At 37.1% G+C, this 144179-nt stretch overlaps 6 protein-coding genes and 1 pseudogene across 15 annotated transcripts; 3 read left to right on the top strand and 4 right to left on the bottom strand.

Annotated features, from left to right (window-relative positions):
- The first annotated feature begins 5154 nt into the window (after positions 1 to 5154).
- LOC105049087 (probable receptor-like protein kinase At1g30570) lies at positions 5155 to 11351 on the top strand. 2 transcript variants are annotated; one of them, XM_010928636.4, is made up of 3 exons: positions 5155 to 5311; positions 5753 to 8560; positions 11195 to 11351. In XM_010928636.4, the coding sequence occupies exons 2-3, from the start codon at positions 5964 to 5966 to the stop codon at positions 11334 to 11336; spliced, it is 2739 nt and encodes a 912-aa protein (XP_010926938.2). In that variant the 5' UTR covers positions 5155 to 5311; positions 5753 to 5963; the 3' UTR covers positions 11337 to 11351. The 2 variants fall into 2 exon arrangements, with proteins under 2 accessions (XP_010926938.2, XP_073117142.1); XM_073261041.1 differs by having other exon boundaries at positions 5157 to 5311; positions 6068 to 8560.
- A 37061-nt stretch (positions 11352 to 48412) lies between these two features.
- Positions 48413 to 66804, top strand: LOC105049086 (obg-like ATPase 1). Of its 3 annotated transcripts, none has more exons than XM_010928635.4 (13): positions 48413 to 48655; positions 49474 to 49641; positions 51002 to 51125; positions 51966 to 52057; positions 54147 to 54245; positions 55465 to 55578; positions 60137 to 60201; positions 60564 to 60680; positions 62617 to 62692; positions 63099 to 63191; positions 65891 to 65941; positions 66096 to 66210; positions 66427 to 66804. In XM_010928635.4, the coding sequence occupies exons 1-12, from the start codon at positions 48569 to 48571 to the stop codon at positions 66192 to 66194; spliced, it is 1185 nt and encodes a 394-aa protein (XP_010926937.1). In that variant the 5' UTR covers positions 48413 to 48568; the 3' UTR covers positions 66195 to 66210; positions 66427 to 66804. The 3 variants fall into 3 exon arrangements, with proteins under 3 accessions (XP_010926937.1, XP_073116752.1, XP_010926935.1); XM_073260651.1 differs by lacking the exon at positions 66427 to 66804 and adding an exon at positions 66253 to 66425 and having other exon boundaries at positions 66096 to 66217; XM_010928633.4 differs by lacking the exon at positions 66427 to 66804 and having other exon boundaries at positions 48414 to 48655; positions 66096 to 66425.
- A 1203-nt stretch (positions 66805 to 68007) lies between these two features.
- Positions 68008 to 69677, bottom strand: LOC105049085 (photosystem II 10 kDa polypeptide, chloroplastic). Its single transcript, XM_010928632.3, has 5 exons — positions 69467 to 69677; positions 68853 to 68911; positions 68649 to 68704; positions 68359 to 68411; positions 68008 to 68220 (listed from the first exon to the last, which is right to left on the bottom strand). Exons 1-5 carry the CDS (start codon positions 69618 to 69620, stop codon positions 68126 to 68128), a joined length of 417 nt encoding a protein of 138 aa, XP_010926934.1. The 5' UTR covers positions 69621 to 69677; the 3' UTR covers positions 68008 to 68125.
- Positions 69678 to 72012: 2335 nt separating this feature from the next.
- LOC105049084 (probable 3-hydroxyisobutyrate dehydrogenase, mitochondrial) lies at positions 72013 to 94258 on the bottom strand. 7 transcript variants are annotated; one of them, XM_073260724.1, is made up of 11 exons: positions 94048 to 94258; positions 93066 to 93154; positions 92556 to 92670; positions 90780 to 90930; positions 88104 to 88186; positions 87808 to 87903; positions 86845 to 86987; positions 85785 to 85869; positions 85103 to 85182; positions 84894 to 84964; positions 72013 to 72236 (listed from the first exon to the last, which is right to left on the bottom strand). In XM_073260724.1, the coding sequence occupies exons 1-11, from the start codon at positions 94174 to 94176 to the stop codon at positions 72085 to 72087; spliced, it is 1194 nt and encodes a 397-aa protein (XP_073116825.1). In that variant the 5' UTR covers positions 94177 to 94258; the 3' UTR covers positions 72013 to 72084. The 7 variants fall into 7 exon arrangements, 6 of the variants coding, with proteins under 6 accessions (XP_073116825.1, XP_010926932.1, XP_073116827.1 ...); XM_010928630.4 differs by having other exon boundaries at positions 72015 to 72196; XM_073260726.1 differs by lacking the exon at positions 72013 to 72236 and adding an exon at positions 72756 to 72841 and having other exon boundaries at positions 94048 to 94257.
- Positions 94259 to 95317: 1059 nt separating this feature from the next.
- Positions 95318 to 131210, bottom strand: LOC105049083 (uncharacterized). The gene is made up of 9 exons (XM_010928629.4): positions 130997 to 131210; positions 114967 to 115428; positions 113957 to 114128; positions 113392 to 113689; positions 110675 to 110747; positions 110434 to 110524; positions 103568 to 103647; positions 103157 to 103462; positions 95318 to 95690 (listed from the first exon to the last, which is right to left on the bottom strand). Exons 1-8 carry the CDS (start codon positions 131060 to 131062, stop codon positions 103181 to 103183), a joined length of 1524 nt encoding a protein of 507 aa, XP_010926931.1. The 5' UTR covers positions 131063 to 131210; the 3' UTR covers positions 95318 to 95690; positions 103157 to 103180.
- On the bottom strand, positions 118385 to 121819 carry LOC140859129 (uncharacterized; annotated as a pseudogene).
- A 2443-nt stretch (positions 131211 to 133653) lies between the features above and the next one.
- Positions 133654 to 139832, top strand: LOC105049157 (uncharacterized). Its single transcript, XM_010928728.4, has 5 exons — positions 133654 to 134225; positions 136092 to 136304; positions 136594 to 136742; positions 136880 to 136948; positions 137511 to 139832. Exons 1-5 carry the CDS (start codon positions 134031 to 134033, stop codon positions 139720 to 139722), a joined length of 2838 nt encoding a protein of 945 aa, XP_010927030.4. The 5' UTR covers positions 133654 to 134030; the 3' UTR covers positions 139723 to 139832.
- Positions 139833 to 144179: the final 4347 nt, after the last annotated feature.

Raw genomic sequence — 144179 nt, 5'->3', positions numbered from 1 at the left:
ATATATTTTTATGTTATTTACAGCATTATTCTTGAAAATTATATAATATTTGAATATCTGGTAGAGATACTTGTTACTTACTGGGCTGTCTAGCTCATTACCTTTCCTTCTATTTTTTTCAGATTCAGATAATTAATTTCGAGAGTGGGAAGAAATTTTGGGACAGAGCTTTTAGAGGCGAGATTTAGCGTTGTCAACTTCAATTGAACTTAGATCTATTATTTTATTGTGTTAGCAAAAATTTTATTGGATGTAAGACATTTGATTTAATTACTTGAATTATAGTTGAATAATAATTATTTGAATTTATTCCGCTGTGATGCATTGATATCGTGATGAGATGCCTTGCATGCTTATGGAGAGAGTTCTTCATGAGTATGCGGCGGTTGCCGCGACCCTCGATTCAAAATCTCGGGTCGGGGGCGTGACAATTAATATGGTATCAGAGCATAAGTGGATAAATTATGACACACAGAATTTGACATAGTATGAGTGTAGGTGGGTAAACATTAGGAATATTGGGACGTTAGAGTATGAGCATCATAATAAACCCATCCTAACAAATAGATAAATGAATCTAATAAGGTTTTATTACCACAAGGTTACCATGCCTCCCCGTAGAATGATAAGAACTACTCAAGAAATTGCAAGAGGGATATCACAACCACAGGATGGTAGCACTCCCCATCTGACCAGTGGCACCCCTCAGGAGGACGGAGTCGTAGATCCTAATGGGAGTGCTTCGAGAGCACGTCAAGAACCAGATATGGCTCAGTTAATACAGACCCTAATCAGAATGGTACAAGCGCAACAACAAATACAGCAGCAAATGTTTGAACAACAGCAGATACAACGAGATACACAACAACATCAGCATCCACCACCACAACATGGAGAGCAACCAGTACAACGGAACAATATTTCAAAATTTAAAAAGCTTGCTCCTCCGGCTTTCAAGGGGACTACTGAATCTTTGGAGGCTGACAACTGGATAATGGAGATGGAGAAGGCTTTCACTGTCCAAGAGTGTCTTGATGAAGAAAAGATTCGATATGCAGCTTATTTACTACAAGGAGAAGCATACAACTGGTGTCAGCGACTACAGCGCAAGCATGAACAAGACGGCGAAATACTTACCTGAAAAAGATTTCGGATTGCATTCTATGATCAGTATTTTTCTCGGAGTATAAGGATCCAGAAAGAGCAAGAGTTTATTTATTTGAAGCAAAAGGGTATGAGTGTGACTGAATATGAAGCAAAATTTACAGAGTTAGCAAAATTTGCTCCGAGATTAGTGGATGGTGAGCAAGAACGTGTTCACAAGTTCGAGATGGGACTGAGAACTGAGATTCGAAAACAAGTGGTTCTATATGAATTGACAACTTATGCTGATGTGGTAAACAAAGCACTGATAATTGAAAGGAAAATCAATGAAGAACGCATGGAAAGGAAAAGAAGGCAAAGAAAGAGAGCACAATCAAATGATACACAAGGGCAGAATAATAAAAACATCAAAAGATCAGCTAAGGGAGCAGTAGACAATAAGACTCAACAGATTGATGGTGAGCCGTGCTCCAGATGTGGCAAAAATCATGCAGACAAGTATTGCTATTGGAATATCGGTGCTTGTTTTAAATTTGGTCAGAAGGATCATAAAATTGCTAGCTGCCCGCTAAATACTGAAAATCAAGTTGGCCAAAGAACTCATGAAGGACAACATAAGGGTGGTGGATAGATTTCTAAAATCCAGGGAAGAGTTTATGCGCTTACTCAACCGAATCCACAGGCTTCCAATACAATGGTGACAGGTATGAAAAATTTCGAGGATGAAATTTTTTTTTAGGGGTGAAGAATGTTATAGCCCAAACCAATTCAGCCCAGCAAAAAGCCCAAAACGAAAAAAAAAAAATGAAAAACAGAGGAAACTGGGAAGAAGACTCCCGATAGGAGTCTTCTTCTCTGACGAAACCCAAGCAAACCGGGAATCCTAGGACCCTTCGGAGTCCTAGGACCCTCTATAAGAAGACCCCCTCTCCCTTGAGACCGAACATCGGCCTCCTCCCTCTCTCCTTCTCTCTGATTTCCTCGAATTAGAGCCGCAGACACCGTTCGGGTTCTCGCCGTGATTGCTCGCTGGCGAGGTCACCGGAGGTCAAGGTAAGTTTCTCTCTTCCTCCCCTCTTTCTTCTCCTTCCTCCCATGCTCCTGTGCGCGGCTGCCGGCGACGAGAGTCGTCGATTTTCAGTCGGAAAAGGGACCTCTGTTTTGGTCTCCTTTCCGTGAACTTTTCCGACGCCGGCGATCGAAATTGACCGTCGGCCACGCTCCTCCGTGATCGGAGGAGTGGCCCCCATCGGCCGCCGGCCTCCGCCGCAGTGGCCGTGGCCCGAACGGCCGGTCAAGGTCGGAGGATGCCGGTCCTCTGTTCCGACATGGGAAGAACCAAGAAAAAGAAGAAAAGAAGAAAAAAGAAGAAAAAGAAAAGAGAAAGAAGGAAAAAGAGAAAAAGAAAAGGAAAGAAAAAGAAGAAAAAGAAGAAAAAAAAAAGAAAAGAAAGAAAAGAAAAGAAAAGAAAAAATATAATAATAATAAAAATAAAAAAATATATATATATATAAGTGAGTAAATAAATAAATAAACAAATAAATAAATAAATAAATAAATAAACAAATAAATAAATAAATAAATAAAAATAAAAGAAAAATGATGAGAGAGAGAGAGTTCCTCTCTCTTCTCTCTCTTCTTTCAATCTGAACCCTGACTTTTTCTCTCTGTAATTGAACTTTCTCTCTCTACTTTCTCTCTCTAGAATTTTCTCTCTCTAGCTTGTTTCTCTCTCTTGATGGATTTTTCTCTCTCTAAAGTTATCCTTCTAAGATTAGCGTAGGGGAAAGGCTTCATCTGATGATTCTGATCAAGTTTAGAGACGAGTCTGATTTTAAGTGAGATTTTGATTTTGGAATTTGTTAGATTTAATTTTGAATTAAAATTAATGTAAAAATATAATTTTGGATAATAGGCACGGAAGAATCTCCTAGAAGTTAGTCGATCTGTTCATTCAGTGCTCCGTGAAAGGTAAGTAATGAATCATCTTTTCGAGATATTTCATATTTATTCTGAAAATAAATAATTATTCTCTGAAATTATGCATGAATTACGAATTATATTTTGTAAGAAAGTACTTTTGAAATATTATGGTATGACGATTATGCACATGTTCAGTGAATTATTTATGGTATATTATGATACAAAGTGTTTTGATACAGATCGGATTTTTGCTCTCAGCCTAACTATGTTTCAGTGGGCCCCACCAATGGGGATTATACGTTGGTACTCAGTGGACCCTGCCAGTGGGGGTTGTGCGCTGATATTTGTGGACCCTGCCAATGGGGGTTGTGCGCTGGTATTTGTGGACCCTGCCAGTGGGGGTTGTGCGCTGGTATTCTGTGGACCCCGCCAATGGGGGTTAAACGTTGGTCATAGTCAAAGCTGTTGAGTTTCGAGTATTTTGAATCGAATCGAATTTATGATTATAATTATATGTGAATATTTGAAAATATTGGATCTGCATTAAATCAGCATCAAATATATTTTATGTTATTTGCAGCATTGTTCTTGAAAATTATATAATATTTGAATATCTGGTAGAGATACTTGTTACTTACTGGGCTGTCTAGCTCATTACCTTTCCTTCTATTTTTTTCAGATTCAGATAATTAATTTCGAGAGTGGGAAGAAATTTTGGGACAGAGCTTTTAGAGATGAGATTTAGCGTTATCAACTTGAATTGAACTTAGATCTATTGTTTTATTGTGTTAGCAAAAATTTTATTGGATGTAAGACATTTGATTTAATTATTTGAATTATAGTTGAATAATAATTATTTGAATTTATTCCGCTGTGATGTATTGATATCGTGATGAGATGCCTTGCATGCTTATGGAGAGAGTTCTTCATGAGTATGCGGCGGTTGTCGCGATCCTCGATTCAAAATCTCGGATCAGGAGCGTGACATATATATACTATAATAGGCACTTCACATGCCCATCTGCACATTCTACAATAAAAATGCAAGCTATGAAGATTCCCCCTCATGAGTTAGCGCATGATTGGTCATCTCCTTATCATGTGCAAACATAAAAAAATCAAGCCACATGACTGAAAACAGAGTATTGTAACCTTACATTTACTCTTCCAACAATCTGCACGGCAGTTATCTCCTAACCAGATTACAAATCATTGTCCTCTTTCTATTTTGAGCGATGTTACAGATTGGGTGTAAATACAAGCAACCACCATTTTTTTGTTTTTAATCCTGACAAAAGGAAACTAAAAGAAGAAAGAAAAAGTCACTGCTCCATTTTTGTGTAGACTGCATTGGTTTCTACATACTTTCAACATTGCAGTCTCCTGGGCTCAAAAGTGACATCAAATTATTCCAAATGTACTAGTTTCAAAAATATTGGACTTTCTATATTCACTTTTAAGTCATTTTTTATATGCATACAAAACAATATACATCAATCAAAACACATGGGCCCAACCCATCCCAACCTCATGCTGCCAATATTAAATCAACATACCCAAGCATGCACATGATGCGATGCACTTGTCAATTATCACTTTTGGCCCCTTAAAGCCATCCACATCTAATAATTTTTCTGAGTAAACAAGAAAGCAGTCACAATATCTTCTATTTTATTTACAAGAATTCCAATTCCCATATATTAAATGGTCTCTTGGTGTGACAAAAAAACACACATATGTTACAATAATTACTCTTTCATGGTTGGGAGAAAAGTAATAATCAATAAGATCAGGGGCATCCTTGGTGGTTGGTACCTTGTAGAAGGTTGTAGCAGTGGTGGTGCTTGGTGAATGAAGGGAAAAGGCAGGGGCAGGTAGTTTTCACTGTCTACCAAGTGGTAATATGCTACAAAAATAAGCACAGAGGAGATCACTCGTGATCTAATCTGAGCATCTAAGCCATGGACAACAGCATGTGCCCCTACCATCCATGTATCGGATTCTCCATCACTCACAAGTGTCAACCACCACTCAGAAATAATAGTATATTAAAAACCCCCAGAGAGGGACTATAAACAAAAAGTAGAGGGATTACAAACACACACATGCGGCCCTCCCTTTTTCTTGGTTCTATCGAGGCCAAATGCTCCACTTGAGAACATAACACCATTGTTTCGAGCCAAGCTCCTCGTCTCTCCTGTGCTAGAAGGAGCTAGGAGCTATCCATCTGCTAAAATCTCAAGGACGACTGCTCTATATTTGGAGGGCATTTCTTCATCACCAAGTAAGTTGAGAAAGAGGAGGAAAAATTCGTTCTTTTCAGCAAAGATCTATTCTTTCTGCAGTTTTCGCTGTGATTTTACTTGTTTTTGGGAGATTGTTACTTGTTAGATCTGTAAGTTTGGCTTGGGACTCCGAAATGAACTAGTTTCTAGAGCTTTGGAATGTGCTTTTGTGATTATTGGGCTTTTCTTTGTGTTGATCTTGTGCCTTGTTCGGTAGCCATAAGAGAGAAGGGCAATCCGTAAGGATATGCGTTCCTAAAAGGAACAATTTTGTTCAAAGGTTTGGTGGACAGGGCTTTCATCTTCTTAGATCTTGTTTCATTCCAGACCTGGATCTTTTTTGTTGTTTAAAAAGTCCATTTTTTTCATTGGTGTTGCTGTTTGGGTTGGCTTTGTTTTGAACAACAACAGAACTGATGAACTACTGGGAGGTAATGCAGGGGTTTTCCTTTCCTTTCTTCCGCTGCATTGTTCAGTTCTGAAATCTTCGTGGAAAAGTTGGAAGTTCAGAAGAGTAGGGCCCTTGTTTTTCTGGTTTAATGGTGCTTCTTTGAAGAATTCTGTAGACCTTTTAAAGGGCCTTCGAGGTTGTGACTAGAAACTTGCTAATTCTAGTGGGAAATTCTTGTGCTAAAATTGTGTTATTTGAAGATGAAGTTTATCTGGCTGCTTCTTATGGGACTTGCATCTACTTTGCTACAAATTGCACAAGCTCAAGCACAACCGTTTCTGATTAACTGTGGTTCCAATTCTAGCACAGATGTCGACGACAGGAATTGGATTGGAGACTCGACCTTTGGTAATAATTTCACACTGAGCTTTCCTGGAATTATTGCATCAACTGCCACAGTCGATGGGGAATCTAGCTACCGATCTTTGTATAGAACTGCCAGGATATTTAACATGACATCAGACTACAACTTCAGTGTATTTTCAGGGAATTATTGCATTAGACTTCATTTCTATCCCTTCTCATTGGAAAATTTTAATGTCAATGAGTCGGCATTTGATGTAACAGCTAATGAGCTGAAGTTGGTTTCCAAGTTCAATGTCCCTGGAGAGATCTCCTGGAAGAACACGAAGAGCAATTCTGTGGTCACTTCTCTAGTTAAAGAATATTTTCTTAATGTCAGTTCGAATGAGCTGCGTATTGAGTTTGTTCCCAACTCTGGATCGTTTGCCTTTGTGAATGCAATTGAGGTCATCCCGGTTGGAGATAACTTGTTTGTTGACTCGGTGAACAAAGTAGGAAGCAATGGTTTAAAGACTTCCCTGAGCATGAATGCCCGAGGAATTGAGACTATGTATAGGTTGAATGTGGGGGGACCTGAACTTAATTCAAGTGAAGACCGAGGTGTGTGGAGAAAGTGGGAGTCTGATGAGAAATTTGTGTTTTCCTTGAATGCGGCAGCAGCAATCAGTAATGCTTCAAATATAAGCTACATCTCTAGCAACGATTCTCTCATTGCACCCCTCGTGGTTTATGAAACAGCAAGGATGATGACCAATAATGAAGTTGTTGAGAAAAGATTCAATGTATCTTGGAGATTCGATGTGGACCCCAACTTTGACTACCTTGTCCGACTACATTTCTGTGAGCTGCTATATGATAGAGCAAATGAGAGGGTTTTCAGAATCTACATTAATAACAAGACAGCAGCTGAGAACTATGATGTCTTTCTGAAGGCAGGGGGGATGAACAAAGCTTACCATGAAGACTATGCTGATCTGGTTCCACAACAGGTAGACACTCTTTGGCTTCAGCTTGGTCCTGATTTGTCAACTACCGCTTCAGGTGTTGATGCACTGTTGAATGGAGTGGAGATCTTCAAGCTGAGCAGGAATGGGAATTTGGCTCATGCTTCGGAAAGGATCACTGGTGAGGAAGATTTGGCTGATAAGAAGCCAGAGAGAAAAGGTCTTTGGGAAGCCATCGGTGTCAGTGGTGTCTCTGTAGTCACCATCTCGATAGTGTCTACACTTCTCTTTTTCTGCATTCAGAAGAAGAAAGCAACATCTGTTAAGGAGATTCCTCCCGGTTGGCACCCACTTTTCCTTCATGAGACTATAGGAAGCACCACTGATGCCCAGGCATCTAAATCTCCTCCTGTAACCAATAACGGTTCATTAGCTTCTAATAGAATTGGAAGAAGATTCACATTATCAGAGATTAGAGCAGCAACGAGGAACTTTGATGAGTCTTTGGTCATTGGAACTGGAGGTTTTGGCAAGGTCTACAGGGGTGAGATTGAGGAGGGGAACATGGTAGCAATCAAGCGGGCCCATCCACAATCTGAGCAGGGCCTAGCAGAATTTGAAACAGAAATTGAAATGCTTTCAAAGCTCCGGCACCGACATCTTGTCTCAATGATTGGATATTGTGACGAGCAACAAGAGATGATCTTGGTTTATGAGTATATGGCAAATGGGACACTAAGAAGCCATCTCTACGGAAGTGATCTGCCAGCACTTACATGGAAGCAGCGGGTGGAAGCATGCATCGGAGCTGCTCGTGGACTTCACTATCTTCACACTGGAGCAGAGAGGGGTATTATACACAGGGATGTCAAGACAACTAACATTTTGTTGGATGAGAACTTTGTTGCAAAGATGGCTGACTTTGGGTTGTCTAAAGATGGTCCAGCATTTGACCATACCCATGTCAGTACCGCTGTGAAAGGAAGCTTTGGCTACCTAGATCCTGAGTACTTTCGAAGGCAGCAACTAACTCAAAAATCAGATGTCTATTCTTTTGGGGTGGTGTTATTTGAAGTTGTCTGTGCCAGGCCTGTAATAAACCCAAGCTTGCCAAGGGATCAAATCAACTTAGCTGAATGGGCACTCCGATGGCAACGTCAGCGGTCACTTAAGATGATTGTGGACCCCCAGTTGGAAGGAGATTACTCATTGGAATCCCTGAAGAAATTTGGGGAGATTGCGGAGAAATGCCTTGCTGATGAGGGGAAGAACCGCCCTACAATGGGTGAGGTATTGTGGCATCTAGAGTATGTCTTGCAACTACATGAAGCATACAAGCGAAGTGGAGATCAGGAGTCTTTGGGAAGCAGCGAGCTGGGATTTGCTGATTTGTCGTTCAGTCTCCCACATGTTACAGAGCAAGTAGATGATGCTTGTTCAAAGCCCTCGAACATCAAAGAAAATGCTATAGAGCCAATAGGAGAGGAACATTGTTCGGAAGACACCATTGGAGTTGTTGATTTCTCACAGCTGGTTAACCCTCAAGGAAGGTGAGTGCTACAATATTCCTAATACTAGAAATGATTCGTGCCTGATATCCTGTAATTGTAATTTCTTATTACAAAGGTTTCTTGGTCTATTATGTTCAAATAAAGTTACATTTTTGAAATCTCTTCTGCTTGATATAATCAACTGTGGAGATTTTAAAGTTTATTGTCATTTTGTTGAATGTAACTATATTATGTGATTCATTTGTTTAGTAGTTTGAAAGGTAATGCATGTTTACCAGATCATGTACAAAGGCTACTAATAATATACATTATTTATTTCTCTCGAACTAGTATTTCGTCTACTCAACAAATGCATGTTAACTTCCGACCCATATAATGGGCTCTAAGTAGAATTCGGCTGTTTTTAATCCTTTCTTCCTCCTTCCTGAATTTGCTCCACTGAGCTATTTATGCTCCTGCTTATTGCTAAAATTGCCATTATAACTTATGATCTAGAAAACTAAACAATTTGTATTGATACCAGATGTTTATTTTCAGATTGTTAAGACAGAGTATTCGATCTAGAAAACTAAACAATTTGTAATACCAGATGTTTATTTTCAGATGGTTAAGACAGAGTATTCTTCTGATAATTGGAATGGGATTTTTGCCTTTAGAAAGAAAGGCCCTATTACCATTGTAGTTTTCAGGAAAGAATGGATTGGATGTCCAATTAACAAGACCAAGGTCCATAATCTGGAAAGCACTCAGAAGACCTCCAAGACCAACTAAAGCTTAGTCCCATGGAACCACCATCCTTTTGATGAAAACCAAAACCACGTTATCACTATTCTTCTTTTTCAGAGATGCAATGCTTCTTTTCACAAGAAGAGAAGAGAATTATTTCTTTATCCGATCACGTAACAAAGCACAAAGGGGCCAAATTTTGTTTCAACTGCTGAATCAGAGTCATGATTTTGTAAGGCCAGCAAGCCAGTCTCACTGTAACATCCTCCTTAGAAACTAATTATTACTTTTCAGAAGTAAGCAGGTTAAAAATGTAAATGGAAGAATGATTACAATGTTTCCTGAAAGAATGATGACTAACAAACGCCCCTTGCTTGACAATTGACTGAAAAGGTGCCAAAATTCTTTGATTACCATGCAAGACACACTTTGTGGTTATAGTTTCTGAAATGCATATCATTTTGCTTCCTACCCCATGTAAAATTCCTCTTCGAAATTTTATTAACATGTTTCAGTCTGTGGTTTCCATTCTGGATTAAAAAGCTATAATTCTATATGCATTTACATGCTTGAGTTCAGCTGCATTCAAATGTTTACAAGGGTTATTCATGGCTTAACTATATAAATATATCTTTCTGTATCCGTCCATCTTTTTTTTCTTTTTTTAATTCGAGAAATGTTGGTCCACCCTGTAATAATCACGCAATGTTAAAGAGTGATATACAGCAGCATTTTCTTCATCCTTTTCTTCTAGTTATGTGCAGTTTATTCAATCAATCGGACCATGTACATGGGGCTTTGCTGTGTAAAGGATATGCTTATGGTGACAAGAAAATGTAAAATTACTATGGTAGAGACAAAACAAAAGGAGCACCTAATTGTCACTCCTCTTCAGATAGGATAATTCAATATGGTCTCAGCTCATTGTGAATTATTTTGAATTTCAAACCAACACAAATTTGGAAAGAGGCCATTGCTACCACTTCATAAATTATTGGGCAATACCACAATAGGAAGACTTGTCTAGTTGCATTAGCACATAAATTTTATAAGCGGCATTGCTGTTGCCAACTTCAGTGATGATTTCACTTATTTTTCATGTGTGTACATATTAAAGCACTCTTAAGACTACTATTTGATGGAGTTGATGTCATGGAAATGAGTAACAATTTCATAGTAGCATTGCTGAAGGTCATGGAATTCTGAGCTTTATATAAAATTTTATAGTGACAAACTTTCCATAACTAAGTTGTGCTTAGATGGGGGCATTCAGTTACTCTTGTTTTCTTACTTGAAAGGGAGAAGGCATGAGAATTATTTGGTATAAAGGTACTATATATAATGTGGAGCAATTAGAATTTTGAATTCATTCAAATGCTTGTCAATGCATGTTATTAGTATGTCAGATTAAGAAAATCAGAAGATCAGGTTGCTACTTGTTGCAGCCACAATAAATAAATGGACAGAAGATAGGTGGATTTGGATAAATCCCACCCCATCTATGCCCATACCCTCCCCTCATTAGTCCTATGGTGATCGGAATTGACACCTGAACTGCTTAGAAAGAATTTTCTGAATCTAATGAACTGGACGTGTGGTGATTCTGAAGGCAGATTAATAGAAAAACAGCAGAGATGGAAATTGACACAAAGATACAGTTAATTCCTCGACATCTATTTAATTAAAATTAAGTTAAAAGCATATAATGAGAAGGATGGATGTACCAGTTCCACTGGGAACAGCATTTCAACAGTACGTCAGCTTTGCGTATTTGTGACATTATCATTTTTGATTAAAATCATCCAAAGTTTCTCTCCAAGCTTTTGATTTAGTATTTATCTTGTACCGGTTAACATTTTATGTCTTCTATAAATAACATATTCACCGTTACTTTTATGCGTGGCATGCTCAAGGGGGTAATCCTACGTGTCCTTGATCATCAAACAGGATTCTTCTTTGTTGCGGCCAACTCCCTCATCATCTGTCATCGAGAATGAGCACCTACAAAATGAAGTCCACACTGATCGAAGTTGTCTCCGACGGAGATCCTACGATGCTTAAGTCAGAGAGGGAGACTAAACAACAGTAGAATGAATGAGAACGGTGACAGAGCTCAGCACGAAAAATGGCTTACCAAAACTTGTTGCCTTACCCTTTTTTTATAGAGTAGATCGTTGTAACTGTCGGATATGGTCTCGCATTTAGCTGCGTAGAATTACAGAACGATAATCTCATAGTGGATTATTAATCCCATGGATTACGCTGCGATATCAGTGGAGTAATCGTCCGTGACGGTTATGATATATTTAAATGAGTAGGCCGACTATGCGTCGGGAATCGATTGTTGGTTAGTAACTCTGAAATACTGACGGTCGAAGTAGTTTATTATCTGTAGAGTTTGAACATCGGCCGCCTACTGATCTTGATTCGGTGAGGGATGTTCGATTGGTCGGTCGAGAGTAGCATCGGTCTGTCGAGTTGATAATCGCTTTCAGGGTCGTCTTTGTTTAATGGGCCTGAGTCGGATGTCGAGCAGATTGCGTTGGAGATTGGTCAGCGTATGGAGGTCAGTTGGTTTTATCCCAACAGTTGCCCCCCCACTCCTGAGTCCAATGGCGAGTTGTTGCGTGCGTAGCCACGTGATCAGTTGTTTTGGATGAGAAGAGTTGTTATCTATCATGTCGAATCTTGGTTCTGCTGCTATATTCTCCAGAATACGGTCGATCATCTACTTTGTCGTCCTCGAACTGTTGCATCAACAGGAAGATCTGGTGTCAGGTGTCGTTTGTGGAAGGTGAGCCGACATCAGTTGTTACATTGGGAAGGCGAACCAGCGTCATGCGTTTTAATTCCGGCTTGTGGATTTCTGCCACGTATCGGAGTGTCATTGGGTCGGAGTTGTTCACGTGGATGGGGATAACGTGGTTTGATCTAGTGCAGGCACGTCGAACCGTCCGATCCATGGTCGGTCCAGATGTTGCCATGTGTCGTCATCCGACGTGATTTTTGATTCGACCGCTTTCATATCGGTCGTTGAGGGATCCTATATATAGGATCGCTTTCAGCCAAATCTTCGCTTTTCATTGTTTTTAGTGTTGGAATTCTGTCGGATCGTTGCTCCAACGTCCAAGGTTGTTGCTTCAGCTCAGGTTAACTTTTTTTTCGAGTCTTTTTCCTTGAAGTTCTTGTCTTCTTTAGAGTCATCCTTGAAGTCCTTTTCCTTGAATTTAAGGAAGAGATCCTCGAAAGTAGCTTCGATTCATACTGCGTCGGATATGAAGATGGTCGTGATGCGGTCGGAAAATTATACTCGGATCTCAATTTGAGCAGCATCATCTCTTCAAGATCAGAAGATGGAGTTGTTGAAGAAGAAGTTGCCCCGACACAGGAAGAAGTACCAGTCGGGTCCGAAATCATTCAAGTCGGCGATGCTACTCCCGAACAAAGGGAGAGAAATGATGATGAAGTCTAGTTGGCATTTTTTATTTTTCTTTTTGTAAAGAAGTCGTAATCGGACTTCGGTCCCATTTTGTAATCTTTTCTTTTTGATAATGAAAGAAGTGCTTTTGTTCTGAAATATTCTTCTCTATTGTCGAGTTTGCGATGTCTATTTGTAGGACAATTTTTGAATGTAGATCGTAGATCCGACCATTTCGCAGTCTTTGTCGAATCTGCTGGTCATGTAGTTTTCGATGTATTTAGCTAGGACAATGATAGTAAGTCAAATATCCATTACTCGGACCTTGATCGGATTTATACGTCGTATTGTCTGATAAATGGTGGCAAGCCGAATATCCTTGGACTGACCGTGGCCATGTCGGTATAATTTCAATCTGACCTTGATCATCTTGGTATTTTACCTTTCTTAATTGATACTAGGTCGGCAAATTAGTCAGCTGCTTCGATGGACAGCTGACTATAGGGGCAGCGTAGCTTTTGTAGAGAAGATCTGCGTCGCCAGCACTGGACTCCCGTTGAAGTCGATAAGTTGGTTCTACAAGGGAATCGAAACGTAGTTGGTGTCGAGATAGTCGATCCTCTGGCTTTTACGGTGGAAGCCTTCATTCTCGATGTCGCTTTAAAATTACAGTCGGAACGTCGATTTTTACAAGGGGACCGAAATATGATCGACATAAATGCAGTTGGTTTTCTGAGTAGTTGCATTTGGAAGAAAGTTGAGTAGAATAAAATATTCGTCATATTTTTATTAACTAATTGTCGAAACAATAATAGCCTCATCGTGAGGGATTTGGATTCCCTGAATATCCTCTTCCGAGAAAGTTATTACATTTAGTTGTGTCGTTTCGCCGACTTTTCTTCGAAAGTCACCTCTCGATTCGGTCATCCGGAGATCATGTTGATGACCTCTACAGTCGGCTGATTATTTACAGCCTCCTCAGTTGGCTGAGGTCGTCGATCGGCGGGATGTTGAGTCGGCGGATCCCTCCGGTATCTTTCAAAGTAGCCTCATCGTATCAAGACCTCTATTTCATCCCTGAGCTGGATGCATTGTTCGGTATCGTGACCATGGTCGCGGTGAAACCGACAATACTTCCTTCGATCACGGTTCCTCGTTTTCATCGATGGAGAGTGCCATAGATATTCCACCTCTTCGATTTTCATGAGGATCTGTGCACGAGGAGCAAAGAGAGGGGTATGGGAATCATACCTGTTATACGTCGGCCTTGGACTCTGTCGTCGAGGTGAGGCTCGCTTATCGAATGGGGGCCTACTTGATTCGACTGGAGTCTCACTCTTTTTCTGCTTTTTCTTCTGACCTTTGCTTTCTGTCTGGCGCCAATCAGAAGCTCCTTCGTCCGTGCGCATATATTTGTACGCATACTCTAAGAGTTCAGCATACGTCTGAGGGAGGGTCTTATCCAGTGAGTACATGAATCGGAACTCCCTCATACCTTTTTTCATAGCCGATATGGCCGTGTCTTCGTTGAGGTCCCTGACCTCAAGTGTGGCCGCGTTGAATCGGGCCATAAAATCCCAGAGTGTTTCGGTCTCTCCTTGTTTGATCGAAAAGAGACTATCCGAGATTCATGGCGGCCTCCAGCTAGTGTTGAAATGGACCACAAAGGAATGTTCCAGCTGCCCGAAGGAGTGAATACTTTTCGATCGAAGTTTGGAGTACCAAGTCCGAGCAGCTTTCTAAAGCATAGCCGGGAAGCCGATGCATAGGAGGGCGTCGGTTGCTCCCTGGATTATCATGAGAGCCTTGTAGCTCTCAAGGTGATCGATTGAGTCGGTGGAGCCGTCATAGGACTTCACGTGTGGCATTTTGAACCGAGTCAGAACCGGTTCATCCAGGATGAGTCGGGAGAGAGGCTGGGCGGTATGAAAATCGAAGTCATTTGAAGATTTCTGACCGTCTGTCTGGAGTTGGACGAGTCGGCGGTCGATTTTCTTGAACTTACGTTCGTAGTCTTCAAGCCGTTGGTGGTGGGAGACTCCAAGGGTTGATCCTCCTGATGAATTAAATGGAGAGGCAGATGGTGCTCGCGGTCGCTTTTCCTTCTTTGCTCGATTTAACTGCAAAGGAGAAGAGTGCTGCGAATGGTGGGTGGTGCGTCGAGAGTGCCACTGCTTATCCCGCTGAGAGCCAAGATGGTCGTTCTGAGGGAGGCGACGAAGATCGCTGCGGATGGTGGCAGCTGTGTCTGGATGGCATTGAGTGTGCCATCGGCTGCTTCGACGGCGGTTGCGGTGGCTAGGTTTGCTGCTGTTGGAGGCTTTTAACTGCCTCCATGAGTATGTTCATTTGCTGCAAGGTTGCAGCAATTTGAACGTCTGTAGTAACCATGGGGCGTGGAGAACTGGGCTCTGCTACCGGAGGCAGGGGAGGGCCTCTTCCCGACGGAAAGAGCATCTTGTTGATCTGGTCGTCACTGATCGTTGAGCTCTGGTTTTCGTCATTGCGAGTTTTTTTCTAGCTTTCTCCCTACTTAGCGCGCCAATCTGTTGCGGCCAACTCCCTCGTCGCCTGTCATCGGGAATGAGCACCTGCAAAATGAAGCCCACACTGATCGGAGTTATCTCCGATGGAGACCCTCCGATGCTTAAGTCAGAGAGGGAGACCGGACAACAGTAGAATGAATGAGAACAGTGACAGAGCTCAGCACGAAAAATGGCTTACCGAAACTTATTGTCTTACTCCCTTTTTATAGAGTAGATCATCGTAACTGTCGGATATGGTCCCGCATTTAGTGGCATAAAATCATAGGGCGGTAATCTCGTAGTGGGTTATTAATCCCCATGGATTACGCCGCGATATCAGTGGAGTAACCATCCGTGACGGTTAAATGAGTCGGCCGACTGTACGTCGGGAGTCGGTTGTCGGTTAGTAACTCTAAAATACCGACAACCGAAGTAGTTTATTATCTGTAAAGTCCGAACATCGGTCGTCTATCGATCTTGATTCGGTAAGAGGTGTTCGGTTGGTCGGTCGAGAGTAGCGTCAGTCTGTCGAGTTGGTAATCGCTTTCAAGGTCATCTTTGTTTAATGGGCTTGAGTTGGGTGTCAAGCAGATTGCATCGAAGATTGGTCGGCATATGAAGGTCAGTCAGTTTTATCCCAACATTCTCTAACTCACCAGATTCTCTCTTATGCTTCCATGTTCTATCATTTCATCATCAATAATAGCAATGTATGATTTTATTTTGGGATTTTGATATGATTTTTTTTTTTTGTTTTAGGAGGAAGTAAGAAACTTGCCCCTTGGATAATATTATATTATTTGAAAGACATAAAATCTTTTATTTTGCCTTACATACCAAGATAGTCCCTCTTTTCACAATTAATACAACTAAATCCTATAATCTGGTTAATAGAATCCTTAGGTTACGATTCCATGAATCAGAAAATGGTAAATACCTAATATACAAGTTGAGGCTTTTAAGGAGCAAGTTGTTACTTCTCGTATTTTTCCTTACCTTTCTCCTTAAAGAAGGTAATATCTTTATTGAGGATAATTTCTGATTCTTACATTTCATTGTTCTCCAATAGGAGTATATATAGATTACAAGGTCTAGCTATTGTAGCAATTACAAGAAGAAGAAATATCTCGATTAGATACTAAGTAAAGAGAAACCAAATGTAGAATAGCTAAACAAGGAGAAAGATCAAATAGGAGTGCCAGCCAAATATGAATATGTGTTGACTTGCTAAACATAGAAAAGAGCCAAATAAGAGTGCAAGCCAAAATAGAATGTTGGGTTGGAATGAGTGTGTGCTGATACACCCCCTCAAGATGAAGAATCGGGAGCACGAATCTTCAGCTTGTCCCTTAGGAACCTAAAACGGGAGGTACCCAAGGGCTTGGTAAGAATATCGGCAAGCTGATCTTGGGTGGAGATGAGCTGAACAGATAGTTGATGTCTTGCAACACGTTCACGAACGAAATGAAAATCAATTTCGACATACTTCGTGCGAGCATGGAAAACAGGATTGGTCGACAGATAAGTGGCCCCAATATTGTCACACCATAGAATCGGGGGACCATATAAGGGATGGCCAAGTTTCTGAAACAATGACTCAAGCCAGATAAGTTCAGCTGATGCATCTGCTAAGGCTTTATATTCAGACTCCGTGGATGAGCGGACAACTGTTTTCTGTTTACGAGATGCCCAAGAAATGAGGTTGGGGCCGAGAAAGATTGCATAGCCCCCAGTGGAATGCCTATCAGTCTCACTACCCGTCCAATCTGCATCCGAGAAAGCTTGGAGAGAGCGAGAGGTGGATCGACGAATGTGTAATCCATGATCAGCTGTAGCTTGAAGGTACCGTAAGATGCGTTTGACCATAATCCAGTGATCAGTATTAGGAGACTGCATAAACTGACATACTTTATTCACTGCAAAGGAAATATCCGGACGTGTCAATGTAACATACTGAAGAGCCCCAACAATGGAGCGATACTGTGTGGGGTCCGGATGGGGAGCACCCCCTGAATCAGAATCCTTTGTCATGGCCATTGGGGTCTGAACAGGTTTACAATCAACCATGCCTGCCTTTAAAAGAAGATCTTTAATGTAGCGGTTTTGAGATAATAATAATCCAGTAGAGTTCCGAACAACCTCAATTTCTAAGACAAAATGGAGATCACCAAGATCCTTAATAGAAAATTCCTTAGCAAGCTGTTGAAGGAGAAGAGAGATCTGACTGGAGTCATTGCTGGTTACCAAAGTATCATCAACATAGATGAGCACATAGAGGACATGAGACCTCATCCTTAAAATAAATAATGAAGGATCAGTTTTGCTGGCAACAAACCCTAGTCGGAGAAGAAACTGGGAGAGACGGTGAAACCAGGCATGGGGTGCTTGTTTTAATCCATATAAAGATTTGTGGAGATGACAGACATAATCTGGATGGTCGCGGTCCTCAAACCCTGGCAGTTGGGATATGTAGACTTCTTCTGTTAGGTTGCCATGTAAAAAGGCATTATGAACATCTAATTACCGGATGGACCAACCTTGAGAGATTGCAATACTTAGAATAGACCGAATGGTGGTAGGTTTGATAACCGGACTGAATGTCTCATTATAGTCGAGGCCAAGTTGCTGATGGAATCTTTTAGCAACTAGACGCGCTTTATAATGCTCGAGAGATCCATCAGCTTTTCTCTTGATCCTGTACACCCATTTACACCCGATCAAATTCTTTTGATGAGAAGAACGTAGAACAAGAGACCACGTACCATTGCGAAGAAAGGCATTAAATTCTTTAGTCATTACAGCACGCCACTCAGAGTGTTTAGAGGCTTGAGTAAAGCAAGTAGGTTCTATGATGAGGATAGTGGTGGTGAGGGCGGATGGCTGGTTGGAACGGGTTCGAAATACCATGGAATATGTACGGGTGGGTTGGGCAGGTGGGTCAGGGGAGGTTTTGTCTTGCTGGGAGCTAGTTGTAGGGGAAGGCGTAGGAAGAGAAGGTTTTGCTGATGAGGAATTGCAATAGAGGTCAGTAAGTAATCTGGTCCGAACAGGTGCAGAGTCGTTAATGCTAAAAGGGCTTGGAGTGGGATCGGTCATAGGAGAAGGTGTTGAGGCAGATCGAGAAAAGGGAGATGCAGCCGATGATGAGTTGGACAGACGATGCAAAGGAGAATGTGGAATCGCTGGAGGAACGGATGGTAGTGGGGTGGCCTCTTGTAGAGGTTGAAGTAATGTAACGCCCCAAGGTGGGGAAGAGGGAGATGATGGTGGTGGACAAGTTAATGAAGACTAAGATTGAAAAGGAAAGGTAGATTCGTCAAAGCGAACGTGCCTAGCGATATATGTACGATTTGTTTTTAAATCGAGACATCGATAGGCACTATGAGAGGGACTATAGTCGAGAAACACACACGGTTGAGACCGATACTCCATTTTATGCCGAGTGTAAGGACGAAGAAGAGGATAGCAAAGACACCCAAAAATTCGTAGGAAGGCATAGGATGGTGGTTTGTTGTGAATGAGTTTGAAGGGGAATACATCACTAGAGACTTTAGATGGCATCCTATTAATGAAAAAAACAGTCGTTTCAAAGGCATAGTGCCAGTATGACATGGGCACGGATCTATGAGCAAGAAGGGATAGGTCGATTTTTGTAATATGACGGTGACGACGTTCAACAGCCCCTTGTTGCTTGTGGGTGTGAGAAGCAGCAACACGATGGGTAATGCCAATTTTACGAAAAAATTGAGGAAGAGAGCGAAATTCTCCTCCCCAGTCAGTTTGGATTGATTTAATAGTACGAGAGAAATGCCGTTCAACCAAGGCTTGAAATTGTAAGAAAGTAGAGAATATATCAGATTTGCACATTAATGGATAAAACCAAATATATTTACTTAGATCATCAACAAAAATTATGTAGTAGTGCTGTCCTAACAAAGATGGAGTAGGGGAAGGATCCCAAACATCACTATAAATAAGATCTAATGGAAACTGACTACGACGATGGGACGGAGGTAAATGCAACTTCCTAGACTTGCCTAATTGACATGAGGGACAAAGGGGACGAAGATGTGCAGACTTGCAGGGTAGATTATTGGTTTTCACCATGGAGCGAAGCAAGCGATAATGGAGATGGCCCAAACGGTTATGCCAGCCATCAAGAGTGGTGCTCTCGGCTACGTGAACAGATGCAGACAACGGAGAAGGACTGGAATGGAGAGTGTATAATCCTCCTTTACTTGGATCGGATAACACTATGGTCTTGGTAGTTCGATCCTTCACAAGAAAATGAGAGGGGTGAAATTCAAAAAAGACATTGTTGTCTTTTGCAAACTGTTGTACGGAAAGTAAATTTTTAGAAATAGAAGGAACGTGTCAGATGTTAGATAACTGAAAAGAAAGAGAAGAGTAGGGAGAGAAAAAAGAACCATGACCAATATGTGATATATGTAATCCCTTACCATTACCTACATGCACCTGATCAGGACTAGTGTACTCATCATAGGAGGACATAGAATGAATGTCAGGAGTGATATGGTGAGATGCTCCTATATCTGGGTACCAAGTGAGGGTAGTGGAGGGGTGAGGGGTAGGGAGAAGTGGTGGATTAGGGTGACGTTGAAATGGATTTGGATTTGGATATGGTGAATATGAGAAATTGGCATTGGGTTGTGGAGAGAAAAAGTATGGATATGGTTGCTGAGGGCGATAGAAGCAGATGGCATTAGAGTGGTTGTTACGATTGCAAAACGAACACCATTGAGAACCATAGCCACCAGGTGGACCAAAACGACCACGACCTCGACCAAACTTGCCACATCCTCCACGGCCTCGAGTAAAGCCACGGCCAATAGAGGGCCTAGAGTCATTAGAAGAATGGATGAACCGTTGAGCAGTATTGACGGTAGGATTGGTAGGAGTGGCATCAGCAACAGTTAATTTTCTAAATGCCCGCATGCTTTCATGGCTAAGTAACAGCCCATGAAGTTCAGTGTATGTCGGAGGGGTGTGTCGGTTGAGAATGCCAGAGACCGCATCTTGTAGATCATCACATAGAGCACGCAATACATGAAGATTAAATTCGGTTGGCTTGAGGGCATTACCAGAGGCAGCAAGTTCATCAGCCACAGCTTTGGCACGTCGGAGCAGAGAGGTGACGGTCTCATCTGGTTTTTGACGTAGATTCTGCAACTCTAGATGCAGAGACATGAGCCTGGTAGGAGATGCTGAACCAAAGGCTTCATGAAGAATGGTCCAGCACTCAAAACTAGTCTCTTTGTCAAGAAGAAGAGGAACCAAATCTTCAGATAATGAAGCAACAAGAAGGCTTACGAGTTGGGCATCTTGTTGTTGCCAAGCAGTAGCGGCAATCGGATCGGTGGGCTGTGGGTGAGAGCCATCAAGAAACCCAAACAGGCCTTGACCCTTTAAGAAGGGAGTAATTTGCTTTCTTCAGATCAAAAAATTGGATGCATTTAATTTGATAGATAGAAAATGCTGTGCTGATGGAAAGGTGAGAGGGGTCGTTGTATTGGGTGGAGGAGGAGAAGAGGGATTGGAGGAGGTGGAGATAGATGAATTGGTGGCCATGAGAGAGCACAAAATGAGGAAGAAGAAGAGATGTTCGTTGGAGCTTCAAGGCTCTGATACCATAAAGAAGGTAATATCTTTATTGAGGATAATTTCTGATTCTTACATTTCATTGTTCTCCAATAGGAATATATATAGATTACAAGGTCTAGCTATTGTAGCAATTACAAGAAGAAGGAATATCTCGATTACATACTAAGTAAAGAGAAACCAAATGTAGAATAGCTAAACAAGGAGAAAGACCAAATAGGAGTGCCAGCCAAATATAAATATGTGTTGACTTGCTAAACATAAAAAAGAGCCAAATAAGAGTACAAGCCAAAATAGAATGTTGGGTTGGAATGAGTGTGTGCTGATACTCCTGACCCCATACATCACTGCTCCTTTCCCCTTCCTCACTGCCCCACCTCCCTCCATTTTGCTGCTGGGCAAGAAAGCAATCTGAACCTTTACTAGCACTCCTCGAAAAGGGATATGGTTGGAATTAGATCTTGCTCCTCAAGGATCTGCTGTTGCATGCTTAACAGAAGAAGAGTTTCAGCAGATGCGAGCAGAAATAACTGGTTGTTTAAGAAAAACTTTGGAATAGATGAGTTGAGAATAATCAATTATTCTTGACAAGCAAGCAAATTGATATCATTTTGTCTAGCTTTCCAATATTTCTATTCCAACCTCTGCATATGTGAATTATACCTTTGTTTTTATACTTTGGTCTTACCACGTATTCTTTTGTCGGCACTTCTTTGTGATATCATGTTAACCAGCAATACCATTTGGAAACAAGAATTAATCACATTGCAAAATTAGCATATTATACACCCATGCTATTTAACAAACATAATAAATTGCATGATTTATCGAATGCTCGGTGCTAATTAAACCCAAGTATATTAGATATGTTAATCAAAACCTATGGGGAATACTGGTTTGTACTTTTGACAACAAGCCAGTTGAATTCAACCAGCATGTAATGCAATAGTGTTTGTTTTTTTTAATTATTTTTTATAATTCATTAAAGATGAGGGGAGAAAGCCAATTACAAACATATGAAAACCTTCCTGGAGACAAGCAGAAACAAACAACATGAGAGGGGGAAAACCAAGTTCCACTTTGTAGGAGAAGCAGCAAGGGAGGTGGCATAGTTTGCAAGGAAGTCAGCTGGTTGATACCCTTTGCCATGGATGTGCATTTACCTTGAAGGCAGCAAGACATATGCATTAGTTATTTGAAAGGTGAAGTGCTTCGGTTGAAGGAAGTCATACTGTTTCCGTTTCACTTCCATATATCGCACAGAAAAATCAGAGTTACTCTTCTTTTTTAATAAAACAGTGGATATATATATTAGTATTATTTGATGAAGAATATATACCATGACCTAAATGGCCCTAGAAGATGCCAACAAAAAGTTCAAGATGGTTCTCCAAATGCTTTCTTCAGCATCAAAATATGACAAGTAAATGGGATCATTTATTGATATCAAATAGTATAGGAATGATGACATTTTATCCAGAGTTTCTTTATTCTGTCTGATTTAGGAGACAATTAATATAATGTAATATATTTGGTAATTCTGCTTGATATTCCAAGGCATTCAGTGTATCTAAAGTTCCTCCTTTGCCTTCTGAATGACTTCTTTTAGAGCAGCGGCTCTGTTGATATCTACGGGGTGCTCATGCTAGAGTCAAGGTGTCTCTCATTCCATCCATAAATGAACCATTGATGCCATTAGCTGTTGCAGCCTTTGCTTGAGCTCCATAAAACTTCTAACTATTTATTGCACTAATACATAGTTACTAGGCATAAATCTTTCAAAGTTGGACAAATCACCGGATAAATTTTTAACTGTTGGGGATGTCTGGTCAGGACACTATCTCTATAGGACTTTTTTGATATCGCACGTCACAGTAGGAAGAAAAAAGAAATAAAACAGAAACAATCAAATACGTGGATCAGTTAAAAAAAGGCTTGCTTCTACAGGACATGCAAACTTCATTATGAAAAAAAAGAAAAATTACAAAAGAAGATCACATCCTCAATCCTTGTGCACACAATCTCTCCTTCACAAGAAGTTCTTCCTTACAAAAGCTCTCTCTAGAAAGATCCCCCTGAACTTTTGAAGCAACCATTGTCCGCTGCCTGAAGCCTCTGCTCCTGCTCTCTCTCGACATCTCGCCTCTGCTGCTGCACTGGATCCTCTGTGGATTAACCAACCACTATTTTTCGTCTATGTTCTGTGAACAGGGGTTTAAACCTCTGAATTCGAGTGGAAATAAGAGTCATGGACTTCTCACAGCACCCAAAAAGATCCCTGAACCATCAGATCACTACCGATAGTGCTCCAAACCATCCGATCATGTAATCGATCCACCAAAAATGTCGTAGACAGCGAGAAATCATAGGAAAACGTCTGTCGGTCCATAGTGGTCGTGAAAAATAAAAAAAAATGTCCTCTCGATCCATGCGGGTCCCTATGGACCGCCAGTCCACACACTGTGCGTGGACACCGTCAGTCCACGCACTGCACCTGCATGGGCCTGGGCCGCGCATCGTGGGCGTCCGCATGTCTGCACACTTTCGCGTATGGTTGCACCACCATGGCTTCTGCCGGCCCACCACCGTCGGCCTCCGTCGCTCTAATTTTCATGTCATCTTCTATCGAGCGTATCTCCTTCATCCGATCTTCGTTTAGGTTGATCTTGGACTCGTGGACTCCTTTCGTCGTCGTGGACCTCGCTGTGGGCTCAGTGTGGGCCGAATCTCGAAACGTCAAATCCTAACAATCTCTACCTCGACTCAACATTCGATCTCCTCCTAATTCTAAAAGCTTCTGAATCTCCTCACCCCTATGCCCTGGGCAATCGCCTGCTGATCATGGATAGGCAGATATGGGAATCAAGCCAGACCACTCGATCCCATCTCTGTCGTATGCTGTGCTCCTCCTGACCTGAGATCTGCTCGAGGTATCATCCTACGGCAATAGAAATCTCATCTTACGATATCGCTTATCATCCTTTCGAGTCTCACGTCTCATGCCCAATCCAGCTCTATCTGGAGCTCCACCTCACCTTTGGGCTCCTTCTGGCTCCTGAAGTTCCACTTCGCACTGAGCTCCTCGTCAGGAATAATATCCTCTCGTCCTCTTCTTCTCTTCCAGAATAATCCTATCGCCGCACAATACCTTTAGGATTCCTCCACCAACTACCGTCCTATAGCCTCTCGAATCTAGTCTGTTTAGTGAGATAAGATTTCGTCTGAAATTGGATATGTATCGGACCTCCCCCAATCTCCTCACTACACCATTATGTGTCCTCCAGCTAACCATTCCAGTATCTTTGGTCGCACAGCTCGATCCATCTGGCCGATAAACAGTGCTCTCACTGCTCTCTACAGAGTCAAACTGCTCCTCTCTGCAACATACATGATAGGTGCATGCGGAATCTAAAATTTACTGCTGGAAAGAAGTAGATACCTTGTTAGATATCTTCAGGGCATCATCTTGTGACTCGCTACTGGCCATCGCTGCAGTAACCATCGTCCGATCCCTGAGTTGAGAGCAAGCGCTGACTAGATACCCCAACTCATCACATCGATAACATCTGGTCTTGCTCAAGTCCTTCATCCTGAACATGGACTGTCCTCGTCGCGAGCTCCTATCGCTCCGTCTGCCACCTCCTACTCTTCCAAAAACCACCAAAGCTGAGCTGCCATCTAAGCTCAAAGCTGAGTTCTCCCTCCTGAGAATCTCATTCTGAAGAATCGCCATAGTGATCTCGTCCATCTTGATGGTGCTCTTCCCTACTAGAAGAGTAGTCATCAAGGACTCATACGAAGGGAGAAGCGATACTAGCAAGACCAGCACCCTGATCTTCTCCTCAACTTTCTCGCCAATACTGGGGAGGTCAGTGAGGATCTTCTGAACGTGGCTAAGATACTCCTACACGCTCTATCTCTCAATCATCCACAGCTGGTAGAACTGCCTTCAGAGGAAGAGAGTGTTGGTGAGAGACTTCACCATGTACAACTCCTCAAGCTTCGACTACAGCATCATCGGAGAAGTCTCGTCAAGCATATGGATTACCACCTCATCCGCTAGGTACATGTGGATGGCACTCCATGTTTGCATCTGGAGCCGCCTTCAATCCTGCACCTCCATAGTAGTCGGCTTCTCCTCGCACAAGAGAGCATCGATCAATCCTTGCTGGATAAGCACGTCCTTCACCCTTGCCCGCCGCAAGAAGAAATTGCTCTTTCCATCAAATCTGTTGATCTCTATCTTGATTGATCATGTCTTCTCTATCTTCAATCTTGCTCACCACCGTCGTAATCTGCATCCTGATACCGCCTCGCTCTGATACCACTTGTTGGGGATGTCTGGTCAGGACACCACCTCCACGGGACCTTTTCGATACATGCATTACAGCAGGAAGAAAGAAGAAATAAAATAGAAGCAATCAAATATGTGGATCAGCTAAAAAAAGGCTCGCCTCTATGAGGTATGCAAGCTTTACAATGAGAAAAAAAAAATTATAAGAGGATATCATACCCTCAATCCTCGTACACCCAATCTTTCCTTCACAAGAAGTTCTCCCTCACAAAAACTCTCTCTAGAAAGATCCTCTGAACTCCTGAAATGACCACTATCCATTGCCTGACAATCTGCCTGAAGCCTCTACTCCTGCTCTCTGTCGGTGTCTCACCTCTGCTGATGCACTGGATCCTCTGCGGAACAACCAACCATTATTTTCGTCTCTGTTCAATGAACAAGGTTTAAAGCCCTAAATTCGAATGGAAATAGGAGTCATTGACTTCTCACAGCACCCAAAAAGTTCTCTGAACCATCAGATCATGACCGGCAGTGCTCCAAACCGTCCGATCGTGCAATCGATCTACCAAAAATATCATAGACCGTGAGAAATCATAGAAAAATACCTGCCGGTCCACAGTGGACCGCGAGAAATCAAGAGAAAACATCCTCTCGATCCACGCAGGTCCCTGTGGATCGTCGATCCAAGCACTGCGCGTGGATCGCATGAGGGATATCATGCGGGCCGCGCCCGCACGCGCTCGCATGGGCCTAGCTCGTGCACCGTGCGAGCCCACATGTCTGCATGCGGGGCCTCGTGCTCGCTGTCAGGCCATGTGCGGTTGCGCCACCACAGCCTCCACCGGCCTCTGCCACTCTGATTTCTGTGTCATCTTCTATCGAGCGTATTCCTTCATCAGATCTCCGTTTGGGCTAATCTTAGACTCGTTGGACTCCATTCATCGTCGTGGATCTCGCTGTGGGTTCAGTGTAAGCCGAATCTCGAGACGTCAAATCTTAATATTAATAATAATAAATAAATAAATAAAAGAAATTCATGAGTCATGTTGGAATGAAGAGTTTAAGTTACCACCTTAATCCTGGGAAGATGGACTGCCATGATTCTTGATTTATTGCTGACAGTTTGTAGATTGGTTAAGATACCAAGCTCCAAAGAAAAGATGCAGAACCAGAAATGAAAGTCCAAGGGGAAGAAAATTTTTTTAGAGGTCCATGGAGCTTTAACATTTATGCATTTCAAAACATAATATATGTGTCATGCCTCAAACCCAACATCCGAATCGAATACGTGATGATCGCACACTCTTTAGAACAAGCCTTAAAAAATATGCAAGGCCAAAAATATTTCATTACAACCTCAACATTCATAATATCTAATTTCAATAATAACTAGTAAAACTTACATAATTACAATTGAAATTCTTTTAATCCTCTGATCAGGTGTCATGACACTCTATCTATTCATCTGCTCACTCGTAAATCCATAACATAGCCAACCATGAATATCCTGTAACTCTGAGAAGAAAAAAAAATAGAGAGATGTGAGCTTTACAGTCCAGTAAAAATTTTCATATCACATCGATATAATAATATAATCTGAAAATAAGAATAAGCAATAAAACATAAAATCCCATGTTCAATATCTGAAATAATTCAAACATCTATAAATTATCAGCCTTGTCAAAAGAGATGCATCATCATATATTGATGGGTGAAATACTTTTGTTCAATAATTATTTCATATCTTGTCTTTCATTTCTCTTTTGATTATCATATAATCTTTAACATTTTTCTTTTTGGCTCTGCACTAACCAAGTCTATACCTCAGTCATCATCCGAATCAATTTTCACTTAAAAGCTTTTCAAGGCTGTCCCAGAATAATCTCCTGGCCAGCTGTCCTAGGTACGAAAGTCCGTGAGAGGCTGTCCCAGGCATAAACTCCTGGTGGACTGTCTCAGGTATAAACTCCTGGCCGGTTGATCTACCTATAAGTCAGTGGGGATTGTCCCAGGCATAAGCTCCTGGCGGGCTGTCCTAGGCATAAGCTCCTGACGGACTATTCCACATGACAAGGCTAGTCCATACCATATCTCTCTTTTTCATTTAATCATTATGTGTTGATTTCATCAAATCAATTCCGACTTACATTATGATCAATTTAGATATGTCATATCCATATAATCATGCTATCAATCTTTGATACATATATGTTGACATAACATACTCATGCTCAAAATCAAATAACAGTATCTCAGATATAATAAATTCATCGATCTCAAATCTGACGATGCAAAATTAATGATGCAAGACCAACAGTAAAATAATATATATGTAATGGTGATCATGTACAGAGATTCTTAGCTTTACCGGTGACTAATCCAAATACAGAAATTAATGTTCTTCTTTGATTTATGAATTTCTCTAACCAGATATTCCACTTGATATCTTATGCAAACAATCGTATCTCTTCATAATCCTGATCAAATATAAAAATCATATATAGAGAAATTATCGATAATTGATCATAATAACACAAATCTAGGACTTCTCCTAGGATTAACCAAAATTGAGATTTGTTTAAGTATCTGAACCCTCCATTGGTCCATAAGACTTCTAGAGAGAAAAAATCTATAAGGAGAGAAAATTTTAGAGAGAGAAAATAGAGAGAGAAAATTTTTGTATCCTTCAAATGAGGCAATCATGATCAAGATTATCAGAGATCATATCAAGATGACTCAATGTGGATTAACTATGATCGATGTTATAAATTTCGAATAAGAACCAGATTGAAATTCAATCTAATGCATGAATTTCGAAGTAATTTCAGGTCATCTTATTTTTATCTCAAGTTTGTCCTAAAATTCGTGATGCAGTTAGAGAGAGAAAGAGAGAGAGAGTAAAAAGATCCTAGAGAGAGAAATTTTAGAGAGAAAGTAGAGAGAGAATCTAGAGAGAAACTGGAGAGAGAAAGGTAGAGAGAGGAGAGAAGAAAAGAAGAAGAGAGAGGAGAGAGAGGAATTTTTTTCTTTTTTTTTTTCTTTTTTTTTTCTTTTTTTCTTTTTCTTTTCTTTTCTTTTCTTTTCTTTTCTTCTTCTTTCTTTTCCCGTTTTCTTCTTTCTTTTTCTTCTTTGGCCGAGCAGGGAAGGACCAGAGGGAGGCTCGGTGGCTCGGCTCTGGCGAGGGGTGGCGGCATCTGATCGATGGTGATAGAGCAAGGAAGGCCAATGGCGTAGTTCGGCCGGCGAGAAATCAAGAAACAATCGAAAAAATAGGGTACTACCCCTTTCTCTCTAGTTTTTCGATCATTGGCCGGTCGTCGGTGGCCAAAACCTCTCGAAGAAGGGGGATAGAGAGATGAGGTCCTATCCTAGGAGTGAGATGCCACAAACGACGGCGTCGGTAGCCGAAAAAGAGGAGGAAAGGATCTGATCGAAACAGAGCAAAATAGAGGTTCAGCTTTTTCATGGATTTTTCGATGATCCCGACAGCCGGTGAGGGTCTAAAGTCGTGGGGAGAAAGAAAAGAAGGAGAGAGAGAAAAGTGGGAGCCTTACTTAAGCTCTGGTGGCCTCTCCGACCTCTGATTTTCGACGAACACGAGAAGAGGATGCTGCGGCTTCCACAGAGAAAAAAGAGAAATCGAGCTCAACGATCGTCGATGGAGGATCTTAAGGAAGGGATGGAGGATTTTATAGAAGAGCTATTCTATCTTAAGCCGGACTCTATGGGTCCGATTTCACCGAGGTCGGAGGGGAAGAAGACTCCGATTAGGAGTCTTCCTCCTCCTCCCATCAGGCTCTATTTTGGGCTCTCTAGATTTTGCCAGGCCCAAGAGCCCTATGGGCTGGGCCATGACAGTATGGTTTTGAATCAACTTGATCATGGAAGAATGTTTATTACATACAATTTCTCACAATTCTCTTGCACCTATATATCAAGTGGAATATGTGAATAAAGTAGAGCTTATCTAGGCTTTTTTTTTTTAGCTCTTTATAATTCATTTTTACGGTCTTGCTTCTACATCCCTTGGTAGTGGAGCAAAGTTGCAGAGGATTGTGAGGGGTCCGTCAGCAAAAAAAAGAAAAAAAAAGGAAAAGGAGGAAAAGTGGGTGTCCGTGAAGAGGCTTTTGGAAGGAATAGAAGAAAATCTATGTTCACTTGTACGAGTGGATGGTGCAGTGTAAATCGAGCTGAATATTTGTACCAATTGAAAATTAATTTATTTTTTTGATAAAAAACTAAATATTCCTTTTGAGTATGAATACCAAATTCAAATTTAGTAAAATTAATTATACGAATCAAATCAACCTTATATCTGATCTTGTCTCATGTTGCATTCTTGTAGCTCAGTAGATCATCAATCATAAATTTAAAATTAATAAATAATATTGATATATTATAATATAAGATAAATTATACAAATATTCTCTCAAATTTAGATCAGTTGCACTTACACCTCCTATACTTTAAAAGGTATCAAACAGATTCTAAAGTTATTGAAATGTTCCAATAAAATCCTTCCATCCATATCTGTTAACAAAAAGGTATCACATGATCACTTTTACTTTTAACAAATTACAAAAGTATTCTTAATGTCCGTTTTTGATAGGATGTGACTTATGGCACCTAAAATTTTGAATTATGTGAGTTAATCACATGACCTATTACTTTCCAGGCCATCAACAACTTGATTTTTTGCATCAAAAAAATCCTAACCAAGTAGAGGAGGAGGAAAAGAAATCAATCAAGTGGAGAGGAAAGGGGGTGGTGTAGAGAGAGAAAATAATTATGGAGACTTTCGAATCAAGTTTTTTCATAAATATGTCCTCCCGTGTGGTCGATTTTTGCTATTGTGGTACCAAATCACCATTGAAGACCTCGTGGACCACTGAAACCCTGGCCGATATTTTTTTGGATGCGGGATATATACGGTATGTTCATATTTACTCATTTTTTTGTGGTTTATTCTATTTTTGACTTAATTTCTAAATCTAAATTAATGTTTCAGATAAATGGAGGGGGGGCTGTGGTTACTTCCATTGGAATGATCCGCCTTCAAATCTAAGGAATAGGGATGTTATTAATCGATCTTTGCAGTGGAGCAAGAAGCTTGAAACCAAAATTTTAAGTTACAGAAGAAAGATGAAATGAACCGTATTCTTTATGCTAGCATACTGTATTTATATGTGTTCGTATGTTAAGGCATCTATATTTTAAATATTCTAAATAAGCTGATTTTTCATGGAGTTGAATGTTTGAGCTTCATCCCACAAATTGATGTTATCCTGTTGGGGTATTTCGAGGCTAGTTTGTAATGTTTAATGAATTATATAATGAGAACCCATTCCATTTGAATAGATATGTATTCTTTGAAATTTTAAATTGTTAATTATACAGGTGCATATCATTCCAAATTAGATTATGATGTCATTATAAAATGATCAAAATAGAACACATGTTGTCGACTAAGAATACTATAAACTTCCGACAAGGAATGCATTTCTTGAAGTGAGAATTGGTGGCTTAGTAAAAGGGTTGCTATGGACCATTTCTTGAAAAAAAAATAGCCTATAGGTGTTTTGCCAAAAATTATGATGTTGTGCAGATGTCCTCTAATATTTAGAATTGTAACACTGACATCCCCTGTAGCTTACATTTGTTATAATAAGCCCCCTTGTAGTGTTATTATGTGCCATAGACATCCCCCTCTTTTTAAAAAAAGATGAATAGAGATATTTTGGTAGATAAAATTGTGGAACCTGGTACAAAATGTAATAATTCTTTTAAAAATATAATTTTATATTACAACATAATTTTTTCAATCTTAAGTTTAACATGATATACAATATATGATCTAAACAGAATAAATCAAATCAGGATTGCCATCCAAAATTCATCTTTATCACAAACCAAAATGAGAATCCAACTTGTATCGCAACCTATATCACAAGATGTAATATGATACATTGCCATAAAATGAGATAAATGGAATTCATACATATAAATCCATCCTGTATCATACTATACATTGCCACAAAATGCCCAAAAATAGAATCCATACATATAAATTCATCTAAAAATATAATTTTGTATCACAAACCAAACTTTATATCTCAATCCATGATATGTATCAATACATTTGACATTCTGCTAGTCTGAAGTTAAACATCATATACAATATATGATCTAAACAAATCAAATCAAAACTGCCATGTCACCCTTCATCTAAAGATATAATTCTACTGGCAGGGAGGCTTTATGCTGGCTGAGAGGAAGTTGCTGGTTGGTAAAACCAACCTGTATCACACTCTAAAAACATAATTTTGTATCAGATTGATATAATATGATACATCAAATGATATAAATACAAAGTAATAATACCCAAAATTATATATAATAGTAAAGCCAACATATATCATACTCTAAAAATGTAATTTTGTATCAGATTTTGCCCGTCTCAAGTTGAACATCATATCCCTGATTGGGAGGAAGCTGATGGCTAGGAGGCTTGTGTTGGTTGGAGGCTGGTTGAGAGGCTTGTGCTGGTTGGGAGGCTGGTTGGAAGGAGATAAACATGGAGGTAGATGGATGGATGGATGTAGCCTGGGAGGCTAAAGTACGTTGACTACTGACTCCTATGTTTGTGATGGAGTAGCCATCTTCATAAAAATAAATATTGAAAGTAAGTATTGAAACATCATAAAAATATAGTTAAATACATGTTAAGACTAATAAATGACATTTCAATCCTGTAATCTATCTCTTTTTTTACTAATTCTGCTTCCAGTTTGACTGCAATCAATATTCTTTTTTTTTTTACTTTAACTTTTTCTTTCTAGGTCCTTTGCAAGTCCTTAAATTATAGCCCTATTTTTTTGTAATTCCTGCATCTTAGAAAACCAACCCTTCTTCTGATTCTAGAAGAATATTTGGCTCATCCACTTCTTTTCTTCTTGTCCTTTTTGGTCTACTTGGAGGGATCCTTAGGGGAGGAGGATATACAGTGGGGTACTCTATCCTTGGTCAGGCTTTCATGCTAAAAATTGAGTCAATGATCTTCTCATAAGCTTTAAAAAATATTTTTTTGGTGTACCATGTATTGACAAAGTGGTGTACATCTTTTATAGCATACATAATAGCTGTCATAGCATAACAATATGGGATACCAATTAAATCCCACATCATACAGCCACATGTACTCCCCTTTAAGTTGACAACAACTCTATCATGATGATGTTTCATTTCAAATCTGTACTCACCCCCAAAATGCAATTGCAATCCATAGTCTCCAACTTATTTCTCTCCATTTTTTTCTGAATCTTTGGACAAATAGGCCCTGTAATTTTATCTAATCCTTCTCTTTTTGCTTAGAATCGCTGTATCAGGAGCCTTCTAATAGTCTCGAACAAAATAATAATTGGCTTGTCTCGAGCATCAGCTTTGTACTTATTGAATGACTTGCAAATATTGTTCAACAACATACTATATTTGTTTCTTAGAGAGAATGCATGTCTTGATCACAACTCAAGTAGGTGCCGTGTCAGCCACTGTCATACTATTTTATCCAATTGACGCAGCTCATCCATGACAGACTGAAAATCATAATGTATGGTCATCTTGGTACATTTTCAAAAAACTTTTTTATAATTCTTATCCTTAAATCCAGTACTTTTAAAATTAGCATGTAAATGTCGCATATAAAATCTATGATCGATGGTAGGAAGCATGGTTTGAAATATCTTAATAAGATCCTACACAATTATTTTAAAAGTGAATAAGTTAAGAATATCTAAGTACAATATTAAAATAACTTTGAACTGAAACTAAGTATTTTCAAATAAAAACTTATCTTTTGTCTATTTGACATAAAGATCCAACCATACTCTTCTACGAGTCTAATATTACCCAATAAATATGTCAAAAATCAACTCTAGCTATCCTTTATCTCTGCTTCGACCATGGCCCATGTAATGGGGAATATATTTTCATTACTATCTTTTTCGACTGCAGCTAGAAGCTGTCCCCTAAGTGAGTCTTTCAAATGGCATCCATCCAATCCAATGATAGGTCTATAGCCATTAACAAAGCTATACTTGCATATTACAAGATAATAATATAGCCTCCTGAAGATAGACTGACTGGACTCATCTGGTTCACAGACATCCATCAACATTGTGCTTTCAGAATTAGTTTACTTAATTATCTAGCAATACTTCTATAGATAGGCATACTGGTCCTTGTGGCTCTCTTGCACCATCTCCAGTGCTTTATTCTTGGCTCTATAGCATTATGACTTCAAAATAGAAACCTTTATATTCCTCCTTACATGCTCTCTGAAGCCCTTGATACTTCATTTTATATCTGATCTAATCTCCTCAAAGTACTTTTTTGCTAGAAACTTAGATGTGACATTGTGATTTTTGAACTGCCTCCTACATTGATGCATTGACTGGAAGGTCTTGATTTGAAAGATATCCTCCCTCTGTATCGGTGAAGCATAAATCCTCCACTCACAATCTTACTTGCAAATAGTCGTAACCCAATTTATCTTTTTTTTTTTATAGACAAAATCAAAGCCCTCATGTATACTATAAAGTCACAATACTTTCATAAACTATACGGCATTGTTAAACCTCATTCGAACAGAAAGTTTGATGGTATGTTTTATATCTGGAGGATCATTAAATTCGAGATAATATGGACCAGAGATCCCATCATCTGAATCTATGTCACTACCTAAACTGTGGAGATGAAAGCTATCACTATTCTCTACTTCCATCCCAGTAGATTGCTCATTTCCAAAAAAATCTATACCTTCATATAGACAAGAGTGTTATGTCCACAATCTCAATTTCTAATTAATAACATTCCTGTCCACATACTCATCAAATAGATTATCATCATCATCTTCTGAATCTCTTAACTGACTAAGTGATCCACTAGAACTGCTGGAACTGCTAAGTGAAGGCTCTTGCAAAGGGATAGCCTTTTTCCATACATCTAGAATTTTTTTTTATTTATCATCAATATTAGACTTCTCAAATGTTGATGGTCTTCTTCCACCAACCCTTTTTTACAACCATTCTTTTAATTCTGAATTTTGGGGTGGAGGCAGTTGCTTTCTGAGTAGGCATCATAGCAGTAGAAGGAGGTATCTCTTGAATATCTTCCTGAGTGGCAGCAGTATTTGAAGCGAAAATTTAGTGCAGGGGCAAAATGGTAATTTTAAAACTTTTTCAAAATTACTATTTTACAGCGGAATTATTAATTAATCTCATTAATTAATACTAATTAACCCTACACTAGGATCTAAATATGATACAACAGCATGCATTTAAATTTGAAATTCAAATTTGAATCAGTAAACGTTTTACAGTACTGTGTTCAGAACACATCACCTTTTGCGGGTAGTCGATCACCGCAATCTGATCACCGTCGGAGAGCTCTGATCATCACGTAGCAGCCACCCAACTGTCTGGCCTCTGCGGATCGTCCACACGAAGCTCCCGTCTGATCAGCTCCTCACGAATGCTAGTTCGTGATTTCACCCTTTTGATGGCAGATGTTGATCGAACTCCTTCGATCGATGTGTGCCGACTTCTCGGACGCTCTGGATCATCTGCACAGTTACTTGAGAGGCTGATGGATCTCTCTCTGAAATTTGGTGGACTCATGACACTCGTGGCACACCAATCTCACTTCCCGAACCCTAGGTAGAAACCCTAGGGTACACACCAAAAACCCTGCGCCCAATTTTCTCTCTTTTCTTTCTTTTTGTCTCAGAAGGTTTTGGACCTTCACCTTGCACAGAAGCCTTCCTCACGCCCCAAAGTTTCTCTCCTAATTTTTCTATGCACGTCCCACCTTTCTCCTCTTTTTAAAACAACATCGAACGTGTCTTATCCGCGTGAGAGGATAAAGACAAGAGGTTACACATTTGAATTCAAATCAAATTTGAATTCAAACGAAAACCAACTTATCCCTATCCTTTTGGACGTGAGAAGAGAAGGGGCGTGGCTCTTTGTGCGTGGAAAAGTTTCACGAGAAACCTTTTCTCGTGTAAGTAATGTGGCGCACAAAATGGATAAGGATGAAAGGGCAAGTGATAAGTTATCCATTCAAATTCAAACATGCTTTGAATTTGAATGGCTAACTAATTAATTTATCCATCCATATGGCGTACAAATGAGGACGTGGGGAAGGGTTTTACGTGAGAAAAATTTCATGAGAAGTTTCTTCTCGTGAATTCAAATGGGTGCAAGGAAGTTGGGTGACGCAGGAAATTTAAAATAAGGTGGTTTGATTCAAATTGAGCCAACCTAGTTTAAAATAGGTTGAGCACAATTAGACCAAATTAAACCCAACATAATTAGGCTTAATTAGGCTTAATAAAATTCTAATCAAATCAGGAATTAACTAAACCTAACCCCTGATCAAATCAGGGACTAAACCACCTTAGCGATTAGGTCAATATTTAACCTAATCGGGTCAATCCAAACTGAATCCAATTCAATTGGACTTGATCCAAAAATAATTACTCAATCAAATTGAGTTAATTAGTGATTAAATTACTAATTAAACCTCTCATAAATGTTGAGTCCAAATCTGATGGGCAATCAGGCATCAGAGACCATCGATATGAAACCCTGATCAAAGAGTTCAAATTTCAAATTCAAAATTCGAAATTCAAAATTTTGACCCCGGTACCCAAAATGTGTGGAACTCATGATTAGAGAATCCTAATTCTCAATCATAGAGTTCCAGATAGATAAGACTCATAATCAGCCATCAGATCAGAAAGGAACCTCTAATGTGTGTGACCCCGCAGGTTCGAACCTAAGCCGGTAGCACAGGAACCAATTTCTGTACTAATCGAAGTGACCATCTAGCAATGGTACCCGATGACCGGATAGGTCGAATAATCGCAATCGCAACATTCAGAACCTACATGAATATGGTTACCGTATAATTCATCCCTTTTGACCCCTGTGTTTAGGATGACTCAGAGTTAAACTGTCAACCCTGATGATATCATCCGAATCGTGCTCAACTCAATTAGTCCTGTGACTCCTCACTAGGACTACCCTGGCCAAGATTTTGCTAAATTGAAACACGACTGTACACAGCTCATAAACTGGAGTGGTCAATCCCATCTTGACATACGCACCGACAAGTCAAGTACTTGACTACACCCAGCAACCTTCCGTCACTGAATTAGAAATTCAGGTAGTCCAGTGCCTAAGTGCAGTGAGTTGCTTGCAAGTCACCGTGGCGGTCTCAGGTCGGAGGGACATTTATACCCATATCTCATCGGAGCAAATCTTGACAGCAGAAATAGCTCCGGAGTTGGTCACGTTCAGTGCAGATGTACCATTACATCTCACCTGTATGCCATACCAGTGTCTCCACACTCTTTGGTTATGAGGACAACCAACCCATATGGCACACAACGACCTATGCTCGATAAATATTGTTGTCCTTGGTAACAACGTATCATTTGATCGCGAACATGTTTAAGGACTAAACGACAAATCCTCCTTTGTCGAGTCTAAATAGTCCTAAGGACTTCACCACAACACAGGAGTTCATTAGAAGATGAAACATTTGTGATGAAAAAATACCAAAATAACTTTTATTTATTTATAATTCATGTACTAATACAAAAGGAGCACAACCGTCAACAGGCTGACGATTGACTTTAGGACACTATTCCCAACAATCTCCCACTTGGCCTAAAGCCTATCGGTGCAGTATCTAATACCCATCTTCAACTTGTAGTCGTTGAACTCCTTCACCGCAATGGTTTTAGTGAATGGGTCGGTCAGGTTCTCCTTCCCGTCGATCTTCTGAAGGTCGACGTCACCTCTATCCACGATCTCCCGGATGAGATGGTAGCGGTGCAGAATATGCTTCGTCCGCTGGTGTGCCTTTGGTTCCTTCGCCTGAGCAATGGCTCCAGAGCTGTCGCAGTAGAGCAGAACTGGACCAACAAGGGAGGGTGCTACTCCGAGCTCGGTAATGAATTTCCTCAGCCACACCGCTTCTTTGGCAGCATCTGATGCAGCAATATACTCCGCCTCGCATACTGAATCAGCCACAGTGTGCTGCTTGGAACTCTTCCAGCAGACAGCCCCACCATTAAGGGTAAAAATAAATCCTGACACACTCTTGCTATCATCTCGATCAGACTGGAAACTAGAGTCTGTAAATCCTATAAGTCTCAAGTCCGATTCACCATATATAAGCCACTGGTCCTTAGTATTTCTCAAATACTTCAGGATGGTTTTAACAACCTTCCAGTGATTCTCTCCTGGATCAGATTGGTATCTACTCACTACCCCTAGTGAGTATGCCACATCTGGTCGTGTACATGTCATGGCGTACATGATAGATCCCACTGCCGAAGCATATGAAATCCTACCCATACGCTCTCTCTCTTGAGGTGTTGTCGGACAATCCCTCTTCGAGAGAGAAATTCCATGGCCTATCGGTAGATAGCCTTTCTTGAAATTTTCCATGCTGAACCTTTTCAGCATAGTATCAATGTACGTGGACTGGGATAAGCCAAGCAACTTTTTGGATCTATCCCTATAGATCCTCATCCCTAGGATGTAGGAAGCTTCTCCCAGATCCTTCATGGAGAACTGTGACGATAGCCAAATCTTTATTCCCTGTAATGCAGGGACATCATTCCCGATTAAGAGAATGTCATCCACATACAATACAAGAAATACTACTGCTGGACCATTAGCCCACTTATAAATACAGGGTTCTTCTCCGTTCTTAACGAAGCCATACGTTTTGATCGTCCTATCAAAACGTATGTTCCAACTCCGAGATGCCTGCTTAAGTCCATAAATGGACCTCTGTAGCTTGCACACCTTAGACTCATCTGTGGATGTGAACCCTTCAGGTTGTATCATATACACCTCTTCGTCCAGCTCTCCGTTTAGGAAAGCTGTCTTCACATCCATCTGCCAGATTTCATAGTCCAGATGGGCAGCTATCGCAAGCATAATCCGAATGGATTTGAGCATTGCCACAGGAGAAAACGTCTCGTCATAGTCTATACCATAACGTTGACGATATCCCTTGGCAACCAGACGGGCTTTATAGGTCTCCACCTTTCCGTCTGCGCCCCTCTTCCTTTTGAAGACCCACTTACATCCTATGGGTTTTACTCCTTCGGGTGGGTCAACCAATGTCCACACATCGTTGACCTTCATGGACTCCATTTCGGATTTCATGGCCTCTAGCCATTTCTCAGAGTCAGGTCTCTGCATTGCATCCATGTAGGTGATCGGATCCTCATCGTTTTCATCAAGTTCGATAGGATCACCATCCCGGACCAAGAAACCATAATATCTGTCCGGTTGATGTGGTACTCTACCAGACCGCCTTAAGGGTGCATAATCAATGGGCTCCGGATCTGATCTAATCAAATCCGGTTCAGGTTCAGTAACATGTGTCGATTTTTCCACCTGTCGAACTTCGTCAAGTTCGACTTTAGAGGCAACAGTTCCTTCACTAAGGAACTCCTTTTCTAAAAAGATTGCCTTAAGGCTGACAAACACCTTTTGCTCATCAGCAAGGTAGAAATAATACCCTTTGGTCTCTTTTGGGTACCCTATAAAATTACACTTGTCAGACCTAGGTCCAAGCTTGTCTGTAATTAAACGTTTAACATAAGCCGGACACCCCCAAACCCTAAGGTGCGAGAGTACTGGCTTACGTCCTATCCATATCTCATATGGCGTTTTAGCTACAGACTTACTCGGAACTCTATTTAGAAGGTAACAAGCCGATTCGAGGGCATATCTCCAGAGGGAGATCGGCAGACCAGCAAACCCCATCATGGATCGAACCATGTCTAACAGGGTCCGATTCCTCCTTTCAGACACACCATTATGCTGTGGTGTTCCAGGAGGAGTCTACTGAGAGAGAATCCCATTCTCCCCTAGATACGTCAGAAACTCATTGGAAAGGTATTCACCTCCTCGATCAGATCAAAGAGTTTTAATACACTTCCCAGTTTGTTTTTCTATCTCATTTCGGAATAGTTTGAACATTTCAAATGATTCCGACTTATGCTTCATTAAATAGACATACCCATACCTAGATAGGTCGTCTGTGAAGGTTATGAAGTAGAAAAATCCACCTCTTGCACTTGAGCTCATGGGTCCACATACATCAGAATGTACCAGACCTAAGAGTTCACTGGCTCGCTCACCTTTTTCAGTAAAAGGTGACTTGGTCATCTTTCCAAGAAGACAGGACTCACAGGTTGGAAGTGATTCACAATCACTAACTTCAAGAATTCCTTCTTGAGCCAACCTGTTTATCCTGTTCTTATTGATATGACCTAGCCTACAGTGCCAAAGATAGACTTCTGACACATTATCTATTCTAGAGTGTTTACCGAATTTTTGAACCACATTAACAGGCTGTGATAGTAAGTAAATTCCATTATTTAATTGTCCAACAAATATTGTAACACCATTCAAAATGATATTGCAAATATTTCCTTTTATTAAAAAATCATAACCGTACATGGCCAAAAGGCCTACAGAAATAATATTTAATAAAAAACTTGGACAATAGTGACATTCACTCAGAATTACATTACGAGAATTGATTACAAGACTCATGATTCCTAAAGCTAGAACTGGAACTTTGCTTCCATCTCCAACATTCAGGAACCTCTCGCCTTCATCAAATCTTCTACTGACCTGCAGACCCTACATCGAATTACAAATATGATAAGGGCTTCCGGTATCCAATACCCAGGCAGTAGTATCACAAATCGAAAAGTTGCAAGGAGTTATCATATAATTACCTTGCTTCTTCTTTGGCCTGTTCGGGTCCAGGGAGGCAATGTATTGAGGACAGTTCCTCTTCCAATGCCCGTGCTTCTTGCAAAAGAAGCACTCCGCCTGGCTCTGGTCATGCTTGTGCTTCTTGGTCTGACCCCGTGCTACTGTCCCAGCATGAGATTGCACCTTCTTATTTTTCTTCTTCTTGTTCTTCTTCCCCTTCCCAAAGGGTTGACGACGAGAAGAAGACCCTCCCACTACATTCACCGACTCCTTATGGAGTTGGTGATCCTTCTCAAAGTTCTGCAGCAACCCCAACAATCCGTGGTAGTTTACTGCAGGCTTTGTCATTCGAAAATGAGTAAGGAATGGGAGGAATGACTTGGGCAAGGAATTAAGGATCGCATCCTTACCGAGCTGCTCGTGCAGAGGAAAGCCCAATTTGCTTAGGCGCTCAATCATCTCGATCATATACAGTACATGATCAGTGACTGAGGCCCCATCCCTCATCCGAGCATTGAAAATAGCACAACTAGTTTTGTGCCTTTCAACGTCGTCAAGCGTGCCAAAGGAGTCGTTCAACATTTGAAGCATCTCCTGTGGCTGGGCGTTCTCAAACCTTCGGCTGAACTCGTCATTCACTGCTGCCAGCATAATACATCGAACGGTGGTGCGGTCATTGAGCCACTTCAAGTAAGTGTCTCGGATCGCTTTACTAGCGTTCGGAGCTGGCTCCTCAGGTGCTGGATCCGTTACTACATAAAGGATCCGTTCATGCTCAAGGACGATTTTCAATTTTCGATACCAGCTATCGAAATTGGGTCCCATGAGCTTGTCATTATCTAATAATGACCGGAGCGACAGGGTAGTGGCCATAGCTGCTTAAAGAAAAATGAGACCTCTATTAGTACATAAATTAATACTAAAGACTTGGACTTTAGTCTAAAGTTTTTCTCAATATTTTTATGAACTGGTAGCCTCATCCTCCAATTCAAGAAATTACTTTAATTCTTTAATGGGTACTAGAATCCACACAGACTACACACGAGCCCAACTTTGGTTGGTCAACCCATGTGCATCTATGGGTAGGTTCTTAACCAGTTGTTTCTCTAAACAACTTCTAGTAATTTATTTTGCCCCAGAACCTAATCAGTAGGCTTTGGCCTCCACTGAAAAGATCTGGTTAGGTCCAACCATTAACATGATTTAATTTAGTGAATCGGACCAATAAATGATCAGGCCCGACTTTGGTCGGCCAACCTAACCACCATCAGAAAGACTCAATTAAATTATCATATTATGAATAATAATTCCATTAGCCAATGAGCACCAGGCCTTTGGGCCTCCAATGATCATTGAACTAATGGACTCATTATCATTCACTTAATGGGAGGCTATGACTTAGTTATCATTATAACTTAATCATTTTAGGGACCTAATAATTTTTGAGGATTTTATTAAAGAATAGTAGAGAAGAAATCATCCAGCCAATTTCAATCCTCCCACTGACTTCACCAAGTCAGATTAAAAAAGATTTAATTAAAGCTGGCATTAGGAGCACCTAAATCAGTCATACTGATTTACCTAATGACATGGGTGAGCTCTAATCACCAAGTGATCTAATCAAAATCTAACTTACCAGATTGGCCAGGTAAGTGAGATCAGTGGTGGAGATTTGCCATTAACTCGTCAATGATCGAATCAATGCGAGTAGCTCCCGCTTAAGAACCACTGGTCAAAATTGCCGAACTTACCTTAGACACCAACCGGTTCATTAGTTTTAATTTTGATCAACTTAGTAAATAGAGCTCCACTGCGTAGCCATGAATTAAGTCCATCTTGGTCTAGTTAAAGACATGGACCCATTCAACTACAACTATTGAAGTTGAGTCTAGAGTATCCTTGACCTAATCTAATTCAACTTTTGATTAGATTTGACCAATTACTCCAATTCGTCCATTTTTTAAACTAACCTTAGGTCTAACCCAATTATGGACCTAATTCATCTAACCCATTGACCCAAAAGTTTATGCAATTGTCTTAGGTCTTAATTCACAATTCTAGACCTACTAGACAACACTTAATTCTTTTAATTAAGTACTTGGGCTGATGGGTCAGGGTTTGACATTTCGAAAACAATTTTCAAATTTGAAAGATTTTATTTTCTGTTCACCAAATGTGTTAACTCATTTCACAAACGGGTCAGCACATTTCATAAACAGCAATTCTATTGCTCATTTCATAACAGAAAATAACTCAAAATAAATCATAAATTTTCTTTTAGATCTAATCTAACACATTCATGATAAATTTCTTAATTAAGTCCTTTCGCTGCTTCATCGGTATGGGATATAATTGCATCGGCACCCCTACCGCCATAGGAGACCCCATCGAATGGGAAGAGAGGGCCTTTAAACCCCACTTTTCTCCTATGACCGGACGGCCATGGCAACCAACCCAATTAGATTACTTGCTACTTGGATCATGTATATCTAAATATACAAATTTCAAAATTTAAATTTTGAATTTCAAATTTCAAATTTGAGATTTCAACCAAATTTCAAATTTCGAATTTTCAATCTTTGAATTTTAAATTTTGAATTTTGAATTTCAAATTTCAAATTTCGAATTTCAAATTTCAAATTTCAAATTTTAAATTTGAGATTTCAACCAAATTTTAAATTTCAAATTTTGAATTTTGAATTTCAAATTTCAAATTTCGAATTTCAAATTTTAAATTTCAAATTTGAGATTTCAACCAAATTTCAAATTTCAAATTTCGAATTTCAAATTTGAAACTTCTAACAAATTTCAAATTTCAAATTTCAAATCTTTTTGAATTTCGAATTTTGAATTTTGAATTTCAAATTTAAACTTATAGATTACACCTTAATCTACGCATGCATATGTATATCATATTCTAGAACCTGCTCTGATACCATTTGAAGCGAAAATTTAGTGCAGGGGCAAAATGGTAATTTTAAAACTTTTTCAAAATTACTATTTTACAGTGAAATTATTAATTAATCTCATTAATTAATACTAATTAACCCTACACTAGGATCTAAATATGATACAACAGCATGCATTTAAATTTAAAATTCAAATTTGAATCAGTAAACGTTTTACAGTACTGTGTTCAGAACACATCACCTTTTGCGGGTAGTCGATCACCGCAATCTGATCACCGTCGGAGAGCTTTGATCATCACGTCACAGCCACCCAACTGTCTGGCCTCTGCGGATCGTCCACACGAAGCTCCCGTCTGATCAGCTCCTCACGAATGCTAGTTCGTGATTTCACCCTTTTGATGGCAGATGTTGATCGAACTCCTTCAATCGATGTGTGCCGACTTCTCGGACACTCTGGATCATCTGCACAGTTACTTGAGAGGCTGATTGATCTCTCTCTAAAATTTGGTGGACTCATGACACTCGTGGCACACCAATCTCACTTCCCGAACCCTAGGTAGAAACCCTAGGGTACACACCAAAAATCCTGTGCCCAATTTTCTCTCTTTTCTTTCTTTTTGTCTCGGAAGGTTTTGGACCTTCACCTTGTGCAGAAGCCTTCCTCACGCCCCAAAGTTTCTCTCCTAATTTTTCTACGCACGTCCCACCTTTCTCCTCTTTTTAAAACAACATCGAACGTGTCTTATCCGCGTGAGAGGATAAAGACAAGAGGTTACACATTTGAATTCAAATCAAATTTGAATTCAAACGAAAACCAACTTATCCCTATCCTTTTGGACGTGAGAAGAGAAGGGGCGTGGCTCTTTGTGCATGGAAAAGTTTCACGAGAAACCTTTTCTCGTGTAAGTAATGTGGCGCACAAAATGGATAAGGATGAAAGGGCAAGTGATAAGTTATCCATTCAAATTCAAACATGCTTTGAATTTGAATGGCTAACTAATTAATTTATCCATCCATATGGCGCACAAATGAGGACGTGGGGAAGGGTTTTACGTGAGAAAAATTTCACGAGAAGTTTCTTCTCGTGAATTCAAATGGGTGCAAGGAAGTTGGGTGACGCAGAAAATTTAAAACATGGTGCTTTGATTCAAATTGAGCCAACCTAGTTTAAAATAGGTTGAGCACAATTAGACCAAATTAAACCCAACATAATTAGGCTTAATTAGGCTTAATAAAATCTTAATCAAATCAGGAATTAACTAAACCTAACTCCTGATCAAATCAGGGACTAAACCACCTTAGCGATTAGGTCAACATTTAACCTAATCGGGTCAATCCAAACTGAATCCAATTCAATTGGACTTGATTCAAAAATAATTACTCAATCAAATTGAGTTAATTAGTGATTAAATTACTAATTAAATCTCTCATAAATATTGAGTCCAAATTCGATGGGCAATCAGGCATCAGAGACCATCGATATGAAACCCTGATCAAAGAGTTCAAATTTCAAATTCAAAATTCGAAATTCAAAATTTTGACCCCGATACCCAAAATGTGTGGAACTCATGATTAGAGAATCCTAATTCTCAATCATAGAGTTCCAGATAGATAAGACTCATAATCAGCCATCAGATCAGAAAGGAACCTCTAATGTGTGTGACCCCGCAGGTTCGAACCTAAGCCGGTAGCACAGGAACCAATTTCTGTACTAATCGAAGTGACCATCTAGCAATGGTACCCGACGATCGGATAGGTCGAATAATCGCAATCGCAACATTCAGAACCTACATGAATATGGTTACCGTATAATTCATCCCTTTTGACCCCTGTGTTTAGGATGACTCAGAGTTAAACTGTCAACCCTGATGATATCATCCGAATCGTGCTCAACTCAATTAGTCCTGTGACTCCTCACTAGGACTACCCTGGCCAAGGTTTTGCTAAATTGAAACACGACTGTACACAGCTCCTAAACTGGAGTGGTCAATCCCATCTTGACATACGCACCGACAAGTCAAGTACTTGACTACACCTAGCAACCTTCCGTCACTGAATTAGAAATTCAGGTAGTCCAGTGCCTAAGTGCAGTGAGTTGCTTGCAAGTCACCATGGCGGTCTCAGGTCGGAGGGACATTTATACCCATATCCCATCGGAGCAAATCTTGACAGCAGAAATAGCTCCGGAGTTGGTCACGTTCAGTGCAGATGTACCATTACATCTCACCTGTATGCCATACCAGTGTCTCCACACTCTTTGGTTATGAGGATAACCAACCCATATGGCACACAACGACCTATGCTCGATAAATGTTGTCGTCCTTGGTAACAACGTATCATTTGATCGCGAACATGTTTAAGGACTAAACGACAAATCCTCCTTTGTCGAGTCTAAATAGTCCTAAGGACTTCACCACAACACAGGAGTTCATTAGAAGATGAAACATTTGTGATGAAAAAATACCAAAATAATTTTTATTTATTTATAATTCATGTACTAATACAAAAGGAGCACAACCGTCAACAGGCTGACGATTGGCTTTGGGACACTATTCCCAACAGTATTAGCTTGAACCTATGGATGATCTATGTATACTTGAACTATGTCAGTCCCTCTCGTACAAGCAAGCATATCTAAAATATCAGTATCGGCTCTAAGTTTTCTCAAGCCATTTTCAAACGTATGACCTGGCATCAGGTAATAAAAGTGGGATCCATTGATATATCCTAACTGACCCAGCATGTTTTGTAGTTTTGTGATAATAAATCTATCTAGATCATAATTATCAAAAAATCTAGACTAGTCTCCACTATAGTGATAATTAGGATGATACTTAATGGACCCATAATAGTAGATTCGTACCATAAAAAAATCATTCTCCATCCCTATAATAGGAAAGAAGTGATACATAAAAAAAATAGTTATTAAATATTAATAAACTTAAACAGCAGTTCATAAGTGAAACATTAATCTAAAAAATACTAAAACATCAGTCCTAACAATAACTAAAAAAATTGGCTTCACTATGCAGCATACATTAAAGAAGTCTTAAATAAATATCCATATTCAATTGAATATCGATAGGAGTGGAGCCAAAAATTTTTAAATACTTTCAAAAAAATGGCACATAATAAATTAAAACATAGTGTCACATGATAAAAAGTTAAATGTTCAAAAAATCTATAGTGGAACCATGATAAAGGGGTAGATGTTCAGAAAATAAAAAATACACTTATAAAGGACCACAATAATAGTCCAAACATAATTTAAAGCAATACAAATGAGATCACAATAGATCATTTGTTTATACTCACATGCAACATAAATGGTACCATAATAGACTACGGCCGCAATCTCTATTCTATATCTGTTTAACAAATGGAATAAAGCCAACAATCAAAGGCATACCAAAATTAGATTTCATGACCAACCATCAATGGCATTTAAAAAAGCCTTTTTACATGAAAAAGAAACCCTAAATTTGATCTCTAAATCATGCGATTTTTATGGCTTAACTTAAAGCATTCTAGTAAATAAACATCATAATGCACTAAATCATCATTAATCAACCTCAAAATGAAGAAAAAAATATAAAAAAATTATCGATGAAAGGACTGTTGGAGACCAGCAAATGTCACGCACGAGAAAGGAGGGACTGTCTGAGATGTGCGAATGGTGGGATGGCAATTAGATCGCCTGAAAATCATTAGAGAGAAGACGATGGAAGGATGCAATCTGAACTAAAAATCTTTGGAATTAGGAGGGGCGTGGTCAAAACCCATTTCAAACAATCCTCATGATAGACGGATATTTTTGTCTATTGAAACGGCAAGCAGACGCCATCAATGGTTAAGTGATCATAGAGATTTCATTGAAACATTTCGATAACTTGAGGGATCTATTTGATACTTTTAAAGTACAGGAGGTGTAAGTGCAACTGGCCTAAACTTGAAGAGATGTTTATATAATTTATCCTATAATATAATATCTTAATTAAGTCATCGATATAGAGCAAGATGTCAATACCTAGGATGTACATAGGTTAGATAAAGCTTTTAATTTTCCGGTCCACAATTACTTTGGTCCTAAGTTAAAGATAAACTTGTCAAGGATCGTAACAAGGCAATAATATTTATAACCCAAATCATTTTTGCTTATAAATAAAATCAATAAATTATTTAAGTAGGTTGGGTTTAGTTTGGATGCCTAGAAAACTTAGAGTTTTTTATTTTTAATACAATATTTTACATCAACACTAATATATTCACTATTGAATTCTTAATATTTAAAAAAAAAGATTTTTCACATTAATATTGCTTACTTAATAAATTATTGATCAAATAAATGATATTATGCATGGACCATATATGTAGTTTATTTTACTTTCATGTTGGAATCTTTGAGGTTTACTATAATTTGAGCTGACAAAGCTTCATTTTTATTTCTTTAATAGTTTAAGAGTATATCCTGATTGAAAATGGTGTGCTTATGTGGCAATTTTGACAATATTTCGGTTGATACAATCAATTTAAAGTAGCGGTTAACCTAAAACCAAAAGACAAAGAGCAGTGGAATCATGTTGTTTAGGATTTAGAGGCATAGTGGTTACCACATGATCGCTAGGATCAAGATCCAAGGGTAAGAAAAATTTGTATCATAAATTAAGTCTAAAGACAGCCAAGCATGTCATAGATTGAAGTTTGGTGAGATACAAAATCTGTTTTAGCCACATTTAGCTATTTAACTTCATAATGTTTTATAGTTTTATCCTATGAAGAATATTTTTGACATATTTTTGATATTTTATAATATTTTGATGTGTATCATGCATGCATATGCTAGTAATATCATAGATGAATGTAAAGAGTAAGATAAAAAAAGGATGAGTTAAACTAAGAAGAATGATTAAATGGGAAGATGAGAAACAAGTCCGTCAATGCACTTAATTAGTGAGAACTAGTCATAGACACTAAAATTATTATTTTTGTAGTCTCGTGGATGCTATGTTTTTATGTTCTTATCGTGCATGAAGAACTTCATAGAGGTGCTTAGTCTCTTTTCTCTTAAATTTACTCATTTGTCCAAAACTTGATGATATATCATAACAAACACACAAATGATGGATTACATTTATCTATTAAGATTTGAAATTCAGCATCTTCATCGCAGCTAGTAGGTGGTTTGTTCTTTTAGCTTTCAATTTGGTTATTTAAGGTCAAGACCCTTAGGACCTCCTACAATACCTAATTGGAGGGGAGGAAGAGGACACCAAATAGGACCAGAGTGATGTACCAAAAAAAAGAAAAAGGAACAGAGTGGAGCTTTGTTCTTTCCATGCGTCTTTTGTCTATCCATGACTGATTCAGTTTCTCACCATCAAATTTTAATAGGGGATAAGATGCACCTTGGTGGTCGGAGAAAACCATAAAATTAACGATTTTTTTTTTTTCCCAATCCCTTCCGTCAAATGAAATCACAACCATCCATCTTCTTTAACTGCTAAACATCAGTGTATGAGAATCACAAGAGCCGCCGCTTTTTTGCAGGGTAAACAGTACGCTAAGTCTAGGGTTAGATATAAATAAAAGTTTCCCTTTCTCTCTTCTCTTGCAGTCTCCCTTCCGAAGGCGAAATTTTGGGGCGAAGTAGAACCGCGGGAACCCTAGTAAGAGGAGAGAGCCTCCGAGTTCCAAAACCCTAGAAAAAATCTCGGAGGAGCTCCTTGCAAGAATCCCCGGGATGCCTCCGAAGTCCTCCAAATCGAAGGACGCCGCCCCCGAGCGGCCGATTCTGGGTCGGTTCTCGTCCCATTTGAAGATTGGAATCGTAAGCTTTCAATCCGCACCTCTCACTCGAAACTTCCCTCTAAAATATGCCTGCTTGGATTTCGTCATCTGTGGTCGCAAAGCAGCCCATTGTAGTGTCGATTCTGTTTTAATTTGGCACTTTGTCCTCTGCTTTTGTTCTCTGGATGAGCATACGGCATGCTATATTGGTAATTCCAATTGATTTTACAAAGAAAATTAGGGTTTTGGGGGAGGGGGGGTTACCGTATACTTCATTTTTAAAATTTCACGATTCGGTTTTGATTTGAACGGCACAAAATATCTGCTTACATAACGTATTGCTAGTAAACAATTGAAACATTTTCAGATTCCACTTTGTGTATGCGCTCTGTTGCCGTATGATTAAGTTGCACACCTGTTGCTTGTCTGGGTCCTTTTTACTGTTTGGTTTTGCTTAAAATCATGTCAAGTTAGATCCATTGAAGATTTTAAGAAAATTTGTTAGCAGCATGTAGTTGTTTATTATGTTGTTGTTGGATGACTAGGAATCGATATTTGATTTCCATTTTTGCACTTTATAACATTTAATTCCACAATTTTTTCACAAAATGAAATCGTACAGACCATAAGAATGAATCTGAAATATTCAGTCTGTAACTCCGTGGGCAAGTTTGTCCGCTTCAATGATCAATGGAAAAATCTCAACGTCTTGGTACCTTCTGAAATACAGAGTTTTTGTATCGTTACTTCTCTTTGGCTTCTCTGATTTTACCTTATTATAATTAATAACGTGAAAATTGAGTCAGAGATTATCATGCTTAACTAATCACTGACATAGGTGATTATTTTGATTCACAGGTTGGATTACCAAATGTTGGGAAGTCAACCCTTTTCAACACGCTTACAAAGTTGTCAATCCCAGCAGAGAATTTCCCTTTCTGTACCATAGAACCCAATGAGGCACGGATTAATGTCCCTGATGAGCGGTTTGATTGGCTTTGTCAATTATACAAGCCAAAGAGCGAGGTTCATAACAAGACTCTCCAAGCTTAATTTTTCTTGTTATTCGTATAAACAACTTCCTTATATCTTGATATATTTCCGCTTATGCTTCTCAAAAAATAAAGACTCCATTAGTTGGAGTTCTTATTGTTCTCCTGTTTGAATGTACAATCTGGAGATGGTGGTATTAGGAAGTGCAGTTGGACATTTCTTGAGATTGATACATTGATGATTTTTATCTCTGTGCAATGTTATACTGCAAGGTTTGTAACTTAAGGAAAGATAGCAAGTCCTTTAGCAGTGCCATAAAATGTATAAGTGATATGCACATGCATACTCCTTCTGTCACATTAGATGTTTGATTATTGTCTTCTCCCTGCATTATGTATAACTGAAGAAAGTTGCTGGATTTGGCTTCTTCTAAATTCTAATACCAGATGAAGTCAATGCCTGATTTCTAAAACAAAATCAGCAAGTCTATTTATGTTCAGTGTCTTTTGATCAAAGGTATGCTTCCTTACATGTTAAACGAAAACGTGGTCGAGTATATACTATATACATTTTGACTGAGTATGGATTCCTCGTATTGTATTTTTGGCATTTACAAATATTTCTTTGAATTTAATGCTTGTGCTTTTGTCAATGGAACAGTTCAAGCATCAGATATTCACTATTTTTTCACATATGGATATTGCACAAAACAGTTACCATGGTTTAAACATGATAAAGCAAAGAGTCTGATCAATGACCTGCTCTACTTTTCCAGCTAAATATAGAATGTTTAAACCTTAACTCTGGAAATATAACAAAGAATGGTAATGGGCATAACTTTCTTATACCTCATAACAGTTTGTTGGTTCTAGCATAAATAATTAGAAGTGGGAGAAGAATAAAGGGTGACTAAGCAAAAGGGGTGGGGGAGAGGGGAGAGTAGCGGATGTAATATATGCCATATGAGTAGACCAGTCCTAGTGGTACCTTTAATGGCAGTCTTCCAAAACAAAGGGACTGACTCCTATAGTATAGGACTACAATAACTAGCAACTACCCTTATATTTTAGTTCTTGCCCATGGTTATCTGATGATAGTGCTATATTACTGAAGGAAGCTACAATGGTCTTGCATACTTGTTTAACAAATTTTCCTTGTTGCTTTTAGTGTAACCTTCATGGTGTCTTTTGACCATTGGCAAGAATCTCAATCTAGGTGACACATTTATGAGAGTATATGTTTGCAGAACAACTTGCAAGTTATAAAAACTCATGTCATTTTTTAATGTTGCAGTGTCTATGTGGATTATTTCTAATACATACTTTTTCTATAGATATTTTTATTCAATCCATATATTCTAAATAAGAGCCATACGGAACTGTGGTCCATGCAGGTATCAGCTTTTTTAGAAATACATGACATAGCTGGACTTGTAAGAGGGGCTCATGAGGGACAGGGTTTGGGGAACAACTTCCTATCCCACATACGTGCAGTTGATGGCATCTTTCATGTATTGAGTAAGCTTCTTTTGTCTTTCTCCTTTTAGAACAAGAGATTTCCATGTTTATTATGTTTATATATATATATAGCCAGGCTAGAATCAAGTCGACTGTATTTGAACTTAGATTCGGTTAGGTCAAAATTTCATAATAGAAGTCCTACATCGATGATTTAAGCCGTTGAATGTGATCTACTATCTCAAGACTACTTGCACACAAAAAATCATATGATTTGGAAACTCTTAATCTATGCATCAAGTAGTTAAAAGTTGGACAGTCTAAATTATAGAATGCCGTACCGCTTCATACCGTCTGTATCGTACTGTACTGATCTCGTACCGGTATGCCGTACCGAAGCATACCGACATTACCATACCGTACCGAACCGCGTACCGACATTAAATAGAATTTCACCAGTACGGGGTCCGGTACCGGTATGGCGAACCTTGGTCTAAATAAAATTGAATTAGATGTATTTTTTGATCACTTGATGCATAGGCTAGGGGTCTTCAAATTATATGATTTTTGGTGTGCAAGCACTTTTGAGGTAGTAGATCACATTCAACGGCTTGGATTATCGATGTAGAATCCTCATTGTCCAGTTTTGACCTGACCGGATTTGAGTCCAAATCCGATTGGTCTTACCTAAGTCTATATATATATATATATATATATATAGATAGATAGATAGATAGATAGATAAATAGAAATAAATTTATGCCGTTATGTTATTGTCGCTTATTTTCATTTATTATGTACAGCAAGGAGAGTTTATTAGGTTTCCGTCCATTTTTTTCTCTTTTTAATATTGTCATATATGGATAGTAGCTAAGACACCTTTGTCATGTTCTTTTGTAGGAGCATTTGAAGATCCAGAAATAATTCATGTTGATGACTCTGTGGATCCTGTTAGGGACTTGGAGACCATAACTGAGGAACTACGACTTAAGGTATTGCTGATTTATATCCCTAAGGAAAATGTTGTCTGCTTTAGGTTTGGTAGATGTAGGTTATTTCCAGATTATTAGATATGTTCAAAGTGCTTTCATTGTCTTGACCTGTTAGGTAACCTCAGACTCCAACTCCTCTTGACTTTACTAAACTATTGTTGAACTGTACATGCTATCAATACATGTCATCTACAATATTACATGTGCATGTCTTATATCTGTAGTGGAGCATTTATTTTCTCAAATAAAATCATAAGAGTGCTTGCACATTGCATTGTATGGACTATGCACTAGTATCATGTTCTGAGCAATTATGGAGATGGAGTTTAAAGCATCAATATCGTATGTATTCATATTATGTCTCTAATAGAATCTCTCTAATTGTCCAAAGTTGGCTATGGGTTCATTGTGTAGGATTTTATCATGGTTTATAATAACTTAGGGGATGTTTGGTGATCCAATTGGGATTACCACAGTAATCTAAGATCATTGGTGATCCAAATCCTAGGGTGATATGATCCCTAGTGATCTAAGATCACTATGTTTGGTTGGTCATAGTGCAGTGATTAAAGATCTTCAGATATGTATAAGTAACTTGTTTAGTATGCTACAGAAATTCAAGATCACTGACCATATAATACCAAAAATACCTCTGACATATCTTAGATGGAAAGGAAAAAAATAACAGAGAGATGAAAAAAAAAGAAAATCTTAGATTATTGTGATTGGGTTGAGGAAACGAAATCACTGTTTCGTCTTAACAAAGCTTTGGGAGTTGGGATTGAGGATTGAGACAGAGAAAATTTTAGAAAAATATCTAATAGATTTTTTCTCTTTCTAATCATCGTGGTGAGAAAAAAAAGGATTTCTTTCTCTTCTTTCGTGGAGAGGATGCCCCAACTACCCATCCCGCATGCATAAATAATATTGTGTATGCACGCGAAAAAATATAGCGGCAAAAGAAAAAGGTTTCCTCTTTCAGGAAGTCTCTCGATTATGAGGGTATTTCGGTTAACATATTTTAATATAAAATTACCGTGATGGAGTGATGTTGGATACCCATCCTCAAGAGTGGATTTCCTATCACCGCATTGGATGGTGATTTGAGGAGTGGGGATGATTTGAAATCATTGCCATGTAGAATCATCATGGTGCAATCAAATGCGGTGATCTCATCACCTTCACCCACATCGCCCTTGATCTTAGGTGGATCACCCCATATACACAAACGTCCCCTTACGTTAAATGGTGGAACAACTTAACACCATGTAATTGCATGGATGGTTGCAGTATCATATCTTTTATGCTGGATGCTTTATTTTTTTCAAATTTCATACATTGTTTCTCATAAGAAGCATTTGTTGGCCCCAGAAGAAAATAATATGTATGTTTTGCAGGTTTTCATGAATTTTCTGTCTGCAGTTCGAGCTAAAAATATGTCTATTGAGAGAATTTTTTGTGTTGAAGCCTTTTCTTGTTGTTCTCTTCTCATGGATCTAGAGTTTAAAATCATCATAAATTGAAACATTAGTTTACTTCCAACTTAGAATTTGTTTTGATATGAAAATATTTTGTTATCCATGTTTCCTAACAGGCCAATGTTCTTGTTTTAGATTCTATGGATCCCTCAGCCATTTTTAGCTTTTATAAGCATTGGAAAAAATTCGCTGTTTTATATGGCTACTGTTTTTGTTTTTCAATTTTTTGTTGTGATCTCCTCAGCTTATTTATCACCATGATATTTGAATAGGCAATCTATTTTCTTTCTATCAATTTGTTATTAGGTATAATTTTGGAATATACCAATACAACATGACCAATATGGAACATATATTTAGAGCCCCATGTTTCTCTTACTCTTTGTTGTTGTTGTTGCTGTTACTATTAATATCAACTTCGGGTTTTAGTTTCGACTTCCACGGTTATGCACTAATTTATCTTTTATACCAATTTCCTAGGCCATGTATTTATCATAGTTTTTTTGGTTATTGATGGTGCCTTAGAATAGTTAAGATTTTGTGTTAGAGAACTAGAAGCAATGAAGCATAAGCATGTTTAACCTCTTATCTGTTGCATCTGTTCTTCATAGGATGTAGAATTCATCGAGAGAAGGTTGGAGGATCTTCAAAAGAGCATGAAAAGGAGCAATGACAAGCAGCTAAAACTAGAACATGAATTATGTGAGAAGGTTGGCACGATTTATTTCTAAGAATTAATTAATCAGATGCATAAATTTCTCTGTATTATGTTCTTTTTGCATGAGGCCAATTACAATTAGTTCATTTATTTGATTTTCTTGTTTAAGATATTTCATGTTGCTTTTTGACTCATGAATTCTGTAGATTGATATCTGTATATTGTAAAAGGTGGTTAACAGAGGTGCACTTTTCTTAGGTCAGGGTTTAGAACTTCAGATCGAGTTTATCTATGGAGTTCAGTGAAGGAGGGAGAACTAGATATCATAATAATGCTTTTAGGATCAACTAAGTGATGTTTATGCTGCTATTTGTTCATAGACTTTTATGCATGGAAAATTTTTTGTAACTGAGTTTATTATTGCTCACCTATTTATCAGTGCAAATGACCTAATCAGTTTGATGTATAGCTCCTCACTTTATCATGCACTCGATGCCACCAATGTAGGGAATCCAAGTTTGTTTTACATGCTATATAGAAGCCTAGAATTCTATGACATCATAGTTTTAACTATAAGATAACAATAGCTCTAGTATAATTGGAAAGAGGTGTTAGAGGATGGGAGAACGGAGAGACTGCATTGATCGGAGATTCTGTGATGTCTAAACTGAGAAATTTTATGCAATATCCTGCATATGGAAGTGGTTCGACTGTTCAAGGTTCTACTCCAGTTAGTTGACTTGTAATGCTCTATCAGCCAGTTGTAGCATGCTGTCTTTACATTAGCATGATGGGTTGTTTATATTCCTCTTTGTCCTTCTTGACAAAAAAGAAGGAAGAACATCCATTTTCAATTTATCCATGTTTCTTAATCTAAGTAAAATGAAACTAGGTAATTTTCTTCTCAGTTTGTCAGTGGGATTTGAAAAACTTAAAAGCTTTATGCAGGTTTTCTGTCTTAGTTAATTCATTATATTTTCAGGTACAGTGTCTGGCTTATTTGTCCTCATAATTTTTCTTTGATCCTATGTTACATGGATCCTTTGATTTGGCTTGAGATACCCACACCTGACACTTAAACATGATATTGGTATGCCAAGTTGACATGGCTCCATAAGAAGAAATTCTTGGATATTGAAAGGATCCAAAACTTAGATTGGTACCAACAGTTGAAACTTGAAACACAAATTTGTGTTGATGTAATGTAGCTTTTTGTCAGTAGTTTGAGCCTATAAAATTTTTAAGTCTGGCATGACTCTTTCACATTGCAGGTTACAGCATGGCTAAAGGATGGGAAAGATGTTCGTCTAGGTGATTGGAAAGCTGCTGATGTTGAGATCTTGAACACTTTCCAGTTACTTACTGCTAAACCTGTTGTCTATTTGGTATGATTATTTTTTAAAATTTAATGATTTATTTGTATATGATCTGAATTTGTTGTCTTCCAAAGTAATTTTCTTAATATGAGAAAAGATTTTTTTATTGTTCTTAGCATCATGGAGAAAAAGTTTTGAGTTATTAGCATATAAACAACTGGAGACATCAAATATGTGCAATGACAATAGGACATGGCATGATCATCTCCTACATAACTACTTTTATTTAACTAGTAATTAAGCATGTGCATTCCACGTGCGCATTACCAAAACATTTATTTTTTTCAATTATTGCACATATTTTCAGATTGCAAGAGGAGCACAAATACCTGCACAAATGCTCGTTATTAACCATTTGACTCAACTATTGCATATATTTTTCAATTGCAAGAAGAATATCAGCACGAAAGGCTGTTGGACGCCTTGTTGATAGGCAAGGATTAGCCTATCAAATTGAAATTGAACTTTCTTATTTTTCATTTGGAATGTCGAGAAAAATAATGCAGTCAAGATTAATTGCAAAAGTTGTCTGTTTATTGTTTCTGGTTAATCTAATAAGTTGCACAAAAACTTAACTCAAACTAAGTTCAGTTTCAGTATTTATTTGTAGGAAGTATTTTATTTGTAGTTACAGGCAGCTAGATATATTATAGTCTAGCTCATGCATTTATCTTACAATTTTATGGTAAGAAAGTATCACTGTAAGTAATGGGATAGAAAGAACTTAATGGTTGGCAATCAAATTTTTATGTTTGTAAAATAATGTAACATGAAAATGGCTGGAAGTACCGAAGTATTACCTCTCCTTCACGGTCCACAAGTGGGCGGTTTTTGGATATCCAGGGAGAGGATCCTAAAAACCCCACCCTTCTCTTCCCATCTCCATGTATCAAAGAAAGAAACTACTGAAACAAATCTTATAGCAATAACCTAACAATTATTTCTTGCTTCTCGAAAGGGTTGGGACCTTCCACAGTCTCAAATCTATCCATTCAAAAGGATGGAAACATTCACCAGAAATTTGTTTAGAAAAAAGAATCCACAAAATGAACCTGACTTCGAATTTAGTTAATAAGATTTCAGATAACTAAGAATTTATAAGCTTTTAGATAAGCAAAATCCATCTTATATGATGCATTGTCTACCCCACTAAGATGAAGTATATTAAAAAAACAAAAATGAAGAACAAAAAAGCAATTAAAAATGTTCCAAATTTTAACCAACTCCCGTAATTTTCAGCATAAAACAAACCATTTTTTTCATCCAAATTTCACTGATTATGCTCCGAACTCCTAATGTTTGGAGAGGAAAAGTATAAAATAAAGGTAAGATGAATAACATGCTATTGCAAAAGTAACCCTAATATATAAGAAAATTAATGAAACAAAAACTTATAATTTCCCTATTTCACTAATGAATGTAGAACCCTAACCTAATGTCAAATCCTAGTCCTAGAAATAGAAAATCTTAGTTAAATAAGTAAATGAAGGGAGAAAAAATAAAATGAAGAAAGAGGGAGAAGGGGCTCAGACTCTTCTTTTGTCGATCAAATTATATGGAAAAAATGATGCTTGTATCTGTTATAGGATTCCCTTCCCCTCTGCCTGCTTCCAAACCCTCCTAGGGGATATGACTATGGCAGCCTTGGCAGCCATCCAAGCTGCCCCGCATCAAGCCATCAAGATGGAAAACAAGAAATGAGGATTGAGGTTTTAAGGTTTCATAAATCCTAGAATCTCAAGATTAAGGATATGCTTCACATGAAGAACATGAACATTTAGGGTTGGAAATTAGAGTTCATCCACCAATAATCAGAGATTTTCCATCACCTGCATGAATGGCTTGAAAGCTTGACTCCAATAGCATGATGCTGGAGATAATCATCATCGCCTTAAACATGTGAATGTATAGATAGAGGGATGGAGTGAGAAAGAGAGCAGAGAGGGAGAGGAGAAAGAGTAGAGAGAGAGCAATCTTGCCTCACCATTCTCAATCATAGCACCAGTGGGCTTCCCATCCTTGGAGATTGGAAGTGGATCATAAGAAGGTGGCGTGGAGTAGCAAGTCATGGCGAAGAGAAGAGCATTGAGAAGCTAGAAGAACCATTAGAATTTGATTCGACCCCATCATCTTAACCACTTGAACTTGATGTACCCCAAATGCACCCCACCAAAAGAGTCAAATTAGGCGCGAACCATTTGACCCTTTGACCATCTACCTTTTATATAGGGTATAGGTGAGATATTCTTCTTGCGAGTCTTCGTTGAACTACACTTCTAGTTGTGCTCATGCAATTGTTTTCAAATATGAGATATGTTTTTATTCCTACATAGAAGTGTGAGACCACCAATGCTGCGAATTACATTTGCTTGAATGGTGTGATAAAATACTTGGTGAAGCTACAATATGTAAGTCTAAGCTTAATAGTCTCTTTATTTAAGGATGATAACAATAGGTTCCTCTAATCTAGAGGAAAGAATCCAATGTTGTTTGTCCAAGGGTGTTGATTAGCACTTTCCTTGATCAAATTCTATCAAAATCTTTCTTATAATTTGGAAACAGCTTGATCCTAGCCATTAGGAGCTTCTGAAAAATTGGGTGCACACCGGTCAGGCTAGGTTATACGTGCACAGTTCATGCTTTTGTGCTCTCATATCATGTTTATGAAGAAACAAAATCTTTGGTCACAATGCTAATCTTTCAAAATGTATTATTTGTAGGCCTTATATGTTACAATACTTATAGTGCTATTAATGTGATATGTTGTATTGGTGGTGGAAAGCCTAACAAGAATAAGGGAAGGACTTGGGAATCATTTGGACTCATATGATGCATGAATGTGCCTAACTTGTTTGGACCCATAGATGCTTTTAAAACTATGCTTATGTTTAAACAGCCTTAAATAAGGTTTGCCATGTCGGTACTGGATCCCGGATTGGTCAATTGGTGGTATGGTTTGGTATGCCGTCGTACCATTCCATGCCGGGGCCGAACGGACACAGCAGAGAGGGGGAGAGGGAGAAGGAAAGAGAGGAAAAGAGAGAGGGAAGGGGAGGGAAGGAAAGGGAGAGAAGGAAATGGCCTTTGGAGGGGTTGTGGAGGCCGTGGGCCTCTGTTTGATCGAAACATGGGCTTTGGCCCATATTTCTTTTTTTTTTTTTTTTATTTTGAATCCATTGGGTGAAGCCAGCCCCATTGTTTTTCTATTTTGCTGACTTTGCCTGATGCATTCAAAATAAAAAAGAAACGGCATTGAAGCCCTTGTTTCGATCAAATGGAGGTCCATAGTCTCCGCAATGCCTTTGACGGTCTCTGGAGGCTATTTCTCCCTTTCTTTTTCCTTCCCTCCCCCCCTCTCTCTCCTCTCCCCCAAGCTGTGTCGGATTGTGATGAGGCCCATTGCCTCAGTAGTGACAGTGGTGGCCTTACTGGCCCTCCGACGGCCATTTCTCTCTCTCCCTTTCCTTTCCTCTCCTTCCCTATCTCTCTTTCCTTCTCCCTCCCCGGTTCCTTGTCGGTGTCTTGTTTTAAAGGCCAAAACTATTCCGGTGCACTATCAGTATGGTTCAGGATACCCCAAACCTGATGATTCAGGATGGTTTAGCCTTCCATGGCCTTAAAAATCTGTTCTTCTACTATTTGATTGCACATGTAGTTAGACCCTTTAGGAAGCATGGATATTTTAGATCGCATGCCATGTTTGTATTATATTCATACTAAATGCCGATACTCATCAAGTACTTTTTGGATAGCATCCAATACTTAAGTATCTTAGAAAAATGGTGGTCCGGTGCATGAGTCTCCTGCTGTTGTGGGGTTTGGGGAGAGTTAGATATATGCAGTGTTACTTCTGCATGTGGAGAGGCTATTTCTATGTTTCAAACCCATGATGTCCAACTTACAATAGAGCAAGCTTGAGATTGCACCAAGGCTCACCTTATATGTTATCCTATTCTTAGAATAAAAATGACAGTTTGTATGCTTCTTATATACACTTTAAAAATGTGGGGAAGGGTCAAGTTTGTAGTCTGTGTTAAAATATGATGGATTATAGTCCACGGAATAACAACTAAATGATAAGCTTGTAAAAGTTAATGCTACCACACAAAGTATGGACTCTGTTATTTTAATAGCCTACTTTGCTTTATGAATGCTTATTTTATATACATATGTATGTATTATGTGTTTCTGTGGGTGTATGTATGTACGTATGTGTGTAGTTTATAAATAGATACACACATAGGGACATATATACATATGCACATATATATACACAGATATTTCTTTGATGTATACTAGCCATATTATGTCCTGGACCAATCGGCATATCTATATCATGTCTTATCTGCATCCTGCATCTATATTTGTGCTTCATAACAGATCCTTCAAGCATTTCCAGAATTTATCTATTTAAAATTCTGTATTAAAATAAATATCACCTTAAATCATTTGTCATATACTAAAGTTTGTATTTTTGTGCTTTCTTCCATTCATTCTTCATCTCACACTTTTCCATATTATATATGGAAACAATATTTACTGTTCTGTTTCTATATTTTGTTTGCAGGTGAATATGAATGAGAAAGACTATCAAAGAAAGAAAAACAAGTTTCTACCGAAAATACATGCATGGTATGCCTTCCTCCAGTGGTGCTGTATGGTAATAGTAGCATCTGGCCATGGCTTGAGATGGATTTAATGCTTTTGCACCCTGTGCTACCCTTGCATTTGGCCTACCTTTTTTTTTTGCAACATAATTTCGTAACAAATCAGTGTTTCAGAGTTGGAGATTTAAGATATTGATCACCATGATGTCATGAGTCTCTTGGACAGTTCCTTCCTTTATCATTTTATAGCTGTTGTGATATAATTGGCAGGCCAGCCTTGTGCCCTTATGTTTATTTGAAACCAAGGATATTTAGGTTATTTCATTAATTTTCTCTAAAAAAATATCAAGGATATTTCTGTTTGATTTTTTATTACTCACTTTTCAGGGTGCAGGATCATGGTGGTGAGCCTATTATTCCTTTCAGCTGTGTTCTGGAAAAGAATCTTGTAGATATGCCAGAGGATGAAGCTGCTAAATACTGTGAGGAAAACAAAGTACAGAGGCAAGTTTTCATGGATTGCATTCTTGGTCTCTTTCTTAAATGATTACCGACAATAAACTGCATTGGATCTATGCAAATATGTTGCATAGCTTGAACATGGTGATCAGAACTGATTGGTTTATGCCTTAACATGTAAATTTAATTGGTTTTGATCGTTCCCAAGGAGTCCCTTAACCCTGGTAAATCAGTGTACGTGTATATATTATATTCCATTACATTATGTTTGGATTCTACTATCTGAAAGTTGTCTTGATTATGCACAAAATGTGGTTTCTTTCTCTTTCTTATGCATAGAACATTATTCTTTCTCTTTGGTCAAGAAAACATGTCATGTTCCCAGATGTGTTTGTGCTACCATGTTTGCTCTCTTTATGCTGAATTTTGATTTGACTTATCAATGAGTAATTTAGATCTTCATTTGAAATTATTCTTTTTTTGTTGGCAAAAAATGTAATCTTTTTAATTAAAATAAAAGAATTCTGTTATTGAATATCACCAACGTGTGCCTATGTATTAGCAGAAAAAGCAAGCATGTTATTAGATAGTCATATTTTCTAGTCAGATTGTTAGATTAAAGACCAAAGCTTGCATTCAGGGAAAGTTTTTAGTGATGATATTTTCTTGTCTATTGCATGTAGTGTATTGACTATGATACATGAAAACAATTCAGTTTGCCCACAGATAAATGAGCACCGACCTGCAAGTCCTTCATAATACTTTGTTGAAGTATTGTATTTATGTTTGTAATAGTATATCAAAGGAAATATTAATGATATGTTGGTTACCTCACCTATTCATGAGTATGGGTGTGCCAACCAAATAATTCTGTTTGCTAAGAGGAAATGTTGTGAGAAAATATCACCTATTTTGTTTTTTTTTTTTTACACTGCCTCTACACTTTGCCAAGCACCAGGCAGCATTACTCCTTTAAACTTCCCTGCATCTAGCAGTTAAACCACTCCACCGAGCCCCTGATACATTCTGTTGAGTCAGCCAATTTTTGACTAGAATCGTGAATGATGTCCTTTCTAAGTAAATGCTTTATTAGAATCGATAAATATTACCCATCTTCTTAGCTTTAGTGTCCAATCAACTGCCATTATTTTGCTGATTTGAATAGATAACTTTGGCTGTTTAATCTTAAGGAAGTTGTAATTATTTTCAGCTACCACTAATGAGTTCTTTGTCTTCTTCAGACATGCATGCATACACTGGTATAGTAGCATCACGATATCCATATAATAGAAAGTTCAAAGTGTTATTTTTCTGCTTTGTATTAGATGAAGATAAAAGGATACATAAGTTGCTGGCAATAGAGTAATCCAAAACTGAATTAATTTGATGGTTTGGGAGTATAGATGAAGTTAGGTAGACAAAATTTTCATATAGGTACTGATACTACTTAAATTAATTTTTCTTTAAGTACATCCATGTAGAATATGATATTGTAATTCTAGAGGCTGTCTGAGCTAATATCCAGGCCTATTGGCTAAAACCTTTTGCCCAGGAAAATTAGAGAGATGTTATGCCCATTAAATTTTTCCAGTTTGATAGGAGGTTACTATTTCTTGTTTGCTTTTATCATTTGATGATTTTGTCCAATCATTGAATTTGAGGATATGATTTTATTTTAGAACATATCTTGTATCATATACCTGTCACCATAAACTTTGATCTAGATGTTCGAAAAGATAGTGTTTAAAAAAAAAGTATGCTTGACAACATGATTAGTGTTATATGTTCTTACCCCAAAATGCTATTGTTATTTGACAAATTTTTATAAGTAGCTTTCCGTGTTTGTTTTTTATGCCAGAAACCAATGACTTGGGTAGGCTAGGGGCATTCTTAACATTGCATGCACATGCATTCTCAACAAAGGTTCATGTGTAGGTTTAAAAGGCAGATTTCTGAAATAATTTGCTTTATGTCGCTGCAGTGCTATACCTAAAATCATAAAGACTGGTTTTGCTGCAATCAACCTTATATACTTTTTCACTGCTGGACCAGATGAGGTATTATATTTTTCCTAACAGGCATACCACCTTATTTTACTTATTTGATCACGTGGTTTATGTGACATGTTGTCAAGGTTTTTGATCTTCTCATGCATTTTCAATCAAACCTCACTGATTGTGGAGAAAGTTTCTTATTATCTTTCGATTTGTATCCAATTTGAGATGATTTATGTTTCTTATCAGTTGGCACCAGTAAATGTGCCCTTTCCGAATTAAAAATACTTTGTGATGCTAAGCTATTCTGCATGCTACATTCATAGTTTCATTTAATATAATATCTATTATCAATAATGCGACCTCTTACCTTGTGATTTGCATGACACCTGGAAGACTAGAACAGTAGAATATCATTTATTCATTGGCTGGATGTGCTCTGTTGTAACAAATTGTTGGCTGTCATTAGGTGAAATGTTGGCAGATCAGACGGCAAACCAAAGCCCCTCAAGCTGCGGGTGCCATCCATACTGATTTTGAAAAAGGTTTTATATGTGCTGAGGTATTTCTGCTTTCTTTGATTGCATAGACATGAACTTTTGTTTATTTATATTTTGTTTAGTAAAAATTCGGATTAGCAGATAAGTGCAGTCTAGAGATCACACGTATGGTCTGATATTTGTAATTTTGTATGGACCCTTAGAGAGCCTATGGGTACTTCGTCATATAACGTCTATGCTAACAGTATCATCTCACTTTCCATAATACTTTTTACAATTTCTTATTTATAGAAGAAATTGTGATATCAGCTGAAAACATTATGGCTAACCAAGAATTTCAAACAATTGATTTTTAGTTTCCAGTTTTATTAGATGCTTCATATGATGCTTAACATCCAGGAGTCTCAATTTTGCTTGATCTGTATGTTTGCAGTTGTCATGGACCTAAACAATGTTTTAAAAGGCAGCCGTAATATGTGGGTGGTTGGGTCTCCTCGGTTTATATTTTTTAGATATGTAAAAATAAATTATATGCATGACTATATATAAATAGCTGAAAATAGAAATCAGTAAACCTCCGAACAAATTAGAAATTTAAAACACCGAAAAAATTAAAGAATTATGTACACCAATTCATGTTTAGTTGAGTGTCATATTCTAATATTGTATCAGTTATTATCCTTATAATATGACAATATCATCCTGTAAAATGTAAACCATGCTTAAAGTTCGATATCAATTACACTTGCAGCACACACATACAATATCAGCAATTTAGTAACAACTACAGCATCTGAGCACTCAGCAATGATAGCAAATTAAATTTATATATTTAAATATTTAATATTGATATCAAGAAGCAAGAGGAGATTATATTGAAAATAGTATTAAATCATTAACAATTACAGCAGAAGCAACAGCAAGAACTGGTGAGCAGCAACACAACTGAAAAAATAAAAAAGAAAAGCAGAAGCAGCAGCAGCCGAAAAAAAGAGAGGCAAGGGGGAAAACAGACTGTAGGTTGAAGACCAAACAGGGGAGGCAGAGGAAGAGAAGTGACATTTGTCCACCCACCATTCAATGCTGAAGTGCCACCTGTAATCACTGTTTGTTGAGGATGTCCATTTCGCTTCTACGGTTTGGAGTTTAGGCCTTGAGAAAGAAGCCAAGGTGAGAGAGCCATCAGGAGAACTAAGACCCTGCTTGGATACATAGGGGAGAAGAGAAAGGAAAAGACAGGAAATGAGAAAAGAGAAAAAAAAAATAACAGAAAGGAAATGAAGAGAATCTTGAACTGAAGGAGAAATGAACTTGGGGCGCAAGGGAAAAGAGGGGAAGAGGAGAGTTTCTTTTCTCTCTGAATCTCTCCAAATTTGGAGGGACTAAAATGTAGGGTTTGGAGAGAAATCATCTCTCTGTTTCTCTTGTCTTCTGTCCTGATTTATTATCCAAACCGGGGATCTCAAATTACTCTTCTTCTCTCCTTAAATTTCTAACCAAATGAGAGAAAATAGGTTTCTCTCCTCTTATCTCCTAACCAAGTGGGAGAATTGTATTTTTCTCTCTTCTGTCCAATTTTCTCAATCCAAACAGGGCGTAAAAGTAGTTAAAGGGACACAGCCTCCTAAGTGCTTTCCAGAACTGCCCAACCTGCTTGTATCCACCATGACTTTTGTAGTCCCACCCTGAATAAAGCAGGCTGCGGACTGCAGATGCAGGCTGTCGACCACCTTGGTAGCCTGTTATGCAGCCCAGCACATAGGTTTACTGCATATCCTACATGTGGGTCTGCCTGTAGACCAGCTACACATACGATAGCTGCATGTAGCCTTCTTTAAAATGACCAGGCTTAAAATCTAATCTACGGCATTGTATCTTAACTCTCTTTTCAGCTAGAGGAAATTTTTTGCTTTTTTCATTCTCTGTCGATGATAATATGATCTAGTGAAGATGAAAATCATTGGCATAGGACTTGTAATGCCCATGTTAGCATAGTTAATTAGTATCTAAGTCATTTGTGGGTAAGATCTGCATATGCTTATCCTGGATGACCTTTGAAGATTCTATAGGCCTCTTTTATATGCAACTTCTAATCATCCAATAGCTTTGCATGCTTTTTGGGTTTTTATGTCACTTCAGAACACCTTTGGGTACTGCAGCCTTTTATTCTTCATATTGATGATCTTTTAGTGTTTTGTAATGAATTGATTTGTTTTTCTGGATCCTGGTTCAGCCAGCAATAGTGCAGTTCCCTTGGAATATTTATACCTTAGGTGCCGAATCTGCATTATTTCTATTTAATTATTTCATATTGGAAAATGCTAGTTGAACCTAACATTAGTATCCAAACTTGATAGAACTATTTGTATGTGTACTGCTATCGTTTCAATATGATAATATTCCCTTCTTTGCGATTTATGGGATGCTAAATTTTTTTCCACTATCTGGTTCCAATATCCTGTGTCTGTTGTTACTCCCAAGATATATTGACTACATATTCAAGATGTGTTGGCTCCATTTTCTGCTTCACATTTCAAGCAACAAAGCAGATATCTGTGATTCCCCTATGTCAATGAATATATGTTCAGGTGTCTTTGCAATTTAGTTAATGTGCAACAGTTGTGACTCACTTTTGTTGCATAGAGAAAGATGTTTAGCTTGAACATAGCTTGAATCAAAATATTTGGAAATAAGTAGGATCTAGATATGTTTTTACTTGTCATGCAATGCATGTTTATTTGGTGATTTGTATTGTTTTCAGGTTATGAAGTTTGAAGAGCTAAAAGAACTGGGCAGTGAAGCTGCAGTCAAGGTACAGAACTATACCTGCACTTTATTCTGCATGCCTTGTCCACTGTTTTATATAGTTAGTCGTGTCTATGCGTGGCTTCTTCTCGTTCTTTGCATTTTATTCTTCAAAATTACGAAAATATAATACTCTTTATCTTTTCTCTTGGTTCTTATAGGCTGCTGGGAAGTACAGGCAAGAAGGAAAGACCTATGTTGTTCAGGATGGTGACATTATCTTCTTCAAATTCAACGTTTCTGGTGGTGGGAAAAAGTGAAGACTCTTTTTTGAAGGTGATTAATCCTCTCTAAGATGCTGCTTAGTTCATGCTTCTATTGTCATGCATTTGGATTGCCTTTTTCCTGTATTCTGCTTCACTAGATGGAGGCCATTTATGTTCTTGGGTTGGTCGAATGAAGTTGTACTTCCTGAGTAAGATTCAAAATTTTTCCCAGAAACAAATTGTAAGGACACTGATTACTACCATATGTAATATTTTTTTTATGCAGCCTTTCAGATCCTTATATGCACACCAAGTACCGACAAGATGCGGAGAACTATATTTCTATTGTCGGGTTGAGTAAATTTTTACTAACCAAGTCCATAACTGAAAATATCTGGATGCTGATGATCACTTTAAAGATCTCCACTGATTTTTATAGATTTATTTTTAAGTTTCCCTTAATAATGACAGTATCTTGTCTTCCCTCGAATTGTGCTTTGCATAATCGCTTCCTGAATTGAGCTGCTTTCATAAATCAAGCTGTTTGCACTCCCATGGAAGTTTTCTTTTTTGGAAACGAAACAGCATCAGTTATGTACTGACCAGAAATTTGAATGCCTTGCGTTGTCTACATATTCATGGAACTACAAATTAGGTTACCATTTTCCCTTGTGTTAATGATGCTGATTATGTCAATGGCTCTTTCACTATATTATGTATATATGGTTATTGATCTGCGGATTACTTTGCCATTTACCAATTGTTCATGGATGACATAATGATCAAGATGATAGCAACTGCAATATTCAATAGGTCCAAGGGAGGGACAAGCTCATTCCGTATGTGTGGTTCTTTTTATTTGCTATGCAATCATATCACTTGCATTTGCTGAAGATCAGATTCCTAGGTTGTCATCATTATTTTTTATTATAGAATGCTGAATTATCTGTTACTTGTCTGACCAACTTCCTGTCTGAGTTCTTGTTTGGAGGGCATACTTTTAGATTGTAAACCCAGTTACTTATGAAGCAGTGTGATCTTATAACCTGTGAAGATGGGCAAAGTTCAGATTTTAAGTACTTTTCCTGACTGATCCTATGCTTTAAGTAAGCAGTCTGAATCTTCTTAGTGTTGTTTGTTGATGGTAGCAATTTGTTGCCATCAACGATCCTGTTTTTGTTCGCACTCCAGTTCCTGCCCTCATGTTTCTTGTTCCAACTAAGAAGGTATGGAATGCTAAACTTCTATTAATTTCAATTGCTTCTCATTCTTGTGCTACTGACATGTTCTTTGCTTGTGCGATATGAATTGATGGATTTCATCTCTTATAGAGGAGGATAATTGGGAATTGAACTTGAGAGTTTTGGAATAAGTCTACTTTTCGAGAGTTTTTGCCCCCTTTCTCAAAGATTTCAGTGAGAGTTTTGGAATAGGTTGGTAAATAAAGAGCTGTCTCTTATATATAAGAGTCTATAAAAGTACTTCAGAATCTATTATATAACAATTATCAGTCTCTCAGAGATTTGGGATTTACTTGAGGTAAATGGTTTACAATTTTTTTGATTTAGGATTTTCCCCCTCAGAAAAGAGATTTGGGATTTTTCAAGGTGGTTCAGTTTCAAGACTTTGCAGGATTTTTTTGACCCCATAGGTTCTCATCTCACATGGTCGCATGAGAGATGGCTGAACGTCTAATCCTGGGCGATGGTCAGTTACGCCCAGCGTTTGCTTTATATATGGTGTGAGATGTTATGTTCGAGAACATCATTAACTCCTAGGTCGATGCAATGCTGTTGCTGTAGATAGTGAATTCTATCCCACTGACAGAAAATGTGTAATTTAGCATTCAGATATGAGATCCTTACTGTTATTGACTAAGGAAATATTAGTTTGCATTTTTGCAATAAAACAATAAAGGAGAGTATCAACAATAAGCTCTTTCTGAGAGATAGTAGGCTAGATTACATCATCATTGTGATGACATTCTACTGAGCCAGAGCACTTGTGTTGTACACAAGAAGAGCACCACCAAGTAGAAGTCCAGCCAGGGTTACAGCCCATATCAAAAGCCCCGTGGTTCCTGCATGACCCACATTTATTCCAGTATTAGTTCAAGGAAAATTTGACTCTCAAAATTAAGGCTTCTGATGAGTGGATATTATATTGCTACTGCACCAATTTATATTTGATATCATATGTTTTTGTTTGCTGGTCTAACCTCCAACATAGACATCACCACTTGGGGACCACTCTTCAGGTGAATAAATTGGGCTGCAAGTAAAAGTATTGACATTATAATCTTTCACATGATGATAAAAAATCATTACTGCCACAACAATTTCGTGATCAATTTGTGATTATTTTCTTAAGAATGCTATAGGTGAAGTTTAACATTCGTAGGCCCAAAACCCCTTGCTGCATACTGCATTCAGTTCTTTTCCCCCTTGCTTTGGGCAATAATGGATGAAGTAATGATAACAGAAAGCAAAGGAATTGTCGAATTCCTACCTGTAACCATCGACATTTGCACCGTATTTGTCCACAAACTGATAAACACCCTTCCCCTGTATCCATTATAGGCAAGACAAAGTAAAGATGGAAGCTTCTATCAGAAACAGTAGCAGAGGCTGCTACCGACACCTCTAATAGTTTGCAGTATAGCCATATACTTTGTTAATTATGAGAGGAATTAGGGGGAGAAAGAAATCCAACCTTAGGCTTCCTTCCAGATGCATCGACGCCATTTTTCAGGTTCATACCTCCTCCGGTTCCTACAAATTGTTTAATTTTTAATCACCGAAAAAGAAAATTTGCTCTATGCATAGATAAGAGGTTCCGATGAACAGGACCAGAAATTCAGTTCCTGTGAGAGGTCAGGAAGTTCTAGACAATAGAGATATGTTAAATGCCATAAATAAATAAATATGTAGGTTGATTTTATTTTTATTGATTGACAGGGATGGAAAAGTTAAAATCAGCCTCGTGCTATAATCACATTGCCATAGAAATATCTGGCGTTAGAGGGGATGCAGTACCTCATAATGTTAATGGATCTTTTCAGTTTAGTGATTTACTAAACAAGCCAGAATTTTTCCCCTTCATTTTTTGGGTTGCCGTCTCTAAAAACTGGTCTTGAATAGTTAATGCTAAGGAGGGTATCAAAATATTACCATGTTGATCAGGAGCTATACATATTATATAAACCTGCATGCTCTCTGATGGTGGTGGTGGTGGTGATAATCTGGGTTTGTCATGCATGCAACTACATGCTTGCTCGATTCTAGAGCAGATGAAGCTTCGAGCCAGAGTTGCTTTTGAATACTAACCATAGGGTGTGGAAGTCTGGATCTTCTTGCCACCACTAGCCTGAACCTTGAGAGAAGAAGGGGATCTGACCAAGGAGGGGAGGCCCTTAGCCTGTGGCCTCTCAAGGAATGGAGAAGGCTTCAGGGCCAAGGAAGACATGACAAAGGTTGCCATCTTGGGGTTCCTAAAACTTCACTTGGCTCTCCTGCTCTCTCCTTCCTTTCCAATAGCTTACTATAAATGCATAGATCGGAATGACACCAAGTGAGGTAGTGATTGCTTTTGTTGACACGTAGCATTTTCTCTGTCTCTAGATCCTGATATTGGTGCTGCAAACATTATCTTTACCCAAGGGTGAGGAGGAAATCGGAGAGAGGATATTTTTTTTTAATAGATGACATTTTACGCCCAGCTTTTGAGCAATTTGTAGTGACCAGGGTTCCTCTGTGTGATTAGAATGTTATCCATGAGATACACTTAAAATGAGACGATTTGTAAGCCTTTTCGAGATGCTGTTCTTGTAGTGGGATAAAATAAAAACAAAACGTTCCAGGGATAACATAAAATAAAAGATTAATTGCATGTCCTCAAGCAGGTGGTTCTTAGCTGGCAATACTCTTCGCGTTCATTTGCATACATATCAAACTTGGAACATTAAAATAATGAGTAGATTTATGCAGCTCAATCCGCTGCATAATTTGCCTCCTTGGAAACATGCTCTGCTGAGAAGAATTCAAGAGATGAAGATGGAAAATGTCTCTTAGTAAGAAATGTGCATTACTTGTTTCTCTGAGGGACTGCAATATTCAATATAGTATCATGTCTGGGTGAGGAATTTGTGGTTATCCAAAATTATACCTTGTTCAAGACTTGTGTTTGGCACTTTAGAGCTCATGAAAAGGGGCAGATCTTGCTTACACTTATTTTCTAATTGTCCCTAAACTCTTTTCTAGGGGTGGCAATAAGTCTACCAACCCGTTCAAACTGACCAAAAAGTACGCAAATGGATATAGGTGATGGTTTCCTATAACTACGTTGGATTTTTAGCTTTAGCTGAAACTAATCTAATCATAGAATGGGCGTGACCAGGCTCATGAATCACTATGGATGCAATAGGCCATTGCTATATGAAGGACTTGATCAGCTTTATGATTAAAAGAACCAAAAAGACAATATATGGAGAAAAAATGGAGCAAACGATGTGGATCTGATTCATATTTCTCAAAGAAATATTTTTATTTACATTTTGTTTTATTTGCATGCACGATCTTATGTTCCCTATTTTTGACTTTTTTTTATAAAAATTCTACGACATTTAATTGACAAATGGTGTTAATTAAGTTAGTGGGCTGTGTACAGGTCTTATATAAAATAAAAAGATCAGGCATGGCGTTTTTCTTTTTAAGTCAATAATAAATGGATTGGTATGGGTCTAGGGGTGCGTGGTTCCTCTCTAAATCTAGTATCAGATCTTATAGTGCCCAACATTGAAGAAAATAACTAAAGAAAGAAAGGGAAAAACCCAGCCCTCTCCTCATCTCCTTTGTCTCTAACTCCACATTATTCTCTGCATGTCCCCCCCAATCCCCGCGGACATAAATAGCCCGGAGCCGTTAAAATGAGGAGAGATCTTCCAATGTTTGGGCATGAATAATGAAGGCATGGAAAGCTAGTTATATATTAGAATATAATCAATTTTTAAATCGATTTTCCAAAAAGAAATGAAAATAATTTTATAATAAATCATGATCATCGTGTACAAAGCCTTCCATTATATTATATATCTAGATAAATTTGTAACTAACAATCATTTTTCTCTCAAAAAACAAAAAATGTAAGTAAAATCCATTATAATGTTATTTTGACCCTTATTTTTTATTATTATATTTTATTCTTTTTTATTTTTATTTATACTTCTATATTTCTTTTTATTACCATGCTCCTTCTAAAGGAAATATAATTCTGTTGCTTATCACACCAAACATGAAAATGGGGTCAAAATCAAAATTTTCATTTTATTCCCCTTCTCATTCAGATGGAACTAAAAGATGGCATAAAAAGTTTTCGGCCCAAATCTAACCTGAATCCACTTGATTCTAACCCAATTCTCCACATTGCCACCTACACCCTTTCTCATAAAATATCATTCAATTGGTCAAAAGCTGGTCTTCCTCAGGAGATATTATATCCTGCACCAAGGTGCACTTGCATTTTTGTGTGCCAAATATTGGGGTGAACGCACGATGAATAGGGCCCATAGGAATGATAATATCTGATTGGTGTGGTGCATTATCACGTGGTGCACATGGCATAAAGTATAATTTCTTTTTTTTTTTAGATAAAGGGGCCGAAGCATATCAAATTAATGAAATAAGTACATTACAAAGAAAGAGAATTCAAAAAATATATAGTTACGATGAAGACAAATATCTGAATCCAAAATAGTATTCACACTGAACCAAAGCAAATAGAAAAAAATATTTATAGAAGTAGAAACGAAGACCTGTACCAAAACATTGAAATTGTAGGATGAAAGAGCTCAAAAACACATCATCATTTCTTCAAAAAATAAGCTTGTGGTGTATATAAGAGAAGAGAACTTCATACAAAAGTTGGCGAAGCTGACAGAGCAAGAATTCTACAGCAGATTAAAAACTAGGCCTGCATTATAATCGGACAGCATTGTTGTTTTAAAAATCTTGCTTGCACTGCATATGAGATGGGAGATCTTCGTACAAAAGCTGCCAAACCTGACACAGCAAGAACTCCACGGCAGAATAAAAGCTAAGCCTGCATTGTAACTGGACAGCTGATGAAGAAGGAGGCTTTTGTAATACAAAATGAAATGAAGACAATTTTCTAGCTAAAGAAGAAGCAAATGCCAGCAGCAAATATATTTATAGATCATATCAGCAGATATACTTGTGTTATATAAATCAAAGGATGAACATGCATAAACCAATTGATGATGAACTGCATACTTCAGACTATTGCAGAGAATAGGTATCAACCATTGAAGGATAATGCAATGAACACATAGTCTAAAGGAATATTTGAGATGGAACATAACAGAACAGGAGGTTGCATATGGATAAAAAGCAGGACCGTATCCAGTGGAAGAAATAGCGAACACAACTAGAATCTGAAGACAGGATTATATAGAGAGAAGAAGAAAGTCCATCTAAGAAGAAAGCAGCAGCCACCATTAATCTGCAACAAAATTAAAGAAGAAAAGATAAAAAGAAAACAAGCATCACAAGCGAATATAGTTCGTACCGACAGCATCATTCCGAAGTAGAGTATGAAGCTCAGTAGATAGGGGATTCAGAGGGTCAATAGAATCATCATCGTCCCAAGCATGTTTAGCAAGCCAATCAGCCATCGAGTTTGCTTTCCTAAAAGTATGAGAAGCAACAAAAATTTGGAGGAACCTTCGACATTGCAATATATCTCTGAAAATAGGGTGGCCATGATATTTTGAAGTGGCAAGTGAGTTTATCCAGGATATAATAATAATAAAGTCACCCTCTAGTATAATCTAGTTCTGCTTAAGGGTGTAGACAGCAGCTATCAAATCAGCCCAAGCACTAATAAGTTCAGCAAAGAGCACTGAAACTAGATTCAACCTAATTACTATTGCCTTCAATAGGCTACCAAATGAATCTCTAATAATATAAGTTGCAGCAGATCTTTGATTTTGAAGTGATCCATCAAAATTAATCTTTATTGCACTAGGGGGTAGGGGTATCCACTTAATAGTAATTAAGGAAGGAGAAAGAGATGAAGATAGAGAGGTACCCCAGTTCGATGGAGCAGAGAAGCAATGCCTGAATGAAAAGGATAAAGTATGGTTCTCAGTTACACAAATATCATCAAAGTAGCATAACAATTTTCGATATAGCTGTCCTATAAGCATGACTTCATTCTCAAAAATTTGCTAATTCCGGACCATTCGCAATAGCCACAAAATATAGAGAACTACCACCTTAATCATCCTCTCCATCTAGGCATTAGTAAGAAAAGATACTAAAGCCGGCAAAGAGTTGAATGGCAGATTTCATCTCATTGTTTGAGCTATCAGCAACCATAAGGAAGAAGCATACGGGCAAGAAATGAATATATGTTCTATATCTTCTAGTTGGTAGGGCATATATCACAATTCATCACATTTGACTGAATAATATTTTTACCAATCAAGTAGGCTTTTGTTGGAATATGCTGCCATAAAAACTTCCAACCAAAAAATTTAACATTGGTAGGTAAAGGCAACTTCCACAGCCAACTTAAAGGAATAGAAGGAGAAGTAGGAGAATAAAGGGCCAAAGAGACATCATGCAGAAAAACATGAGTAGCTCTCGTCACACTTCAACACAACTGATCTGATCCAGGCCTATATGCAATAGGGATATTGCAAATAATAGCGATCATATTGGACGAGAATACTTGCTGAAGAGCTTGCTAGTTTCAGGTGCAATTTGGAAGGATAAAGTCAGCAAGCCAGTAAGTTTGTAGATCTACCTCTATATTAACAAAAGTAGGCTAAGCCACCAAAGGGAGGTTTGTAATCCAAGGGTCATTCAATGTATGAACAGATGAGCCATCCGCTAAAGCCCATTAGAATTGAAAAGAAATGAGAGCAGCGTGCAGGAAAATTTGCTTCTAAACAGAAGAAGATTTACGAGGAGGTGAATAATGCATCTAAGTATGCTGAAAATTATATTTTACTCTAACTAACCAACCCCAGAGGGTATCAGGGTGAAGGATAAGCTGGGTAGCAAGTTTTGCCATAAGGGCTTTGTGAGTCCAAAAGAGTGAATGAATGCCTAAGCCCCCTTTAGATTTAGGAGAACAAATAGTAGACCAAGACAGGAGATGCACACCGCGAGTATTAGGGGAATGACCCCATAAAAAAAAATGAAAATAGCAATCTAGCTTGTGAAGAGAAAAACAAGGAAGGTGAATAGAAGACATGGTGTACATAGGAAGGGCCATTAAAACATATTTAAAAAGAGTGGCGCGCCCAACAATAGAAAGAGCTTTTCACTGTCAACTCTCAATTCTAGATTCAACTTTTTGGTAAAGATAAGAAAGTTGACCCTTTTAGCCTTCCCATAGAAAGAGGCACACTAAGATAGGTCTAAGGTTGAGACTTTATTGGTGCTTTCATTAATTGAATAGTTTGATGCTTAACTGTTAGGTCGGTAAAAAAAGTACATGAAATATAAGATTTATGAGTATTAACAGATTGCCCAGATATAGTACAATATAAGTCGAGAAGAAACTTAAGACAAATACAATCTTGAATAGTGGCATAAGTGATTAGAAGACAATCATCAGCAAAAAATAAGTGAGTAATCGAAGGGCCCTTAGAAGCTGACTTATAAGCTCTCAAAATGTGAGACTCTACACAGCTAACTAGAGGAGAGCAGACAACATGTGGAAACATAAAATAAAAAGATAAGGAGACAAGGGACAACCTTGTCGTAGCCCCCTAGATGTAGAAAACCAAAAAGTAGGTACCCCATTAATAAGAATAGCAAAATTAGGAGAGGACACATATATCTTGATCCAATTGATAAAATGATGATGAAAGTCAAAATGGGAAAGAACTCGAAAGAGAAAATCCCAACATACCTTATCAAAAGCTTTTATCATGTCAATTTTTAGAGCCATAAAACTTCGAGTTCTAGGAGCTATTATGAGAGAATGCATAATTTTTTGAGCCATCAAAATACTTTCCACAATATTATGGTTAGGAATGAAAGCCCCTTGAGTGGGAGGAAGAAGAGTGGAGAATGGGCCTAAGACACTTGGCAAGAAGTTTCGCCACAATCTTGTAAGCAGTGTTACAAAGACTAATAGGTCTATAATCTGAGACATTTTGGGGATTAGGGATCTTTGGAACCAAGGCAACAAATGTTTGCTTTCATGAAGAAGGCATAGACCCAAACATAAGGATGTACTTAACAGCTTGTATAATATCATTCTTAATAATTGATCAAAAAGCTTTAAAGAAGAAAGGAGGAAATCCATCAGGGCCAAGAGCTTTGTCAGAGTTCATGGATCGCATAACCATTTCTATTTTCTTTGAAAAAGCAGCCAGGAAGGAATCATTTTGAGAAGAAAAAACATCAGCAGAAATTGATGGCAGCCAGCTCGATAGGGGTTGCTCATCTAGAGACCAATGAGATCTAAAATGGTCAAGAAAAAGATTACGAGCCTGATCAGTATCTTCAACTATATCATCAGAAGTTGAGCATATCCGATGAATACGATTCTGTCTTCATTGAAAAATAGTGAAATTATGAAAGAAACAAGTATTATTATTTCCTTCCTTAAGCCAAAGAACGCGAGATTTTTGTTGCCAGAAAATCTCTAGCTGATGAAGGTTAAGATTATACTTTTTAAGAGTAGCAAGAAGATCATGATGGTCTTGAATGAAGAAAGCATCATTAAAAGATTCTTTATATTGAAGATACTCCAACCTATGATTAAGAACATCTCCTGGTGAAATAAATTACCAATGTGGTGACGATTCCAGCATCGAAGCGCAGAATGAACATTGTTTGAAAGAAGAGTCAATCTAACACCAGGAGAATGACAATGAGGGCATTATCAAGCCTTGCGCACAACCTTAGTAACTCGATCATAGGATAACCAAAATTTCTTAAAACGAAAAGGTTTAGGACCAGACGTTGATGCTGAGGCAACCATAAGTAGGAGAGGGCTATGATTAGAGGCAAAATAGGCTAAATGCTAATATAAGAATTAAGAAAAGTACGAACCCAATTAATATTGACAAAAGCTCTGTCAATACGTTCCCAAACATACTATGAACCCAACTGATTATTACACCAAGTAAACTTCGGCCCCGAAAATCAAGATCAATAAGTCTCTTAGATTCAACAAAAGATTTAAACTCTACAATATCTCTTTTTAGAGAAAAGCGACGACCTCCTTTTTTATCACTGGGGCTAAGAATTTTGTTGTAAAGTTGCGATCAATGGGGTAAATATCCAATGGTTGGCTAAAAAATTGTTAGATCACATAGATGTAGCTACAACAGCATAGAGTCCAGTTTCCTATGACTCTGGGTCTCTAAAAGCTAAATGGATTTTGTTATGTTTGAGAGATGTTTACTTGTAAGTTTAAAGTCTGAGCCAACCTAGCTTGAATCAATTGCCATCCCTGCATTTGGGAAATAAGAAGAAACAAAAGCAAAGATAGCCAATGTCTCTCATGAGGGTATTATTGGATGTCAAACTTCCTGTGCACATCTTATGCGATACAATTTGTTGTTTGATCCTTCTCTTATTTTTTTATTTTTTGTAAAATAATGTATTATATTAAATTAAATATAAGTAAATACATCTTCGAGAATCAAAAAATAAAATATCTAAAAATTAAAAAAATAAATCGGTCTAGAATCCCATAATATTATTCTAGAACACTCAACCATGAAAGATGCCATCTAGTCAGCAATAATATTGATCTCCAAAAAATATATGAAATGTTAAAAGTAGACAAAGATCTCAACATTCTCCAATAATCCTATAATAATTGATGCTGCCTATTATCATCAAAAGATGGGTCAAAAAGCAATTTAACAACTGTCATAGAATCACCTTCCACTAAAATTTATGAAGCCTGTAATTTGTAGACAATATATATCAAACCTTCAAAAGAACCATAGCATCAAAAATTCGAATACCTCCTACTACGATAAATATATCAGTAGCACTTCAAATAATGAAGCCAGATCCAGCAATATTGCCTTGATTGTGCAAACTACCATCAAAATTAATCTTAAGAAAATAGGGAGTGGTAGGTCTCATGAAAAATATATTAATTTAGAGGATGCAGAGACTGCAAAAGAAGAGCTACAATTTTTTTCTGTTATCAAAGATCCTGTAGTGATAGCCAACAAATGAAGCTCTCGAGTGTGAGCCGAAGCTTTTAGAAGAATCAATATAGCACTTAGCCTTAAGTTTTGGAATATAGGGGTATTCCTTACCAGTTAAATATTATATGTAATATAACAACATAAATTAGCTTCTGACTTTTTAATAGTAGATGAAATTTTTTTAATAGTTTGCAAAAACTCTTTAATCGATAAGGATGAACTAATAGATATATATTGCAGTGAAGCAATTCTTCATACACAAGAAGCAATATTATAGTGGAGTATAATATGAGATATAAATTCCTCCTCTTTTGAACAAATATCACAGTAACTTGTAATATGAAAACCATGCTAAGCTAATCATGCTCTACATGAAAGTCGAAGCCAGGCTAGTTTCCATATGAATAAAGCAACCCTGGGATGAGTTTCTAATTTCCAGACCCAAGTACAATTCGAAATTCTTTAGAATTTAGTTACAAACATACGATAAAGATTAGATTCTTTTAACATTAATCCAAAAGATATGCCCCAACTCAATCTATCCCTAAACTCACCACGAGGTATATGTAAGCCTGCAAATGGGTCGGGTTGACCCATGATCCGATCTGATCTGATCCGTATAGATCTGATTCAAACTATTGTAAAAGATCCATGGATTCAAGTCGAATTCTAAAATTGGATCTGTTTCATTTTCTGGATCGGATCTAAATTTACTGAATTTTGATCTGACCCAATCTGACCCAATTCATAGAAACTTTTGGATCGATTTGGATCTTGAGATAAATAACTCGATCCAATCTGACCTGACCCAAACTTAATACGAGACCTGAACACTCATACTATGACTTACATAATTTTTTTTGTTATTCTTTCTTATAATTTCTGATGTTTGATTGCAACTTGTGCATACATTCTTCTTCTCGAAATTGATATCACTTGTAGTTGAATATAGCAAACTTTTCAACCACTTGTTTCCTATAAATGAAGGATGAACTAATTCATTAACAAAAGTAGTTAAGTCCAGTAATAGTGTAAATAAGATTGCTTATAGATCTTCTATTTATTGATTTTGTTATTTATAATCCAGACCCAAACCGATCCGGATCCGGGTCTGGATCCAAACTGAATCCGTATTTCATGGGTCGGGGCCGGATTATATATAGATCCAACTTGAATGATCTGTTAGATCAAAAAATTTGATTATGGATCTAATCCAATCCAATCTGATTTTCTATAAGGCTAGGTTTAGGTCCAATATTCAGATCTGATCAAGAAATTGAATTGGATCCGGATCACTCATGATCCAATCCGACCCGACCCATTTGCACCCCTAGGTATATGTATAGATACAATTCTATCAACCAATTCCTTGGAAAAAGCTTGTGCCAATGCAGACTGATTCCACTAATGATCACCAATTATAATAAAGTCTTTAACCATAGTATCTTTAGTTGCCAAAATATTTATTGGCATTGCCCATCATTCTAAAGATAAAAAGCACAATAACCACATTTATAGAAGCACCATCCCCTATATACTATTTAATACTAGAATAAATAGCAGGAGCATTAAGCATAGGAGTAAATTTTTTTCCAAATTGGAGGAGCATTTCGTGGACATGTTGAACTATCATAATTGACCATGCTCCATACTTTACTTGCATAAACAAGCACTAAGAAACCATCTCACCATAAAATATACCTCACCATATGCTTAGCTACAAGGGCATCACTTCTAGTAAGCAAAGAAAAAATATTCAAACCACCATCATGAGTTGATTGACAAATATGATCCCAAGAAATAAGATGCACCCTTTTAGAAGTATCATTGAACCCCAAAGAAAATTTCAAATAATACTTTCCATCTTCAACAGCACTCCTTTTGGAATAATAGTATGAGAAATTAAATAGAAAGTGTAGAAAGAACTGATTTAATAAGAGTTACTCTGCCCATCATAGATAGTCTTTTATTTTCAGTCATCCAAGCAAGATAAAAAATTTTGTATAATGCCATTACAATCAAAAGAAGACAATCTCTTATCCGACATAGGAACTCCCAAATATTGCCAAGTACCATCACATTCTTTAGTATGAAAATATTTTTTAATGTGCTATCTAATAAGAATGTTAATCTTAAGATTGAATTTGATCATAGATTTCTCAAAATTAACCCGCTATTCAAACATTGCACAATAATTCTGCAAAATGGTTGATAAAGTTCTTGCATTGTTCATAATAGCTCTAACAAACAAAATACAATCATCTACAACTAAAAGATGAGAGACAAATATTCTTGATCTATCAGGCTAAGATGCTGATAGCAACATACTGCAACCACCACCTTCAACAACCATATATGCATCTACATAAATAATAAATAAATAGGATGATAATCGGCATCCTTGTCGAACACCAATAGAAGAAAAGAAGGTAGTAGAAGTTCTATAACCAAAACTGCAAATAAAAGAGACTCAATAGAACCTTTGATCCAATTAATCCAAATCTTAGAAAAATCCATCTAGTGCATGGAAAAAAAAAAAAAGAAACCCCCATCGAACTCTATTATATGTTCTCTCCATATCAAGCTTAATAGCCATATAGTTTTGTCCAATGGGAGCATGTTGTAAATTATACATGATTTCTTAGGCCACAAGAACATTTTCAAAAATACTTCGGCCTTTAATAAAAGCATCTTATTCCTAACTTATCAATGGATGAGAATCTATTGCATTTGATTAGCCACTAATTTGGTGACAATTTATATATGGAGGTGCATAAACTAATTGGACGATAGTGAGATGGAAGTGAAGCATCTAATCTTTTAGGAATCAAGGTAATCAATGTATGCTTCCAAGAGATTGGTATAGAATCGGATCTAAAGAACTATTGTACTGCAAGACAAACTTCCTTCGAAATGATTAGCCAATAATATTTGAAGAAAAAAATAGAAAATCATTCTATCCAAGAGCCTTATCTCCCACCATAGATTGTATAATGGACTCAATCTTAGCCGTCGAAACATTCCTAATGAGCAACTCCTTTTCAACATTAGATAAAATAGTATTAGGAAGAGGAATAAGATCTGGATCTATGTTCTCCTTGTCTCTCCTCCATTTAGTACTAAAACAGTTAATAATTCCTATCTTATAATATTATCCTCCTCAATAGAATTTTCATTAGCATCCTTAAGAAAATAAATTCCATTCTTTCACCTTCTAATAATAGTAGCTTGATGAAAAAAATCCTAGATTTCTATCTCCACATAATTTCTTGTTGACAAACAAGTAAATTATATTGGGCTAGTTTAGTACAAAAAAAAAAAAAAAACAAATCCCAATCCAACAACCCATCCTCATCACACTCCTTTTTTTTGTAATTTCCATATTACTTTTTCAACATCTTCCTGTTTTCAAATAATATCTCCCACTATCCTCCTATTTTAGGACCTAAATCTTCTTTTAAGAATCTCCAATCTCCTAGATATACTATATATAGCATCCTCTCTAATAAGAATAGTCCACACACTACGAACAATGTTCCAAGAATAAGGATAATATAGCCAAAACTTCTCAAATCTAAAAAGAGGTTTATGAAAAATTTTAAAAATAATCTCGATCATAATAGGACAATGATTAGAAGCAATCCGAGGAAGATATATGTAATAATTTGGATAACTTTAAATCCATCCTCTGGTACCAAAAGTCCTATCAAGTCTCTTCCATACCCTTGCCTAACCGGTCCAATTATTAGATCATATAAAGTGAATATCTGAATATCCTAAATCAACCAGACCATATGAAGATATAAAAGATCGAAACTCTCAAATACCAATTTATTCAATAAAAGGCTTGTCATCCATTTTTTTCGGATGGTCTATCAATGCAATTAAAGTCAATAATAATTAAAATTTGGATAGGCTTTGATTGAGAATAGCAGAGGCTTCTATCCAGAGCAATCGACAATACTGATATTCTAGATCTATATTAATGGCTAATAGAATCTGAGGATGTTTTCTTGGCTCTGTAATAATAAATATCACTTAATGGGAGCTCATATGAAAAGTTTTAATTTTTATATTATTCTATTGCCAAATTGCAATAATACCACCCTTACGTCCCTACGACTCCACTAAATGAGAACACTAGCTTGGCGGAAGATAAAAACGTGCCTTATATAAACTTCTATCCAATAATTTAATTTCAAAAAAGACAGAGATATAAGGATTATGCAACTGAAGTAATCTCCTAACATTTGATAAAAATGCAGATGTATCAGCCCCTTTGTAATTCCATAACAGAAACTTCATTGTAAATTACTAGAAGGCTGATTAGTGTCACTCTGAACTTCACCTATTGGTGGCTTCATCAAATAAATGCAATCTATCTCATCATCTCCCTCCTCTGTCAGAGGATTTAACCCCAAAGCCTGCTTCATTAAAACAATTGCCTGATTGTGCTCATCTTGTTTGATTTCTAGCCCAACTTCATCTGCCTTTTATTCTCCATTTAAAACAATTGAGCTATAAGGTCTCACTGGTAATTCAGCATTCTCATGACTTGCAGATGAAAGAAGCTTCACCAACTATCTGCTGCATTTTAGAGGAAAATACAAAGAGCTCATCAGATTGTGGCCCAGGAGGGGAAAGATCAACAATCACAGCTTTTGGGTCCGCCAGATAATTGGATTCGCTTGTATGTGCTATTTTTGATAATTTCCATGTCGTAGCTTGATCACCAGCCCTTTTCACCCCTTCACTAGTTGTTTTAACTTGGCTACGAGGAGGTGATCTAGTCCTCTTTCCTTGATTTGATGCCTTTCCCATAGTGAATGAAGTGGGCTGCACAATAGAGTCCTCAAGCCCCTTGCCCATAATTGCTAAGAGAAATATTTTGTGCGCTGCAGGCGGTATAACTCGTGCACATCACTCACGATGATTGGCTCACAAATAGGATCGGATGTAACATAGGAGAAATTTTTTTTTTTTTTTTTATACCGATCCCGCACAAGAGCCAATCACCGTGAGCGGCGCATGGAGCTCCACCACCAGCGGTTTTCTCAGCCTATTTCAGAAATTTCATTCTTGAGCGTGTTAACTCGGGCGAGTTAAGTAAAGCACCGACTGAGTCAACCTTATGTGACTTGGGTCATCTTCCTCACCGTTCCCGTTGCACCAGAGCCAGGATTTTTCAATTCATTCCCCAACTCCACTTTTAGCCACAAGCCAAATAGGTTCTTCGGCACACTCGCACCGTGATCATCACCGGTGATGAGAGCATGCTCCGAACTACCACCTGTAGCATCATCGACAGTGATAAAATTATTGGGTTCAATTTGTTTTCCACTGGGGAAAGAAGAACCACCTATCTCCCGACAATCTCCTTCCAGATGCCCAGTCGACCACATCGGTAACAAACTATTGTGACATTCTCATACACAAACGGTTGCTAGAAGGATAGCTTGGGACCTAACCATCGACTACCTAGGGACTCTTTGCAAGCATAGAGTCTCTGGTTTCCTTGGACGAAAATCAAAACAGGTAATATCCCTTCCCATTGAGAAAAACTCCAAAGTTCTCCACAATTTGGCATCTCGTTTTGATATTTCTGATAATCATGTCCAGAATGCGACGCCCCGTAGCCCACGACCCACCACCAGTTCTTCATCGGTCATCTTGCTCATTTGCTAGAAAAATTTCCATCTTTGAACCACCCCTTTTATGTCTGGGAACTGGAGCCTTGATTCATTGTAGCAGCTATGAATCTGAGAATCACCGCTGGCGCCGCCTTCAGCAGCAGTAATTAATGCTCTGAGAATCACCGCTGGCGCCGCCTTCAGCAGCAGTAATTAATGCCGAGAAACCTTGGGTTTGTGCATGAACTCTAAAGTGCATGTATAAGACGCCTCGCTTTCTCCCTGAAAAGTAATTTTTCAGCACTATACTTTGATCTCCACCTTAATCCTTCTGCGCGTGCGTGCACGCACGTGCACGCACGACATGTACAGCCCCCACCACACACGCGCACACATACACGATAGATGTATAGGTAGAGAGATAGATAGAGAGAGAGATATACATAGAGAGAGATTAACATGATATGAAATGTCAGCGAGGCATGCGAGAAAGTAAGCTTCCTGCAACTGATAATATTGCTGACTTGATCCCTCTTCATAGTGGAAGTCCCTGAGTTTCTGAGGCAGTAGTTGTATGTTGCAAAGGGAGGTCAAGCTCCATTGTGAAAAGAGATAAAAGACAAATAATAACTATTTTAAATGACCAATTTGGATTGATACCCGAAATATCAACAATGGAAGCCATCTTCTTACTTAGATGACTGATAGAAAAATATAGAGAAAAAGGAAGAAGTCTGCATATGGTCTTTATTAGTTTAGAAAAAATTGATGATAGGATGACAAGAAGGTAATTACATGAACTTTTGGAAGGAAGGCTATATATAAATGATATCTTAAAATAACTGAGGACGTACACGCTAAGCATTAACAAGTATTTTACTAGCCGCAATAGGCTTATATCAAGGATTGGTGCTAAGCCCTTTTTTTATATTAATTATGAGTGAACTCATATCTAACATCCGGAAAGATGTATATTGGGGCATGTTATTTGCATATGATATAGTGCTAATTGATGAAAAGAAAACTAGATTGAATATTAAATTAAAACCATGGAGGAAAATTTTAGAGGTTACGAGCTTAAAAATTACTAAAACAAAGAAAAAGCATGTGGAATGCAAATAATTGAAAATAATAAAAAAAGTCATAATATCAATTAAGATGATGGACAAGAGATACCATAGTAACCCATTTCATTATTTAGGATCTATTATACAAAATAATAAAAAGATAGATAAAGATACATGTTATAGAATTAGAGTTGATCGGATGAAATGGAGAAATACATATAGCATATTACGTTATAGGTGCATATTTTGGATACTTGAACATTTTATAGAACAATAGTAAGACCTACAACGTGATATGGTTCAAAGTGCTCAATAATTATGAAAGTATGTGAAAACAAATTGAAGGATATAGGAATGAGAATGTCGAGAATGTATGGTAAAAGTAGGAAGAATAATATTTTTTTTTAAAAAAAAAAAAAGAGGAGCTGTAAGAGTAGGACAAATTAAGAATAAGATGATAGAAAATTAATTGAGATTGTATGGACATGTACAACAAGGATCTGAGAAGGTTCATATAAGGAGAGGTACTTTAATTTACATTGAAGATTATAAACAAGGAAGAGGAAGTCATAGATTAATATAGACAGAGATTACAAGGAATGATATAGAGAAATTTCGAATAACATCAGATGTGATCCTAAATACGAATACTTGTGAATGACAATCCATAAAGTCAATCCCAAATAATCAGAAAAAAAAGGCTAGAAAAGATTATGATTATGAGAAACTATTTGGATACAACTTAAAATTCACTCCTCTTACATATCCATTTTTGAATCTATACAGAGCATGTTTAATGAATTAGCTCACAATGATGACTACAAATCTACCTAGTTCTCATCCTTACCAGAGTAATAATGGCGGAAGACACAGGAGAAGTCCTTAGAGTCGTAGCCCTTCTCACACAATTCCATGTAACTGCAACCAGAAACTTGTTTATCAAAGCAGTGTCAACCAAAACTAAATGCAAAACATTGAAGATTACATGGAGGGTTTTTTTTTTCCTCTCTCTCTCTCAAAAAGAAGACATTTAAGTTTACTCTTTGGGTAACTCACATATCACGTGCTTCAGAAGTAAGCGGGCACTTGAGACCGATCTCTGCTGCAGATGACACGGCCAGTGTCAAGTCTTTAGCCTGTATGAAAATTATTCTTGCATCATAATTGGCTGATTAATTTCAACATGCATCTAAGCCTGGAACTATATCCTTTGTGCCATTATAAGCTTCTCTCTAGGGGAAAAATGATGAAACAGAGGGATCAAAATATGCAATACTACCAGAGAAAGAAGAGAGAAAAACTAGAATTCATTATATCAAACTGGTGCATATCAGAACTGAAGTTCACATACAATGGAGTATTCATATTTCAAAAATTCAATGATGGTCAAACATCTGGGAATGAGAAATAGAGACACCACAAAGGTGTGCTGAATGTTAAGTTTTGCATGGAGCAGTCTTTTCAATGTAAGATTAAAATTGAGTAATATTGCAATCTAATAGGAAGATGGGTTCTCTGAGTAGAATTAAACACTCGTAGTAAATTAAACATACATAAATTACTTGATAACAAGAAATGCATAGTTGGATGTTAGTAATGACAATCAATGTGAGGATACATATAATTATAATCATTAGCTGAGGGTATTGCCTGTTCTTTGTTACGAAATTTTTGAGAGAGCAGACCAATATTATAATCAAAGCTTCGTATAAAGCCAGCATATACAAATATTGCTTACCATGAGTTTAGATGTGAACCCGCCATCATAATTCCTTGATGAAGGCACCCCTTCCATTATTCCAGGGACTGGATTGTAACTATCACTATCAAATGTTGTGAAAATGAAACAACAGTTCAAGATCTAATTTACCATGGTTAGTCAATGTCAATAAATTCATAGAAAGGACAGAAGAATTAAGATTTCATTCTTTTTAGTGATAACATCTGAGTAATTTATGGAGAAGAATATTATAGGGTGTTCCAACTGAAAGAACCTAACGGAATGAACATAAATGAGCATAAATTTGGTCAAGTCTTTGCTATGTGGGAAGCGTAGTTGGGTAACCTTATAAGCCAATGAAAAAGCAAATCACAAGGACTGAAATTGTCAGCTTAGTTGTCACTACATCAATCTCAAGATCTCAAAGCGAACAATGTAGCAAAAAGAGAAGGCTTGAGGTAACTATTTTGGGTTGGCAACACCTGATACATCAAAATTTTACAAAAATACTGGAACCCTAGGATACCAATGTTTAACCAAGTTCATAGAAACTTAGTAATAATAATGTTTCCTGAAACTCTTGTGCTCTTGTGAAGATAAGAAACTTCAGAAAGAAAGTTTTCCATGATTAACAAGATATAGTTGTTGATCCTCAGAAAGAACCATTCCTCTGAAGGATGAAAGGATCCAACTGGCAGAAGTTAATATCATGGTCAAGAAGGAAAAAAATACTAGTTTATGGGAATTAAGAGAAAATGGTTCTGACAAGCAGCTGAACTCTCTCAATAATGCAATAAACCAGTCATCCATCTGTTCATGATGTCTTGACTGAAAAGATGAGCACACATACACGATTTAATGGGAAGGATTGTTTGTTTGTCCAAAGGCATATCAGTACCACACAAAGTAGATTGAGAGGCAAATTTTAGTTTTCATCAAGAGAAAGACAAAGGCATATCACCATTATACAAAATAGATTGAAAGACAAATTTAGGCTTCATTAGCACAGACTTTTGTCCTGTGTGCTCCTCTAAATATTGAATATATACATGTAGGATATGGGTTGAGGGTACGCTACCTACTCCAACAGCGAGCACTTGATGAATTGAAAATTTTTGTTAATGTGCTAGCTGTAATCCCTAGATGCTGACCAAGAACAAAAGCTTCAGAGACCCCAAGCATGCTAACAGCCATTGCCAAATTATTGCAAATTTTTGCTGCCTGAGACCAAAAACCACACTCAAGGTGAACTCAGGGTCAGTTCCAAAGCTGAAAGAATTACAAACATCGTCTTGCAAATTGAGACGGAACCGCATATATTTACAACAGTCCTGTTCATCCTCCTCGTCATCACAGCTGGAATACTAAGTCTCACTTGAATCAAACATATTTACACTTAACTAAAAAGAAATAGGACAGACATGCAATCATGACCAGGCAATTAGCAGAACAGCAAAATGGCATGCCATTAGACCAAAAGAAAATATTGTAATTATTCTAGTTGCTTACTCATATGATATCGGGGATACTTGAAAGCTCTAATTTATGAATATGAAAGCACCAGATGGGATTTCCAAATTTATACAAGTTCAATGAAGTTAAGCACAGTTTTCTATGTTTCAGTTGCCTCTTTTTTCAAAAAATCAATTTCCTTACATGTGGGAGACAAACTTTCGCATTTCTAGTACTAAAAAGCTAAAACCAAGATAATTAGCTCATAGCTGGGCTTATATTAACACCACTTTCAAGTTTTTCCATAGCTATATTAATTGTCAAGGAATTTGGCTTCTGAAAAGAAAATTTTAATCATCTGTGCAGGTGGAGAATGAAAGATAGTTCTCTTGAGTGAAGTAAGATAGTGCTCCTCATTCTTGACAAGTATTTTAGTCACTACAACAAAGCTGTACAATGAGTAGGCTGCCTCCTTGAGATGGTTCTTACACTTAGTTTTCAACACAGTGCAAACATTGCATTTTTTTTTTGCACACAAGTAGGGATAGGCATGGGCATTCAGGTACATCAGAGAGAGAAGCAAACTTACAGCACCATTGCCAGAACTGCCACAATAGATTGTCTGTTTACCCATTGAGAGAAATAAGGGCTTTGCAGCCAGATATGCCTCCTCTAAGCCACCAACCTATACAACAAAACTTGGATTTTTTTACAGGTCAGGACATAATAATGCATGCATCTATGTGTCAATAAATATATATAGGCATATGTGTGAGAGAGGATCCTCAACTGGCTTTCCACACCGTTCAAACTAATGGTCCTCCAAACTATCATTATGTGGCTTCCAAATAATTATCATAATTAATGAGAAGCACAAGGCAGTACCATAAAAGTAAGGGTCCCTGCTTGTGCAGCGGGAACGCCTCCAGATACAGGAGCGTCCAACATGAGTGGATTGTTTGCAAACCCTGAACAATAACACCAGGTTAATGGCTAGTAATAACAAAGAAATAAAAAAAGTATTTTTGACTGAATAGAATAGATAACCAGATTGACTTAAAAATTGCCTATAAAGCCTTTTAGGTTAGCCATGATTTTCATGAAAGATCATTCCATTTATCCACCCAACATATGATTCTGGTTTCCATCTCAGATCTAAGCATACATCTTCACAACCTAAGTAAGAGCGACAGGACAATAGTCATTCTAGGCATATTATAGCCAAGTGTTAAAGTATTTTCCGATAGGGCTGAGCAAATAACCGAAACCTGAAGAAACCCACCCAATCCGACCCAATAAACATCGGTTTCGGTCGGTTGAAAGACATAAATTGGATGGAATCGGATTGGAATTTGTAAAAAAATCGGTTATTTACGATCAGTTCAATTCCTAAACTTTTTATCCGTATGAAATCGAACACGACCGATGTAATATTTCACAAACTCACTTTTATTTTGGGACAGCGTCATTTAGACTTCAATACTTTATTCTAAAAAACACCCTATCACCCATTTGGATTCATGGGAATATTAAATGTTGAATTGTTGATGGAAGCACATCAATTTGAGACAATTCTGAAGTGAAAGCTTTTAAATATAGTTGCTTTCATATGAGTAAATTTTTTTTTTTCTGTTTTGTTTTGCACAAGTTCAAAAATAAGCCTAAAATTTGTAATTTATAAGGTTTAGGCTTTTTTTGCATTAAATTGATAAAAAAATAAATAAACTTAAGTGGACCAATATTGGACTTAAAATCAAAATTGGATCAACATTGAAGCTCAAACCGGTACAACCATTCGAATCCACTACAAACCGTTGACTTTGATTTGAAATGGTTTGTACATGGTAAATGATCAGCAGTGGGTTGAATTTTCTTCAACCCGATTGGGTTTGGTCAGGTGAAATTTTTCTCTCCACCCAACCGAATCCGCCCCATGCTTAGTCCTATTTTATGAAACTAGAAGCTTTTCGGTTGCTTGAGTGCTGAAGCCATAACAAGTGACAATGATTTAGTACCACTATCTTACTTGAATCAATTTAAAAATCACTGAATTTAAATAGATGAACAAAACTTTGCAGGTATATAATGACAAGTTGGTTTGACTACCAAGATTTTAGGGCTTGTCTAGCTTGCTAATTGTACCCATGTTTTTCCTTTATGTGCGCCTAAGGCTTGGTACATCACCATCAACATTATTACAACAACTCATTTTGGACTCGACTTAAATCACTATGCATTGATGGTAATATTGGCAATCTTTAGAAGATCACCACCCTGCCATCAACTTTTCTTGGTTCATTCATATACCACCTAGATTTACATATGGTAAGTGATAAACAGTGTGCCCAACTCATCATGGTATGATTGTTAGCCATATGGTAGGGGCATCAAGCCCAACATAATGGAGAAATAACAGATTGACTATTTCACATCTAGTAGCACATCAAGCTCAATAAAATGAAGGAATAACAACACTAATTAGCTAGAAAAATGTGATTTCTTAAGCAATATACCAATTTTTTGTAAGCCAATAGGTTGGCAAAAACTAAAAGCATTAGCGAATCATTTTTCATTTTAGATAGTGACACTGCTCGATAAAACATAAGAGCCATTGCTTAGGCCTTCCAAAAGAAAACCACACAGACTGTTACCTGACTGAAATATTATTTTTATTCTAAGAAAGATCATTGTTATGTGCATAGAGTTTTCTTCTCTTATGGTGTATTTTTGATTTCTGATAGTACGTGATTTCAGTAGGATGTTCAATAACATTAAGATATCGATAGATAGGATTCTGTATGCTTGAAATATGGTTTGTAGTTTGTACAGATCATCTAGGATGCCATATCTCTAGTTTCCATATTTAGAAGGGTCAAGAATTTCTATCTAAAAGAACTATCTAGCCTTGTTTGGAGAAAAATAAAGAAATACATGTATTAATGGGAATCAACAATCCTTGAAGTTGTCATTAGAAGGTCGAGAACCTCTTGAAGTGGTCCATCTTCTCTTTCCTTTCCTCATTTCTCACATTTCTTTTATTAAGATACAATGTGGTATCATCATGGTCATATCATCAAATATATCTATTTAAATAACAGAGTTTTGTAAGAATGGGTCCTCAAAGAATACCCCAAAGATATATTAGATATGAGTCCTAACATCCATCTCCATGTAACAACTCTCATCTGCTTCTAATGTCCAGAATTGCAAAAGTTACCATATAAAGGCAGGCTTAGTTACCACTAAGGAAAGCTATCATATTATTCATATCATGATACATTCAGTTAAGTCGGAGGACCATAATATGATTTTCAAACAACACAGCTGTCAAAGGAAAGAGAGTCTTGTTTTACACACGAATGTTAACACTTCTAATTCAATTCACAAAGATAATTCAATAAAAGCACTCAAAGAGATGATAGTATAGATCAGATTCCAAGAATCATTTTTTGATGAAATTAAAGACAGATAAACAAAATCACTCAAAGAGATGATGACATAGGTCAGATATCCAAGAATCATGAATGAATGAAATTAAAAGACTTCAGCACTGAATAGAACCTTTCTTTTCTTTTAGAAGACATTTTGAGATGTTCGTGGAAAGCATTCTTGAAGTTTGTGGATCAATTGTTGAAGAGTCTATAAACAACCATGGGCTTAGATGACTCCTGCAATGTAGCAAGCCATTTCGTCCGGTATAGACATCCAAAACCTGCAAAATGGTTCCAGAATGTCAAAAGAACTTTCACTGAACACTACAGTGAAGAAAACCACATGACATTTGGCAAAGAACTGAATCGACCAGAGGTTGATGTGGCGACTTATATCTCTATGCAATCAGCTATCTAGAAATCCATTTCGATGTAAATTCTAGACAGCATTGAGTATTGGAAAAGCCAGATATTATCTTGACAGAATGTCTCCTTAAACATTATTTCATTAAAATAAGGTCTTTTAATCCTTGCTATGCCAGTGATTTATGCCATTAGTCAAGAATGCGAATATGCCAAGCTAGTAAAACAAGAAAATCTGCAGTTATACAATCATAGTAAAGAAATAAATTCAAACTTAAAGAAAACATCATATCCAGTCTTCCTGTGCTCTGATTGGTTTTTGTTAACATGTAGGAAGTCCTTTTCAATCTACAATAACAACCTTCTTCTTCTTCCAGTTACAATACTCCAAAATGGATAATAACAGGAAATGGAATATCAATTCAGTAATCCCCATGTAATGATGCCACCAGTTATGATACTGAACAAATATCAATTCTCATAGTACAAAGGTACAGGAAATATGAATAAGTGTAGAAACACTGTTATGGTTCCAGAATGTGTTCAAAACCATAATTCACTAATCCCTACAAAATGATAACTATGACCAAGTGCCTTGCTTAATGTCTGAATGCATAGGAAACGTGAATAGGTGCAGAAACTGGATTATGGTTCCAGAATGTGTTCAAAACCATAATTCAGTAATCCCTACATAATGATAACTATCACCAAGTACCTTGCTTACCATCCATATGCACATGAACAATGCTTTGAAAAGCAAACTTTGGTTAAACTTATCCAACTGTACTCTTATTATAAATAATAGAGCTCACCAAACACTTAAAATACAAAGGAGATTTATGGTGAAGGGAAGGTGGCTGCAATAGAGGGGTACAAATATCTATATAGACTGTTGCCCAACATAGAAGTATAAGATGCCAATGTATCAGCATTGAAGTCTTTTTAGCCAACACAAGAAAGACACAAAAAAAGCTTCAACGGGAATGGGGAATTGAGAAGGCAATAGGTACAGCAGAAAATGCAATCACCGTGTTAGAGATGATATATACCAAAGCATGAAATCGAAGTATTTTTGACCGAACTATCACCATTCTACATGATAAGATTCTGAGAGCCCCTAATTTTCATGCCATTGGCTTCTTTAAAGGTAAATAACCAGTGCATGAGTGGCAACCTGAAACTATTCCCCTGTACATTATTTTTGATGAAATCCTCAGTTATAATAATATTAATATGAGCAAATGACTCCTGTGCGTGCAACAGGTAAGTTCTCAAGTTTGGCATGCAAAAAACTCATTTGGTGATCTTAAAAAAGTAAAATTAATTAGTATCTATGCTAAGATGCAGTGCAAGTGAAATTTTGGCTGTCTTTGCAGGCATTACATATTTCATTTAGCAAAATAGGCAAAGTAAAAGGCTATAAGCAAAAAATGGATGTGCAGAGAGTTGATTTGCATTATGTATTAAAAATTTTAAAAGGTTAAAACATAATATTAAGCAAAGATAGAAAAGGATGTGACAGAATTAAACATTAATAACTCACATTGGAGGAAGAAGGTAGCATTGTAATTATCACATCACTTGACTCTGCAACTTCACAAGGAGTTTCTTTTGCAGGAATTCCCTTCTCCGAGAACTTTTTCAGGGCATTGTAATTACTAGAAATCATCCAACGTCTCAGATTTTGTATGATCCAATAGACTCAAAATGTAATAAATGAAAATCTATAGACTAAAATATGCTGATATTATTCATACAGCTATAGAGTCATTAATAGTAAAATTAGAATTATTAACACTAGAATCAGCTCAATTAAGAGAGTTTTGATTTTCTGTAGAATTCTAGTTCCTATCTGGAGACCAGATACAAACATAAAACTAAAAATTATAAATAAATTAACAAAATAAAAGAAATTAACAAAATAAAACTAAAGATTACAAAGAAACATGCTCCAGCAGATTGCATGCAAGTACGCAAATAAATGAAATAATATCAGAAGTTAAAAAAAAAAAAAAACACAAATGTAGGATAGAATAGAACAAGAGAGATTTACATGTCATGAACGGTGATTTTGTATCCAGCAGTTATCAGATTACTTGCCATATGGAAACCCATATTTCCAAGTCCAATGAATCCAACCCTCTGCAACATATCAACAGAAAATAGAAAGAATAAAGTAATCAAAATATTGTTTAACGGAAAGTGTCATATCTCCACAAAAAATAAAGAAAGTACCTTTCAAAATAACTAAGATTAATTACTCACTAACTTTAAGAAAAAAGAAATTTCATTGTGTTTTAGTTTAGTTTATATTTGATGGTTGTGGATTCACTAGTAAACTAAAGTGCACACACATACCCTACTCTTTCATATAATACTCTCCATGAAAATCATATAAGTGACATGTGCACGAGGGTGAGGGCTTTTCATAGCACTAAGTTGCTTTCCACCTCATCCGTGCCCTTGCAGCATACTCTCCCACAAGATTCCAATCTTGTACTACGCCAAAATTTATACTAGATGGCAAGAGAACTACATAAACAGCAAATTTACATTTTTCGACTTCGATTTAGGCTTCAATAGTTAACATATTAAGCCTACTGCTCCATCTACATATCATCATCAAAACCACCAGCTTTGACTTGCACAATAATAAGCTTTATTTACTGCTTAATTATCCACAAAACGCAATAACTGGAGTTACCACAACATTTTCAAATTACCTGCTTAATTGTCTGAAAGGAACTATTTTTCTCAGATTATTTGATTCATCATAATAAATTTTCAAACTGTATTTCACCTTCCACTTCGATTCGAACCAAGATGGTTTATGTAACTGACCCAACCACTAAAATTAACTATTTTCTGTCAAATTAACATGTTATAAAAAAATTCCGATATTTACTCTTATTACGAGATGTTATCATATAAATTTCATCCAATTCAAGCATCGGTCAAAGTTCTAGAGACTTTGATCCGTTAAAAGCAGAACAGAAATTAAGAATAAAGACAGGAAAAAAGAAAAGATCACTCGCCTCTAGGTGGGAAGGAATGGAACTCGAGGAGAACCCTCGATTCAAAGAGGGCCGAAGTAGAGATCGAAGATTACTCCACTCGCACCTCGAAAGAACTACGCGAGCTCGCAATCTGCTTGCCATCGCCATCTCTCTGTCCCTCCCTCTCTCTCTCTTTCTCGAAGAAGTAGAGAGTTCTTAACGTATCCATCAGTATATAATGACCGATGGTGAGAATTTGCGTGGAGTCTGGACCAGCCTTTGATGTTTATGGAGAAGTGGAGATGGAGCTGGGACGAGTCCAATGGTTCGGTCCTTCTCGTATACTGGCTTCGTCGGATTGGGTCTGGTGGAATTCGGTGGTGCACAATGGTATCCAACTTGACTTGGACCCAGCCCTGACCTAGAATTTGAGCCAGTTTTTGTACATGGATTTTAAATCAACACCTAACTTCCATCCTTAGATTAAATTATTAAAATCAAGGATATGTTTAGCTATCCTGGGGAATAAATCTATTATTAATGGGATCGAGGAATCACATTTGCTTGTGTATCACCTCATGTGCAATGCATATGCGAAGATCTAAATTATATATGCCACATTTTTGCCATTAAGCCATCATAACTTGTTGTTTGATGAAAGCAATTTACTTGTACTTTGTTTTTTGTAACTTGAAGAACATCTTTAGCCAATGATTTGTAAGTGCTTAGTTTGGAGTTCTTCATTTTTTTATGTATCATACTGTTTTGCCTACTAATTATCTTTTTTAATAGTTCATTTGCCTATTAAATTTGAGAAATATATGAAACCAAGCAAATATTAGAGGAACTTAAAAGGTGCAACCTGCATCGAGCTCAACCAAAACTCCTTGCCCAACCTGCACATTAAAAAGATTGTGGTGGATCGGTTAGGCTGCGCCTTCAAAATCCTACTCCAACCCAACCCAATTTTTATCTAGCTTAAGATCAGTCTCTTGAGCTAGAAAAAATCTCGTCCCAAGGTGACATTAGCTTTAGGTCAAATTTAGAAGATAGAAATGTTGGCTTAGGCAAAGGGTTAATCTTAACCATCATTAATGTAATATATTGTTGGCAAGTGATATAATAATGGCCATTATGAGCAATACAACATTTCCCACAACACCAATCCTGAAACCTTGTACTCAATGCACATATTTTACCAAGTATTAGACATATATTTTGCAAAATTCTCATATAATATCTATAATTACACATGCTGGGCAAACCTTGTACTAGGAAACCACTCACAACATAATTCTGGTTGATAAAATTTCCCAATCATAAGCCAAAATTATTGCACTCCTAAGTAAATTCCTACAGGAAATTTGTTGACACTGCAGATTCAAAAACAACATTATATAAAGAAACCAAAGAAGATGACAGCTTGAACAGGATGAATATACTTGCATTCTGGGCACCACACAACCCAATTTGTGAGCAAACTAAAAAGTTTGCCCTTTTACAACAACAGACTTTCCTCTTTAATTGCAAACATAGATACTATCAATCTCATCTTATGGTTGCCTTCTTCTGTTATTGTTCTCCAACCATGGCAAAATTTCTCCCATCCATTCACATTTGGTGCCAGTCCGCTGGTCGACCATTCACCCATCACTGCATCCATGTACCTCTTGTGATTGGTACTGAAAGAAAAAGAAAAGAAAAACTTCCTTTTAGATTCAAAAAAAAACCCAGCTGATTGAACCAAGTGACTTTATCAAATGCAAATACATCACAAGGTATATATATATATTTTAATCGCCGGGCCATATACTTAAATAAATGTTAGTCCAATTCTTTTATCCATGTAGATGCAGCACCAGTTATCTATTATGCAATCATATAATGTGGAAACTGGAAATGCTAACAAGCACAAAAACAGATTTAAGGTGAGAATGAGCTTCATTTAAAGTTTGGTTAATACTTGTTCCTCCTCTTTTTTCCTCTCTTTATCAATGTCTCTACCAAAGTCGATCTTTCTTGCTCCTACCTCTTCTGCATATATAACTTTCTCTGCTGCCATGTACCAAAATTTTCAAAAGAAAATAAAGAATAAAATCAGATTTAACTTTTTTTTAATACAAACACTAAACTGCATTTCTTCTTCAATTTGGATGGCATCACCGGCTCCGTTTAACTAAATCTATAAGATTTCATCATGCAGAACCATGTTAGATACTGCAAAAGTAGTCAAATACTAATAATGGTACTTGCATTTCACTTTTAGTTCTACTTTTCTAGTTTTTTAAAAAAATGAAAAAAAAAAAAAAGAAAACTATAAGAAACCTGAAATCTACTAGTTTTGTTGAGGAATTATGACTCCCATTGTCTTCATATCTGAAGTTAGAGTTTCGCATATAAATGGATAAACACTACGAGGAGGTTTTTAAAAATAATCTTGCTGCTTTCATGTTCCTCTGAGTCACAGTTGTATAACCCTAAATGTAGCTATGCGCCTATGCCGATGTTCCTCGGTAGTCAATAATATGGATGGGGAAAACTAATTTTCATAGTAAAAGATCTTGATTGCATAGCAATGTGGATCATAGCAACAGATTAGTCCCAACATATATTAGGGAGAAACTATTTTTTGTAAGATGTGGTCATAAATATCTGATGCCAAACAAACATGAGGAACAAGATTATCAGCCACAATGAGAACTGAAATGGATTTCTTAGAGGATCTAGGAAGTGTAAATGCCAAATAAGAATCATAGAAATTAATTTTATGGAACATTAGTCTACTTTGATAGAAGCACATATACAAGGACACAAAGTATGACATGACTTGGAGCTTCTCTCAATCATCACATTCTGCTTGGCAACCAAAGGTTCTGGCTTCGAGTCTTGGATGGTGCATTCTAAGTATTTGGATGGGTGGGTCTCCCTCACATTCTCTCAAAGAAAAAGGTTTTGAAGAATGATAAATGTGGATATGATACAGCTTGAATCAATTACATTTGGTTGAGATAGTTACAACCAAAGTTTGCCGTACTGCCCAGTACGAGGCATACCATAACGTACCAATACACTATACCGTACCGACACTATCATACCGGTCCGCACCATATTCCAACACTATAAAAGGATGGTACCGGTATGGAATCTGGTACTGAGACGGCAAACCCTGATTACAACCATTAAAATCCAAAACCCTGTCCAAACAAATTGAGGTTAGCTTTATGGATCCTTATTTATTAAACACTCCCTATTTAGAGCCACCTACAATATTTTTTCATGCTTTTCTGTATCTTTTTTGACCACCTCCATCCATGTTATCTTAGGCCTTCACCTCCTTTTCCTTCATCCTTCAACACAAATTAAAGAATCTCTACTTATTGGAGAACCCTTAGATGTTCATTGTATATGTTGCTACTATCTCAGTTCTCAATCAATCTTCCATCTGCAACTTCTACAACTCTTCCAATATACTAATTTCTAAACCTATCTTTCCTAGTTTCACCCTACATCCATCTAATGTTCTCATTTCTGCTACACAAATTATTGTATTGAACCCTCTATCCAATATTCTAAGCTACAATATTATAGCCTTATTTTTGCTCTACAAAATTTCATTTTAAGTTGCTAAGATTGACCTCCATTATGTAATACCATCTCTCTGCTTCATCCAATCAGCTCTAATTTGAGTAGATATATCTTCATCTCTCTCTAATATTGAGTACAATAGGTCACAAATAGTGAATCACATTACCATGCGGTATCTCTTGTCTATCAATCTCAATTGGGACGTCATCTTCATTTCCCATTTCACCAAAACTGCTTTCTACATAGTTGGATAAGTAAAACCCAAATTGGATAGAAGATTGTTAAGTTACACACAGTAATGATGTTGATTTCTCTTAGGAGAAAGACAAAATAATTCAAATTTAATCTTTATTAGCCATCCGTGAATCTTGACCCAACAATTCAGATTTAATCTTGTAGCCGGTCAATATCTCGTATTCCTTGGAAGCACCAGTCACAAGCACCAATTGAATTGTGATTTGTTTAAATTTGAGTGGCTTTAAACAGAGTAAGAATACTTAACTAAACTTCAAAAACCTCCTCCTTTATCCTAACATATTTTCCTACAAGATCATCACTTGATCCACTCTCAGAATACATGGCATCCAACTCCTTACAACTCTATGCTCCGCCCAGCCCTTGGCCAAGTTCATGAGGACCTTTAGGCCTTACACTATCCTCAAGGCCTGTATAGCCCCTTTAAATCTTCATTTGGTATATTGATCATACATGCCTTTCATAAGAACCTGACGATTTTCATGTGTTTGCCAAAATGCCTTAGTGGACAGTTTGATAGTTTGTTTGATTACAAATGCTACATAGAAGCTTTACAAGACCAAGAACAATAAGATTAGTGACTCTATACAGAAAAAGAATAAATTCTAAGCAGTGTATCATAGTGGTGGGGGAATGAGGAAACAAATGATAGGAGAAGAAAAAGAATGGACAAGAAAAAAATAAAGGCTCTGAAATTGTGAAGGAGACTAGAGGCTGCTACCACGGTGTGGGAAGGGAAAGGGGTGGCGCAAGAAAACAAGGTCCACAAGTCGTGGGTTATGGAGAGAAGAAACAAGAGTCATCTTTCTTGAGCCTTTTGTAGTGCAAAAAGATAGGAGATGATGGGCAGAAACCGAGTTGTGAAGTAGCACTATTTTAACATGTGCATACTGCCGCATACGCACCTGCATATGCATATGCCGTCTCTACACCACATTGCCTATATGAAGTACCATAAATGATCATATCGTATATAGACCCAAAAGGTGGTTCATTTAGTATTACATAGCAGCATACATGGCTTGCTTACTATCGTTTGGCAGCATCCAAGGTTCACCAAACTGGTACTGAAGGTCATACTACCTAGCAACCAATTTGGTAAGGCATGAATCCGTACTATGCTGCATTAGGGCATTCCAAAAATAAGGAGAGAGAGAGAGAATGAGAGAAGGGGAGAGAAAGAGAGAGAGGGAGGAGGAAGGGGGAGGGCTGAGGGTTAAACCTTAACCCTAACCCTGGCAGGAAGAGAGAGAGAGAGAGACCAAGGGAAACCTAACCCTAAACCCCCTAGTAGAGAGAGAGAGAGAGAGAGAGAGATGGAGGGGGGGATGATGACCAATGAGAGGTGGGGTTCTATTTACCAAGCCAGGGGGGTTAATTGAATGGTGGAGCTGGTGGTCTATTTACCAAGCCAACAAGGCAAACCTCCCCAGTTCCTTGTTAGTTTAGTTTGGTGCATCCTAAACCAAGCAGATCGGTGCGGCCAACCATGGCAGCATATGTCAACCCACGTAGCATTCTGGAACTACATAAATAGCCTACTCTTAGTTGCGCCTTGGTAAATGAAATAGGTTCAAGGTAATGGTTAAGTTTGGTGTGGTTTAGATAGATCCAGTATGGGTGTACACAGTGCTAACATATTGAATATGTTATAATATTTGTGATTGGGTTTGTCACTATTGTTATTAATATTGCTATTTTTCATCCATAAAAAACTACTATCATTATTATTGATTTTACTAAAAATAGTAACTGCACATGCACCAACTTATGTGGCCCGCATACCCCATATGCAATATGCAGTCCCTGGACCGCCTGCATGTCACTACTGCTTTCTTACCACTGTGGAGTAGTAGCATGATGAAGTCACAGCCTAAAGAAGCAAACAAACATATGTTTCATTTTATCCTCCTACGAATGAAGGGCTATGATTTAGCCTTAAGAATCAACATAATGTTCTTTGAAGGTATCAAAGCAATGCCCTATAAAAAGACTGTTTTATTGAAAAAAAAAGGGGGATGGTTTATTTGGTCAAAACTCAAAAGTAATAATATTTTTCTTTCCACATTTTTTTATTTGTCACTTATAATAAATATAGTAGATATTTATAATAAGAAAAAATAAATAATCAATAGTCTAGTGAATTGTGAGCCAAAACAAAACTTCAAAAGTAGAAAACTGGTATAAGTTTAAAACCTAGTCTATGTGGTATTAGATGATTAGTTTGAGACATATCTTATTTATTCATATTTATATTTCTAACTAGAAACCCAAAAATAATTAATGGTTACTGATCTGCTTCTTTACCTGATTGGCCTGTCTCCTCGAAAGTTACAGAAAGAAATTAAATCATTTAAAGGGAAAAAATTAAGCTGTTATATCTCAAAGCAACCAAAATTTTGGGCACCTTTTAAAAGTCAATTACATGATTTGATCAAAAGTATTATAAAGGAAAAGTATATGAAAATACACTAAAAAATGGATGAAAGCATTATGCATTACTACAGATAAATTAAGGTAATCAGACAACATCCTATTAAGAAAAAGCAAGTTCATTAACTATGATCTTTTTTACTTTCAAACTTGAACATAACTGCATTTTAAACCATACTATCTAAATTGTTAGTTACCAGAATGCTTATATTTGTATGGCATTAGTTCCAGGCCAAATTAGCTCAAAGAAAAAAATTACAGAAGCTCGATTCTTTAAGTTGTTCCTTCATAGTCACCAAAAATGTGAAAATCTCAAGTTTCTCGAGAAGAAAAAAAAGGTGTAAGTTAGCTGAAGGCTGTTATCTAGACCATCATGAACAAGATTACAATGAAATGTATCTTCCATCTGTAATAACCCAACCAAAAAACAAAAAAAAAAAAAATCCAAAAACCTCATGTGCCATGCACGTGAGGTCGGGAGAAGTAAGACTCCCATCGGGAGTCTTCCTTTTCTCCGACTCTGGCTGGGAAAAGGGTGTTTGGGAAACTTGGATTAAATCCCTAAAAATCCATCTATAAAAGGGCTCTTCCCCTCCTTTGAATTTCCTCATGAATCCCTCAAGAAACCATCACCGATTCCTTGGAAAATTGCTGCCAATTTGGGTCTGTTCATCGAGTTCTTTTCTTGGGATTTCACCAAAGAGATCGTTGAAAATCTCCTATGGTTCCTCCGGACCATGGTAACTCCTTCCCTTTCCTCCTTTTCTTTCTTTTTCCGGTCATCCTCTCGCCGATAATGCTCAGATTCGAGCCGGCGATCGCCGAATTTACCTTTAAACAGGGCAGCCCCTATTTTGTTCTTGATTTCACCTTTCGCCGCGGACAACAACCGCCATTGGGGGCATTGAGGCCGCAGCTTCGCCGCAGTTGGGAGCCACCATGGGTGGCTGGTCTCGATCACCCATGGCCATGCATGGAGAGGGACAACAGGGAGCAAAACCCATGTTTGAAGAGAAGAAGAGGAGAAGAGAGGGCTCTTCTCTCTCTTCTTTGGCTTATTTTAATAAAATAGTTCTTTTTATTAGTTGGCCAATTAATTAATCAATCAATTATTTATTTTCCTCTTAGATGGATTATAGAAAATTCTAGAAGAAAGATTTGAGACCGGGCGTGGACCCTAGTGAATCCCAATAGAGGGTTCTAGATGATTTATTTGATTTATTTGATTTATTTTGAAATATTAATTTGAATATATAGGAGAACAAGTCCCGGGACAAGAGGACATCGAGCAAGGTTCGATCCAGATTATAAACCTAGTGAGTTTTTTTCTCTATTTTCTTTCTCTACAAGTTTCTCTCTCTACTTTCTCTCTCTAATTTTTTTTCTCTCCATGAATTTCTCTCTCTAGAAGTCTTACAGACCAGTGAAGGATCCAGGTACTTAAGTAATCATGATCTTGATTGATCCTAAGAGAAGTGCTAGATATATGTTATTAGGATCGTTTATCCATAATTTCTCCACATATGATTTCTATGTTTGATTCTGGTCATGTAAAGATGTGGCTGTCTGCATAAGATGTCGAACAGAATATCTTATTTTCGAAATTCGTAAATCAAAGAGTTCGTTGATTGCTGTGCTTGGATCAATCATCGATATAAGTAAGAATCTTTGTATATGATCACCATTATATATACTACTTTTATTGTGGGATTTGTACCGTTAGTTTTATGTTGTTGAACTCGTGTTTGATGGATTTATCGTGTTTGAGATACCACTATTTATTAACTTTTAGCGTGAATACCTTATGTATGGACTATATATATATATATCAGTGATTGTGAATTGATTGTATGAGCATGTGGATATGATATACTTAATTTGATCCACTGTAAACTAGAAATTGATATGATGAAAGCAACCTAAATAATTGAATGAAAAAGATATGGTTTGGACTAGTCTCGTCATATGGACAGCTGGCCAGGAGCTTATGCCTGGGACAGTCTCTAGGAGCTTATACCTGGGATAGCCTGCCAGGAGCTTATGCCTGGGATAATCTCTAGGAGCTTATGTCTGGGATAGTCCGTCAGAAGCTTATGCCTGGGACAGCTTGCCAGGCGCTTATGCCTCGGACAGCCTCCACGAGCTTATGCATGAAATTTTGATAAGATAGCTATTGAGGCATAATCTTAGTCCAAAATCGGAAAGAAAAAAAGTTAAAGATCATGTGATTATAAAAAGAGAAATAGAGGACAAGATATGAAACTAATGCTGAATAAAAATGTTTCACCTGTTAACATATAATAACACATCTCTTTTGACAAGACAGATGATTGACATATATTTTGTGGATGTTTGCAATATTCTGAATATTGAATATGAGATTTTATGCCATATTACTTATCATTATTTTCATATTACATTATTATAATGATGTGATATGTGGGATTTTTACTGGGCTATAAAGCTCACACCTTTCTATTTCTCTTTTTCTTCTCAGAGTTACAGGATACTCATGATTAGCTATGGTTTGAGTTTGTGGATGAGCGGATGAATAGATAGAGCATTATTAATATCCAGCCGGATGATAGAAGGAATTGAATTTGTAATTGTATAAATTTTGCTCATTGTTATAAAAGTAGACATTATTATTTATAGATATTGAGGTATTGTAAGAAATTTTATGGGCCTTGCATATTCTTTAGGGTTTGTTCTAGGGAGTATGCAGCCTTCACGTATCCGACTCGAATGTTGGGTTCGGGGCATGACACCATCAATAATATCACAAATCCATGATCAAATTCTCAAGGAATGATTTACAGGAATAAGGAACAAAAGAAGATCTCCAACATTGAATCCATGGAATATATATAGTTACCTGTAAGCAGCACCAGAAACAATTTCATCCATGTTGTGAAGAACTAGTGTTCTGGATCTGGCTTTGAGCTTCTTGCTGCCCAGCATCATCCCCAATTTCAGCTATAGGGTTGTCTCGTGATACTTGCTGCTGTCTGCCATCATGTTGTTGTTGTTGCTGTTGCTGCTGGTGCTGCTGATGTGCTTGTTGCCGATTTCTCCTAGCTCTCCATCTTAAATACTCTCCAAGCAAAGAATTTGTACTGATTGCGATCCCAAACCCAGTGAATGATGAAAGCAAGACAGAGAGGACAGCAGCAACTCTGAGCTGTAAATTTCATGAAGATAAGACTTCAATATCTTTTGCAAGTGAAGAAAATTAATGCAAACTCTTCTGGGCTCAGAATATCATGGAGAAAGAACTCCTACATACCACGTTATAAAAAATATGAGCAAACAGGATTACGATTGCAAACTGGAAGGATGCGTAAGCCCAGATGTAACTTTTGCTCACTGTCAACAGGATCATCACATGTAAAAGTACAGCAGATCAGGTGTTCAGTGATGAAAAAGGAAAAGCTCATAAGAAAGGGAAAAATTGTGTGAAGATTATAATTAAATTTCTTAGAACATCTATATGTAAAATTGCTTAACATAAAGAAACAAAATTATTGGAGATATTTTAAAATGTCAAGTCATACTCTCTTTTATTTTGTTAAGCTGCTAAGCACACCCATGTAACCATAAAAGTTTCATGGTATTTATGGAGAAAATCTACAAAGTACATACTATCTGATACTGAGTATGTAGAACAGCACAACCAATTATGGAATAAGATCAGCTGGCCTAGGATCACCAAGAACAAACACCAAACAAAAATATTGACAAGAAGGAAAAATAACACTAGAGAGAATAAGTAACTTTTATTCAATAATAAAAGTATACAAGATAAAATATTATTCTTCTTCGCTCCCTGAGAATGTGACTCAATAAAGCGCATCCAGTTTCTACCCAAAGCTGCTACCAGGCGAACCAAGCAATAAAACACGGATGCATACCAAAAAGGAATGCCTCACTACCCCCCGAGTAGCCAAGAGATTTTGGAACACCGTTTTTTCCATCTCTTATAGCACCACATCTCCCATCCTCTATATAATAGAGAGGTCATGACCTCTTTTGAGTAGGACTATGTTAAAGAGTCAATAGACTCTTTCCTTCTCCAATTCCAATTCAAGAGACCACTTCTACCTGTTGGATTCAACTCAAATATAAATGAATCTTGTACTTTTGTGACTAGAACTCAAGAGTGGACAATTACTATGACGCTAATCAGCACCTACTATTTCAGTAGACGTTATGATTATTTTACTTAACATGCTCCCACGTGGAGGACAAATCTTGAATCTTAATTATACCACTAGCCAATGCCTCCTTGAGGCTCTCTTGAGCCCAGTTGAATCTTTATATAAACTAAACTCCAATGATCACTAAAAGACAAAATGTCTGATGGGATAATACTAGAATAACTCTAAGATAACTATATAACAACTAACCAAGATATAAATCCAGCAAGACTAAGACAAGCAATGACTCTTAACACTCCCCCTTATCAAGTAGCCCCCTACCAGCCTATTCCCTCCGGTGTTCATGCCAAAGCCGACAATAACTTCAAGACTCCCGCACAGCATCGACTTTATCATCACCATGCTGAGATTTCATTGAACATCCAACTGACACCAATGAGTATCTAGTGGTCATGGCTTGCAATCCTTGCTTAAAGCAACACTTGCACCTACAAATTCAGTACCAACTGTTGCATGTACCAGCAACCATGAATCTTTATTTGATTGTATCCAGTGCACGTCCACAATCTTGAACCAATTTGGTCCATGCACACTTGCACAACTTCAGAATTGTGCCACACGCAAATTTGTGGCCTCATACCCATGCAAATTGTGTATGCCCACACAGTCCCATCAATATGCCATGTGCATAATTTATTCTCTGCAAGTGCAACTCCATGTATCTGCTGACAACTAGTTCTCTCCAAACATGCCATCTATTCCCATGTTCGTTGTTTGGTTAAGATTGTGACTAGGGCTGCATCACTTATATCATCTTTTGATTCTTCTCATGTAGCTTCAAAACTAATCGGCTTTTCCACCTTGCTAAATACCAAGTTACAATATCAATCTATACCAAGCATAGCTTTTGCTTGATCTCTGGAGTTACTACAAAATTGGTCAGCTCTTTCATCTTGTTGAAAACTAAATCATGTCCTATACAAGTACCACATGGGCCTCATCTACATGCTCTGGCTCTTCAACATCATGACGGTCTAAATCACCACAAGAAAAGTCCGGATCTTGGATAGCTTAGTATCAGCTTCATCTATGTGATTTGGCTCTTCAACAATCTCTATAACTACATCAACCATAACACCTATCATCTCTGTAGCCACCTCAATATCTGACTAGCTCTCCAAATGGAGAGAAAACAACCAGTTCACCTTTCCTGCTCAAAACTGAAGTTGTAATATGCTGAAACTTAATCCAGCTATCAGGAAGAACATCCCACACTTTATTTGGCTCTTCTATCCTTGAATATGCATGAAGTTCTCATCCACCAAAACTAGAGGACAAAACATCACTATAAAGATTCGATTCTCCACTTTCTTCTTGTATTTATATTGACAAGTATATCAGGTGGCATCACCATGTCTGACCCACTAAAACACTCCCACAAATCTTGCTCAATTAAAAACTTAATGTAGAAGACTTAGCCAAAAAGGTATGCTTGCTCAAGAGCACAATGAACCACTTGACACATGGGCACAAAAAATTACAAGAAGCTCAAGAACACAGCCAAATCACAAACGCAATAAACCACCACAGAACTTAAAACACCCATTGAAAAAGTCCATGCTCTGATACAATGCAGAAAATTTACACACTATGTGATAATATATAGAACAGCATGATCAGTTATGGAATAAGATCAGCCAGCCCAGGATCACCAAGAACAAGCATAAACAAAAAAAAATATATTTGCTAGAAGAAAAAAATAATACTAGAGAGAATAACTTTTATTCAACAATAAAAGTATACATGACTCACAAAATACTAGGATTCACATAGGACTGAATTCAGATATATAGGGCTCTTGTCTTTATGTGATTAGAACTCAAGAGTGGATGGTGACTGTGTGGATAGTGACTGTGACTCTAAACGTCACCTATATTTTTAGGAGACTGCATCACTACTTAACATGTTCCCATGCTGAAGACAAATCTTGAATCCAACTCCTACTACTGATCGATGCCTCTCTGAGACTTTCATAAGCCCACTAGAATACTTTATATAAACTTCAATGGTCATTAAAAGAAAAAACATCTATTCCAGATGGAATAATACTAGAATAATTCTAATATAACTATGGAATAACTAACCAGGACAAATCCTGGCACGATTAGGACAAGCACTAAGTCACAACAACACTATCTGGTGTAAACATAGAAATATATGAAATGAGTTCGTTATTAAAGCATAATTGCAGAGCAATAATCTTGATCTAATCTAAGAATGGAGGAGGTTAAAGAAAAAGAAAGGAATGGTTTAGGATCCCTTATAGGAAGAAGATAACACCTGAGCCATGTAAAATTTAATAATTCTCTGTTTAGACAACCACCATCTTGTGAATTTTTGGCTTCCTCAGTCATAATGAAGATGTAGAAGAAGGTGGAAGTACAAGATCTCTTTTAAATCATTAATCATGCACTAATGTGCCAGTCAATACTCAGTAATGCGTGATACAAAAGAGAACACATCGTGCCAATGCCTTACCGGTATATAGCACTGGCACAATACCACCATGTTGATACAAGGCTGCCACACCACCAGCATACAATACCTCAATCCATGCCATTGATTACAAAGGAGTTGAAGGACATTGCCTTGGTAATAAGACCTTGCTACTGAAGTTAGACTGATTTATGCAATTCATCATGACAATCACATTCTTGACATGCTTCTACCAATCAACAAGTTTTGCAATAACTTTTAGATATTCTTGTAGATTGCAAGAGTTCATGAAGATCATTAAGGCATTAGATATGCATCCCTTGTGATAGTTCGATTGTTTTGTTCTGATAGCAAATAATGTAATCTGCTATTGGAGAAACCTGAATGGCCATAAGCAATAAAAAAAATTTGAGAAGATTTATCCCCTCCATATGCAGTTCAATCTACTTAGATGCTACAAAATACAAAATTAAGCCTTGTGTTTTGATTAAACTAATCCTAGGCTTCTAGAGCACAAGGAATAACTTAAAAGTTGTCCTTTATAAGTCACAATTCACAACTATAATGTTTCAATTAAACTTTAAGCAATTCTTTTTATAAAATGAAACTTGTACTGAAAAGCCATGCCCTTGGAAGCTCTTCATTATATGGTTCAGCCTTAAACACCTTAAACACATAATTGTTTATTTAGTTATTTTTCCTAAATGCAGCAGATATAGGACCACCACTGCACAAAGTTTTTGCATCCAAATCGATAGTCTCATCTAAAATAATATCCTGTACCCACTCAGTGTAACACTCACCACAAATATCTCCTGACGATCTCAGCAACATCGCTTTAGAACTTAGAACTATGTCCATTGAATGTTGAATGCATGGTTGTTCAAAGTCAAACTGCCATCTGCTGAAACAATATCTTCTACATAATTGTCTGGCTCTATGTTAAACTCAACCATAATAAGGCTGGAAAGAGAATCTGCATCAAGCGGCAATTAAGTTCTAGTGGATAATATTGCAGAGTGGGAAACTCATAGCCCTAGCATGGTGTACCTAGAAACAATATGCTTAAGATGGTATAGTTACTTTCAGACCTCCTCAATTCCTGATCAGACAGAAGCTACAGAAGATGGTAAGAGATGGACTGTTCATTTTCATCACCAGTAACAGAGGATGTGCAGGAGTTTCCAACTGCCATCAATTCTTCTGAAGATTCTGCATACAAATTCAAGAGACATTGGAAATGGTATAGCTCAGTTATCTCTTCACTGATAATTTTGTCATCTCGTCTATGGAAGTAGTGTGGACTTAAACTTTGCCCAAGCTAGTTGGGGCTGCCTGCTTCAAATCTGAATCTTCATACGGCTTACAACAAACATCTATATCTTAATAAAAGAAAACCATTGGAAATGGAACTGGACTGCCCCCTCTGCATGTATTCCTGGTTCTCAACAAAATGAATTGAGCAACCACCTCATTTTAGGCTGTTATTTTCTCAAATCCATCAAGAAACACTTTGGCCACCTTCAAACATTGAAATCCCTTCTAATTGTCTCAAAAGTTTCTAGATGACATGGAAAAACTCAAATTTCACTGGGAATTTCAGGATTGAAAGACATCCCGCATCTTTTCTAATTCCAACAATATTCAGTCTTCAATTGCTTTGGTAATGTCATGTTTCTTCCAGCAGATTGGACCAGGATGACCTCACCTCAAAAAAACATATGGTATGGGGAGTGCTTCTGCATTTCAGGTTGATCAACATAAACTGTTTTCAAGTTGTTTTACCTTGTAGCTCCCCTATCCTTGGTCCCTACTGGTATGAGTTTCCATTTTGAGTTTATACATCTTTTGATTGCCTTGTGGCAAAATGGATTGCACCTTGCCCAACTCTTTCCTCCAGAAAAGATACTAATATGGTTAATAAGGGACCTATGTTGATAAATAAGAGACCACATGTCCTAAGATCATGCATCTCCTATCAAATAGCTCTAATTCCTAACAACAAAACATGCCTATGAATTCACGGTTGCAACTAACATGTCTATAAACTCAGGTGATCAGACAGATCAAGAACAGAAATTGGAAACCTAAGGTCTATTCTCAACAAGATTGCTCTACATGATATGATGAGATAATGAAATGTCAATTACAAATATGTTGTGCTAAGAATCCAATGGGAATGTTTCGGCCCTCACAAGCAACAGGCATTATTTAAATGGTTAATAAAATGAATTTTGTTGTTAAAACCTACAACGATACAACTAGAATTAATATCATGAAGATCAAAGACAAAACTTGGATAACTTAATAATTTCATGTCATATTTCAGAACATTTAGCAAGACTTTTTCCTTGAATATCCAAACTTATGTATGCTAATTTTCTAAGTTTCTTTATCCAATTTTTAATTCATCATATTCTTTTCTATGGCTTTTTACTTTTTTCTTTTTAATTTATTATTACATTTCCTTAATTTCATCCCCTATAGTCAACAAAATCAAATATATATGAATGTCAAGAGCTGTATTTAAAGTCTTAAAAAAAGAGGGGACAATATTGTGGCAGAGAATAGTCAGCTTTTCTACTAAATAAGACATCACATGAAGCTACAACATGTTTAGATGTGGCCAAAATGAGAATATTGAGATCAATATGCAGTAACATTAAAAAAAAAAAGATAAAATAAGAAATGAAATCATTTATAAAAAGGTAGAGATGGCACCAATTAAGGATAAATTGAGAAAATGATGACTCAGATGGTTTGGACATGTACAACATAAGCCGAGAGGGATACATATAGACTGAAAATCACATGGGATGAAATGGTAATAAAGGACTTGATATCTTTACACGTTTCAAAATGCGTAGCCCTAAATATCATGGAATGGAGGAAAAGAATTCATGTAGCCAACGGATTAAGGCTTGGTTGAGTTGAGTTAAGACATCTCATGAAGCTACATAGGGAAAGAATAAAAGTAGAAATGCAGCACCTAGACTTAAGGAAAATTGCCAAACCTAACAAGCAGAATCATCTGATCAGGACAAATTCCTCACAGCTGAGTCCATACAAGCTGCAACTCTGTATGATCCGATACACATATTTTTTCACTTCACCTGACCTGTATTCCTTGTAGCATTTTAAATAGCCACCCATTACCCATCTCTAAGCATATTCTACCTTATAAAATTTTATCAAGTGATATGCTGAAAAAGGTCCAGTTAGATGCAAAGCTCCTGGCTTATAAATCTTATAAGTTAGAGACATTGCTTTTCTAAGTATCAGTATTCTAGCTATCAGTTCTGGTAAGTTTGAAAGCCATGGTGTAAAAGCAACATATGGTTGACCTAACAATGCATGATACATTAACTCTATATAATAGATCTGAAGATTAAAAGGAGATAAGTAAAGCTTCCTCCAATTTAATTAAGTTGTGTGAGAGAAAACCCATAAACATAAATGAGAATGAAAAATTCATCTGAAGATGAAAATGATGACGTACCCATTGTGGAAGCTATCATGGAAGAGAGTAGACCCAAAACACAAGAAAAAGGCAAAGATATGGAAAGTGCACGTGAGCCCATATCAGTAACCTGTTCCATCAAATTTGCTAGCTGTAATCATGCGACTTGGTAAAGTTTATAAAGCTAAAACTAAACATAACATGCTTGTCCTCAAACTTATATGGTTTTGCAATGAAAAGAAAACAAAAACTTTTGTTATGTGTGTGGGAGGAAACTCACCAAAAGTTGCTCCAAGAAGCAGAAATAGGCAAGCATGCTTACCATGACTAAAACTGGGACATCCTGCCAGACCCTGTCAGAATGTAAAGACAACATTTAATTACTCATATAAACATATCATCAGCCTTCATAAGTGAAATTATAAAGTTAGGGAAATTGGAATTATAAATACTGCAGAAATACATTTGTTCTCGTTTAAATCTACCAAATGTGTAAATGCTACAGGTCTAATAAGCCCTGCTGTCTTATAGTTCTTGGGAATGACTTCTCTGAGAAAACTTGCAGAAATATGCTGGACCAAAGTCATGCCATCATCTCAAATCATGTCAAACTTTGACAACATCCAGTCAAATTCTTAGATTTTATTCTTCAAATGCACCTGAATTGTCTTTCTTCATGATTTAATATTGCCTTTGCCATTTTTCTTAATCATCATCCACATCTCCATTGTTATAAGACATTAGCTAAAGAACATATAAAAAACAGAGTATTAAGATCTAGAAAATAGCATGGGAATAAACTATTGATAATTTGACATTAACTTGTGTTATTATACCAAGTTCATGGAGTTATAAATAGTAGAGACCGTTGTCTGAGAACATGAGAAAGCTTCATCTTTTCCATGGTTCAACACAAAGTATATTAATTTATCCAATCGCCATTTCTTCATTGACGAAGGCCATGTTTAGTCCAAGAGATAATGCACAGGAGTCAGTTTCAACTACAAAAAATAAATATCTAATAATGCACCTTTAGCTGCCCTGAAGTTACTCCAAGGAGCCTCATCTTATACTTCATTAATTCAGTTACATTTGGGAACCTGGTAAGGTTGCAGGAACCAAGAGGACTCCTTGCCTCATTCTTTACTAGCAGAATCCCCAAGTTAGTGCCTTACAAAATCAATTAACAGACTAAAATCCTACTACTTACCAAATACAAAGGGAAATATGATCACTTGCCCATTCAAAGGGGACAAAGAAAAACTGAAAAAAAAATGAGGATGCTCACTCCTGTATTCAAATATTCTGACATGCTGATAGCCATCTCTATTTGTTTTTTCTTTATGGGTTTTCAACATATCAGTCTACAAAATCTTGATATTTGCATATTAATCTCTCCAATATTTTGATTTGCATATTCCCTGCCTCTGGTATTGTATCTCTTTGCATATAAGTTCCTTGGGTTTACTCAACGAAACATGAACCGAGTATTCTTGGTTTATTCTTCTAAACGTGTCCATTTACTGACAGTAACCATTACACTTTTTGTTCAATCCTTAAAAAAGAACCCTCAACAATTGGATTGATGGTGCGATGGAGAGCAATGGGTAAAATGAGAGGAAGAAGAAGAGATTTAGGAGAAAACCTAAGTCTTGAATCTCTCTTGAATTCAGCCCACTTGAAGGGCCTCTAGTCTTTTTTCCAACTATAGCAACTGATAAACACAGTTTGGTTATACACAACTAGTGACAGGACTTCTATGCAAAAAGAAAGCAGATCTCAGAAATTAATATGCAAATTTAAGGATTGGATTAAGTAATCCACAAATATGAAAGACTATAAAGACCAACGTTTTCAGAACCACCCCGAACCGCCCGATTTGGGGCATACTGAGTCGAACCGGCGCCTAACCGAGCCGGTTCAAATGTGGTTTTAGGCACCGAAAACAAAAAAAAAAAAAAAGGAAACCTCCCGGTTCGCCCTAAACCAGACGGTATATGGCCTGAACCGGTCGGTTCGGGCTTATTCGAACCGAACGGCCCGATTCAGTGGTTTAAAAAGAAAGAAAGAGGTAGAAAGGAAGCCGAAAGACTTCCTCTCTGGTTCTTTCATTTCTCTGATGCTTTCCCTCACTCCCTAATGCCGAGAACACCAAGAAATTGTCGGAACAGCATGGATTAGAGGTATGTTCTCCTTCCTAGCTTCCTTTCTTCTCTTCCCCTCTTCTTTTGAAAAAAAAAAAATTCATGAAAAGTGAAAAAACAAGGAAAAACTATGTCAAAATAACATTATTTCACACTTAAATTTGTATCATATGCGATTAACGCTGTATCGGAGTGATATGAATATTAATTAATGTCACTAAATACAATTTGAACTTCAAAACATTCAATAATCACTAAAAATTTCGTTGAATACCCCTTTCTTAAAAAAAAAAAAATGGCATGCCGGTTTGGCCGGCACGCCTGGTCGTTCCGCATGTCGGTATGGTTCGATACCGGTACCGTACCGACCGACGGCCGGCACGGCCACCGGTACCAGTACCAAAAACCTTGGTAGAGATTGTTATGAAAAAAATATTCTTATAAATTTCCAAATTCAATTGTACTGAGAATTTGATGTCTTTTTCTTTGTTTTTCCGGAATGCAACAACAGAAAATTTACCCAATGATTCACATCTTTGCAATGCAACTTTTACTAGCGAATGCACAAGGTGAGAAACCAACACCCAATCAGAGAAAATATGAAATAAACTGAAAATTTGGTATATAATGACAGAAAACATGTGTTGCATGTCTCCACAATGCAGCCAACTAGAGGCAAGAAACCAAATATCTACTCAGAAAAGGATCATTTTTATCATTTTTAGCCTAATTAAGAACCTCTCTGTGGACAAAAATACTATTAGAGTATAGAGATTCTATTATATCAAAATTCAAAGTGAATAGCACTCTAAGGGTTGAAATCATTTAAGATTCCACAATTTCCAAAGCTAACCTGTACCGAGCAACTTCTGTTTGCTGAAACCCATTTGGTGGCCGCCTGTTTGCAGTCTGAGGATTCTGTATTCTCAATAATGTTACAGGTAGGTTTTTAACTTCTTGCTTGCAAACATCACATGTCTTATTCCCCTTAATGCTAAACCACTTCACAGCACATTCTTGGTGTGCAAGTGCAAGTTCCCCTTTGCAGCTACATTCCATTTTAAGAGTTTCTCCTCCCTCTGCCAGTTCAACCAAACATATCCTGCAAACTGCCTCTTCTTCAGGAATGTCTTCACCTTCATCTTCAGTTGCTGCAAGGATTAATAGGCACAGAGAAGTGTAAGGTTTGTCCTTGGTTAAAAATATAATGCAGGAGAGATTATTATATGACAAGAGATCAAAATCAAATTTTACAAAAAATATACTAGTAAATTAATCATTCCAGCAAGACCTTGGAGACTGCTTGCTTCTGGGCAGTAATGGAAACTGAAAAATAGATCAACAGTACGTGCATAACAATAGATTCAATGAAGTTATTCAGAATGGAGAGTTTACAAGACTAAACACAGGGTTGATACCATTTACTATCTCTATAGCATCACTTTGTGTGGCAGTGTTAGCAGCAACAGGACGAGGGGTTGCTGAAATCACACGGATAAGAGCAACTGAATCCATCCGCCGTAAACTTCTGTTTTTGGTGAGTCCTGGCACTGATAATGAGCGTCTGATTTGTGTCCGAACTTCTTGGTTCTGCCAGACACAAAAAAATCTATATTATACACCCCGAAATATCTGATCTTGTGAATGCAGATTACCAATATGAAAAGTCATGAAAAGATGTATATTAATCGATCTACAAGTGAAATCTGGTCCAAACAATGGATTGAAACAAAAGCTGCGTCTCACAAACAAATATATGTGATGCAATAATCTGGAAAGCTACTAGTTTTGGTGAATGATTTCAAGCAGTTCACTGCAAGCTTAGCCTTGTAGGAGGGCTAGTATCAGATTTCAGCCTGCTTCACCCATAATATCTTGAGAAGAAACTTCCATAAGAGTGGTACTACTGGGAAAGATGTGGAAATGATTATTGAGCAAAAAGCACTGCAGGTGGAAATGATTATTGAGCGTCTGATTTCTTTGATGCACACAAGCCTTTGGATCATTTGTGATTTCTGGCATATGGTGGAAACACCATAAAACCATCTTAATCCTAAAACAGAGAGAGATATAATGATCTAACCCTAATTCTGATACCCATTTGAATTAATAATAATCTGTCTCTTGGCATCCTCCAACTTTTGTTTTTCCACAGCACCAATGATTAACAAAAGTGATGAAAAGGTCATATGGAATCATGATAATTGAAACTCTGATATACATGCATGATATTTCATGTCCATTTATCTCATGCATTTAAAGATTGCATTATTTAAAAAAAAAAAATCTGACAATGAACGTCCTTTATTAAATTTTAATTTAAAGGATAAGATCTGCTAAGATAGCTACATACCTATTATTATACAAAACAATGTAGGAGACAAGCAGAAGCATAATACATATATAGCAGTGCACATCAAAAACTTACATCCAAATTAGACATGTCAACCACATGTCTTTCTTGGCCTGAACCTGGACCTGAACTTGCAACTGGTGTCACGGGTAACGAATGTGTTATTTTTGCTGATGCAGAGGATAAAACCTTGGTAAGAGAGAATGGTTTTGATGTAGAAGGTTTATCTCGTCCTTCTGAAGATGTTGTTCCTGGAATGAGGAGGATTGTTCTGTCACTCTCTGGAGTTGAACTTTTTGTCTTAAAGCTCCGTTGAGAAAGCAGATTCCTGATAGATGATTTTGTCCTTGCCGATGCAGGCCTGGGGGGCAAGCCTGCTCTTGTCGAACTAGGACTTGGAGGTATATTAATTCTTGTTGATGAAGGCAACTGGTTTTCCAATGTTCTTGTAGGTATTTGTAAAGAGGAAAGATTGGGCCGTCTAGAATGATGAGCTGGTGTAATTTCTCCTCCATTTTTTTTGTCTTGGCCAGATGCCTGCAAAACCATTCAGGATTAACAATCACATATCTCTTACATAAACTAGCATCTCAATGTATTAGAGAATGTGTTATATACACCAAAAGAACTAGCTGGTGTTTTTGAAACAGCACTATTCTTAATGAGAGATGACTGAACTCTAGAAGAATTGCACACCAATGACCACTCCTTCAAAGTCAATGCAAGGAATCCTCCTCTCATTTAACTGAAATTTGGTAACAATACTCATGATTTATCAATCAAATAAAAGCAAATTATTCCTCTAACAATGCTTTGGAGGTCTACTTCATGACATAAAGAAAGTTTGAAAAATTGAACTAGAAATGCTTAGTAGAATACATAACATGGTTCACAAACTTCAAAGTTTCGCGGAGCTTTTAAAGCAGAGCACAACTAGGCCACTTTTGGCCAAAACTAACTCATGGGGAAAAACTCAAATGCATATATGGAAATCTATGAATTTTTTTCATTAGTTGTTTATTTATTTATTCATATGTTTGTCAAGAAGATATGTTTTCTTTAATTAACCAAGATTTCCCCCTTTTGTTTGCTTTCTTGTATATACCTGAACTTAGATTTAACAAATACTTAGAAGATCTGGAAGCATCACAATGCTGTTAGAAGAGAATTAGAGGAACTCCTTTTCCTTTTTAATGAAAATATGGATATCCTATGCATTTAGTCTCTTCTGTCCTAGATTGCTATTAAATAGTAAACCGATACAGTACACTCTAAATATGATTCTTATTAGCATCTCATTTATACAGTACACTGTAAATATGATTCTTATTAGCATTTCATTCAAGGAAAAGAAACCTTGATTGTTTCAGTGCATAACCACCAAAAGTTGCATCCGAAGGTCCATAAACAATATATTAACTTTAGAATTGAATCTAATTTATTTTATTCTTCATTCTTTTATTCTACCCAGCAAGTTTATGGATTCTATTTTTAAATTTTCAACTGAAATTGCCAAAACCAGGGCAGAAACAACGGAAACCATCAAAAGAGCTGAAAGCAAAACTGATCCAATCCAATCAAAACTGAAACTGAGTTTTTGAACCTTGGCATGCAAAGTATAACCCATTATCAACTAAAATTTAATCCACGCACTGGACAGAAGGACATCTGAATTTCCCGCAACAATTTATCCACTGTTTCTCTACATGAGAAAATCAACACAAATCAGTAGCTTGCTGTTGCATTGAAAAATGTTGAGCAAATGATGTAATCCAAAATGAAAGCCAGCAGACACTGGCATTGCATTTCTTATATGTCTGAACACACTGGACAACTACCAATACCATGAACCAGTTCAAAATCAAGATCAGTTCATCGTGTTCCATCCCAACAAACAGATAATAAATAAACTTGTTGGAAAACCAGGTGGGCGCCCATGATGGGTCGACCCGACCTGATTCAAACTGCCAAGCAGTTTGATGCATGGCTTAGTGGCCATGTAGAAAGCCACATGTGTGGCAGTTTATTTTTGTAGGACATGGGCCATATTGGTGGTTTTTGTGCTGGTGAATCCATATAAAAGGAATTGCATAGAAGACATCACAGGGGAGTGCGTGAAACAAAAAAAGAAACAGGGGCAAAAAGTTCTTCGTTTTTTTGTGAAACAACATAGAAAACAGAGAAGGCCTATTGTCCCCTTAATTTTCTAATGGGAAGATTACGACTTATGCTCAATTGTTTAGTTTGTGATTTGCACAGTTTTTATTTCTCTCTCTCGTGTGGCATATGGACTGTGAAAAGTGAACCCATTCCATCTGTGATTGAGTTACGTTCCGGCCAGTGATCCAATCGACAAATTTGATCCGGGGATTTGCAAACGCCTTGATAGAAACCCATAAGTTCCGCTTCTGAATTTAAATTCTTAAATTGGTACCAAAGCAAAGTTCGGTTGTTTCCTGGTCTGCTACATGATTTTGAATGCTGTGTGTATGATTAAATTTGCCCTAAAGTGCCATACTTTCATTTTATGAAATTTCGATACCACTAATGCCATGTTACTGTATATATTGAATTAGACTATGAGATTTTACGTGAAAGAAGCCTATGACATGTTGATTAAATTTGGTATAATTAGTATGAATCGGAATTAAATGGCATGAGATATCGGTAGATTAACATTCTAGAACAGAAATTTCTTTGTGCAATTTATTTGTGTATATTACATTTCTGTAAGTAAATCCGGTACCGTTATAAAATTCATGTTACCAGATTTATTTTGATATATGGCTCGTTGTTTTTCCGTTACCTGTAGAGAGAGAGAATTAGGCATTTGAATATCAGGGATGAAAACGAATAGATTTTAGGGGCCTAATTGAATACCCAGAAATTTGTTTTTAGTTTCAGAAGTTAAAAGTATCTTTTGAAAACAAATTCCTGTCTCACTTAAAGAGTTTGAATTTAAACACATGATTTCAAAAATTCTTGAGAACTGTGCATGGATGACTGTGGAAGTGACTTTGTGTCATTAGTCTCCTGAGAAATATGCATCGATGACTGTGGAAGAGACTTTGTGTCACTAGCAAGGTCCGCTGTACCGGTACCAATGCACGTACCGACATCGGGCCAGTACAATATGATACCAATACCGTATCGTACCGACACACAGTACGCTCCGACATACCGGTTCGGTACCGGTACAATTTTTTTTGTTTTGTTTTATTTTTTTTGGATCTCTAAGTTATGAATTCATAAATACAACCCTAAAATTATATTATATTGCATATTATTGACATAATTGGGTTCAATTTTTGAGTTCGGTAGTGGTACAAGGATTCTTGATCCAAAATTTCAAATATATATTTATTTACATTATATTACAACTCTATCATCCTAAAATTAAAAGGAAAATATATAAATGTGCACTAAAATGTATCTAAACTTTTAAATACAAAGTACAAAAAATGATATACTAACCTCAAGATTTGCTCTGCATTTAATATCTCATCGAGTGTCTGTGACGCTCGTAGATATCTGGATCATTGACATAATCTGGAAGAATATCAATCCAACCCTCTAATCAAGATGCACTGTACTCCTGAATATTCATCCCATAAGGCATTCTCTTTGGATTGTAAGATATCTCAGATCTTTTACTCAAATTCTGGCTTTGAGAAGGATCCTCGGGATAATGGTATGATTGTGGAGGAGCCCATCCAAATATGCCGGTAGCAAAATCTGATCCATAAGATGCTCCAGGCTGCATAGGGTAGTAACCACTAGAAGACGATGTCTCGGATGCACCATATCCATATCGATCATAAGATGGCTGCGGATAATAGAATCCATAATGTGAGAATGATCCAGTTACATCCATGGATCCTACTCCACGTGCAAGATTGTCTGCAGCTGCATCGTGTGCTGGACGACCTCTAGGAGCCCATCGTCTATATGAAATCGGCTCCCCACGGTCTCTACCGACTCATCCACCATGATCCCTATCTTGTGTGGCATGTGTAAACTGAGACTCATCGGTAAATCGAATATCACCCTGGGGCTGTGTCTCATAAGTAGTGATCTCCTGTCCTCCAGTTTCTCTCTGATCATCAGATCCATAATTATTACTATTAGTATCATCATCTCTCTCTGATCTCCGAATCTGAGCCAGATAGCTCCTGTACTCTCGAGAGTGATGCACGTGCAACTGCCTTTTTTTCTCCCCTTGTGCCCCTTTGTGACTGAGTTTTCTGTGATTGGAAGGATGGATGTCTTGTTGCTGACTGCCGACCTCGTCTCAATATTTATCACTCAAACCTCTGCGAGGATGTATCAGACATTGAGTCATGTGATGAATGAGTCTCCTGTGTCCTCTCAGGCTGTGGCTGATCAGCTGAAACCTTATGTGGAATATTTCTTTCTATCCATTGCCTTGGATCCACCCTGATCTCTCTAGCTACCACACTGGCTGGTCGGAGAGGGGACCCCGGCTCATCAAGCTCTGGCTCCTGCTACTAATCTGCAAACCATCCGATGATCGGATCGTTATTTTCATCAGCATAATCATCTAATATCGGATCAGTGTACTTCAGTTGTACTTCCTCCTGAATATATTTTAGCCTCAACCTCATATTATAGTGAACATATACAAGATCATTGAGGTGTTTTTGTATCAGATGATTTCTCTATTTGCTGTGGATAAGGACGAAAGTCGATCAATTGCGCTCACAGCCACTCGCAGAGATCGTTTGAAAAAGAATGCAGATAGCCAAATTTCTCAAATGTTCTGCAGATATTTCAAAATGAATCCACCATTCAGCTGCAAAAGCAAAATTACATATCAAATTTTATGAAATTATGAGACATTTGATGTTAATCTATGCTGCTCATTTTTTATATATATTTATCTGGATTCATCTACTTTTTGCTTACGACAGCTGATGGGACTTCAAAGCTGTCTGATCCCTCTCTAAACTGTTTCATCTGTAAAAAAATATATTTATTAAATTTATAAATATATCGTTGAGTACAGATCGAATTCAGTTAAATAATCATATCTGTTTTAAACTAGCATACCTCTTGCAGACACAATGATGCGATTTTTGGATCGGACACCATCTTATATATCACATTACGAAGAACAGCAAGAAGCTCGTTATCCATATCTATCCCAGAAATGGTATACTAAAATCTCGGATTTAAATAATAAACTGTAGATAAATTCTATAATTGATTAGGTATATTTTTATAAGTATAAGAAAAAAATATTTTAAAATATTTTTGAATCCGTGCTTACCGACTAGATACAAATCTTTATCCATCTAATAGTCCCAACGGTGCTCAATAATATTAATGAATTCTTAAGCATGCTTCGGATCATTTTTACTGATCTGTTTCTTTAACCTCCCCATCATGTAATATAAGAAGCCCATCTGGGGGTATCTTTTACTATCCATGGTGCGAAGCACCTCATATAATGACTTAATAGCCTTCACTATCTTCTCAATCCACTGCCAAAATGACTGACTCATCATCAAGTTCTCCACATGACTTCCATCAATGCTGACCCTTGCATATCTGCTCTTCTGCAACTCAGCACTGACAAATATCTGCATAAGGCTGCTTTCTTCTGAAAAAAACTATCAAGTACTATGTAGTTGGTAGCAAATCGTGTGATATCCGATCTTAAGATCTCTCTCCCAGTATACGTCCGCATCAATAAAAGGATCCATATGTGATTGTAGATGAATCTAATAATAGTCTGGGCAATCTCCACTATCTGCTGCACCCTACGAATCTTTCCAATATCTATCAATATAAGATCAATGCAATGTACAGCACATGGGGTCCAGTATATCTGCGGTCGCTGCTCCATCAGCAACTCTCCGATAGCCTTATACTATGGGTTATTATCTATGATGACCTGCATAACATACTGCTCACTCACTGAATCAATCACCTCCTCTATCAGATCAAGGATATATATGGCATAGTGCATCTTATCTGAAGCATCAATTAATTTGTGAAAAAATATTTTTTCATCACAGTATGTCAAAAAATTAATGATGCTCCGTCTAGTAGGATCGATCCAATCATTACACATCATTGTCAATCCGTATGTAGATCATTTATTCTTGTAAGAAGTAAGCCATCCCTGCAGATCCTCCTTATTACTGTCAAAAAGCTGACCATAGATATCCTTAGGTCCTGACGGATCTACACCCTGACCGACAGCCTCTATGGCTGAAATAACAGATCGATAGTAAGAATTGCCTGCTGCATTTACTAGAATATGGCTGAAATGAAACCATGATTCGATAGCTCACCACATATTCCTCTTCTAATCTTTTTTCGCCATAATATCAATCATCTACTGTTTTGAATCCTTGCTGGAAAAAGCATATGGATCCAAATCATAGATGATGGCTCCTACTGGGATATCTCTGAAGGACCTCCTCCTACTGTCAAAAGCTCCCAACAAAGATGACATATTGTGTCTGCTCCCTCTACCACTGAGTTCTCTGATTAAGATAGTCCTCCTGAACTCGAATTCTCCCCCACCGGTCACTGATCCAGATCCCGATTCGTAGCATAATGATCTAAATCGCTCTCTATATCTGATCATCTCCTCCTGCCAATACTGATCAGTCAAGCTCGTCTGAATGGCAGCCTCAATCTGTGTCTCATCATCTGGAGCGGAAGCCTCTTCTGACTCTTTAGAGTGATAAGAAGATGGCTCTACAGCTCGATGGTCCACTTTCGTCCTCTTCTGCTTTGTCCTTTCCTTCGCTGCTTTCAAATCAGCGAAGTGCTTCTTCATCAACTGTCGGACTTTCTGTGGATATTTTCGACACATAGATACATCAGGATAATCATCAGCTAGATGCTGCTTCAACCTGTCATCCCTCCTCCCTTGAACTCTGTGTTGCATCATTTGCATTTTCAATGATGCCGAGCCGAGAGCATCTCGTCATGATTCCAACCAATGTCACGCTCTGAATCTTTCTTCTTACTCATTTCTACAAATATAACAAAATACAATAGTTTAATAATTATTAAAAAATATTATATATAACTTCAAAAAAAATTCAATAATAATTTTAAAACTCATAAATTCAAAAAAATATGTTATATACTTCAAATAATATTTTTTAATTAACTATAATATAATGCTAATTTTACATATTTTTTATTTGATAATATTTTTTTATTATTTAAATAATTATAAAAATATTTTTTAATTTCAAAAATTTCAAAAAAATTTGAGGTTAGATTCAAGTAGCTTGAATCATTCTAAACATGATTCTGAAACTCTAATTATTTATTTATTTATTTAATAATTTTTTATGAATAAATATATATATATATTTAAAAATATATATATAATTAATGAAAGTCAACGAATGTCACGCTTTGAATTTTTTTCTTCCAAATTTCTACAAGTATAACAAAACACGATAGTTTAATAATTATTAAAAAAATATTATATATAAATTCAAAAAAATTTCAATAATAATTTTAAAACTTATAAATTCAAAAAAAAGTTATATACTTCAAATAATATTTTTGAATTAACTAAAATATAACACTATTTTTACATTTTTTTTATTTGATAATATTTTCTTATTATTTAAATAATTATAAAAATATTTTTTAATTTCAAAAATTTCAAAAAAATTCGAGGTTAGATTTAAGTAGTTTGAATCATTTTAAACATGATTCTGAAACTTTAATTTTTTAATTTTTTAATTTATTTTTTTAATAATTTTTTATGAATAAATATATATAAATATTTAAAAAATATATAATTAATAAAAATCAACGATTTTAGTGTCATCATGTAGATCTTCCAAAGATCTATCACCTATGATCAAATCATACCAAAATCACAAAATTTTGGTATGATTTCTTCTTATTTCCATCTTCGTTCTTATCTTTTTCTAACAACAAAAATATAAAAAATAAAATATTTACTAAAAGAATAATACATTACTTTACTTTCGGCCAAAAATCAATGTCTTCTCGAACCAGTGCTGCAATTTGACAAAATTTTTCTCTTTTTCTAATTTTTTCCGCATCTCGTTTTCCTCTCAGGCGAGCTCGGGAGTTCTCTGAGAGAGCTCTCGGGTCTCTCAAACAAACCACCTGGGCTGTCACTAAAAGACAACCCAGACCCCACTACAACCCCCCCACACCCCCCCACCCCCCATGTGATGTTTGTCGGTACGATTCGGTTCAACATCGAACCGAACCGTACCGAACCATACCATCCGATTCGAACGGCATGGCCCCGAACCATGCCGAACCATCCCGTTCGATGTGGTTCAATCCTATTTTTTGAAAAAAATAGTCGAACCGGATCGACTGGCCGTCGGTCCAGTTCGATACGCCCCGTACTGGGCGGTTCAGTCGGTACAGCATTCCTTGGTCATTAGTCTCCTGCGCAATGTGCATTGATGCCTGTAGAAGTGACTTTGTGTCATTATTATGTATTCTCAGTGTTTTGTTCATTAGATGCATGGCTATTCCTGACTGAAACATTTTTTTCTTCAAGTGTTGTAAGAAACATGGCAAGACAACTGCTTATGATTAGGACGCCGAGAGTCGTTAGAACTATGGCTCAAAAAAAGGGTCAGGGAGATGGTATTTGAACTGCATCGTTATCGTATAAGACTTGGGCATGATGTGATCACTCACATCAAGATCGTGAACAAGATGATTGAGGAGCTCATCCATGCTGGCTATTTCATAAGTGAATTATTAAGGATTATCACTTTGCATACCATGATGAGTAAGCCTTGATCCTCTCTCTTCATAGATATTAATCTTAGAGAAGATATCACTACATACGCTCAAGTTGTCCGAGCATTGGTTAGAGAGTTCATGACTTCGAGGGCTACGAGGACTACTTTATACTCGATGAGCTCTAGCTTTCGAGTCCATCAAGGCACAAACTTAGGAATGCCGTGGGTCCAAGCAGCAATCACGAGAGTGCTCAACGACATGGAAGAGACGATCGCAAGCAGGCTTAGAGTTCTTAGGTGGCAGCACTGATATTTTTTTTTAGGGATTAATTCATTGAAATCATATGTTAAATAGCTTATGTAGCAATGTAAGACATTTTGTTTCTAGTTTGAATTCATTCTAATTATTATGTATTATTATGTATGCACATTTAATTTTTTCTATGAATGCAATGTTTATTAAAATGCTTTTTATTGCATATTTATTGATTGTTAGAGACATTACACTGTGTGTTATTATGTATGCACATTTAATTTTTCTATGAATGCAATGTTTATTAAAATATTTTTTATTGCATATTTATTGATTATTAGAGATATTACAATGAGTGGGAGTTCTCGTGCAAATGATTGTGGTATTTAAAATACTAAATGCACAAGAACCAAAAATTTTGCATCATGAAACCAAATTAATGATAATTGGACATTTGGATCATGGACGATGATTGAGAATTTAGTGAACTTTCGACTTCGTGCCTTATGTTAGATTATCATTAATTTTGTTTGCATTTTGGCAAAATAAATATATGTTATGCTGGGCACTAAGTAGTATATTGTCTTTTTGTACAATTTGGACTTACAGATGGCATCAAAAAATATTATAGCTGATCTTAACAAGGGCGAGAAACTGAACAGTGAGAACTACAATATATGGAGCTTCAAGATCAGATATGTTCTTGAAGAGCAAGAGGTTCTCGAGGCCATTAATCATGTATTGGTTGACCCCCATGAGGGTACTTCGACTCAGCACAGACATGCCACAGAAGCTTACCAGGCCTGGAAGAAGGCCGATGCTACTGCTCGAGGCATCTTGGTAAGCTCAATGAATGATGACCTTGCTTTTGAATACAAAGATTATGGCACAGCTTATAAGCTGTGGGTAGCCTTAAAAGAGAAATATGGGGGCACCACTGTGACAAAGCTGAGACAATCGATCATCAAATTTGATACTTATAAGATGTGCTCCAATCATATAGTGAAACAACATCTGAGAGAGACATCGAATATGATTAGGAAGCTGAAGTCAGCTGGTCACATCCTCACTAACAAACAGCAAGTGCAAGCTGTGATCTGTTCTCTACCAGAATCATGGGAGCATATAATGAAGGTAAACTTGACTCACAATAAAAGTATCAGGACTTTCGCTGATGCTACCCGACACGTTGAGTTAGAAGATGAGCGGCTTGGTGCTGCGAAGCTTCCTTGGCAAGCTTATATAGTTGAGTCAAGCTCTCACAAGGCTTCTAGTTTGAAGCGAAAAAAGGTTCTAGATCAAGAAAGGTAAAGAGAAGAATACCGGCCCTAGACCTAAGAGAAACAAATCCAATCGCAACGAGAAAAAGCAGTTTGGAAAAAAGAAAGACAAGAATAAGCAAAAGTGTTACAACTGTGGCAATTTGGGCCACTATGCTCGTGAATGCTCTGAGCCGAAGAAGGTAACACTATTTTTCACTTCTTTGAATATGGTTTGTGTTTCTAGCACTATATTACTCACTGAATCTTATCTTTTGTGGATTGTAGATTCAGGATCAACTGACCATGTAACAAGAGATCAAGGAGCATTTGTGGAGTATCGTCAGATTTTCGCTGGTTCTAAGTGGATATATGTGGAAAATAATTTTAGAGTTGAAGTCAAAGATATTGGCACGTGCAAATTGGACTTGCATGATAGCCATACTTTATTCCTGCATGATGTCCTATATGCTCCTAAAATTCGACGAAACTTGATCTCTATTGTCTCTCTTATGGGTCTAGGATATGATTTGTATTTTTCAAGCACTGATCTTGTAATTAATCATGATACTACTTATTATGGTTGTGGATACATTATGAATGGTTTTTTTGTATTGGATGTGGAACAACGTAGTTATGTTTGCTTTTCTTTAACTTCATCTTCTAGTGCTACTTGTGGAGATGCGAATGTTTGGCATGCTAGACTAGAGCATATTGGGCAAGATCAAATGAATAGGTTTGCTTGAGAAGGCTAATTGGGTTCTCTTGCCAAAGTGGATTTGCCCATATGCAAACCTTGTTTAGCTGGAAAAGCAACAAAAAAATCTTTTGGGAAGGATACGAGAGCCAAGTATCCATTACAATTAGTACATTCCGATATATGTGGACCAATGAATGTGAGGGCGAGGCATGGTGCCTCATATTTCATTACATTCATAGATAATTTTATCCATTTTGGTCACATTTACTTGATTTCTCATAAGTCTGAGGCATTAGAGTGCTTTAGATTTTACCTCAATGAGGTCGAGAATCAATTGGAAAAGAAAGTGAAAACTTTGAGAACAAACTGAGGAAGGGAGTATCTATCTGAGCAGTTTAAGGAACTGTGTAATGACAAGTGGATAACTAAACAATTAATTATTTCTGAAACTCTGCAATAAAATAGGATTGCTGAGAGGAGGAATAGAATCCTTTTAGAAATGGTTAGGTCTATGATGGCACAAACAAATCTTTCAATTTCGTATTGGGGGATGCTTTACTGACTGCTACATATATACTTAATCGTGCATCCTCTAAATCCGTCCCTTCCACCTCTTATGAACTATGGACTGGTAGGAGGCCCGACCTAAGTTCATTAAAACCTTGGGGGTATGCTGCTTATGTTCACGACCCTTCCAATAAGTTTGAAAAATTGGGTCCAAAAGGAAAGAAAAGTATCTTCGTAAGATACAATACTCGAAAGGGTATGTTTTCTTAGGTGAACAAATGGATGGAAGTATGACTGAGTTTGAGTCACGAGATGCCACATTTTTGGAAGATGTTTTTCCTTGTAGAGGTGAAGTATGCAAAGAGGATATACTCTATGAGTTGGAGGATCCCGACTTCACCAGTGTACGATCTATTGAGGCACAACTAGGTTTGTCTCAACCTCCTAAATTGAGTGGGACAAATTTACCTCTCGAGGCTGTAAGAGAAATGCCTCAACCTCCTAAATCAAGTGAGAGAAATTTACCTCTCGAGGCTGTAAGAGAAACACCTCAACCTCCTGAGCCTAGTGGGAGAAGCAAACGAAAAATCATTTCCCACTGACGTTTCGAGATCGAAGGGGAAGCTTTGATCGTATCACCTCAGGATGATGAGGAACCTCGTATTCATGTCCTGCAAGAGAAAAATGGAAGAAAGTAATGGAAGAGAAAATGGATTCCATGAAGGTCAATCAAGTCTGGAAACTTATCGATCTTCCGCCTGGCCGCAAGTCAATTGGGAACAAGTGAGTTCTCAAAATCAAACATAAGGCTGATGGATCCATAGAAAGATATAAGGCTCACCTAGTGGCAAAAGGCTACACCCAACAGGAAGGTATAGATTTTGAAAAAACCTTCTCACCAATGGTAAGATTTACGTTGATTCGCCCTATTCTAGCCATAGTAGCTTAGTTGGACTTAGAATTACACCAAATGAACGTTAAGACGGCATTCTTGAATGGTGAGCTAGATGAAGAAATCTACATGGAGCAACCCATAGGTTTCATTATTAAAGATAAAGAGCACAAGGTATGCAAATTACAGAGATCTATATATAATCTTAAACAATCATCTAGACAGTGGTATTTGAAATTTCATCGGATTATAATCTCCTATGATTTTAAAATGATCGAAGAAGACCACTGTGTTTATGTGAAGCAGTCCAAAGGCAAATTCGTAATTTTGTCACTGTGGATGATATACTATTGGCTGGAAATGACATGGAGTTTCTCCAATCTATAAAGGAGTGGTTAGCATCAAACTTTGAGATGAAAAATATGGGGGAAGTGGATTTTATACTTGGTGTTAAAATCCATAAAGATCGTTCAAAGAAGCTTTTAACTTTATCACAAAAGCCGTACATTAAAAAGATTCTTGAACGATTTAACATGTCAAATTGTAACCCCATAAACACTTCGATCGAAAAAGGCAAAAACTTAAACCTTGCTATGTGTCCAAAAACTTCAAAAGAAAGAGAAGTCATGTCCAAGGTACCATATTCCAGTGTAGTGGGGAGCTTAATATATGCAATGATGTATACACAACCAGACATTTGTTATGCCGTTGGTCTTGTAAGTCGGTACCAATCGAATCCTGAAAGTGAACACTGGAAGGCCGTCAAGAGAATGCAGAGATACTTGAGAGGAACCGCAGACTATTGCCTTTATTATCAGGGATCCGATCTGTGGTTGACAGGTTCCACTGATGCTGATTAGGGGGGGACCTAGACGAGTGCAAATCAACATTAGGTTATGTATTCTTGCTCGATAATGGTGTCATATCTTGGAGTAGCAAGAAACAAACCTGTATAGTTCTGTCCACAATAGAAGCAGAATTTGTAGCATGTTCTACTGGGGTACAAGAAGCCGTTTGTTATGAAGGTTTCTTGAAAATTTAGGAATGTGAAATAATAATGATGGGCCAGTGATTATAAATTGTGATAGCCAAGCAGCTATTACCTTCACTAAGGATCCTAAATATCATAATCATACCAAACACATTGATACCAAGTATAATTTTGTTAGAGACATCATTGCATAAAAAAAAGTTAGTATGCAATACATTTCTACGCATGAGATGATAGTTGATCCCTTGACGAAGTCTATATCCAAAGATGTATTTTTGAGACATGTGAGATCCCTGAGCTTGCATAGAATATAATGTTGATGTACTATATATAATACTCTATGTATTATTTACAATCTTTGAATGAATGAATGTTGATGTATATTTTTTTTTCATTCAATTTATGCTCATCAGTTCTCTATCTGAGAATTATGATCTACATGCCCATGAGCTATCTACATGAGATCGTTAGACTTAAACACATACATTACATATTGGGCACACATGAGAAAAATGTCTAATAGACATAAGACTGGACCTCTCACACAGGCAGTCGCCTCTGACATTGTAGAAAACGTGCAGAGATGAGACTTCAATCCTCGATAGAATGAAAAGTCGCCTTGATAGTAATTCAAGATGAGGTCATATCAGTGAATTTATTTATGACCGAAATGGATACGCTTACTATCCATCTTAGCCTATTAGTCACCAGACATGGATTCTCAATCGAAAGAGATTATGTAGAGCAATTGGAGTATTCAGGTTAGATACTGGGGTGTATCTGAACTTAAGTCTGTACGATGTTATTATTGAGAAATTAATAACATATGCTCTCTTTGAAAGAGAAAGAACACTGTAGTATGTGATTCATACCACATGTGCGTAGTCGACCAATAAGGGAAGTGAGTAAATGGATCACTACTTTCTCGCTGCGCAAGACCCTTGAAGTTTATAAAATCTTAATACCTTTTTTTGACTTTTGATTATTTCTTCAAGTCTTAATTTCAATGATCGCTACTTTAGCATATTGCCGACAACCATAAGAGATTTGGCTTTATGGAGAATGTCTAGTAAAGTAGTTGTGTTGAGACCAATAGACTCAAGTCAGAAAGGAAGACTAATTTTTGTTTATATCTAGAGATACATTCACTGACTGATCAATTATGTTGTTAATGTGAGACATAATTGTGAATATATTACATGTGAAAGATCAAGTATGCTCTTTATGATAGCATGTCGTTTGTGAAAATGAGGGATCAAAGATACTTGGACCGGTATAACAAAATAAGTCTGGGGTACGGTAGGATATGAACAAATCTTTGAGGATTGGATCATGAGTAGTTATGTATCCTTAACAAGTGCATGACATTATTGCTCTAGTGTGCTTGTTGGTCGCACGATCTACTTGTCGAGTATGAATATGTATGAGAGAGAATTTTAACCACGTCAATCTCATCATATGCGAGTGGGAGATGTTGGAAAATCGAGTGGACGCTCATGATGGGTCGACCCGACCTGATTCAAACTACCGAGTAGTTTGATGCATGGCTTAGTGGTCATGTAGAAAGCCACGTGTGTGTGGCAGTTTATTTTTATGGGACATGGGCCACATTGGTGGTTTTTGTGCTGGTGAATACATATAAAAGGAATTGCACAAAAGACATCGCAGGGGAGTGCGTGAAACAAAAAAGAAAATAGGGGCAAAAAGTTCTTCATTTTTTTGTGAAACAAAATAGAAAACAGAGAAGGCCTGTTGCCTCCTTAATTTTCCAATGAGAAGATTACGATTTATGCTCAATTGTTTAGTTTGTGCAATTTAGTCCAGCACAGTTTTTATTTCTCTCTCTCGTGTGGCATTTAGACTATGAAATGTGAACCCGTTCCATCTGTGATCGAGTTCCGATCAGGCCAGTGATCCAATCGACAAATTTGATCGAGGATTTGCAAACGCATTGGTAGAAACATGTAAGTTCCACTTTTGAATTTAAATTCTTACAAAACTAAATTAAGTTAAATTAAATTCACATCATATATTAGCATTTATTGACCACTGAGAAGTACTGAACCTTTTTTTCAATAAGGCAGAAATATAAGCAGCAGAAAACAAACAAACAAGAAATCAAGAAATAACAATGTCACGGCAGCAGAAAAAAAGTGAAAAAATACATTAATCAGAAACCTCATTCATAGCCCAAGTCCCAATTAAATAAAATCAGAGAAACAAAATTAATCTCCTTAACTATACTGATAACGATAGAAATAAATCGAATCTTCTAAATCTAATACCTCAGCTTTCAATCACTAAAGTTAGCACTTACCATCCGTAGACCACACTCAAGAAATAAATCAAGTGATGTAACATTATTTTCCTTAAAAAAAGAGTAACTTAACACCACCAGAGACAACCAGTGTAGCATCAAAAACAGCATAAATATTCATATCTTTCGATTAACAACACTGAAGTGAACCAAAAGTGGCGACATAAATTCGCCAAAAAAAAAAAAAAATCTAATTGTTTGCATCGAATTTCACCGCTTACTAATCTGTTACCCTTCCCTCTAACATCAACCACACACACAAAAATAAAAAAAACTCTGATACAAATTATATAATAGTTACCGATCAAAATAGCAGATTTGGACAAATTAAGAAACAATCATAGCCTAAAATTACAACCATGGACTCCAGGAATCTAAAACTATCCAGAAAAACTCAAAATAGATCAAAGCCTGAACACTCATCAAGCGATAGATGACAGAAGAATACCTGCCGATCGAGCAAATCCGGCACCGCCTCCTCGACCGACTGCGATGGAGCTCCGGAGTTCTCCATAAATCTCCAGATTGAATATAAACGATAAAAAATTCCAAAATTACAGATGCAGATACTGAGATCGGCGTCCTCTTTGGAGCCTCGAGGCCTTCGGAGTTCGGACCGCAGCACGAGGCTCTTACGGACTTGACAATGAATTAAAGCGGATTTAAGAATGAGTTTATTATTATCTTATTCTTCTCTGTTCCTTTATAACTACGCCAACTTCTCTCACTGGATGCTCGGATGCCAGTCCCGGCGTACTGAAATCATACGAAATTACTAAAATGCCCTTCCACGTCTCCGACCTGGATTACGTTACCGCAATCTTTGATTTTTTGTGGATTTGATGGTTTGCCGCCTTCCATTTCTGGAACCACTCGTTGATGCTACAATGAGAATGATTTTATTAATTTTTGTTAACTGATTTTGTATCTAAACAACTATGAGATGTGGTTTATACATGTTCTTCATCTTTAATTCTGCTAAGATAATTCCATATACATCATAAGAAAATTCAGATGTTCTACGTGGAATCATGACTTTAAATATTTCAACAACAAGCTTCCGTAACACCTGATGTAGATAATTTATTTTTATAATATTTTTATTATTTTTATCCTCTAAATTTGACCTGCATAATATTTATTTACTATCATATATGATTAGCTATATGATGGATTATATACATAGGCTCCTCAACTACTTTCTTAGATAAAAACTGATGGTTATTTTTACCTCAGCATTTGACAAATATATGATAAAAAAATAATGATCAAAAGATTAAAAAGATTTAAAAATCAATTAATCTCATGAGATATCTATGTTACAATTGAAAACCTATGGGATTATCTATAGTGTTAATATTTAAATAGAATCTTATACAATTCTCGAAGTATCATAGATAAATACATGATAAAAAATTGTATATTAATTAGTATAAAAATAAAATAAAAAAATTTATCAACAACGACCTAGATCACAATATAATGGATTGTATCTTTTGTCTGCAAAAATGACTAATCATCTTCTACGCAGAATCATCGTTGGATCAAAATAAATAGATCTCAAAATATTTTGAATTTCATTATTCATCCATTGGTACAAATTTCAAAATGGGCAAGTGATGATCCAATGATGCATATGAATGAAGATTAAACATTTTTTTCGCATGAAAGGTATATCTCTGTCCCTAACATGATACAATCCAAAAATCACAAATTGTATTGAATGTACAATTTATCAAGAAAAATTTGCAAGTATGTGAATGATTTCAACTAGTTTCATAGGTTAGTAGCAGAACTCCTGAGGTATGCTTTAGTGCTTGAAATGGTCCAGGACTACTCCTAATGTAGCAAACATTATCAGTATTGGCAAACATTACGAATATTTATGAAACAGAAAGATCAGTTGTGCGTTCCTATCAGCAATAATTGGTGATCGGACCTGGAATTCCGGCAGGGGTATTTCTGTAATTTGGATAAAGCGGAGAGTAGAAACTTACCGTGAAACTGGCAGAAATGCAGATGATGCAAGAAAGCAGAGCGGCCCCACAGAACACTCGGATCCAAATGACTCAATTACCCTTCCTTTGCATCGATTCGACCCCAGCAAATCCAGGCCATTGTTGTAATTTCACCATCGGCCGACTGAAACGTGTCGAAATTGATTTACTCCACGAAATTACTCCACGCAAGTAGTTCACGGCCACGTGACATCCGAGCTCTCTAATAAATACTGATAATTAAACGAACATGTACCATTAAGAAGCTCAAATAAAAACCCAAAGCTTCTTTGGGTCCTCCACGTGTCATATACCTGTATTTACCTATCCTCCAGTCTGGCTAAGAGGTTCCTTTTTTACGTCTACAACGAGTACCTAAATCTAACCATGTAAAATTTATGATGTCAGCGAGCTCACACCAACCGCGTGATCCCAGCTGGATACCACGTCACCCGTTGGACTCTGGCATGTCGAATCGCAACCGTCCATCTAGTAAAGACTTAGATAAGAGAAATTCTGGCCGTCTGATGTGTGGAACATCTCTTTTGATCTTCGTGAATTAGCTCTGTTTTTTTTTTTTTTTGGTAACGGTGAATTATCTCTGTTTGTTCCATGCTCTTAAGAACACCGTCTTAGGTGCAATTTCCAACAGATTAATGTACCAGAAAGACCATCAAACGGCTGTAAAGCATCCAAAAATTGTAAGATATGATGGGACCTTGGCCCACCATTGCACTCGTAATCATTATCTCGGGATGGCATCCTTCTGATCAAGAATCTTTTCTTCAGGGTGTATTCCGCACGATATATCGAAAAGGTTCCACCGGACACACGGTTGCTGATGACTGATGGTAGACCACCCTCCGATAGCCCACCTTCTCCAACGGTATAGTCCAACGTTTGACGCGCGTGCATAAAACATTCTATGCGAAACTATAATCGACCATCCGTGATCTCACACGGGAATCCCAGACGGCCAATCGAGTATCCGCATATAAATTATTATGCTCACAAGCTAAACGGAACTTTCAGACCCCCTAACGGTTACTTACCTATTACCATCGGTTCTTTGTTTTCTCCCTTCCTTTCTCTTCGTCTCTCAGAAAAAAATCCTACTCCTTCTGGACTCCGAGCTAGTTTTCGGGCAAGCACAGGTGGTTTTCCGGCTGGGAAGAAAGGGACCGGGAGATTGTTTCCGGGGATTGGAGGTCGTTTTCCGGCGAGGTTGGCAGTGGGCTCGCATCCAAGAAGATAACTATCCATCCAAAAGAAGCAGCTTTTCTACAAGAAAAAAGAAAAGGATTTCAAGAAAAATACGATAGAAGGAAGTGCACCTCCGATCTTTACTACTTTCTTGGCCACATGACAGGGAGGGTCTAGAACTCTTCAGCAAAGGAAGGTGGTTTTCTTGCCACCCGAAGTAGTTTCACGGCAAGCAACTTGAAGGTGTTTGAGGAATTCCGAAGTGGTTTTCCGGTAGAGAGAATGTGGAGTGGAGGAAAGAAGTTTCCGGTGGGAGGGTCGCAGAAGATGGCAGCGTTGGAGTCGTCTCCTTGCACTCCGGCAAAGGCGGCGACGGCGACCATCCATAGAAATCCAAGCGACGGCACACCTTTGAAGCATGTACAGCCTAAGTTGCCGGCTGGAGATTCTCCGTACGTGCGAGCAAAGCACGTCCAGGCAAGAACTCTGTTCTTTCTGTTTTCTCTGGCTCCTACACCGTGATATTTGGTGACGTTTAGATAATCTGTGATGTTAATCTCTTAAAGCGTTTGGTTGTTCTATATGGCTAATTGAATTGTTTGGAGTTTTACACCTTTTCTTTATGCTTTCTTGTGGATTTTGGAGTTCTTATGGTTGTTTTCTTCCTTTGATTCTTGATATATCTTGATGAAATATTTGTTTCTTTCTTTTTCCTGCTCCTGTTTTTAATCTTTTTGCTGGCCTCAATGGATGGTGACTCTGTTATAATTTGCATCCATATAAGTGATTACAAGGAACTTTTTTTCATTTAGAGGAATTCTCTTTCCTTTCTTTCTTTTCGATCCCTTTTTATGGTTTCTTTGACCATATGGTGCATTGTTTTGGAACCTGAGTTAATTTAGTTACTAAATAGATTTTCGTGTGATAATTCTTGCTGATCAAATTGGCATTCTTTTTCTTCTTTGGAAAGAGAATTATTCAAGGTAGGACTAATCATGGTTTAGGGATCAAAAGTTACAAAACCTCAATTCAGAATAGATGTTTTTCCCTTCTTTTTTTTTTATTGTCTGTGACATGGTATATGTGATTCTTTAAGTAATTTTTTTCCCTTTCATATTTGATTTTGTTCATCTAATGCCTACACATGAAAAAATACAAGGTGTATTTGGTCCTCCATTGAGAAAATGAGCAATGCTTGACATATCTTTCCTCTAAAATAATATCAGACACTCACAAATATAAGTATCCATTTGATTGAGCACCTTGATTTGAGCACTGTATATGGAATTTAAAATTTTTTGGTAACTTCGTTCGAAGAAAACATAGATTATATGGCGCTTGATATTGCTGTACTAGCTAGGTCTTTCTTACAACTGTTTATTTCCATGAAATGGTGAATTAGATTTTTCACTCATGGCCCTTTTCTTTCAATGTCCTTGTAATTTCCTTCCTCGACTAGATGATGCTCTTCTCTGAGTTCTGCACTAAATTTTCATCATTTTTCTAGTTTCACTAATAATAGGTCAAAAAAACTGCAAGTTGTGGACCCCTTCTATATCAAAGCTCCCCATTTCATCATCTATCCACTTTTCTGGTTTGTTGGTTTACTTTGCAATGGGTATCTTTTTCAATGTTCTTGGTGAATCTTCTTTGTTGGTATGACTACCTAAAGTTTCCTTGATATCGTGGTCCTTTACTGCTTCTTTGTCATTGGGCAAATAGATGTTGGTTGCAAGATTACAATAGACATAATGACTGAGCAAAAAAAATATTGAGTTCCTAGATTTCACTTATTTAAATGCATAAAATCAACTAATGATCACTGGTGGTACTCATCTAATATGAATTATCATTAGTAAAGTCAAGATGACAGTCACTACAATCCAGTGTAGCTTGTATAGCTTGAAAGTTCCTATATGGTTTTACTTTGTTATCGAGACCTAGCTTAAATATCCTTTGGCTTCCCTGATTCTGAATACACTGCAAATATTCTGCTCTAACTAGTTAATTAAAAATATTGCAAGTCCATTTATGGGGTTTCCAGTATGATGGTATAGAGAATAGGAAATTAGACTAATCATACGACATTCTTCTTCTTAAGTCTTTAACTTCTTTACTAATCATATTTTTATCTTCTGAGGGAGTTATCTTATAATATGAAACTTAATTCTCTTGGAGACCACCTCATTCAAGAAGCAGCATCCTCAAGTTATTTTGCTTTAGTTTTTAGGCTTGATGGTTCTCTGTCAGCCTTCTTCTAGGAATTTTATCAAATCATTTCCTAATGTAGCCTTTTCTGGATTAAAAAACAGTCATAATTATTGCTATAATGTGTCTTTGCAGTTAGTAGAAAAGGATCCAAACAAAGCAATTCCACTATTCTGGGCTGCTATAAACAGTGGAGACCGAGTTGACAGTGCATTAAAGGACATGGCTGTTGTAATGAAACAAGTGAATCGAGCTGAAGAGGCCATTGAGGCAATAAAATCTTTCCGCTATTTATGCTCTATCCAAGCACAGGAGCCTCTTGATAATGTTCTTCTTGACCTATACAAGGTGAGAGGTTAATACACTGAGTATCTCTGCTATTACTTTCTGAGCATTTTTGTGTTGCTAAGAATCGATAGCAATAGTCTAGTTGTATAGCAACAATCTTAATTCTCTTAAAATTTTAATTTTCCATAATTTTCTGAAACTTCTTAGGTTAACTCCAGTTTTGGATATCTTCATTTAATTTTGCTATGGTTTGTTGATAAATATTTAATTGCAAATACCTGGGTCCCTGAACTTTGACATATCTGGCAAGTTTGGTTTTCTGAGAACAAATCTTAACATTTGTTAACAGAAATGTGGTAAGATAGATGATCAAATTGAAATGCTGAACTTCAAGCTGAAGATGATTGATGATGGGCTAGCATTTGGTGGGAGGACAACAAAATTGGCGAGATCTCAAGGAAAAAAGTTTCATGTTTCCCTCGTGCAAGAAAAATCCAGGTCACTAGATTTTTATGGTTACTCCACTTCTCCCTAGGTCTCTAATTTGTAATACTAACACATCTCTCCAGTTTTGCTCCAAATAGATCAAAAAGTCTCGTTGTTTCTAATTTGTGATTTTTTGAATCCAAATGCAGGTTGCTAGGGAATCTTGCCTGGGCTTACATGCAATCAGATAACTACATGGCAGCAGAATCACTTTACTGGTATGCTTCTGATACACAAATTGTTATTTTTTGTGACATTAAAATTGATGTTTCGATAAATGTTACTGGTGATCAATTGGATATAATATATGTATGTATGCAAGTTCCTTATAAAAAAAATGATCTAGTACTTATCGTTCAAAATATGGAGTTTGTAGTTGTTTTATAACAACAAAGTAAGGAAACAACCAGTAGCTTACATTTATTTTTACGAAATAGAAGCTCATCAATCTTTTCACCTGAAAATATTTGAGGTATAGAAGAATATAAGAATAACAAAAGTGTGGACTTGCTGGCTTTCAGCTTGTTACAGCAGAAGCAGCTTACAAAACTGTAGGACTAGTTTTTATTAAGAATCCCCTCATCAGGAAGTCTTAAGTTTCTAATATTCAGATACTTTGACTAAGTGGAAAAAAAAGGAGCCATAATTTTGACTCAGTGCCCTGTCAAACTAGGTTTCTATTTTTATGAGAAATCTATGATGAGAAATCAACTTCTGAGAGGGAGAGGAAAAAAAAAAAAAAACAACAACTGATATCTTATTATTTATCATGGAGTGCAGGCAAGCATTGGCAATAGAACCAGATCATAACAAGCAGTGCAATTTAGCTATCTGCTTGATGAAGACAGGAAGACTAGTAGAAGCAAAATCCCTCCTGCAAAACATCAAAGAGCCATCTAGAGAAGCGCAAATCACCAACAGCAGTACCGAATCCTACCTTAGATCCTTTGAACGGGCTTCTGAAATGCTTATGACACTTGAGTCGCAATCAGGACTACAACTTGAGGGGCATAATATATCTGCCACAGCTTCAAATCCTGTAAATAGCAGAAGAAGTGAAGATTTCAATGGTAAGAACTTGTTGAATGAGTTTTCTTCACCTTTGTCTGTTGGAAAATGGAAGAGAGAATCTGTCAGTCAGAGAGTTCCCTCACCACCCTCCTGCGGTTGGAAATCTCCAAAGTATGTCACTCCATCATTCAACAAATGGCCTGGTCAGGTAGAAGCGTCTGCTGATATTTGTCAACAAAGATCGAAATCCTCTTGTAACAAAGCATTGTTTTCACCAGCATCTGTGGATGGAAGCCCAAATTCGAAAACATTAGCCGATGAAGAGCATTCTGGCACATCCATCAAGAACCATGCTACAGCATTTGAGAAACCTTTAACAATTGTTGAAACAAAGAAGTATCCAATTGAAGATAACAGTCCAAAGCCCGAGCTAACAAGAGAACCACAAACTCATAGTGGAATTTCGCAAGCCAAAGGACTAAAAGGACTGGCTAATGATGCCTTATCAGCTATAGCTGGTGCAGATATGATCCCCAGATCTGTAAACCTGGTCATGGGAAGCAGGAGACAGGCAGATGCTGTCAAAGTGGAAGCAGTTAGTCAAAGGAGGAGGAAAGAACAATCACATAGCTCAGATAATATATCAGTTACTGGCCGTAAAAATCTGAATCCACCAGCACAAGATTGCTTGTTTGCAAATGGAGAAAGAAGAACAAAGGCAAATCATGTGATGGATACTCTAGTCCCCAAACCACTGGTTCAGTCACTTACAGCCAATGGAAATATATCAGCAAATGCACCAAGCAAAGAAAGTGGCAGTAGCATGAAAGCTTCAGAAAACAAGAATCAGGGTCAGAAGTCACAAAACTGTGAAAAAGGCAGTCCAAGATGCAATGACATTGGTGAAGAGGAAGTTTTCTCTGGGATTATGAAAATGGGACATCCTCAGAACCTTGATTTGGATAATAATTTAACTTCGATAACTGAAAGCATGAAACCTCCTGAAGACCCCTCTATCTTCACTAGTGGCAGAATGCACTTCCGAGAGCCTGCAGTGCAGAGCTGCAGTGCTGATGTTCATGTTCTAAAGTCAAAAATATCAATCCAATCCCCGAACCAAGTTAGTTTTGGCAGCTTATCCACTTCTATGAATGTGAATCAGATCCAAGGATCTGATGTGTCCACAGATATTGGGGGACAGATAGAAATCCTTGGGGAGAAGTTTCCCCAAGGAGTTTCAAACAATGGTAACTCTCAGAATTCTGACAATGCTTCAGCTTGCATGGACAAAATTCCAGAGTTTAGAGGTGACAAACCAGTTTCATATGGTGGAAACAGAACATGGGCTGAAATGGTAGAAGAAGAAGAAGAAAACTTGGCTAATGAGAACTTGAGAATTGATATAGTAGCTGATCATGCAACTGGAAGTTGCAAAAATTCATCTGAAGAACATGTTAAGACACCTCCAGCATTAAACAGCAAAAAAACTTGGGCTGATATGGTAGAGGAAGAAGAATGCTTGGTTAGTGGGAATCTAAATCATAGTGCTGCGATCGATAGCCATGATGGAAGCCGCAAACATGCATCCACTGAACAACCGGCGCATGAAGGATTCCCAGATGAAAATGTGAACTTCATTAATATTGTCAGATCCACTCCTTGCCAGAAGCATCAGATGCCACAAAACTATGCTGCAAGGTTCTGCCAAAAGATTAGTATGCTGGATATTCAAGAAGGGTCTGAAAGTGGGAGCAAAACACCAAGAAAGAATTCGTCAGCTCGGCGATCTCTCTCATTTGATGAGCAGCCAATGTGGGATCTTTCTAAGGGTTGCTTCCTAGAGGCTGGCCTCCGGGATTCTCTTCATATGGTGGCCAAGGGAAGCTGGTCTAATTGTGAAATGAATTTGAAGCGAGCTAAGCAGTGCAACAGACTTAGAGTTTTCCAGGAAATTACACTTGACGAAGATGGAAGAGATTGAACATAGGTGGAATCAAATTCATTAGCAACAAGGAATTTGGTGACTTTCTAAGTTCTGTCCTCACCATTGTTTCCCAAGTTTTTTCTTCTTTAATGCATGAAATGTGATACTTGAAGAACATCCATTTTCTAATTCTTTATTTTACTCGATTGTGATTGACTTGAATTTGAAATAATTATAAAATATCTTTGTTTATAAATTTTCTACTCACTGACTATATTAATTTTCTTTTATGATATTTTCTAAATTTTCTTTATTCAAATATTTTCTACTCCCCATAATTATTTGACTATGGTGGGATATTTTCAATAATTAGCAATTTTGCTTTTTTTTGGAAATTTTGCACTCACTACAATTAACTTGACTTTGAAATAATTTCAAATATTATTTATTTGAATTTCTCTGCACATTTACTATACTAATTTTCTTTGTTTGTGAATTTTCAATTTTTTTTATTTGTATATTTTCTACTTATCATAATTATATCTGACAACTATGGGAAATTTATATATAAAAAAATTTCTAAAAGTTTAACTATGTTGGGAAACTTTCTGTATTTTTGGATATGATGGGATATTTTTTATATTTTAGGAAGAGAAAGGGTAAGAAAATGATAGATGGAATCTGGGACAAATATTTTCAGAATTCAGAACTCGTATTGTAATATTGTAGAGATCACATATAATTATAATGAGTGCGAAACAATGAAAGCTCTTGTTCATAGGATTCACTTTCAATTTAATTATCAGAATTCAAAATGTACTCAAAATTAAATCAAGTTAATTGTAAATTATTTCATTGTTATATGTGAGTATGTCTTTTATCCCAGTTCATCCATAGATGAAACATCCAAGAGAGGCAATGAGATACAGTAGCACCAATAACAAATAAACAAATAACTTCACAGACTAATAATTAGTTCTCAAAAATTATCAATTAACTATACCTTCTCCAATTGGGCTTCCTCCTGTCCCAATATGCTTAGATGGTTTTTGAGTAACAGGAATGTGTATCTTAAGGGGTACGACAGGATCATTTTGGTTTAGATTAGCTACTTTGCAGCAAGGTTACAGCAGAGATCATGAAGAGAGGCCAGACACGGGTGCTACATAATTGGAAAACAGCACAAAATTCTCCTGGGATAGTTACCATGCTTACCACAAGTTAATCATGAATTGTCTTTTTTTTTTTTTTTTTTTTGTTGAGTGCGAGTTAATCATGAATTGTTTTCACTATTTTTCTTGACAACCACAAAATGGAGCACCACTGATAGTCCTTTTCTTCTCCGTGTTTAATATATCTAATTAGAAGCATTGTTGCTTTATTTTCTAGATCAAATGAAATTTGATGGGGGATGTTGATATGAGGTTAGGTATCATTCACAGAATTCAAAGATCCTAATTCAGTTTTTATTTTTCTTTTTTTAATAAAATGGTGAGGTTGTGATTGACTGAAATTTTAGTTTGAGGAATAGTTACTCCATCGGATAGCTGAACATGACGAGGACCTTTGTTGTTAGAATCGTACAAGTCACGAGTCAACTCTTATGATTCAAGACAAGTCAAAGCTTGGCTAAGTCAAACTGCAATGACGTAATGGAAATGTGGAAGAATCATACCTAAATCGATGAATTATTGGCTAAATCATGTGATTCACTGAATCATCTGATACCTTCGAGTCAGAAATGGTAAGTTTCTAAATCTTGTTTGTTATTTTTAGAAGCTGAAGAATCCAAATTTTTGCAAATTCGACTTTCAAAATGATTCGTAGAAGGACATCGAACCAATTTCAAGCTTTTTCAACTTTTATTTTTCTTTCTCTTTCCTCTGTTCTTCAATTTTTCTCTTTACTAGTGCGTGCGACTGTTTCTCTAAGTGCCAAAGGCTTCGATGACAAGAGAAAGACATCTTCCTCTTTGTGTGAGTCCCCCATTGCTCTCTCGGTCCTTCTTCCCGAAGAGGAAGCTTCGAAGCCTGTAGTAGCCTATTTTCTTCTAGACATGGGTAATGGGTCGAGCCAACCATTACATGGCTCAGCTCGGCATGAAACGGGCTATGTCAGGCATGGTCTATTTGCTATAGTAACAAGCTGTGCTATTAACGGCCGTACCAGATACAGCCCATTAAAAGAAGTCGGGCTAGACTGAGGAATTGCAGCCCGCAACCCAGGCCCGGTGCAGCCCATAAGGGCCTGGGCTAGCATGGCCCGCAAGCGAGGCACGACATGGCCCATGGGCCAAGCATGGTCTGGCACGATCCAGGCCCGGTTCAAGTCTGGCATGACCCGTGTGCTATTCCGACCTTTTTTTTTGAATTTAAAAAATATAATTTTTTATAAAGTAAAAAAGGATTAAGGAGTAAAATTAAATATAGATGTGAGATTTTTTTTATAAAAATAAAAGATCACCTTATAATGGTGGGGGGTCTGGTGTAGACCCCGATCAATTTATTAATAACAATCAAAATGGTACGAGGGAGAGAGGGAGGCTAGGCCTGACCTCCAAATACAATGAGGAAGAGAGAAGAAATTGAGATGACTCATCTCAATAATTAAAAGATAAAAACTAAAAAATTACAAACATCTAACATTAATAAATAAAAATCTTACTCATTATCAATTCGTCATGCATCGTCGGTAGTGTTTATGTCGTCGTCATCATTGGATGTTATATTATACCTCCTTTTATCTTGTAGTCTCGCTTCGGCATCTAACTAATTTTTAAAGTAGAGTAGCATCTCAATTATTTTGTTGGTCATCCTACTTCTCTTTTCATCCAAAACACATCGACTTGTACTAAAAGCAGATTTCGATGCTACTGTGGATATCGACACAGCTAAGATATTATGTGCAATGACGGACATTATACGATATTGATTTTTAATATTTTTTTATCAGGCTAACACATCAAGATTCTCTATCTGATTTACATCATATACTGATTGAAGATCATTTCATAAATAAAATTCAAGTTCACTACTTAAAGATGAAGATGTAAATGAACTTGAAGAAACATGTGTATATATTTTATGTACAATGAATAAGGAAACAGATGATGAACGAAAAGTATTAAAAGAAGAGGCAGAAGTTTGTGAACGAGAAGCATTAGACCGACAAACCTTTTCATCATATAAAGTATAAATATCATGAAAAAGTTGGTTTACCTCAGTTTTATGGGTTTGGGACCTTGATTCATGTTTTCACAATATGTATCAAGTAAAATTAGTATATCACTTAAATTAGCATATAGATCAAATATAGCAGTTAAGTTATGCATAGGACATATCTTATTCCAATACTTATTTCATTTAGATTTCATTTTATAAATAATAAGTTTTAAAATATTATCATATCTATATTGTGTAAATTTTTGGCTAATAAAATATGCGTATTGTAAAAATAAAAAGAGGTTGGATAATAAATATCAAAAAGAATTTCAATGATATTATAAAAACTAATAAAAAATTCTTTCAAAATTTTATCTTTCCAATCAGTTTCAGTCAATGTAAAACCTAATTTACGATCATTAATATATGCACTTAATAAATTTTTATATGAATATGCATCATGTATCATAGTATATATTGAGTTCCAACGAGTAACTATATCAAATTTAATTTTTTAAAAAATTTACCATGATCTATACATATTTGCTTAAATTTTTGAAGTCTTGCTCTTAAAACTTGAATAAAAAAATTATATTTTTAATTTTTATAATAACATCTTGAACCATACCCATACCAGAAAGATTTAAAATATGACATGTATATCTAATATGCAATAAATTTTTATTTAGAATGAGATGTAATAGAATTATTATTTAATATATTATCAAAAATAATAGACATAATTTTATCATTAATACCATATGTACATGCAGTTTGATAAATAATGTTAGAAATTTATTGCCCAAAATATGAAAAATCAAAAGCGAAAAGTAAGAATACATTTATTCAATAGCCAATCATTATCAATATAATGAACAGAAATAGCAATAAAATAATAACTATCAATAGATGCTGTCTAAATATCAGAAGTTAATAATATTTTTGAATTTAGAGTAGAGAAAGTTTCAATTAAATTTTATTTTATTGCTAAAAAATCAATCATTGCTACTATTCTAAATATACGTCTACTAGTTCTTTTTTTTATAGGGCTAATTGAATATATTCTTCAAAATTAAAAGACTTACATAAGCTAAAAGGTAATTTATCCTTAACTATCCATTTTATCAATATTTTTTTTAATTTTCATGATTATATTGAAAATTACTTACAAAACTATCCTCTTGTATATTAAGGATGCTTTGAAGATAAGCATCACTCATCATATGGCTCTCTTGATGTCTTTTCAAATGACTAGTTCTCCTACTACTAGCACAACTATATAATTTAGCATATTTTTTATGTTTTACTTTTAAAACATCATCTATCGTAACTCTTTTAAAATCATTCCATACA

Source organism: Elaeis guineensis, chromosome 7, assembly GCF_000442705.2.
Source record: "Elaeis guineensis isolate ETL-2024a chromosome 7, EG11, whole genome shotgun sequence".
In the NCBI taxonomy this organism is placed as follows: Eukaryota; Viridiplantae; Streptophyta; class Magnoliopsida; order Arecales; family Arecaceae; genus Elaeis; species Elaeis guineensis.
This window is presented reverse-complemented; position numbering and strand designations above follow the sequence as displayed.

Bases quoted from the DNA above. Each gene is read 5' to 3' on its own strand.
- LOC105049087 (XM_010928636.4), top strand. From the start codon at position 5,964: ATGAAGTTTATCTGGCTGCTTCTTATGGGACTTGCATCTACTTTGCTA. The intron at 8,561-11,194 runs GTGAGTGCTACA...ATCATCAAACAG, and splicing joins CTGGTTAACCCTCAAGGAAG to GATTCTTCTTTGTTGCGGCC.
- LOC105049086 (XM_010928635.4), top strand. From the start codon at position 48,569: ATGCCTCCGAAGTCCTCCAAATCGAAGGACGCCGCCCCCGAGCGGCCG. The intron at 49,642-51,001 runs GTTCATAACAAG...TGGTCCATGCAG, and splicing joins TATACAAGCCAAAGAGCGAG to GTATCAGCTTTTTTAGAAAT. The intron at 60,202-60,563 runs GTATGCCTTCCT...CTCACTTTTCAG, and splicing joins CTACCGAAAATACATGCATG to GGTGCAGGATCATGGTGGTG.
- LOC105049085 (XM_010928632.3), bottom strand. From the start codon at position 69,620: ATGGCAACCTTTGTCATGTCTTCCTTGGCCCTGAAGCCTTCTCCATTC. The intron at 68,705-68,852 runs GTTGGATTTCTT...TAATGGATACAG, and splicing joins CATCTGGAAGGAAGCCTAAG to GGGAAGGGTGTTTATCAGTT. The intron at 68,221-68,358 runs GTTAGACCAGCA...TGGGTCATGCAG, and splicing joins TGGTGATGTCTATGTTGGAG to GAACCACGGGGCTTTTGATA.
- LOC105049084 (XM_073260724.1), bottom strand. From the start codon at position 94,176: ATGGCGATGGCAAGCAGATTGCGAGCTCGCGTAGTTCTTTCGAGGTGC. The intron at 92,671-93,065 runs GTAAATCTCTCT...GATGATTTCTAG, and splicing joins AAAATCACCGTTCATGACAT to TAATTACAATGCCCTGAAAA. The intron at 87,904-88,103 runs GTACTGCCTTGT...TTTGTTGTATAG, and splicing joins CAGGGACCCTTACTTTTATG to GTTGGTGGCTTAGAGGAGGC.
- LOC105049083 (XM_010928629.4), bottom strand. From the start codon at position 131,062: ATGGAGAACTCCGGAGCTCCATCGCAGTCGGTCGAGGAGGCGGTGCCG. The intron at 115,429-130,996 runs GTATTCTTCTGT...ATGGTTTTGCAG, and splicing joins CGGATTTGCTCGATCGGCAG to GCATCTGGCCAAGACAAAAA. The intron at 110,748-113,391 runs GTTAGCTTTGGA...ACATTCTGACAG, and splicing joins ACAGAAGTTGCTCGGTACAG to GGTCTGGCAGGATGTCCCAG.
- LOC105049157 (XM_010928728.4), top strand. From the start codon at position 134,031: ATGTGGAGTGGAGGAAAGAAGTTTCCGGTGGGAGGGTCGCAGAAGATG. The intron at 136,305-136,593 runs GTGAGAGGTTAA...ATTTGTTAACAG, and splicing joins TTCTTCTTGACCTATACAAG to AAATGTGGTAAGATAGATGA. The intron at 136,949-137,510 runs GTATGCTTCTGA...CATGGAGTGCAG, and splicing joins GCAGCAGAATCACTTTACTG to GCAAGCATTGGCAATAGAAC.